General features: G+C 38.0%; 2 protein-coding genes across 2 annotated transcripts; both read left to right on the forward strand.

Annotated features, from left to right (window-relative positions):
* The first annotated feature begins 15,518 nt into the window (after nt 1-15,518).
* brinp3a.1 (bone morphogenetic protein/retinoic acid inducible neural-specific 3a, tandem duplicate 1) lies at nt 15,519-75,986 on the forward strand. Its single transcript, XM_040046373.1, has 9 exons — nt 15,519-15,934; nt 16,048-16,144; nt 16,464-16,774; nt 41,214-41,404; nt 42,964-43,148; nt 59,990-60,095; nt 60,559-60,795; nt 67,514-67,736; nt 74,416-75,986. The coding sequence occupies exons 3-9, from the start codon at nt 16,521-16,523 to the stop codon at nt 75,530-75,532; spliced, it is 2,313 nt and encodes a 770-aa protein (XP_039902307.1). The 5' UTR covers nt 15,519-15,934; nt 16,048-16,144; nt 16,464-16,520; the 3' UTR covers nt 75,533-75,986.
* Nucleotides 75,987-136,399: 60,413 nt separating this feature from the next.
* On the forward strand, nt 136,400-139,193 carry LOC120742858 (proline-rich protein 36-like). Its single transcript, XM_040046328.1, has 2 exons — nt 136,400-138,102; nt 138,908-139,193. The coding sequence occupies exons 1-2, from the start codon at nt 136,400-136,402 to the stop codon at nt 139,191-139,193; spliced, it is 1,989 nt and encodes a 662-aa protein (XP_039902262.1).
* The last annotated feature ends 4,986 nt before the right edge of the window (nt 139,194-144,179 follow it).

Below are 144,179 nucleotides of genomic sequence, written 5' to 3' on the forward strand. Positions count from 1 at the left end.
ATGGTTTCAAGCAGTTTAGATTAAGGCTATGGTAAAGAAGGAGCGAATGTCTTTTTTCTTCGTTTCGTTTGCACACAATAGTATAGATGCTTTTGCACTGATGAAACTCTAAACAATGAAGTGCAAAGATCAATTTTGGATGGAAACCTTAAGAAATTACCTAACCAGCGGTGTTCCATCAGGAGGACAAAGGAAAGTGGTGATTATCTAGTGAAAGCTTAAAATTAGACAAGAAAAGACATCAGTTAAAATGTAAGAAAATGAAAGTAATCTACTTTCATCTCAAACTTAATCGTGTCATAAACCGTCATGCCTGTTTGCATCTTTTTTGCAAATTGCATCTTGTGGTCACAGTCTCTGGAAGCCGGTTTAACTCTGCTTGGTTTTGACTCCACTAAAATTTGTAGTTCATCTTGATTTCATGGGCATATAGATGTAACAGTAGATTGAGCTTGTCAAGTTGAAAGGCCATCCACTTTTTTCTGGTTTTTTGCACATTGGCATTGTAGTGAAACCTTAGTTTCCCATGAGACAAGATGCCAGTGGCTCTACGTTCACTTCTCTAAGATCAGTTACTGTCTTTAGCATTAGCTCAGTAAACATAGTTCTATGGTTTATCGTCTTAACAGAGCAGATTCCTATTACTAACCACCCAGGAAAACATGCTTGATGAAAGAAATTCATCACACTCTTTTAGCATGTTGGCAAAGAAAGTGTTGATGATGGAGAGCAGACTTATTGTGAGCACACGTAAATTTTATTATTAGGTTTATTTTTGTTATTTATTAGTAAATGAGTGTTTTCCTTTTGTTTAACTGTTTTTTATAAAAAAAGGAAAAAACATTTAAATGGTACATGTGCACATTTATTTATCTCTGACTGAACTCAGCATAAGGATTTCCCAGATTATTGTTTGTGTTCAAATGGCAAAATAAAGCCATTATATGTTATCTCTTCAGTTTCTACTTTTGACAGTCTATGTACAATTTGTCAGTAGTACAGTTTTATTTGTAGTGAGGTGTTTTCATAGCAGTTGATCATAACTTTTGCAAAAGAACTGGTTCTAAAAAAAAATTCCTCTAGGACCCCTCATTTTAAGATAAGAGAATAAGATGAAAATAATGAGTTATAATGATTTCTGTAGTTATTTATTCACTATGGAAGTAATAATATTTTACAGTTCTTGAGCTAGGAAGACATTCAGCCAATTAGGTAAAAACACCCTGGAAGAGTGCAGCAAACTGTAGGAAGATGTCAGGATACATGAAACAGCACAAAAAATGTTTTTTGATTCATAAATTAAAGGCCACAAAATGCAAAATATATCGTTTGTTTTTGATGTACATTTGTTCTTTGTGACTTATACTGCCTTTTGTGTGGTTATGTACAACTTGTTCAAATCTGAAAATTCCAGTTGGTGGACTGCTGCTAGAAAAGAGCCTGTCGCTCCAAACAATCTCTCTCTGTAGCCTTCTGGGGAATAGTTTTACTGTTGATTTATCTGACCATGGAATGAAAAGCAGCTAAGTTAAAAAAAAAAAAAAAAATACAGAAAATGTAGTGGCCATATAATCAGTGGCAAGAACAACAGACAATGTCATCAGCATATAAATGATACAAAGCATTTTATTATTTTTTTCAGAAATTATTTGCATAAACAGAAAGCATACAGCATTTTGATATAAGGAAGAGGAGGAGTTACCAAGGTTGTAGACTGAACTGTGTCAGATGGGCTAGCCCTTAAACTAAGTTCAAATGTTAAAGTAGTAGATGCCTCTGGATGTTAAGTGTGAAAGCAGTACTCTTGACATTGTTGCATGATTTGCAAAGATTATTTTCAGGCTAAACAACATAGCTACACACACTTACATGACCGCAATTAGAAACAGTAGATCCCTCTGGGACAGAGATTTGTGAGCAGGTGTGTGTGTGTGTGTGTGTGTGTGTGTGTGTGTGTGTGTGTGTGTGTGTGTGTGTGTGTGTGTGTGTGCGTGTGTGTGTGCGTGTGCTACTGTGGAGTAACATAGTACAGTGTGTGTGAGATGCCATTATTTTCACAGAAGAGCTTCATTTGTTGCTCCTTCAGAAGTAATTAATTTATTCAAGACAGTTAAAAATAAAACCAGGAGAGGACCCATGTGAGAATATGCAGGCAGAGGAAGGAGTTTGAAGGGTGTCAAAACATCTGCTTGGTACACTTCAGAGGAATATTTAAAAACAGAAAATGTTAGTTTATGGGCATCTAGTAGCAGTAGATATAGCCTTTTTTCTGCTTTCACTTTGTCATTTTAGTGATTAAACACGTTTCCTACTTGAGGAACAACAGTTGAATCTCAAATGCTGTGCATGCATGAATTGGCCTTGTTGATTATTGATTAATGTGGGTCAAACAAAAACTTTCAGATATTCATATAAAGGAAAAGTAAAGAAAATATTAATTACATTAATAAGAGATCTGGGCACTTTTAGTATTCATAAATAAAATTTCTTACTGCAATAAAGCCTAACGCTGGGAAGGTGAATGTGGTTAATCCCAAAATATTTAAAGTGCACATTTGTTATGCTTTTTAAAACATGAATAATCACCCAGTGCAAGGATATGGCCATTGCCTTGCTCTCTGGGTAATGATGCAGAATAAAATTCAAAAAAAGGTGTAGAAATTCTGACCTTGAGTCAGTGAATATCATAAGGTAAACAAACACCAGTGAGAAAAAAGCATTCCATTTTAAGAAAAGCATTGCTTTTCTTCTTAAAATACCCTTTGCACGTCAACACGATACCATTTAAAATGATGAATACTTTGAATTAACCTTAAATTAGATTCCATTTCATAAAAATGGCTTGAGGTGCATTCATAATCCTCTAAATCAAAGTGTGTGTTTTTCCAAATAACCAAACCCTTTTTCTGACTTCTCATAGTTCTTGAGACTTTCTCTCTCTCTTTTTTTTTCATGTCTCGCAGCCCTGAGTTGTGACAGCTCAGGTCCCTGCAGTCCCCCCTGCATGTCAGTCATTTTCCAGAAACACCCTCAGATCACAACATTCCATTTATTCGGTAAGTGTTTGTGATCGCATGTAATTTGGTTTTCTCTGCACTGTCCCAGTGTTGATGGCAGCTGATGAGGTCTTAGAGAGCCAAGCCTTTTATTCTCCTGAGATCATGTCCCAAAACAGCATCTGGCCATGCCTCACAGCCAAACACACACGCACACACACACTCACAGTCTGTCACACAAACTGCCACATGCACGCCGAATATACTATATTTAACTAGTTCAGTTCTTCTCACTGCAGCATTTGCTCCAAGTCTTCATCCATCTGCAGTCATTCCATTAAATTTCACTGCAGTCTGTTGTCTGCTGCTTAAAATCTCACTGCCGTGTAATTTCAGTATTGCGGGGGCATATGGTCTCTGATAAAACGATATTATGTTGTGCCACACAAGAGGGGGAATCCAAACCAATTCATAAATATCGCTCGGTGAAGAATTTGTCTTTCTAAAGAGATACACACAACATGCGAACAGTGAAATATACAGAACTGCAAACGATTAGCACTGCATGAGACAAGCTGGAGCAGAACGCAAGATTTGTGATGAGATTTTTGTGCAGCACTCAGCTTTTAAGCCCAAGTTTCCATTCTGTAGAGATGCTAATGGATTCTCTACCTCAGCTACCATATTATCTCAAATACAGCCTGCAGCAAATGGCTGAGCTATACCCACAATTTATTAAGTTAATAGTCTCTGGAATTTTTAAATTATTATTTCATGTTGTTATTTAATTTATCTTACTAGTGAGCGAAGAAACGAGAAGAGAAGAGAAGGTTAAAAGCTGTTAAGTTATCAGTTTATCCACAAATAAAAATCCTCTTTTCAACACAGAAGAAGTCTGCATATCATTATAACCTAACAAGTTTGCTGGTGCCTTTTCTCCCACAAAATAGCGGCGACCCTTAACAAGGTTATTTGAGATCTATTGTGGGCAAACAATGACCATAAAATTACTGCAAACATCTTGTGCTGCACAATCCAACTATTCAAAAGTCCAATATTTACCTAATTATATCGTAGATTTTCTGCACTCGCTGTGCTCTCGTGGCCCTGCTGCACACAAAAAAGTGCTGCTGCTGTCTTCATCCCTCCTTTCTAGGCATATATTTCCACAATTTCAGGGTCATAAACACAAAATTCTCATTATTACAAAATAATGAAACCCTAAGGCAAAAGTAAGTCAGCCTGTGCTGGTATTACAGCTAACCCAACACACATCAGAAATTTGATTCTATGAACCACAGAAAATAAATCATAATAATAATAATAATAAATCAATAAAATTCCTTCACTTTAATTTGCCCAGTGATTTTGACAAATCCATCATTATGGGACAGTTCAGATGAAAGTATAGTGTCATTGCTCTAGTGTGCAGCTGTCATGTTGCAAATGAAGTGCATTTTTTTTCTGTTATAAAACCTAATAAGTATTGCTCACGAGTTATATATTCTGTTAAAACAGCAATATTTTACAGAATATACTACATTGGGAAATCACAGTGTCATTTAGTCATTTTTTTTAAATTCAAGTATTTATTAGATTTTACATTTTATAACAACAAATACAAAAATACAACAACCCAAGGAACAAAAAAAAAGAAAAGAAGAAAACAAATAAAAAAAACACCCAAAACATAAAACAGTGAGGTTTTAATGTCTGTTGCATTAAGCTCGAATATCCAAGTCAGGTCAACATGTAGGTGGAAAAACTGTCCCATTGTTCCACCGAAGAGTCAGTTATGTGATGTAACCTTCCCAACATCTCTTTGCAAGCAACGTTCCCAATCATTCTTTGTTTCCACATTTTGAGTGTAGGAGTATGGGAGTCCTTCCAGTATTCCAAACTGAGACGGGCACATGTTACTAATGCAGTGCTTAACACTCTAAACTGGCTCATTTAGTCGTTATTAAAAAAATACATAATGAAAGGTGTTATTACTGATCAGTGAGCCCCATTTCATTCAAACAGCATTAAATGCTCATTGGAATAAAAATAGGAGCTATAATTATAGCTGTAATTATAATTGGAAATTATTTAATAATTGTTTTGTTTATATATGCTCTATAATGATCATCTATCTGTCTAACACAGACAGACAGACAACCATTTGCACTCACATCCACACCTATGGGCAATTTAGAATTAGCTAACCCCACTAATTGCCCACACAAACACAGTGAGAACATGCAAACTCCACAGAGAGGCCCCTGTCAGATTCGAACCCAGGACCTTCTTCCTGTGAGAAAGTTGTGCTTGCAGCTAACATGGACTATCTACATGCCCCAGTGTGTCCTAATCCCAAGCCAACCACCCACAACCTAACCCTGACCCCAACCCTAACACCTGGCCAGTTCTCCACCCAACATCCCAGATGCACTGACCTTCAGTGTTGGTCCTAAGCTACCAACTCTTTGCATCTTAATCAAAACCACCACTTCTCCCAAAACGATGTCACACGCTTTAGGTGTCTAAACCTAACCAAACGACTAGTAAAAGTAAAAATAAATAATGGGTGACATAGGATACAAACCATGTATCCATGTTCACAGCCTAGTGACTTACAGTACATCACTGCCACCCCACCTGCCTACTTGTATGCTCTCTGAAAAAAGTATTATAAACAATTATCAATTTTAACTTTACACAGCTAGTTGTTAGTCCAGTCCACATTTCCAAAGTAAATAAAGTATCGTGATGTAGAATATAATAAAAAAAACAGGTGCCTTATCCATGCACTATTTCGTGAAACCAGGTAACATATTGAGACCGCCCTCCCCATCCCCCAATGAGTAATATCTAGAAAAGTATGTTGTGGTCCACTATCTGAACACCAGCCTGCAACTGTCATCAGTTTGAGCCAAGAATTCTATAATTTGCTAATTAAGACTTAACGTTTACAGTAGATCCGGATTGAATATCATTGTTTTATTAGACGTGGTCTTAAACCTAAATCCAGAACAAAGTAAACATTGGCCTTGATGATGGGGTTTGAGGAAAACCTGTGAGGATCATCAGCATCTTTTTGGAGTTTTCTGTTCCACAGAAATCAGCATTTTCTTTAAATCACTGAAAAAATCTGACATGCTTGTGGCACTAAATAACAATAGTAATAAAACTAATTCAATTCCACTAATTTTTGTTTTTATGTAGCATGAAAATCACAAGAACAAGTGCTTCACCGCGCTGTATATTGTAAGGAAAAGACCAAAATACAGATAGAACAGAGAAACTCCAAAAATCAGATAACCCCCTATGAGGAAGCGACAGTGGGAAGAAAAAACTTTTCAGGGAGTTTTTAGCCCATCCTGATAATAATGAATTACTCTAGTCCAGCCTAAGTAATAAATGCATTAACTGGTTTTTCAGAATCACTCTGAGACAGGATAGTTAACCTACCGTCAGTTTGAAGGCCTGTGTTATAGACTCAATTATTATTGGTTAGTCATATTTAAGAATGAAGCATTAATTACTAGGACGTCTTTGAGCAGTCTTATAGGAGTGGGTTCTAAAACACACATTGATGGTTTGTAGGAAATAAAGGAAGTTAACTCAGAAAGATCAATTCGACAAAAAGAGTCTAAATAAATATCAATGGTATTGAAAGTAGCGGTAGATAATGTAATGCCATTGAGATGATTATGCATATTTCTTCTCTAATGGTTAAAAATGCTATTTGTAAAGAAATGAATGAAGTCATTACTAATTAAGGTTAAAGGAATACTTGGCTCAACGGATCTCTGAACTTTAGTCAGCCTGGCTACAGTGCAGGAGAGAACACTAGGGTTGTTCTTCAATTAATAGTAAGATGTTGTAGCTTTACAGAGGGCTTTTTTTTTTAATTCAGCTAGTTACTTTTTAGTTATTTCTAAATGATGATAAAAATTAGTGAGGTGTCATTTCCTTTCCAGCTTACAAGTCATCTAATTTAAGGTGCACATTTGAGAATTATACCAGGGGAGTCAAGTACTTCTAATTGGAGCTACAGTATTCAGAGTCATAAGAAGGTGCAAAAGTATTAACAAAATCAGAGACATCTGTGGGATTAAAGTTCAGGTAGCTTCTATGCACTGTGTTGGGACATGGCATTGAAGATAATAACAGTGGAGGAATTATATCTATAACTATAACTTAGTTACAGTACTTTCAGAAATACATCTACTGTAATAAAATGTATTCCCATTTCTGTGTAATCCATTACTTTAAATTTAAAATGTAAGTGCTATTAGGAAATAATGATAAGAATGATGACAATAGGGGATTAATGGGGAATACTGTTACCATATGTTAGAACAAGAGAAGCCAATTGAGTCTAATAATAGAATAAATGTTGTGCTGAGGCTTTCACTTTTAGTATCCATGTCATTAGGAGAGGTAAACATTCACTTAAACTGCCACCTCTTGACCAAACACCAAGACAAAAGATTCCAAATATTTTCTGTTAGCAGAAACAGTTTACCTCCTTTTGAGGTATATTTGTAGATTCATAGTGTTCTTGCTTTATGTGATAGCTGACTTACAAATGAAAATGGCTGATTACTGTTGCTGCAATTTGTAAGCCGGTGACTAACGCAAGGTCATTCTGGGATGTGTGCAAAAGCATAAATCTTTGTCACTGTATTGTAAATTTGTTTCATTCAGTCTCATTTGTAATAGGAAGTTCAGTCAAAACAGAGTCATAGTCCTTATTATTTGGGGGATTTGCATATTGTGATGACAATTACAAACAAAGTGTAAGAAACTGACTTCTTTTACGTGTGTGAACTGCATGATTATAGCTGAGCTCTTGGTATTTCAGCTGGACGCTGCAGCCAGAGGACTGTTAGCTGAGGTCATTTATCAGCAGCCAGTTACCACAAGCGGAGGCTGGGCACTTTCTATCCCTGACCTATGTTCTCTATAAACTGAGACAATGTCCTACTAACGCTGGGTTTTATTCCACTAAAAAAAGTCTCTCTATCACTGCTGAATTGTTTGCTTTTCTTTCCCTGGAGGGAATGAATTGTCCTTGGCCAGCCTGCAAATTCAGACCAGCACCAAGGAGAAATAACTCTAAAGATGTAAAAACAGAAAGAGGAAAACATAATGCTAACAAGGTTTATACAATAGGTAGTGCAAGCCAAGAAATCTGTTTGGTCAGATAAGCATTCTTACCATTTTTTATGCGATCCTTAAACACGTTAAACCCAGCTGAACAGAACAGAATAGAAATAGTTGGTAAGGAGAGCTAATGTCCCAGTATATATATATAAATATATATATATATATATATCCTATGTATATGTATATTCATAAATATGTATACTCATTATGTGTTTTTATGCACATGTAAAAAGATATAAATGTATCAGCATTTACCCAGGTGAATGTGAAGTAAGTGATATATTTCGATTACATCATCTTTTTGTATTTGTATTAATAAAAGCACCTTCCACTCCCACCGCCAGCTCCTGTCTATGTAATAATATTAATGACAATTCCCATGGCAATAATTACACCATGACTAAATACAATTACAGTCTAAATTCTTCATGGTCATTAAGTAGAAAGACTGCCATGATGAGATTCAGCATAAGAAGACATTTTAAAGCCAAGACTCTATTTTAAACTAAAAAAAAAAGAAAAAAAAGAGTTATTTATTAACAACCAACAAAATGCATAAGACAGACTTTAATTAATCAATCACTTGCTGCTATATATTCTTGCAGTCTGTGATAGGAATGATTTGGGAATATTTTTTGTCTTTTACATTTCTGTAAAGCAGCATTAGTTAATAGATCTTTAGCTCACTGTTTTGAGGTTTTATATATACATGAACTTGACCTTCTGTAGGATGTCGGCATTTTTCTGCATGTATACTGTATTTGTTATGGCATGCTCATGGTGGACACGCACCTAAGTCCCCTTCACTTTGTGAATTGTTAGCTGGTTGCACAACATCATTTCAACAATTTGGCTGACTGTGTACATGTGTGTACATGTGTCTCCATTATACCAAGTTTCACTGACAAGAAAGCCGAAATATGGTATAATTGCTGGAAGCACAACATCTTGAGGGCTGCATATACTGGAGTTCACCATCTGCTTGTTAGGCCTGTGTTTTGCCACTCAATAAAAATACAATAATGTTTACTCTTTGCTATTCAACACAGTATATATTTCAATCTCTTGAGTTAATGGTTTTTCAAGTGAAGTGGCCACATTTGCAAATAACAATTTTGCTCCTGCAAATGAACTCAACTCCCTGATGAGGTGGAAAGTCTACCAGCCTTGACAGTAGGGAATGATTTCGCACAGGCTCCTTATCATATCTTATACACACTCCAACACAAGCACACATAAACACACCGGCTGTCACTGCACTCATGACTGAATATGTGAATGTCAGAATCGTTCAATGAGAGAAGCAACAACAGGGAGATGCTGAGCATCTGGGGAGGCTGTAAGGAGAGGTAAGAGCTTCTCCTTCGTTGGCTAGACTGACACAGTTTATTATTTCTCTGCCTGTTTCTTTCTGTCTGCCTCTCTCTTGCTACAAAAATAAAAAAGTGCATTAGCATGAGTCTGTAATGGCAATTTTAAGGTAGCAAATTAGAAAATAATAATTAAAAAAAGAACACATGATACTTACATAATAAATCTACTTGCAAGGTCAGCGTAAACATTTTATCACATTCATTAAATATTGTATAATTAATACACAAATTTCCATTTATTAATATATTATATAAATAAAAAATATATAAATAATTTATTTGAATATAAACTATAAATATACTATTAATGCATTCTTAAATGCTTTTTACAATCTACAATAATATTAGATATGCTTTATCTCTGAGCAATCGCCCTATAAATGGTTTCATATGTAGAAGTAATTTACACCCTTTAACACCCTTATAGCACCCATATGTTGAAGATGGTGTCAGGTGGTTGATATACAGTACAGACATATGCACAGTATTCATTACATAGCAAAGCAAAACAGTTCTAACAACATAAAATCTGTCTTCGTGTTGGAAATGAATCACACAACGATGCATATATATTTAATGTGTAATGTGACTGCAGACACGTTCATACCTGTTGTACAGTTGTATTCTGCACAGTGGGTTTGCATTATCTTATCAAACTGTTAAATGCTTTTTCCCTGAGCTGATGGCAGGTGAGGATGGCATCTGGTGATATTTTTATGTATTTTCACAAAGCAGGAAGTAGCTTATTCTTAACAATTTAATTGACAGAAGCTTTTCCTTAATGAACTACATCAGAGAAGTATGCACATGCTGTAGCCTGAAAGAAACAACTTGGCCAAACACTATTATAAAAATATGTGAAAACCAGAAGTCTTTAAAAAATAATTATAAAAAAACATACAAAGAGAATAAGTTTAAATGCTAAAATATAAAATGGATAAGAATACTGGATGATTGGGTTTGATGAAGACATATTAAAGAAAGTTTTTTTAGATGAGTCTAGAAAAGACTTCAAAAATGCACCAAAGCCATAGCTACTAACTACTTCCACTGTCTTCTACTGCTCTCCTTTTTGTACACAATAGCACAATGTTTTTCACACAGTGAGCAGACACCACAAGACCTCACTGTGAACCAGGCGCTTAATTAGAAACAGTGTGTATATTGCACTCAAGCACAAAAAAAAAAGAAGAAAATCCTGAATACTGCAGTCAAGCTTGAAAACTCCAGAGTAACAAAACCAGGATGATCATGATAAAGCCAGTAGAGCAGGGAGGAGGGAGATTTTCTTGATTAATTGTGAGATCGAGGTCCAAATGACCAATAAGTAATCCAGACTCTGATTAAAGCTTTGTCAGACTGTTTGAATCTTTAATGACCACATTTGTGTGTGTCTGTAATCCAACTAAGTTATGTTTTGTATACAGCACCAAGTTACAAACTAGACCTAATAGAGACATAGAGGCATTGAAGATGTTCTAGACATGTCAGGTGTAAGGACGTGCCTGTATTACTTTTCCTACCCTATATTAACCAAAACTGAAATGAAGCTAAAGCCAACAGTGCTCAGACAAAGCACTGACAAAAGCTGTCAGGTTCTCAGGCTGATTAAAACCTCAGTTTCACTCTGTTCCCTGATCACTCCTCACAAAGACCCTTGAGTGGCATCAATGAGCACGTTCAGGCTTAAGTGAATGTTTACCTCCCCTAATGACTATCTGTCTCAGTGCTGAGTAAATGCGACTGCCTCAGTTCTTTCCACCACTCGTTGGGGTTACACTGAGTCATGCAGAGATGAGACCTCATCTCCAGGTCTGTGTACTGGCTGTTTGACGACACAAGACTATTGTGTTATTATTAGGTTGTTATTATTTTGCTGTGTGTAATGATTTGCTGGACACCATGAAGGCTCAGTAGCTAAGTAGCACATTGTTCGCAAGGAATAAATATATTAGGGCTTCACATCTCTCCTTTTTCTATTTTGAGTTGCATGTTATTTCCAACATAATAAAAAAAGTCAATTCAGATGGATGTAGGAATCTCAACTACAAGAGTTTGAGAATGTAAAAGCAGATGTCTCTTTTCTGATCGCACTGTGATTTTCCTGCTTAGTGTCTATTCTTGTTTACTAACTTAGACCATGCTTCAATGGGCTACATTCACCCAAAATATTATTTAAAAATTGTTTACAAGTGAAATTGTTTTTCGGGCATAACAGCATAGTCGAACGTTTGACATTAGTACCCAATTAAAATGAATATCCATCCATCCATTTTGTGCTGCTTATTTAGGTTCAGGTTGCAAGGTCAGTAGGCTAAGCAGAGTCACCCAAACCCGCTCTCTCTGTCCACCTCATGCAGGAAACTGAAGTGTCTCTCCAACATGTCCTGGGTCGGCCCCAGGGCCTCCTCCTGTTGGGACATGCCCAGAACGTTTCACCAAGGAGGCATCATTGTCAGCTGTCCAAACCACCTCAACTAGATTGTTTCAATGTGAAGGAGAAGCATTGTCACTCTGAGACAAATGGCCAGTCTCCTCATTTGCGATCCACCCTTGGGAGAAAACTCATTTTTGCCACTTTTATCTGCAATCTTGTTCATTCTGTCACTACCCAGAGCTCATGCAACAAAGATCAACCAGTAAATCGACAGCTTTGCTTTCATGCTCAGCTCTTTCTTCGTCACAAGAGACCACGAGAGTCTGTATCACTGCTGACGCTGCACCAATCTATCTGATAGTCTCCCGCTCAACTCTTCCTTCACTCGTGGATAAGACCCCAGGGATTCATTTACTTGGGGCAGTAACTCATTCCTGACTCTAAGTAGTCACTCTATCCTTTTCCAACTAAGGACTCTGACCTTGGACTTGTTGAGGTGCTGTATGGCTACTGAATCAGATACTTTGGTTCTGCCTGGTTGAACAAACTCCCACGCACCCTAAAATAAAATTAACAAACTCTCTGGTCCCCCTTATCAAAGTGGGGAACCACAATTCTGAGTTCCAATCCAGATAGATTTTCTTAGTTTTTTTTGTGCCTAGCACAAAATCCCGCACTCAACCCAATAGAACATCTTGGGAATGAATTACAGCAGAAACTGCGAGCCAGAACTGCTCGTGCAACATAAGTGTCTGACCTCATAAATGCACTTCTGGAAGAATGGTTAAAAAGTCCCATAAACACACCTTATGGAAGTCTTTAGGTGTTGAGGCTCTTGTAGCTGCAAAGGATGGGGCAACATCATATTAAACCTGATTGATTAAGAATGGGATGCTGCTCAAGTTCATATGTGTGTGAAGGCAGATAAGTGAATACTTTGGGTAATATAATATGGTTTAGAGTATTATTACAGAATGTTTTGCTGATGTCTTGCTTAAAATTTTGAAAACTCCCCCAAACATGTCACATGCAATGTAGAATAAGCAAGTCTGGTTTCTGGCCATAGGTGCAGCTTTCAACTATCTTGCATCTCCCGTTACTAAATCACAAAACAGTAGTGTAACATATCTTCAACCAAATGTAATGAACATAGAAATCTACTTTAACATATGAATTGGTAACTAGCTAAAAACCTAAAAAGTAATAAATAAATTAGTTAAAAGATAAATGTAATTGGATCGTGCTGGCCCAAAGTTGGCTAGTCCTGTGTCACCTCAATCAATCAATCACCTCCAAGGCAGGGATTATTAGTATTAGTAGTAATATTAGTCCTACTGATTAAGAGTATTTGTTAACAACTGAAACAAAATGACCCTGCCATTCACGATGCGATTTAAAAGCTCTATTTCATGTTAATTAAAACAGTGAAAACAAAGTGAAGATTCGAAAATTTACATGTTGTGTTGGGGCAAATTACTTGTTGGTTCATTACACTTACGGCAACACAAAATAAGCGTCACAATGCAGAACTGTTTCAGGAACCACTGTGGAACTGTTTTGGGTCTGGTCTCCACCAGGGAAATATCTCAGTAAGGTTGTGGGATGTTAAACCAAATTAATGAGCTGCAAGAGATCAAAATACTTAGCAGAGAATTGATTGTTTTGGATATTTTTTTTTTTTAAATATCGTAATGAATGTTTAAGTACTATGTTTGAGCAGATGGTTACTCTCCACCTTGTGGATTTCCTTGTGATGCATTTCAATTAAAATCCATGTTTATGATGTTTCTTTTTCATCCCATCTCTAGCTGCAGTGTGTTTGCTTTGAATAGAACACTTCTTGCAGGACAAACTGAAGATTTTCAAGTAATTTTATCATAATTTTCACATTTCAAAACTAACACTCAAGGGTGTCTGGCTCACTTGCTACGGTTCTGCTTTTACCATCTTTGGTTACTGTAGCCTTGAAAAGCATAAGGATCACTTCTTGTTACAGGTCAGTGCTCTGCCTCTGTGACCTACACATTTGATGTATCTTCCTTTAGCTTTAATGAGCACTTTACTGTGACATTGTCTTTGATCCCCCCCCTCCGTTGTGTGCCTGGTTTAGATCTGGTCCACCTGGACATCTTTACACTCAATTGGCAATCAATTCTGTTTCTTTCCCATGTCTTCTAAAAAGCAACAAACATGCAAACTAACTTATTGTACACGCTGCAGTACTCATAGCCACACCTGCTCTTGTAGAGAACTGTACTCAGATTGATGAATGATTTATTTGAAATTGTAAATATAAGCTTTGGGGACTTACACTCCACTCTGCCTGTGAGTTTTGGAGCATTGAAACACGTGTTCTAAAAACAACCTAAAATGCTGTTTGAACCCACGGAGGTAATAAGCCATGACACTCTCCACTAAAAAAAAATATCATCTTTTATTCAAAACTTGCATAAAAGGAAAAGTTGAATCTGTGCTTCCACACAAACTTTAAATGGTCAGCTACAATGCTGCTTATAACAGGCAAGCAGAAAAATCCCTCTTTCCAGAAACACCAAAAAGACTGTCTGTTCCTATTAGGTAGTTGTCCTTCACAAGTCTTCGTGGCTGCAAGGCAGGGTCAGAAGAAAAGGCACCCAATCCCGAGACATGATGATGAAACTGTGACAAATCAACTCATTCTTCCACTCCAGATTCTGCGAGTCTCTGTGCCACGGGATTTCAGTTTCCCTTTGAGTTTAGGAGCCAGCGAATCTCGCGACTCAATGGTGTTCATTTCTCTAATCCAATCCCTGCATAAAACCTCCCTTTGAACGTCTACAGAAAATCTGAAAGGCAGCACATATCCCTCCCTCCTTTCGCCCGCTCTCTGATCCGCGCTCAGTGTCCGACGCACAAGCGCTTGGATAGAGCGGGGATAGAGCAGATCTAATTAAGTTTGCTGATGGTGAAAGTGATGATTACTCTGCAGGAAAAAAGGGGGGAGAGTGAGGAAGAGGGCAGAGAAGATAACGAGAATAACTGAGGGGTGGGGTCGGGGGGGTGAATACACCCTCCCCGCTTCTCCTCCTCATCTCCCCCTTCCTCTTCGTCATGATGATGATGATCACCGACACCATCATTAAAGACATTATTCAAATAATTCAAATATTTTCGGGAGTCATTTGCTACTAAAATAATACCATCCATCCCCTCCATTCGCTTCCGGAGTGTGATGATTATACCTATTTGAGCATTTTACATTTAGTGTATTGGCTCTGTTTTACTCTAAAATACTCATGAAATCTTGGTTCAAACTGAGCTAATTTCACTTTCATAACCCAACTTTTCTGAAATGTAGCTGTTTTTATTATTTTCCCAGTTTTGACCATAAACGTGAGGCCGCTCGACTTTTTAAAGCTGGCATTTTATCCGGATTTCCTCCTGTTTTGTTCTTTTCGCCTCCACTCTAATTTGTATTGATCCGAACTGCAGGTGACTTCTATCGCTTTTTCTGAAATGAGGCATCTGTCTCAAGCACACTAGCCTTCTCTGACCATCCCCTCATCCAGCCTCCCCCTCCACCCCCTACCCCTCCTGAACACCTCCTACTTTCACTTCCTCCAGTTACGTCCCAACCAACCGGGTGTGTGCTAGATGCTGGAATAAATTAAATTGCGACGCTATGGTACAGGAGGGAGGGAGAGAGAGAGAGGAGAGCGAGAGCACCCCTAATGCCATTCACACATTCCGTTCGCTGGGAGTCCAGGCACTGTCAGCATCATCAGCAGCTCTCCCTGCGCCCTGCATGCGCCCCGAGCGCGCCCCTCTAGCAGAGAGCAGAAATGAGTTAAGAGGACGGAGGCTCGCCACGCTTCTCCCACCCGCGCATTCACCGAATCCAAGTCACAGCGGTGTGTTGAAGTGACCAGTCTGCCTGTGAGTTTTTTGACCCCGTCATCTTAAACGCGTTGCGGTCGCTGGAGTGGACCTACAGTGCGGAGCGCACACCGCTGGAGATACCGCTGTGAGAGAGAGGAGCGCGCTCTGAGGAGGTTGGATGTTTTGTTCCCCAGATTGTTCGCGAGTTTGAATTTGTGAGCGAATTTTTTTTCTACAACAACAAAAACAACAAAAATCTTGTTTATTTTTTTCAAATGCCGCCCAGTCTGCACGCCCAGCTGAGCCCAACTTTACGGTCCTATCAGGGGATTTTGCGGAGACTAATTCCAACCAGTCACGGACTCCAGTACTTGCAGAATCAGGTAAAAAAACAAACAAACAAACAAAACAACAACATTAAACCTTTTAATAATAACCGACCTAAGGTAGAGAAATGAAATATTTAGATTTTTTTTTTGTAGGTTACGTCGTCCAAAATAAATTCTAAACTCACCTTTTTCATTAGCTTTACTTTCCACAATGCAACCTCTAAAATATTTGTTCTGGTCTGGCGCTACTTGACAAATGAGCCCTCTCAGTTCACCTTTGTTCCCCTCATCCCAAACCAAAATTACTAATTAGTGCCCTCTGTGTCCACGTTGTCTCAATTGCTCTCCGTCTGCCTCTTTCTCCTCCTTCCAGCGGGACTCGTCAGCAGTGCAGGGAGAATGAGGAGTCACCGGGGCCGGGGGAAACAGCATGAGTGGCCCGTGCATCTCCATTAGACTGACGGCCCTCATGTTTCTATGGAAGTGGTTATCACTAAGCCTGCTCCAGAGCTGGTTGGTAGCAGGGGCCAGTGCTGCGGACCCTGCCGGGTCAGGCTTCAGCGGCTCCACTGGGCCCCTGGGCTGGCTCCTTTCGGACAAAGGTCCTTTTCACAACTCGCAGGAGTTTGTTGATTTCACAGAGCGCTACCAGCAGGGATTCACCACCAAGTACAAGATATACAGGTGAGAGACGGCAGTGGTTGTGCCAGCTGACTGCTGCAGAGCTTACATACCTGAAATCAAGGCTGTTTTTGTCAATTCAAATAGGCTAAATGTAATTATTCTGATTCATGTGGTCTTGCTTGGAGTTTCCCCCCTTCTCCTTCTTCTTTAGAAAAGGGTATACTAAGCCTAAGGGTATACTAAACAAGAGATTAGGGTATACTTTTCTTTAGTCTATAAAAGATGCAGATTTAGTGGGTGGTGAACTGGGGGATGATGTATTGAGAAGATTACTTTGCATGCAAATAAAAGCACTGCGTGCAGTTTGCACACATGCAAGCATCTTTGGGTGCGACTGTTTGCCTTTTTTGATGGTAGCAACGACATATGGTTTGAGTATGATACAAACTCTCAAAATGCTGCATATCAGTGGGAACTCGAAGTGAAGATACTGCAGGGGGGTTTGGGCAAAGCAGTGGGACATAAGAGATATCTGGCTGAGCTCGCTGATGTGTGACAGGATGGATTCAAAAAGTGTGCGGTGTGAAGTGTAGTGGGTGTGTGCTTTCGAAGCAGCGGGGTATTGTTTGAAAGCTTGCTGTGATGTAATTTTTCTTTAGTTGTTTTTATTTTATTTCCCGACAGGAGCAGAAAACACTGAGAATTTCAGAGATGAAAGCTAAAAATATTACTCAGCGGTCTCTTGGTTTGGATATATGGCATAAAATGGTGTACAACACCCATTGGGGTTTTTTTCTCCATTTCCACAGCTTGCGTTACAAAGGAAAGGAAGGCGATTTTGCCACTGTCACCAGAGTTAACACATTTAGCAGATTTTTTTAAAGTCTTTTACACAAGTGAGTGTACGAGCTGTCATATTTCCCTAAGCTTTGCTGTCTTCGGAATAGAAACGTACCTCCAACATTCAGAGTGTGCACTGAAACCGAGACTGATGAAATTCTGTTAGGCTGTGGGTTCAGTCAGCGTGACTTAGCACAGACTGAAAGGGCAAAGTCTGGTGTATGTTTGTTTGATGGCTGTATCATCTTATGCAGTCTATAAATCCAAAGTAGACTGTGTGAGCATTCCTGTTTTGACTTCAGGGTGTGAATGTCCTCTGGAGGTTGGAATAAAAAAAATCCTTGTTTTTGATGTACATAAACATAAACAATTTTTTTTAAATCGCATGCTTGACTTCACATCTTTTGTGAAAAACTGATGTGCCAACAACAATGGCTGAAGATGCTCCACAATATGTGAGAGTGCAACTAGGTGTGCTTACTTGAGTGTCTGTATTTGCGCCGGTGTGTGCCAGGTAAGTGCTTTGATAGTCATAGATGAGAGTAATGCCGGGCTGTCCTCAGCCGTGTGGCAGAGGAGCTATTGCCAGCTGAACAGAGGTTTGACTGACACTGGCATTTAGCAGCTGACAGGGGCAACAATGCCAGGCAAAGACAGAGAATGTAGCGCTGCTGGCTCCCCAACATCCATCATTTCCTCCTTCACTGCCTCTCTGTTGGCATCGTCTTTCCATTTCTCAGGACGTCTTCATATCTGCTTTTCTCCTTGCTTGCTCTTGTGCCCTCCTGCCCTTTCTGCACCCCACCCAAGTGCTGCAAATCTAACATTTGCACACAGCTAAAACATGCGCTCAGATTTTTGGCCAACTTCTAGACAACATTTTCTTACAGACAGTATGACTTTTTTTTGACCATCAATTGAATATCTGATAATGCAAACTTGACAGGTCTATAACCGTCTTTTCCCCTCAGGCTACAATGGCCTTTTCGGTTTCGCTCTAGAACAGTACGATACCTAATTAGAGCAGAAATCCAATAGAAACTCAAGTGAAAAAAGGTGAAATATCACCATGTTGAATAGAGTTCCTGCATTGTCATTTAGTTTCCTGGGCTGAAAAAGAAAAAAGCACAACTCTTTCGAAGCTTTAAATATCTTGCACTCCTGGCACTGTCATCCTTCACTGAGCAGCTGAGGATGCTGAGGAATGAAGAGATCAGAAGTGCCTTCAAACTGCAGTGGGATGTGCTGTTTGTTTGGGTTGCGTGGCTCATAAAAGACTCATGAATTTTAAATCTTTTTTATTTAAAAAAAGAAAAATCTAGGCAAAAATAATCTTTCGTATTGACCGACAACAGCGTCCTGCTCCTTGCAGACACTATTATGGGTCAGTAAAAGTCCCTTTATTGCCTCTTGAATCACCAACACTGTGTGTCAGTCCCAAACTGAAGCTGGCCTCAATTTGGAGAGCTTTCCTTAGTGCTTGTGTGGATTCCACACCTCCTAAGTATAAAGTATATGTACAATACTGGCATGCACACCTAAAGACAGATGAGACATAGCAATATGAACTCAATCTCAGTATTCACCGGGTATGAGGGAGGTTAAATTTAAACATTAAAATGTAAACCCCGTCTCTTCCTTTATCTCCATGTCTCTGTCAAGTTCTTTTTTTCCCCTGCCCCCTCTCCCTACCTCCCTTACTCCTTTTCTTCCTCCCTTGTCGAATGATCTCAAACCAATTGCTCTCCCTTGCTCATAAATATTCTCCAGAGCTCAGTTGGCCTTTCCCGTCAGGGGGCAGGGGAGGGGGAGTCAGGGAATGAGGGAGAGGGCTGTAGGAGATGGAGTACAAAAGGAGAGAGAGAGAGTAAGAGAGAGAGAAGAGAGGAAACACAGCTATATCCCCCCCTGCCGGCAGGTCATTGCACCAGAACAGCTTGTAGTCTTTTCCAATTATATCCTTTTTTTTTTCTTCCAAAAATTAACAATTTAGTTGAGTATTATTCAGAGTAAAAGTTGTAAGGTTTTTCTTTTCCGTTTTTCCCCATCGCCTGCCAGGAGTGCATTAAAAAGCAGATTAAAAAGCTTAGAGATTTACAGCTTTATGTCGCAGCAGTGTAAATGTGAAACATTGTAACAAATGTGATTTTCAGACTGCAAATCCTCTGAGTGAAAGAAAGAAGTTCTCTCTTTTCAAGGTCTGATCAAACGCAATAATATAATGGATTCAGTGGATTCAAAAGCAGTGAAAAACAGGCATAGAGGCACTTAACGATATTACTTGCAATGTGATTGGAGAAAAAAATACACCTGTTATGTCAGGCATAATGGGGGTTTTAAAATGCCCGTTTATTCACTCGCTCTTTCTCTTCTCCCGGCGTGCGTCGCAAATCTCGCAACAGCTTTGTGGCTTTTATTTTATTACTGATGGTAGTTGGATGATTCCAACTTTCCTTGTCCGGCTTGTACATCTTGGTTTATTTGAAAAGCAAGTGAAGCAATAAACAGCATTTCTTTTCACTGCTCCTTGTTCACACCGATAGTGCGAGATGAGATTTTAAGATATTTCTGTGCAGTTGCTGAATACATGTGTATCATTGCTGGAGGGGAGGCTGTAAAATTAACAAAAGTATGCTTCAGATTAATTATTGAGCAGCTCTCGGTGTTGAGAAATCATCTCTGCACATGTGAGAAGCTCTTGCGCCATGATTTCTTGAGTGCAGTCGAGCCATATCCACAGACAGTAGCATATTAGTCAAAATGTCACCTCCTCCCTTCTTCTTCTTCATGGGCCATAACTTTTATATCACGCCTCATCTCCTGTGTTTTCTCCTCTCTTTTCTCCTGTCAGCCTAGTAGCTATTACACTGACTTCATTTGATATAAGGAGTCGTCTCTTGTAATTATGGAGTGATTAGTGTTTCAATTATATGCAGACATGTTTGTGGAGAGGATAGGCTGCCAAGGCATGATGTTCACAATACCTGTCATTTGACTTAGCCTATTGTCGTGTTTATGACTTTGCTATTGTGTTCTGAATGTTTTAGATGGGAAAGCACATTTAAAAGAGATTATGAAATGGGACGGAATAAATGGGTTTACAACTGCAATGGAAAAGCAATGAACAGAAGAGAACAAAACAGAAGAACAAAAGGAAGAAAGAGCAAAGCAATGTAATATCACAGTGCAATGCATCATAATACATAGTAAACAATGCCATTAAATACTATCAGTGCTCCTGAGAAGATTATCTAATTTAAAACAAACAAACAAACAAAAAAAACTCTCCTAAAGCCTCTGATAAAGACTAAATTGTCAAGTTGCCTTTTTTCACTAAGAAAATCTTGTTTCCATGCAATGTGAGGGCACGTTAGATGGCAAGAATTACTATTTAATTAGTCAAATTAACAGTTTTTTATGCTTGCATTCAGGAAGTAACCAATTTAACTTTATAACAAAGATGTGGAAGAGTGTACCGTAGTAAATGCTGTGTCTCCATATACTTTGATAATTACCCTTTCTATTTTTAGTATGTAAGTGTTTTCACACTGTCAAATACAGCCGGATGAAGTCTGCTGCAAGGAACCAGATGGCAGTGAGAAACTTAAATATTAAATTCTGTACCCCTCGAACGCTCAGTGGTAACCATCTTGACTCTGCAATGGAAAAGAGACTATCACAATTTTTTCTGCCAGTAGAAAAAGGATAGAAAGTGGCTTTGTAGCTAGCTATCTTGCTAACGGTCTCAGATGTTTGGTTTTTGGGTTTTCTTTTTACCATTTCAGGCAAAAGCAGACATATGCATCTGTTCTGGTGCTGTTATGTGTTTGTTTAAGTTAAACTGTTAAACTTTATAAGAGAAATGTTCACAACAGCTAGCATGGCAGTCAAAAATACTGTAAATGTCATATCAAGAACATGCACAGTCACCTCAATACACTTCAAAATGGAGATACATTAAAAGTCTAGATGGTTGTGTGCAATGTTCAAAGTACATTTAAATGCAAAATAATTCAACAAGTAGTTTTAGGACTTAATCAACTCAATAAATAAACAAGACAGTTTTTCAGACACGCTGTAACATTTCTATAATGATTTATTGCAAGGTATCTGCTGTCCATTTATCAAACCATTTTTGTTTTTTAATTTTTGAGGGTTAGATGCCAATGCTTCAAAAAGTTAAGGCATTTTTACCCCCTCACACACACACAACACTGCACAGACTCTGGAATTCTATGAAGAAAATATAGACCAGCTGCTATATGATTTATGTTCACTGCTTCACATCAGAAACAGTGAACATACAAATTACAACCAAAAGTGAGACAGCCAGCTCCAGAGCACCCTTTGATCAGCTGTCACCCAGGTCTTCAAACTTAAGACCTTCTCTTTTATAAAGACAAGATGTCAGATGTGACCCTGGATTCCTTTTGAAAGGTAAAACACAGATCAGTTGTCAGAACAGTGACACATGTAGCTTTAAATTGCATCACACCTTAATATAAAAGTATCAAAATGTGCATCAGGGCAACTTACATTCCACAGGTCGTATATCAGGACTAAAAATCTATGAAGAACCGGGATGCATAATGTCAGAACTGCATTTTAAGGGACTCTCCATAATGCCCACTTTAACAAAACCCATTTCTAAGCCATCATCTTGAAGAAGTTCGACCTTAAGAATTAAAAGGAAGCATAAACAATTTCCTTTTGCCTGGAATGTAGGTGCTTATTGGGGACATCTCCAAAAAGACTGGAGGAAATAAAAAAAGCTCTTACAGAGGACAAAAGGACTGTTATGAATCTATTACTGCTTTCCTGGGCTCATCTTTTCTGTTACTGACTCATACGACAGTCCGTATCCAAGCACTTTGTCTTTTAATCATATTTGCTCTTTTGATTGATCTATCAGTCTGTATGTTCTGCAATCAGTTAGAAATCTTAATAATGTTTAATGACTCATCCATAGAACCAAATATCCTATAATCATAGAAAGCGCAATAACTTTTCCAGAAACTAATATCTCTATGCACACCCATTCCAGTTTTGCAGCAGAAATCGAGATTCTCCAGACCAAACAATGTCTTTTCATTCTGCTGTTGTCCAGTTTTGGTGAGCCTGTGTGAATCGTAGCCTCGGTTTCTTGTTCTTAGCTGTCAAGGGTGGCACCCAGCGTCATCTTCTGCTGCTTTTATCCTATTTAAAGGTTGGGTGTGTTGTATGTTCATTGAGTTGTATTGAGTGGTTATTTGAGTCTGGTCATTTTCCCCTGATCAGTGATAAGGCATTAAAATGCTTCCCCTTTTGTGGGCTTCATACTCTGCATGGTGGAATCTGCCATGATACGAAACGGCATCAAGATTTAGAATCTGCCAGAGTAAGAACCTCTGATCATATCGATTCAGCATCAGAGTCGGAATTTTCTCTCATTTATTACAAACAGATTACGTGTAATTGCTAACTTGACCCAAACCCATAGTAGACTAAACTACTGACTCCATGCTGTTGCTTGACGAACCAAAGTTGCTTTAAATATGCCGAGTGACTGTAATGGTTGCAGACCTGACCCCCATTTCAAAGGCAATGAGATTGCAAGTTCATTGCACTGTCACATTAACTTTGGTCACACTACGCTCTCCAACCATTGTGTTCTCTAGAATCATGATTGCAGCAAATGCATTGCTCTACACCTATTATTCCAACCTGCCACAAAACAGCGAGTAGACTTCCTGTTAACCAACAGAGGTGTCATCATGGCATTTCTGCCTCTTCATACAGTTCCAAAAAACTGATAACCTGGTTTAGGTTTACTAGGGTGAGACATTTCTCATTTGTTTTGCCTCAACAAATATTATGCTGTAATAAATCATTTCTGTTTTGCCTTTTACTGGTATTTGTTTTGTTTTTTTTGTGGTTTTTTTGTTAATAGCACTTTATATCTGCTTCAGCTATTTTAAAATGCTTTATAAATAAAACTGGTACGGTCGTCTTATTGTTAGTGTGTAATTAACACTGGCCGAGCAGTTCATGTTTTTCGTGGCATTTGTATGTGCATAAAGAGGCTGAAGCTCCAGCAATACTCAAAGTATAAATAACAGCTTTACTTGACCAAGTCGTTTCAGCCTTTGGCCTCCACCGTCGCAAACACATGTGTGTGCATGTGTGTCATTCTGTCTGTAAACATAATTGCTCAAAAAGTTTGTTAAAACTTTAAAAGGGTGTAGAGTGGAGTCATTGTAACACTGCAGTAACGTTTGCCTTACATGCCCCCAAAGTCTTCAAGAACAACTTCATGATTTATAATACTTGGATCCTTAGATTTTTACAACTGTTGTGTGTATTGCCAACATTGGGAAAGTATCATCTAAAAATTTAAAATATCAGGTCACATTTGACTTCTGACCTCTCCTTCAAGATCAATAGATAATAATACAAATAATGCTATAAAGAAGAATGTGAATTTCTTTTCTATTATAAGCATACAGGGAGTAATATATGGGGATTCTAAATATCATGTTCCTTTGGACGTCATTTATTTAAGCGATTTTAATAAAATTTCTTTAAACCTATGCTTCAAATTCTGCTGCCTACAAACACTAAAAACAAATGTAGTGGCAAATGCTCAAGTGTGACATTATAGTTTGCATTCAAATATCACGTCAAATTTGAGCTTTGTACTCAATTTTACATTTCACCTCTACTGGTTATGTCAGGTATATTACAATTGTTTCAACACAGCAAAAAACAAAAGCCCATATTTTGCACCAGAAACTTCTTAAAGTATATTTAAAAAGAACAAAGTAAATACATAGAAAATACAATACCACTCCCTTAAAAGTAAATACTGCCCAGAGAGTGAGCTGCCTTGGTGGAAGTTTGCACTCTTGGCTCAGTTGTGTCAGCTTGTCAGCCATCAGAAGTAGCTTCAAAACACTTCATTTCAATAACCATATAAAACCCATCGTCTGTGGAAATGTAGTCAGCTTGTTTACTGATGCTGTTTATTCATTTCTACATTTAAGCATGCTTACTCGCTTTTACATTTCATAGAGTATCCACAATGAATTAACCCGCTTTAAACTATGTTTTCAAGTTTGATGATTATAGACCTTTTTATTCAGTTTTTCAGTTAGATGTACAAATTTAAAACTTATTGTTTGCAAACTGGAATTGAACGTTACTGTGTAAAAAAAATAAATGTCAAAAGTTGAACTTGATGCTTTGACAGGTATAAAATAATGTGCTGTACTTAGTTACTGATGCTTGGGGCAATATAACCACTGTCTTTGTTTACAGATTGGAGGACATTGAGTAAGTTTATGTGGTAATATATTTTTTCTCCCCAACAAAAGAGTGGACTGTTAAATATTATTCTAAACAGAAAAAGCGTATTTTCAAAGACAACACTTATTTCCACGTATCCCTATTAGCCATGCAAAATGATAACCCTGATGTGTAGGTCAAAGGTGGGAGTTCAGCCTTGGTTTCTTTACACCAGGGGTGTCAAACTCAAATACACAGTGGGCCAAAATTCAAAACTGGAACAAAGTCGCGGGCTAACGCTAATATTTATTGAAAAAAAAAAAACTTCCTCCAGATATAAGAATGAATCTTTTCTTATGGACTCAAACAAGTTTTGCTGAAAAACTGAATATGGAACGAGCAAAGCTTAATACTAAACAATATATATATTAACTGTATAATACCAGTAGGCCAGCTCTGATAGTAATTTGGTATGGCAGGCAGTTGCGCTATGCTTTACACCATGAGCCCAGTTCCCTTTTTAGGGGGATCAGGGCCATCATGCAGATCAGAAAGAAATGATTAGTAGTTGCAGTATCATGTTAAAAACTGGTGCGAAGTGAGAAAGTGTTCAAATGCGTCATTTTTCTATAACCTATTTTTGTCCTTTAGGATTGCAGGACCGACCAAAATTAGAAGCACTCAGGTTTGATGTAATGTGTTTCATACACCCAAACCAATACTCTATCATTGCACTTTGCTAACAAAGACATTCGATGTCATGAAATCACAGCGACAGATAATTTCGAGCAATTTCAGGACATTAAAAAATCCAAGCTTTTGCCTGTTATGTCTTCTAGATATAAAAAAAAACAAAAACTGAATGAATACAGTTGGTTCATTTCATGCTTCATTTATGTTGCCATTTCTTTAAATTCAGAACACATTCCTGTGCTTCTCTTCTGCCTCTCCGCTTGCCTGACATACACAGCCTAATCAAATCTGACCTTGTGCTGGTGAGCGCAGAATGCATTTACGCGCAGAGGCTCCTAACTGCAAGGGTCTTGTTTGTTTATAATCAATATATTATTGTATGGAGTAGTTTCTTTTTTGTATATTTTATTTGACTTCATTGCATTTTATTTTTCTTTCTTTATTTTAAAACCATTACAGGACATATCCAGGGAGATAACGGGTGTTCATGTTCTTCAAATTTCCTTCCATTTTTCCTCTATTCATTCCGGTGAATTGAAGTATGTTCATTATCCTTCAGTTTCGAATGCATCCTCAGGAAAGAGGTAGAGCACCCCCTTCTTAATCACCAGCGGCAATGATAGTGACAAGTACTTCCTTCAACTAGAGCTTATGGCTTCTGACAAGTGTGGGATTGGGGAGTTATAAAGGACAGAACAGAGATTTATTGGTTAGAAGTCTATGGAAACAGGTTTTATGAAAATGTCTCTGTATTAGTATTTGAGGCCAAAACTTATGAATTGCTTTGAACACTAATTTAGGATTTATAAACCTGCTTGAACATACTGTAGGCACTATTGGGCCCCCTAACAGTGAGCTAGACTTTCGTATTAGGAAAAACAAACTATTAGATTGAAAGCAGAAAAGTCAGTTTTCCTAAATGTCCAACTAATGTCATACCTCAGCACATGCACAACGTTTCCAGATGTGGCTTAAGCCTAGTTTTAGACTTTTTTCACTCCTAAATTTAATTTTAAAGATTAGTTTTAGTTAATTAAACCTAAACTTTTTTAAAAATATTTTTTTTTAATATTCAAAGTTAGAATTTTAAACTAAAGCCATGTCTTTCTCCTCGTGTACTTATAGATACAAATTATGAACTACAGATTTAGTAAGCAGGGTAAATGATTTTCATTTTGTGATTAAAGTAATTAAAAGCACCAACACAGTCAATTCATTTCACTTCAGTTCATTGATCTGCCAAGATCAGGGAAGTCCACAGCATACACTTGGAATTCATGTATATCAGCTGACCAGTGTAGAAGAAAACAGTTACTGAAGTTGCTGTCAGCATGCACACACCATCCTTATTTACATGTCTGAATGCCATGCTAAGTTGCACAGATAACTCAATAGATAGAATTGTAATATTAGCAATAGTAAAAGTGTTATATGGCCGTGAAGGCAGCAAAATCTCATATACAGTGGTTCCTCGTTTATCGCGGGAGTTATATTCTAAAAATAACCCGCAATAGGTGAAATCCGTAAAGTAGCCAATGTTATTTTTTACAATTATTTTAGATGTTTTAAGGCTGTAAAACCCCTCACTACACACTTTATACACTTTTCTCAGACAGGCATGAACATTTTCACACTTTTCTCTCTTGTTTAAACACTCTCAAAGTTCAAACCTGCGTAGAAAAATACGTCCAGTATTACAGAATAAAACCAAAGGAACCCGCGGTTGCCTTTGACAGCGCAAAACTTTTCGTTGACATTGTTGTGTTTGTTGGGGAGAAAACTTACAAACATAGAGTACAGCACTTCAGAGTCACACTGCTATCGATCGAAGATTTACATAAATCTTACAGGAGACATGGCAGATTGATTGACAGTGGTCTACAGCCAATCAGGACGCAGAACACAATGCACTGTAAGAAAAAAAAAAAGCATGCAAAATTGCACAAAAAATCTGCAAAACAGTGAAGCCTTGAAGGGTGAGCCGCGTTATAGCGAGGGACCACTGTACTGTGGAGATAAGATAGAGCAATACATAAATAATAAATTAATTAATCAAAAAATGTGAAGAAAAAGTTCTAATCTTCTCCTGACAGGTTTGTTCACCCGCCATAAAAAAGGAGACCTATTGTACAGTTTCATAGAGAATTGTAGGAATGATTTCCTGAACCATTCTTTATGGTAATTGATTAATTTGGTTTAAGTCTAAGGGAGAATGATCCCTGCTGGCCCTAGTGTAGAAGGAAGGAAGTGTGATGGATTGTCCGTGATGGAGAGCAGTTTTGTTAAGTGACCTCATGTCCCTCACTGACTCACGCGCCTCCAGATTTTGGCCCAGAATGGTTCCAGCTAGTTTGCTGATCTTGCTGACATATCTGGCATTGCTGCTGCTACTCATTAACACTGTTTTGTCGAAGATTTCTAAGATCTTACTTTACACAGTGCAGTATCTGAGCTTCACAAACACTCCTCATCTCCTTCTCCTACACAGCATCAATGTCAGTCCTCCAGTCCTTTCTGTCATTCAGGTGAATACACAAGTATCTGTAGCTATTTACTGTTTTCAGTCTCCTCAGCCATCTTGGATATTTTTTAAATTAGAAAAAGGGGAATCTGACAGACAGTCATCATGGCAAAATTACCCAAGGGTCACCTGGGTGACGTACAGTGGTGTGAAAAAGTATTTTCCCCTTCGTGATTTGTTAATTTGTTAGCATATTTGTCACACTTAGGTTTCAAATCGTCACACAAATTTTAGACAAAAATGACCCAAGTAAGAACCAAACTCACACTGCAGTTTGAAAAGACAGTTTCATTTAAGTTATAAGAGCTTTCCAAACCTACCAGATCTATGTGAAAAAGCAATTTTCCCCCCTTGTTAAATCGTGAATTAACCACATTTTTGGAAAGACTATGGGTGTTCACGTTCTTCAGATGAATACTGCCAGACACCTTGAATTAAGAAATCACTTAGATTGAACCTGTGTGACAAAGTGAAAAAGATTAAAAGATTTTAAAAAGCAAGACATCATGGTTGGGTAAGGTCAGTGTTCATGATTTAGAAAGAGAGTGGGCATATATGCGGAGCTCGAAGGTGAAAACCACTGCTGATCAAAAGAACACAAAGCCTTGTCTCACATTTGATGAATTTTGGGAAAATATTCCGTGGACTGACATAATACAATTGACAAATTTTTGGAAGGTTTAAGGCCCATTATATCTGGCTTAAAACTAATACAGTGTTACATAAAAAAGACATCATACCAACGGTCAAAAATGGTGGCAGTATTGTAATAGATTCATTAATTCTGCTCCCTACCAAAAAAAGAGAATTTTTGGTCATCAGTTTGTGTGAGTATGTCAGGGTTATGCAGCAGGACAATGACTTAGACAAAGACTTATGAGATTAAGATTATTTTGCATGACCTTTAACAGGCCGTTCATGGTCAAAACCCCTCCGATATGACTGTATATGACTCTGCAAAGCAGTGGGCCAAAATTCCTCCACACTGATGTGAAAGGCTCATTCTCAGGTCTCAAAAACGCTTGATTGCACTTCTTGCTACCAAGGGTGCCATAACCAGTTATTAGGTTTGGGGGGCAGTTACTTTTTGGATTGGATAGCTTTTTTCACCTTAATAAATGATGGCATTTTGTATTTATTCGGTTGTCTTTGCGTATTTTTATTTATTTTTTTTGATGATGTGAAACATGTAAATGTGATAAATACGCCAAAAATCAAACTTTTTCAGGGCACTGTATTGTAAGATTCAGATGTAATGATTGCAGTCAGTGACATTAAAACTGTATTTTGATAGAAATTTGAAGCTCACAAAATCAATCGGATGCTATTTAGAATAAAAAATGACATTTAATTTGTGATTTTGCAGAATTTTATGTGTCCTCTCTTAAGTTCTAAATATGGACCTGTCAGTGTAAGAATGTGACTAATAAACCTTTAAAACTGTAAGAAAATTATGGTTATGAGCAGTTACAAGAAGGGAAAAAATGTCTTTGCTGCCTGTTATAAATACTGACTTTGATGGCTTGACTGACATTGAATCTTGTCTGATCTACACGATTGTCATGGAAACCCAGAAATAACTGTTGGGTTGACAGTGCCACATGGAAAGACTTTGATAATATATTTAAAATTGATGATGTTTTTAATCAGGCTGTTACTGTTAATTGTTTGTAGTCCCCAGCTTCGATTACTTCCAGCTTGCCTGTCAAGCGGGCTGATGTTCGTGCTGTAACAGAATTAGCTGTTAAAAAAGTGTTTTACTTGCACAGTAAAGAACGGACCAGAAAACAGAATGTGCAACTTGTTTTGGGTTTGAATCTTGTGTTCTGAAGATGTATTGTGCAGAGCTACAGTATGTCATACTTTGTAAAAGCTGCTGCGTGCATGCTGTGGACAAAACTGTCACAAAGAGCAGGATTTACTGTAGCTGGTCGCTCTTCAACGAGCTCTTTGATTTATTTGTGTATGAATTTGTGAGGTTAAGTGTGTATACACAGCGTATTGGCCTATTAACAGTATGTGCATACCTCATTATGTAGACAGTGTGAGTCCAGACATTCCTGTGTGAGTCCGCATTTTGTGTGTGTGCGTCTTTGTGTGTGAGAGAGAGAGCGAGAGGGAGACAGAGAGAGACATGTAGTCCCTTGTCAACAATGTTATGACAAACTGCAGCACAAAAGGGATAAGCAGCTTCCATATCAGCAAACCCTGCTGCCAGTCATGATCTTGCTCTCTCGAGCTGCCCTTGCTTTCTATTATCAGAGGTGTAGTTGTATTCATGGAAGCCACAAATCATTAATGGCAGCTGCCTATTTGGGAAAGCTTTTGCTTCTTACAATATGCAGTATTTCACAGTTTCTCAAAACTGGTCTTTAAAAAATTTAAAGTTAAAATGAATGCTTCCTCTTTCTTCCAAGAAAACTTTAAGTGTTAAAGCTTTGCTAAAAAGGGAACATGAAAAATGAAACTGACAGTGCCTATTTTATCCAAATTGTTCATTTAAAATTGTGTAGAGCTGTAAAAATGGTTTTTCTTTGGTAATAAAAGCAAGTAATAAGTTTAGTCAGATACATTTACGTCAAGGACGTGACCATTTTTTCAAATATTGTTCTCTGGTTCTTTTAGGGACTTCTCAAGGAATCAGAGCAACAAGAACACACAGACACACCTTCACACGCATGCATGCACACATATACACATTTGTGGACTGTAAATGCAAACTGACATGGCATCAATGTATTAGTGACTCCAGAAGTACACAAGGTGCACATTTGCGTTACTGTGTCTTTTCTGTCCTACGTGGCTTCAAATCAAACTAACAGCTTTTAAGAAGTGGAGCTTTTTCTCTGCTCAGCATCTGCTATTTTAGAATTTGATCGGATGCTTTATGCCATTCCCGTGCTTGACTTCCTGACCTCCTCACAAGCTCTGTGCAGCTTCACATGACTTCCTACAAAAATAGACTCAGTGCATAAATTTTGAGCATCTTATGGGATTCTTCTGAAACGTGCTGTGGAGGAACGATAAGCAATTGCTTGAGTGGGTGCAATCAATTACGATGCAGCCGCCCTGAGTGGGATTCACTGTTGGTTATTACTATTCAGTTGTTCACTGTGAAACTTTAAAATGAGCCGAAGATAATGCGATATTTTTTTCATGCTCTGCCCAAACTGTTCTAACACAATGTTTTATTACTGCCGTTAATAAACGCTTTGATTTTTAAACAAAAAGGTAGGCCGCTGTTTTAAAGCTATACAAATATTTGTTTCATTCTGCTGTCAGGTTTTCTGACAAATTTTTAAAAGTTTTCTGGGCATAAATAATCAGGGAAGTTGAAACGTGAGTGATGAAATTAACCATTCATCACAAGTTACTAATGTTTAAAAGGGAAAAGAAAAGTGTCTTCCACCAAAACAAGCAATGAACTGGGATAAAAGCTGAACAAAAAAGTAAGCTAAAGACTCTCCTAAGGTGTAAGCGCAACACGATTCCACAGAATGAGTCCACAGGCACCACGCTGCACCTTTTCTCCCAGCCTTTGTACTCTGTCCCCGACGGCCGAATGGAGACAGCCGTGCGCAATTACCTGCTCCACGGGGGAAAGGCGGTACCTGAGACACAGGAGACAGAAAGAGCGAAACAAAACACAACATGCGGCACTAAGGCCATAACACATTCTTTTAGAAGAAAACCGAGAAAAAAAAAAAGACAGCAATTGGTTGTTTTCTGATGAAGGCTGCGAAAATGAGGATTGCCAGTATGGGTTACAGCTCTGCTTTTAGGCTTGTTTGTGTGCTAGAAGTGACAGCTGTCTCTGAGAAGCCACGAAACAAAAGTACAGACAAGTGTCAAATTAAAGGAAATAACACCAGAAAGTGTCTTGGTAACGAGCTGAGATGCTATATGCACAGCTTTGCATGGATTCTGCAAGGGTTTTTTTGAAAACTATTGTAGAAATTGTCTAAAATCAGAAAAAACTGTCAACTCATTGCTGTCGACTTACATGGTTTTTGTGAGGGATTTATTTTCTCCTTCTGCTCTTTCCTCTGGTGAATCATTTGTCCTCCTCATTAGAAAGTTGGGTTTTTTGGTATAACCAAGAGAATGTTTTCATGTCACGCCACATCATTAGTTAACTGAGTGGAATGATAGGATTTTTAAAGCCTAACTGATGGAGGGAAAGATGTGCCCTCACTTGGTCCTTTGTTGATGGTCCTGGAAAGAAGAGAAAAGAAAGAGAAGAGTAAAACTGGTGCAAAAATCTGAACTCACTTTGGTTAACATTATATTTAAAGCCATGTTTTGACTAAAGGGTATCCAACTTGAACAAGTCTATCTAACTAAATACATTATACAGCTAAATGCCTTTAAAAGTATGTAATGATAACTCTTGATTTCAAGGGTGCACAATATTGGAAAATATCCCTACTAGCGTCCAGCAGCTGCTGCAGTGTCACTAGCAATAATTTTAATAACACAGTAATGATACACATCAGCACGACAGCTCATTTCTTTTATTACTGCCTGGGTATTTTGTCTTTTTTAGACAATGCGAAGGTGGGAAGAAAAACAACAGGGAAATAATTTCCTTGTTTTTTTAATGTCATTAATCTTTTTAAGTTTGTCATAATTTTATTCTAATTGTTTTTAGTATTTAGTGTTTGTGTATAAAATGTTTCATCATTATTCCATAATTAGACAAAATAGTATTAAAGTATTATACATGCAGTATTATTATAGCTTACACTGCATAATTTTGCATTCACAATTCATATATTTGCTCTACAGGAGTTTTAGATTCCCACCGACACAGGTCACACTCTTAGGTGGTAGTCGAGTGTTGGAAACGTGTACTCGAGTATCACTTAGTTATATCAAAGGCATGAAAAATCCAAATGAACAGGAAGCAGTATGTTGCCTTGTTTATAGGACCTCTCAGCGGGTTTAATAGGATTCTCACAAATTAATGGTCTAATGTTTGTTTGATGTTGTTGGACAAACTGTTGGTGGCAATTCTGCAAAGCGTTCACAACCAGCAGCTATTAACTACATCATTACACTCACTTTCCCCGTCTTGATCTTCCTTTCTTCCCTAGTTTGTTTATCTGGTGCGTCAATGACGAAAAGAAACGGGGAGGGTGAGAGTCTGTTTTCTCCTCTCCCATCCCACTCCCACTCTCATTTCACTCTCCAACTCATTTTTTAAAGACGGCATCATAAGTAGCTCAATTAACAAAGTTGATGGGAGCCGCTATGAAGGTGTCTTTCTGGGATATGCTCATTACGCAACTGGCACGAGTAGAATTTCTTTTGATGTCACTCAAAAGAAAAGCCTCTTTGTTTGTAATTCTTAATTTCTAAAAACCATTTCCCTGTTGCTAATGATGCATGCATATTGAGAAGGATCAACGTCACATCAGATTAAATGAGGAGGGAGAAGCAAACCGCAGTAAAGGAAAAGAAAATGTGACATCGAAAGCGGCGGAGTGTCCGCGGTTTGCTCGCAAGGTTTTCTAAATGCATGTACATTTGGTTTATCTTACTGAACGGAGCATGAAGGACATTTCTCTCATTTTGCTCTATTCTCTTTAGGGAGGTCCTTGAAATAACTTTGAGTCTACATCAAGCAACTGTTTTGCACAGTGGGTTATTTTGGTATCTGGGGTAACCCAGCTACAAAACACAACAATATGTTCTTACTTAGCCTTTATTGATGAGATGCATGTGTTTGTAAATCATGATAAAATAATAATGATGAAGTGCTGCTAGCAAGTTTTTACTTCTTCTTTAAGTAATGTTTTAAATAGTGAAATGAAAATGTGTTTTCAATTTACTATTCATCAAAATTTATTAGCAGTACTATTTGTGTCTTGCCCTGTTTTCTTTTAATTGAATACATTCCTGTAGTGGCTTTAATCACTATGAATTAAAGGTCCTTTTTATGTCTTTTTTAAAAGAAATTACAGATTAATGTTGCCATGGCTATGTTCCAGGTCACAAATACAGAACTGTGCAAAAGTCTTGAGCCTCTCCTTATTTATTTGTGGTTTTGCTGGGATTCATTGCAGCCATTTATTGAAAGCAGCAAAGATCCTGTACATAGAAATACAGCACATAAGGTAAAAACAGAGTTTGCACATTTCTAATGAGCTCGAAAGTCAATATTTAGTATGACCCCCTTTATTCTTCAACATATCCTGAACGCTGTTAGGCAGGCTTTCTTTAATTTCTTTAAGTAACCTTCAGGAGTAGTTCTCCAGGCAATCGTCGTGGAGGAGTTTGGCCTCCCTCAGCCCTTTCTCTTTGTTTCCCTGAAGGAAGGAACACAGGAACAGCCATTCTCCCACTGAGAGCATTTGGGATATGGGTACAATTTCTGAACAGTGAACAATAGATGAACCACGATGCATCTATCATGTCCTGTGTGAGGTCTTTACTGGATTTTTTTATGTTTCATAAGGCCTTGACTCTCAGATACAGTTCATCTGCGGTAGATAGTTTTTAGACCTGTCACTTTATATTTATATTTTAAGGACACCCTATGCCCCATGCTGAGATATGCCGCGTTTTCGGCTAATAGCTCTTTTGGAATCACTTTTGGTGCAAATATAAATATATTTATGGCTGTCATACTGCATTATTTTTGGAATTTTGTAGATTCAACTAAAGAAATGGGCACAAATTATGTGTTTTTGCCACTGGTTGCCGGTAATAAAGCTCTCAAGGATAGTAATTTAAAACTGATTCTTTCCTAAGTTGTGTATTAAACACACCTCTTAATTTAGGTGTGTTATTCATGTTTGATTCATTCGTAGGTCAATACTGTTGCACAAGAATATTTTAAAACAATACAAATCTGGTTCTTTGGAAGCAAAATATCAAGAAATGATGTGTGGCTCAAGACTTTTGCACAGAGCTTTACCTTATTAATGGAATGTACTGCTGCACAGATATAACAAATAAAGTGAAGATATCTACGAAATTTTCATGTTTATCCATAAAATGCCAATAGTGAACACAGGCTCTACATAATGAATCAGTTATTGCTTCTTCTTGCAACACACCTGCCATGTGAGGGCCATTTGCTCAAGCTCAGTCAAGAATTTCAGCTTCATTTCTTGCAGCAATTTGATTATTTTAGCAAGAGTGAAAAAAGTAACAAACTTAACCAAAGACAAAATTGTGCAAGAGAGGCTCTCATTTACCAGTGTGAACAGGATTTAATTGGCATTTGGAATACACCATCATATAAACAGTAAACATAAGCTGTATGAGAGGAAAATCATATGTGAAAGGAAAGACAAGTATATCATTAAAGAAAGGTACAGTACTGCCTGATGTCAAAGGTGAAATTAGACTTTTCTGAAGCAATCGGGAAAGAAAAGTATTTAATTAATGTCATCCCCTTTATTCCACTGGCAAATGTGCATTAATTATCATGTAAGTCAAAGTTTTCTCCAGTGTTTAAATATTGGAATTTCTTTTCTTATTTTTTTTTCTTCATGAATCACAGTTTGAATCCAGAGTTTCGTAGCGCAATGATGTGGACCTAACTGCTGTAAAGTCATTACAGAGTATCTGAGTAAAACAGCAAAGAAATGAGAGATGGAGGAAAACTGTCTTTAACAGTAATTGCCTCGCTGCCGGAAAGAGTGTACGAATACAAGCAGAACACCTGCAAAGACAAGTCAAGCTTATTTTTCTTTCTTTGTGACATTTAATTGTTCTTCTGGTGGGTGGAAATGAAAATGCACTATAGCTCACTAGAATTAACTTGAAAGAGACACCAAAAGAGCCGTAGACCCGTAGAAGCTGTGAGGATTATTCATGCCAACCTAACTTACAGACACAGAATAATTTTAAATAAATTATATTATAAAAACAAACAGCCAAAGGAGAAAAAAACCCCTGTATAATAAATCTGTTTTTGCAAAATGTGCACATGTGCGTAAATGGCAGTGGTTCAGATTCAAGTGTCATTAGTCTCAGTACTGTATACAGATCAAGGGCAGAGGTTTGTGTTATTAATCAATTACATGATGCATTCACACAATGTTGATCAAGTGTGACTGTGTTGCAGTTTGTAAATGAGCCAAAGACACGTTCAGCCTAATTAATCAACATCAGCTGATGTGCAGGTCCATTTGAAATTATTCCGACTTGGTTTTGTATGATTACTGATGTACCATCACCATGATATATTTCTTATGCATTTTTTTTTAAATAAAATGTGTATGAGGATTTTGACTCGAGGTCTGAATCCTTAACGTAATACATTTTTAAATGATGTAGTCTTTTCTACCTGTCTTTAGGGACGTGCCTTTTACTACAGTTTTATTCTAAAGAGGCTGTACTGGTTTTTACAAAGACCAGAATCTCTGGGAACAAATTTGTACCTTAATATAAAAAGAAAAACTTGTGTGTATGTTGTTGTTTCTACATCTTCTTCAGTCATACACTTAGAAACGGCCTGGCAGTAATATGGTTCTTCTCTCATCTACTACTCTACTACTGGCTACTTAGAGCTTTGCTTATCTCACATCTGCACCTAGGCACAAGTAGAACATCAGCAGGTTTAAACCCAGAACTTTCTTGCTGTGAGGTGATTGTGCTAACATTGCACCACCTTGCTTGAGATTTACACGACAAATACAGAATGAAACCTGAAGCCAAAAATGACTTAAATGCATTTTAATTCACTTAAAAGAATCAGTAAAACCTTAAAAATCTAAGAATAAAATTAACATTTTACTATTTTTAAGAAATATTTCTAAACATAGACTGTCTCCTGATACTGCAGCTTAAAATCTGAAGCAGATGGTGTGATTATATATACATATACATTTCATATATAGATGTAGCATTTTTGGCACCTGAAAAGGACAGATAGATATCTTGAGGGCCAGTAATTTTCAGATTGATTAAAACAACAAAGAGATTGAAAAAAAGGAAAATCCTCCAATCCTACTGCTGCTTTAAACTGATTCACAACAAAGTACACTTTCATGTTTTTAAACTGCATATTTTTTAATGAATATTTTAAAATATTTAATTTCCTTGCAGTAATTCCCACATTAACATACCTTGGGGGAAGATCAGAAGAAGCAGACACTCCCTTGGTGTGCTCAATGACATAGTGAACCGACTGAAGTGTGCATTGCTTTGCTTATTGCCATATTTCAACTGTATCAGCACGCTCGCTTCATTCTGTGGTTTGTTATATTGGACACTAAGACACCCTCAGGCAGTCCATACTGAGTGATGTATCTGAGACATCTGGTGATGGCTCTGATCATGACCTGTGTCGCTCTCCACCTATTGGTTCACACAGCACTCCAGCTTGCTCAGAGGGGGGTGTGACAGGTAGAAGCGCAGGAAGCCCCTGCTGCACAGAGCTGTGGGTAAAATAAGCCTACCTATTATGTGTGTGTGTGTGTGTTTGTGTGTGTGTGATAGGGTATTCCAGTTACTCAACTCCAGTCTCACTGAGAAGAGTAAGGGGTGAAATAAACTTGCACTCTTCCATGAAATGCAAGATCTCGTTGTGCGTCTACGTGCAAAACGGTGAGATTGATTTGCAGTCTTTGTCAACAAACGTGTGCATGTGTGTGCAGACACTGTTATTCTGCAGCTTAGCTGTGACACCGTTCGAAAGTGTCCATCAGCGAGCAGGATAGCGAGGCAGTGTGCCGATCACAGCACCGCTCTCCTTCTTTCTCTCTTCATTGCTCCCTCCTTCAGATGGCCCCAGCGGATGGAAAGAAACACTAATGGCCGCTCGTTATAGAGAAACACCGACATGAAACAGGACTTAATGAGCTGTTTTCTGTTTTGTATTTTTCTCAGGGGGTCATTGTTATTGGTGGAAAATTGATTGGCAGCAAGCCCGCACCCATGGGGACTATGCAATGTTCTGGGCGATAGCAAAGTTGTTGCAGCAAGGGCAGCTTTGTTCAGATGTTTGAAGCTGCAGGGTGTGTGAATGCACGTGCATTTATCTTTGCATTTTGAAGCTGGCGTGTGTCTGTGGAATGTAGGGAGTATGTACTCGAGTACTTGAGAGGGAGGTGATAAATCCCAGTTTTCACTGGGTTCTTTGTAAAGACATTTCAAGCTGTGAAGAAATCTACAGCAAAAATAGTTTTTTGAATGGTTGATAGATTACTTCTTATATATATCACATAAGATGGTAGCTCAGGCATGTGGAAGTTGTCAGTATTATCCTGTTATCTTTTATCTCTTGTGAAATCCTCTGAAAGATACTAAAGCTTCAGTTACAACACAGATTACATCTTCCTGAAAGAAATACCTTGCAAAGCAGTGTATAACAACAGAATGCTATTTAACCTTCAACAGAGACCTACAAAGAATAGGCACTAGAGCCCGACAGATTTATCAGCGGGTCAGTATTATCATTTATTATTAGCTATTTGTCATTCTGTCAGTATCCACATTTATAAAGGCAGATAAGGAAGAGATGGGAGAAACATCCTTCAACCTTCAACCATGTGAGCGGTGCATAGTTTACTAATCAGAGGGCACGCTACAACTTTCCTGTTGGCAACACACGTACTGGCAAGCTACAAAGACGACAATCAGCTAATCCCAGCAGAGCTGAGTAAAAAAATAACTACACTGACCATATGTTTGTGTTTTATGTGCCTGAAAGAAGAAAATGATAAAGGAATACAGGAATATTATTTTCAGTTTTCAGGAATATTCAAATCTCAAATTCAACTTTTATTTGCCACATACACAATCATACAGAGTACAACATGCAGTGAAATGCTTAACGCTGTGCAATTTCCGACCAGATACAAGTATAAAATAAAGTTAAAAATCAAAATTAAAAAGGTGTGAAAATCAACAGTGTGCAGATCAGTGAACAGGTATAATATCGAAGTACATTATTTTGTTATTAAGTGCATATACAGTTTTGTGAATATTGGATCTAATCAACACACAAACCAGGGCATGGACACATTTGTGAAAATGACAGTTAGGGAAACATATAAAGTAGATTTTGTAACAAAAAAAGACTGCAGTAGATGACCTACATCTCAACATTGGCTTTAATATTGTGGGCAATAAATAAGGCTTCTGCATCTCAGAATAGTAGTAAAACAATATGAAGCTTAATAAGTTAGGTCACCACTGGTAGACTGCATTTATTTGTTTGTTTGTTTATTCATATACTTATTTGTTCATTTACTAATTAAAAATCTTCTGGAGTTTATGAGTGTTTGTTTAATGACAGTGGTATATTAGTCTGGTGACCTAGAGCATTTAGGTTTTCGGATATTGTCATATTGATAAAGACTTAAAATGCAATATAGTATGCAATTATGGTCCCCACTTAATTGAAGGTAAGCATGGAAACTGGTGGGCACTTTTTCAGTGGTTAAGGTTTTGTGGAAATTGTAATTTAAAATAATATATAATGCGAAAGAACTGACATGAGGTGCTGCTGTGTTAGAGCATCTTGCACAGTGAACCATTACACAATCAATTTAAAAAAGGGATAATGTTGGAAACAATTAAATACTGTAGAGATGTTTTTCTGTATTCTCTGCTGAGTAACAGCAGCAAATGAAAATAAATAGTTAGCTTTTTCTCATCATTCTGGTATTTCTGGTAATATTTGTTGACGATTTAAATCTTAGATGATCTGTCTGGGTTTCATGTAATATATATCTATACATACATATTTATAGGTGTAAAAGTTGACCAGGCTCTGCAGTGAATTTAAAAGTTCAAATTTAAAATGAAAACAAAAACAAAATGCTCAGTTTTTTGAACCGATGGTGTGTAACAGAAAACATGTCTGAAGCCTGGACTTTTGCCTCGCAAAGCCTATGCTGACTTACTTTTTGAAACTTTGGACATTATGAGTAATAACAATTGTAACAGTTTATGCGTAAAAGAAGGACAAGCAATAAAGGTTCATTGTTTTAAAATTATTTCCCAGAACTTGATTTACTTTAATCAACTCCTCGTAAGTAATAAACTTATCCCTAAACATATGTTTTGGAAAAAGGTAAAAAAGACCTATCTGGAAACATTTAGATAGTTTTTGATGTCTTCCAGTGAGAACATTTAATGTTTTTGTTCCCTGATTGCTAACACTTTGGAGATATATTCAATAAAACAATATATTCATATTGTGATTGCCTACAATTAAAGCAAGGGTTTAGGTTGGGCTTGTTGCAAATGGAGAAATCAGATCTCAGAAGGTTAAAGTTCATTTGATTTTGTAATACATCTTTGAGAAGACATGTTATGCTTGTGTTGCAGCCATTCTTTGATATAACAGGTTATATTTTACCCTAACGCCTCGAGCAAATTTCCCAAAAGCCAAGTCAACTACCCAATATGACTGAAAGGTCTTAGATTTCTCCCCTGCTAGTTTGTGGGAAGAACCTTATTTATTACCAGCTGTATTTGAATAGCACTAATCTATGCATCAAGCCGCAGCACTCAGTCTGCACTTGGTAGATAAAGGCAGCTGGCATACTCCAAGGCGAGGCTGAATATCAATCGGCTACAGATGAAGCCTGTTCTCTCCAAAAGAGGTCCTAAAAGCAGCAAGACTCCACGCATGATTACAGACTGTCCAGCCACAGCTCCTCAAACAGTGACTGGAGATGTGAAAAGATTGCTCTATTATTTAAAATTGGTGGAAAAACACAATATTTTTTACACCATGGTGCAAAGCAATTCTGTGAGCCGGAGGTAGGAACAGCATGAGATCATTCATCTTTTAAAGAGTGGCACACATGATTCACTTAGAGGTTATGCATACATCACATTTTATGCCCAGCAAGGAACAGTTCTGAATATGGGCCTCATTGTGAGGAGTAAGCTGTGTCCTGCCTGCTTTAAAACGGCAAGGGACCCTATTTTCACTTCTTTGCAACTACTGTTCAGATCAATGTGGTGGATTTAGTCTTTGCATTATGTCTGTCTTTGCATTGTGTGTCTAGAGGAAATGTCCCAAAACAGCCAAAACAGAGATTCTTCTCACATATTGAAGGCAAAGGAAAGACTAATTAAGACCTTATTATGGAGGAGTCCATATAACATTTGGCTTCAGCTGGACTGTTTTCAAGCGAGCTTGAATGCAACATTCATGTTGTTATTTTCCTTTGCTTACAGCGAGCATGTGTTTGTGTGAAATTGCAGGGAGTTTGGCCGATGGAAGGTGAACAGCTTGGCCCTGGAGAGACAAGAGAACAATGGCTTTTCCTTGCCTCTGGACCCCGAGTTCCTCCAGACCATTAGGCAGCTGGGCAGGAGGCCCAGTCTTAGCGCCATCACAGACAACATTATCAGGAAATACGGGACCCACTTCCTGCTCTCTGCTACACTGGGAGGTAAATAAAGAACACAGCTTGTGGTTATCTTTGCTTTTACTGACTTGCCTTAAAACGTGAATAACAAGGTGATGTTTTAGGAAGCCAGATGAACACAGCCTTTTTTACACAACAAGAAATTTTAACCCTCTGATGTCGAAGTCATCACAGGTGTCAACCATAACTCTGTCCCTACCCTAACACTAATCTTAGCCCAGTCACCACTGGTGACGACTTGGACCACAGAGTGTTAAAGAAACTTTTTCAGGATCTTTACAAGTATTTCAGCTTGAGACCCAGAGTGAATTTGACAGAGTGGGAAAAAAAGCCTCATGTTTTGCTTGTCTGTTGAGACTTTGGAGCGTTTTCAGTTCCCTTTCATCTTTAAAATTCTCTTCTCTACTTCAAAACCCAAATAAAAAATGCTAAAGGGACTTTCATTTTTTTATTTAGTTTCACAGTTTAATTGCTGTAACTTGTGTTCCAACTACTATTCTATTGAAAAGAACCAAGTACATATGCAGGCACAGTGTCTCTGTCTGCCTATTCTTGTTGCTTTTGACTTTAGTCTATCAAATAAGTAAATTGCCATCAAGGGTAATCTTCAGAATAAGAGTAAACCTCTAGCAGCAGGGAGTCTGTCAGTTAAACATGTTTAATGCTCAAAAGCTTTTTGTTTTGCACTCGTTCAACTACTCTAAATATTTAAGTTAATTTTGGCCAAGAATGTGGAATCATTTGTATGTTTTTTAAACGCAGATTTTCTGACTCAACATGTAAAATCTGTCTTTGAAACTGTCAGTAGATCATCTGTTTCCATAACAATAGATCTAAGTTAGCCTGAGTGCTGTAATGTGCAGCAAAGCCCCCAGCTATCTGGTGTTCAATCACCTCCCAGCTGCTCTGTTTGGCTCTTTTCATCTTTTGTCTCTTGTGCATAAACTCTGAATACCAACAGTATTCAAATAGATTGGAGAGACAATCTTGCACATTATTGGTTGCAAACAAAAGGAAAGAAAATACAGCTGCACGCCAAAGATAACACGCAGCATTACCTTTAGCCTGTGCTAGTAGTGCTCTGTAAAAATATTGTAATATATAAAGTTATGCTGGCTAACAAAAAGTATTGTGTTTTGCAACCTCTGTACAAAAAAATTTGCAATGCTGATTTTTGAACTGCACGTCCTTCAGTGCCTATGTCCAGTTTTTATTGCATCGCAGTCTTCTTAATTTCCCCTGTTTGTTTGTTTCCTGGCACATTCCCACCACTTTTAGATCAGCGCAATGGTGAGGAATTTTTTTAGCAGGATCAATTGGGCACCTGTGCTTATGGGGTTATTGTATGGAAAACTTATGTAGCTTTTATCTGAAAAAATAATAAATAATAAGACTTCTACAAATCTCAATTTGTGCAATACAGCAATAGAGTCATCACTAAATTAGGGTGTAGTAACAAGGGCTGTTTGTTCTCTTAGCAGGTTTCCATCTTTATGAGTTTAATGTAAAGAGTATGATGATGTTCGCACGGAGGAGTCATAAATAATCAATCTGTATGTGTCACTGCGTCTGCGTTTTTGCAGGGGAAGAGTCATTAATGATATTTGTGGACAAGCGAAAGTTGAGTCGAACATCAGAAGCGAGTGAATCAAATGGCACAGCTGTGACGCTGGAAGCTCTGCACCAGCTGGCCGCCTCCTACTTCATTGACAGGGAGAGCACCCTGCACAAGCTGCACCACATCCAGATCGCCTCCACCGCCATCAAGGTAAAGTCAGCTTCTCTTTGGGCTTGAGTCACACATAATAACGGAATTGCATTATTTGCCAATCGTTTAAATGGCTCCTATTGTTATAGCATTCCATCTATGAACGCAGCCATTTCATTGAGTCATTGTTCCAATTTGCTTGGATGCTGCTTCACTGGATAAACATAATTATTGTATTTTTCAAAACATAGCAAAGTGGTCTTGATTAGCCCCCTCACTAAAGAATTAATTCAATCACAGCCAGTATGGTGTATTTCAGTGGTAACCATACAATCAGCAGATTTGGCTAATTTTAACAAGTGGAGCTTGTGTCAACAATCAGTGATTGCTTTTGCTTTTTTTATTGTTTTATTTTATTCTCCAAATTTATTTAGTATGCACACGTTCAACAACTATATTTGTACCTGCATATTAAGAGCCCATTGATATGCTTTCCACTGGTTGAATAGTACACAAATTGATAAGAGGTCATCGTGGGATTGTTACCTTTTTACATTTATTCATTCAGGTGAACTATAAAGGGAGTCCAAGTGCCCCATTAAATGCTGTATATGTTTTCTTTAATAATACACATTATTACAAAAAAGGTTTTTATTTCCAAACGTTACTTTCTTATTAAAAGATAGCGTCACTGATGTGGCTGTGTGTGTACTCATGATGTTGCAAGCATAATTATTCTTGCTCTCCCTTTAGAGAGTAGCTATTGGACTAAATCAAGAAAAGCCCATCCAGTGGTCAGTACTTGCCAAGTCCTAACCACTTACTACCACTTACTTTATGCAGTTTACAGTCTGTGAAAGGACCTTGATGAGCAACTGTGCACTGCTTCAAATGCAAAATAGAAATATTAAAATATTTTTAAGCCCTTAGTTGAGGGGATTAGAACTATGTAAGGACAGGGAACCTCCGTGTTAAATGACAGCTATTTTTCTTACCATTTTTAATTAATGAACCATTAGGACTAAATGCACTTAAGACCTTACCTAATGTTCTAGCCAAAAATCCACCGGCAGCCATTAGTGAGGCAACCTCTTTATTGCTTAATAGTTTTACTTACAAAACTGTTGGGCAAAATGTGTATCATAACAGTGGTTGCCAAGCTTTCATTTTATTTTATGGAATTCATTTTATAATTATTATTTTTTATACTAACATAAGCTTTCTCAGGGCTTATAAGTATAATTACTATATATAAGCCATAATAGACGTGCTCTATTATGTCAGGTTGAGTGTATTTAATATATTTATTTTTCGTCTTCTCTATAGAAGGCACAATTGTACCAGAATATTTTAGATACTTTTTTTTTCCATTTACCTTTTTTTCCTTAAAGTATTCATTTTTTGTGATTGTGAGCCAAGCACAAATTATATTGGCTTACCACCGTCGTCAAATAATTAAAGAATAATCTTTAATTCTTATAAAAGATTTTATTTTTTATTTAGTAACGTAGGAGACTATTCCTACAACCCTGTGTCACACCAATGATAATACATGTTAAATCTTGAATGGCTTGTAAAAATGTAATTAAAAACCCAACAACCTGGGGCTGAAAATGAAGCCACTATAAAGATTCAAATACTGTAATTCCTTAAATAATCACTTGAGGCTACTTTCAAAAGTGAGTCAATCCCCATGGAGGTCCATATTAAAATGGCTTTACAAGACGAAAAAAATGTTTACAGTCTGTTAAAGTTTATAACCCTAATTTGAGATCCTCTCTTCCTTCTCTCACCCCAACTGGTCACAGCAGGTGGCCCCGCCCCTCCCTGAGCCTGGTTCTGCTGGAAGTTTCTTCCTGTTAAAAGGGAGTTTTTCCTTCTCACTGTCGCCAAAGCTCATAGTGGGTCATATGATTGGTGGGTTTTTCTCTGTATGTATTATTGTAGGGTCTACCTTACAATATAAAGCACCTTGAGGCGACTGTTGTTGTGATTTGGCGCTATATAAATAAAATTGAATTGAATTGAAAAATTGGTATAAAAAAATGGTAGTTTGCCTCATATTTATAATGGTAGCTAATTACTGACGCATGTAGCTGTAGCTTCTGGATATAGGCATTTTTAATACTCAAGTTTTGGTCTTCAAACTTCTACTATTTTCATATGTTACTTATTATCACTCTGTACAAGTCTGTAATACACCCATACACATTTATAGGCAACTTGTTTACTAAGCTAGGTGGTGCTAGCTGAGAACTCAGCACTCCACCTTCTCATCCAAACATGTTATATTGGGCTCCACAAAGCCAATGTGGCATCTGTAGCACTGAATGTTGTGTTATGTGATTACATCTTTTATATATAGTCTATGGTATTTAAAAAGTTGCTTGTAGAAAAAAATAACTCTGAAACATCAAACACAATATTTATTTTATTAAAAGAAACTATAATGTTTGAAAGCTGATAAACTGAATAATCTTCTTAATATTATTTAGCTGAGAAATTAGAAAAAAATATCAGTTTCCTTGCAAGTATTGCATTGTTGTGTTGGCTTTGATGTGACATTTGAGTAAACATGCACATTCAATGAGCAACCAAGAGAAGACATGAAGCGAGCAATACTGTTTACTTCCCTTCTCACTTTAATGTGTGTATTCACAAGCTTACATATGAGGCGGCATTCTGAGCATATCTAGATAGGCTTATGTAGGCTTATCAACCTACATCTTTTACAGCTTAATAGCTCCAGGGTGTGTTCATACATCACTCTGTCAGTTGTTATCAAGCAGAATGAATTGAATAGGCTGGGTTTGTCCTTCACTTAAAATTCTCTGTTTTCAGAGGAATCTGTTACTTCACGTGGCTTTAATGTGTTTACGCCTACCTTTGGTAAACCACAGATTAACATCTAAGAATGTGGGTAACAATAACAATGTGTAAAAACACCAGTCTGAGACACGGTCAGCTTCTTCATTCTGTTTGTCATGTGATTACACCTGCTTCTGCAGTGATAGTTTTGAGATTGGATCTGCTAAAAAACAGAGATACCTGACCTGACTAACAAATCAATGTTTGCCGCTTATAGATCTTTGATGTTTTCCTGCAGTGCCACTGACTAAGAAACAAGCTTTATGTGAGAGCATGTCTTGAATGTTTTGAAGATGTGTTGAGCTGAAAATGAGGAGGCAATGTAAAGTTACCTGATATTATTTAAAATGAGATCACATTAGATAACAGAGCACATATAAGGAACGACGCCAAATTGAGAATTAGTACACAGTAAAATATGTGAATCAAAATAAATAGTAAAAACTATTGCAAGGTAACTTTACAAAAGCATATTCATCAGTAAATGGATCTGATTGTGGTGTCATAAAATATAAGAGCGCATTACAAACCTACTGAAAAAGTACCAGTTTTACGAAAACATGTGGAAATGTAGTTGTTAGAAAAATTCTGTTTAATTTAAGAATACATACAAGCCTGATGTGCAACCCAGTATCACGACTAAACATGTAAAAGACACGCCTGTTCACCATATCTATGTCACACTTCACTCCTCCAAAGCGTGAAAAGACACATGCAGAAGCTGCAGTAACAGCAGAAAAGCATTTAAACAGACATTATTAACACATTTACATACATCATTTCTGACGATTAAGGGCTGAATGTGAAATGACTGAAATGTATCCTATAGGTTTTTTTGTTCACTTGCCTTTAACTATTTTATGGTAATGCAGCTTCTGCATGTGTGTCCATTACACATTTTGGCACAATATTGGGTTGTGATGTGTCCAGATTGGTGTCTTTGTAACTACTGTCTAAGACCGAAGTGAGAGCTGGTGTCTTGCAGGTTTTGGATGTGTCTTTGAATCAACACAGCTGATTTAAACGGCTAAATAACTTCTTCAACATGTCTTGAAGTTCTCCAGAGGCCTAGTAATGAACTAATCGTTTGATTCAGGTGTGTTGTCCCAGGGTGAGATCTAAAACCTGCAGGACACCAGCACTTGAGGCCTGGAGTTCCCCAACCCTACACACTGAAGGTTCCAGAGTTAGTACTAGCATATTTGTTTGGTAATTAATAATAAATTTCATAATCTTAGAAAGTGTTACCCTATCTGTGGTCGTTTGCCTTCATAAGAGCTTTTTAGATACTAACGTCCTCTGACCACAACTTTATTGGCATTTACAGCATGGACACATGTTAGGGATCAGTAGGAAAAAAGATTTACAGAATGTGCAGGTGGTAATTATGTGATAATTTAACTATGTCCATGTCTTCAATGGAAAGGACTGCCAGACTGCAACATATAAAAAACGATGTCACTTCACAGTATTTTGTATTAAACTGCCTTTTTTTAAGAAAATTTATGAACCGATTGTGGTGGAATCTGAATCATTGTAGCCCACTTTTTTACCTACTGAAATAATCTATTATGATAAAGACAGCCCTTTTTGAAGAAGCCAAGCATGAACAATCCAAAATTACTAGACAGGGTAAACAGGGCCTGTTCGAAGAAATAAGTAGTAATTATGTGTCCAAGTTTTTCTTTTTTAACTGTAACCTCACAAAGTTATGAAGTCATCCACATACATTGCTAAATGAGGCAACAGTGTTTGTAGGAAAAACCAAACCATTATTAACCCTCTTATAAAAGGAATGTTAGGTGAAATGGATAAGCATGTAGTTAGTGTGAATAAAAACCCTTGGTGGATGGGTGATTTTATAACTGTGACATGTCTGAAAAGATCACCATATACAAATGTTAATGGTTGTGCTGTGTCTTTACATTGAAAGTTATCACTGAGAGAGAAAGAAGCAACAGAAGTTGTCTTACTTTGTTCTCTCAAACAGTTCACAGCCTCTGTGTGGGTGCAGCTGCTGTGAGAGAGAAAGAGAGAGCAGAAGCTACATCAGCTATAGATTTTTCACTGAGTATGAAAGAGATAATTCTGGAAGACAAAGTTGCTAATTAGCACAACAATGAGGTGAACGGAAGCGTAATGATCACTGCTGAGCGTGAGCAAGATGTATTGTGCCCCAGTTGAAATTGCTGAAATTTTTCATATTAAACATCAAATTATTATCTAAATTCCTACATTGAAAACTGAATACCATCCAAATCACAAATAAACAGCATCTATAAACTAATATTAAACAGGTTTGAGCAAACATGGTCAGAGCTTTGTTCACTTTGAAAAAAAAAAAATAGAACTTGACTGTCCGGTCTGTTTCCTTGTGTAGCTGCAGTAACAAAGAAAAAAAAAAGCCAAACTGCCTGCTTTTTTTCCCCTCAGATGCAGCCTATTCTTCATTGACTTGTCCTTAGTGATGCCCCACTATGCAGTCCATCAGAGATAAAACTGTACATTCTCTAAAGTGAATTGGCAAGAGGACGTTGAGCTGATTTGGCAGCCACCACTGAACCAAAGTGCTGCTAAAAACCCCTCTGATTGAGATGAATAGAGAAAAAGCCCTCTAAGGTACGTTTGTTTGTGAGGCATTTTCAGGTGACTGATGTAAAATATTCACAGCATCACCAGCCTTTAATTTCAAACATGGATTTTTACCTCACCCAAATGAAGACGAATGCCAAAACAAAGCTGCCTTTAAGAAGAGCATTGGTCCCCTGGTTTTAAGAGATAACATATTTAAATGGTGGAAACGCTTGGCCTGAAGGCCTGTAGGACTGAGCGAAGCAGCTCTGGAAAATAATCAAAGACGGGAAAAATGAGATAGGAGTGCAAAAAAGAAAAAAAATGGCTCTGCTGTTACATAGTGTGATGAATCAGCCCTTCCATTTCAGTAATTTCCTTTGAGAGCTGCCGTCATTTGTCAAACATTTTGCGGTACGAGTTAAGGTGTCATATGCGGGTGAGTAGAAGAGATGAGACGAGGACAGAAAAGCCTTATTTAGAGGGCCTTTTAGCCCAGGATCCAAGTACACAGGAAAAGTTGCAATAGTCATCCTACTTACCTTTTATTTGCTGCGCCAGCTCGTCCACATTGAAGATTCATTAAACTAAGCTTGTGAGGGGAATATCACTGACAGGAAGGAGAAGTGATAAGGATTGCTTGACCCAATCTGCTGTGCCTGCCTTAGCTGTTCAGCCATTACACTCAGTTTGTCCAAGTTAAGGAGCGCACAAATAAAGTTTGAGCATCTGAAGATTAGCAGATAACTGCTGCTGAGCAACAATTTCAGAGCACAGGGCTTCCAAAGTTTGAGGCTGTTTTAATGCAATGATAAAGAAAACCAAATGAAAAAAGACAAAGTACTTTGTCATCGTGAGCATGGAGGAATAATTCATTATGGACAGATATTTTTTTTTCATGGCCATTATCCAGAAAGGAAGATAAATGCTCTTCTTTTTGGCTCTTAACCATGTTTTTCACCAAATTTTAACATAAGTTCCCTTCCTTGATATGTTGTAGATGAAGAAGCTGATTATGGCAAAGCTGAAATCTGACTTTAGATGTCAAGAGGAAGCTGGGAGATCTCTTCTCCCAGCTTCCTCTTTTTCATGTGCTGTAGGTTAACAGAGGTGAGGCCCGAGGAGCTAAAACAACACAGAGTCAAATTCGCTCCCTCGGCCCCTCTTCCACTACTTGCAGTAAAAAAGCATAGCTTAGTTTCCCTTAGTGAACATAAAAGCACATTGAGTATTAAATTGCACTTTCTGCTACCAGAGGTCCCCCTCTGCCCCCCCCCATGCCTTTTTTCCCATTCCAAAAGCCACACAATAATCACATTCTGATGCTATTTGCTTCCTCTTCCTCTTTTTTCTTGCTTATACTTTATAAGCTTATCCCCCCCTTTGGTTGACATTAGAGTGTAAGCCAGTGCAACAAAGTGGTCTTAAACATGCATGGAAATCCTCAAAGACTGAATAAACAGGCGGAAACGTATCTCAGATGCAAATGTGGATTTGCACATCCACTACGCCGTGGTGATTAAGGGAACAGCAATTCTTGAAGGTGCAGAGAATGAGGCAATTTTGAGATGAGCGATGAATTTTTTTTAAAACATGAAACATTAATGTCATCTTGTACTTTTTTTCTCCAGCAAGCAGAAAGTGCAGCCATTCAAAGTCCATTGTTGCTCAAACATCTGACAACACAAGCTCACTAAGTTACATTTTATGCTGTTTTGTGGAATTATTCATATGAGAGATTTGCAGCAGTGATGAATGTTCATCAGTAAAATGCTCCTAACTTGTATTATAATAATAATAAAGCCACATTTTTAAATAATGAATGTGCCTCAGAGCCATCTGTATCAGTGGAACATGTTAAAGGGCTAAGTGATGTTTTGCCCTGCCAAGGCTTCACACTAGTAACACACAGGCTATCATCCATTTACTTGCCTTGCAAGACACTTCATAATCTGATTCAGGGAAGACAGGTATCTTAACAGCCAACTTGTGGCGTAATTACCTTTTATCAAGCCTATTTTATTTAACTTGTTAGCTTCAGTTCATCTACAATTAAATCAGACAAAACTGTATCTCTAATGATTTCTTGTCAGTCAGTTGTCAGAAAGAAAATATTTCTTAGTCAGTCTGTGAAAAATCAAGTGCATTCCAGTTAGGATAAACTGGTTTTTTTTTAACTATATATATATATATATATATATATATATATATATATATATATATATATATATATATATATAAAATCAAAATCTAAATATAAAAAAATATATAAAAATATAAAAAAAAAATTAAGTCCGTCTTAAGTTTTTTTTTCCTCCCATGTCCCCTGCGGGGCTCCGTATGTATGAACATATGGGTGGGATAAAATTTATTTTTCCAGAATATTAAAATAAAAGTGTAAGTAATGTAAGTGCATCAAATATCTACATGAGACTGTGAGTTTGTGTTTAAATCAATAAAGCGCTGCAAAAAAATACCTGGAGATAAAAATTTAATTCCACTCGAGGTGTTGCAAAAGAACAAAATGTAAATTTGTTCTATGCATTTGGTTTTGATTTTGAGCATATTTATTATCGGAAACTGCATCAGTTTAATATCTGTGATGGAGCATAATAGAAATAAGCATTGGTGCCCTTCAGTGTTCTGATTATTAGTATTTTAGTCCCAGGCTTTTATAGTCATTATTCTCAGTCAATAAGTTTCCATTTTACTTGTCAGAGAGTGTGAAATAGAGAGATAATATTGATGTTCACACATTTTAGATAATACTTTGAAAGTATCACACTAATCAAACAGCTTCCATTTGTCATGCTTGCAGGGTCAGCGTCACAAAAGGTGATAAAGTTTATATTCATTTTATTGTGGTAACATTTTGAGTGCCTTTATTGATTATACTTTTATGTTGTTTTATGTTAACAAAAAAGAAAGCTGATTTTGAGGTTGGTCAGATTTGTTTGATTTCATGTGCTTCCTATTGAATAATCTTATTGAATTTGCTCTGTTTTCTTCTTTTCTCTTATCATGTTTATCTGGTTGCAGTGAAACAGCTTCACTGCTGCTCTACCAAATAAAACAGATTTGAACTAGAGGGAGAAATTGAGGTGTCCTTTACTCTGTGTGTGCACAACCTTTCCAGTGGGAGACGTGAGATCCACCATCTATCTTCTTCCACTGTGAAAACTGAGGAAAACAAGCAGCTGTGCTGTGCTTAGTCCAGTTACGATGCCAAATCCTGGCTCTGGCTCTCACCTGCTCCAAAAGTCAAAATGGCTCACTTGTGTGTTGGGCCACTGTGCCATCTCAGAGGGGAGCAATGTTAACTTTACAAGCAGCAGTGTTTCCCCTGAACGAATGTGTGTGGCAGCAGCAGACCTACATATTTTACAGACAAGAGTGTAAGAAGAAGCTGAGGAGGATGCCTTCAGGGGTCACTGGGGAATGCCTGCTTTGCTTGACTATAGAGACAAATTAAAGGAAAAACGCAAACAAACAAGTGAGGTACCACAACAAATGTGTGGGTAAAAAAGCTCACTGAATGATAAAAATAAAATGAGTTAAAAACAGCATTTCAAATCTCAGTTTTGTTAAATGCCTGTTGGAGATTTTAGAGACTCTAAATATGAGATTATCTTTGGAAAAAGAGGTATTCATTCTTTTAGTAGACTTCCAGAGCACTCAATTTTTCTCAGTCGCTCATCCAGCTAGGTTTCAGCGTTAAACTAGAGTCTATTACATGACCAACTCAGAAAGACAGACAACCATTCATGTTCAATCAATACCTAAAGCTAAATTAGAAGCCAAAATTAACCCAACATATACCCAACTGGACTGCGGGTGGAAATAAGAGCACCTCTGCATAGATGCAGCTTATAGTAGCCACATAGCACTGTACTAGTAACACTTCTTTTAGGACCTCTTTAGTCAAAGTAGGATTGTTATTTCATCTCTACTAATTCACATTTGCCAGAATGTTTCTGTTCTCACAGCCACTTGTATAGCCTATGATTGGAGAGCACAACCCTGCTCTTCCATGTCAAAGAACATGACTTTTTTTTTTTTTAAAGCCAATAAAGTCAAGGGGAGAAAGACACAAAAATGAATGGTGGAAACTTAGACTGGAAGAGGGTTGCAGAGTGGTGTGTAGCAACAAGACTGTCTGCTGGCTAAAGTATTTTAAGTAGCCCACTTATATTTGCTTGTAGGTTAACTCAAAAGGAAATAGGCAGAGCAATCTTGACGTTGGCATGGAGATGTGTCAGGTTCACTGGCAGAGTTTTAGCTTGAGGTCAGTTAATTGTTCATGGTAAATTATGCTGAGGTTATCGTCATGGTATTCCTAGCTTTTAAACCCCTTTTTGTAGATTCGTATTCAGCAAAAAATTGGACCATTGTTTTTCACCAACCAGCTCAAAAAAGTTGATAGTTCATGAACTATGTGCAAAGCGGTAGAAAGAGGAATGCAATGTGGGAGGGAGACAGTAATCTAAATATTCAGTAATAACAACTTAATGGATCATTTTAACAGGATTTATCTATTAATTCTAGAGTGGAATATTTTCATGTGCCATGTTTGCTTTAACCGTAGGTTGATTATTTTTAGCCAATATATTTTTTCAGGTTTTATTATAGAGGGCATTTTTGTGTGTGTGTGGTTTTTTTTTTAATTTTCATGCTCATTATATTTGTATTGTTCATTGTTGCCATCCAGAGAATATAAAAGGCTTTCATTTCAGTTGTCAAATCTTTATCGGAAATCTATGGGACTTTGTTACAATGATCGTGTTATGGTGATGCCTGTTTCAGCAAAATTTAGATCTTGATCTTTTAAAAATTGTGATTAAAAATACTTGTCTTATGAACCAATAATTTTTTTAAATATGGTTTTAGGTTTAGTGAATTCTAAATGAGTACTAGGCTTGTAATAAGTTAATCAAAAGGTAAGCCTGGAGGGTATAGTGAAATGTGTCACGTCCACAGCATGTATGAGCGTCACAAAGTGCTTATTCTACAAAAGCCTTTAAGCGCAATTAAATGTTCCATTAAATGCAGCTGTTAGTTATTCAAACATAGTCAGCACAGTTATCTTGTATACAATTATGGTGCATTAATAATTCCCCCGCCAACGGATCCGTGGCTTTTACTGATCACAGTTTAAAAAAAAAAAGTCTTCACTCCTTTAGCAAAAAACTTTTTTTTTTTCATTTTTGGGTTGCTTTCTAATAGGGAAGGCTGACTGTGCACACATGCTCTGCTCCACTGGGTTCCTTTTGCAGATGGCCTCATTGCTATGCATAGAAAAGCCATCTTTAGATTTGCATTTGGTCAATTTTCCACTTTAAGTTGGACATCTGTCTGTGTTAGAAATTAATTTGTATGTCACTATATATGCTGCTTGGATTTTAATTAATAGCATTAAGGCATCCATAACAAAAAGAAGAATGGAAGTCCATCTCTCTCCAATGCTTTACTGCTGTCTCCCTGTCCTGGAGAATGAAAATTATGATTTTTTTAATAAGCAATAGACTATATTTTTTGTAAATTGAAAAATACTTGCTCAGTAAGGTTTTTATTTTATGGGGTATTGATACAATGTGTGCATGCATACAGCAGATACAGAGCTCCCAGCCATTATTCCTCTGCACGTCTCTTTGCACTCTGTGTTATTCATTGACCTTGTAGTTGTCAAAAGCAGATGTCAAAAGAGACAACTTTTCTGCCCACAGCGGCAAAAGTCTTCCTTTTCCTCCTGGCTGGATACCACAGTTGCCGTCATTAATCTGGCAAGGAGATGGAGTTACTTTTATTGGACTCTTGGGAAATTATTAAAAGAAGACAGCGTCATGGTTTTTGGCAATAATTCACGAGTGACAGCGACAGAGATGGATTTCCCTTCAGGTTGTCAGCTTATCTTTGGTGCCTGTGGATCCTGCATGCATATACACATGCGCTAAATTAAGCTTTTGTCAACAATGATTGAGCGGAGATTGCTCACAAACTATATAAGCTCAAAAGGACAAGAGAAATGGGTGACTGTTTTGTCAGCACAAATCTGGTGTTTTGGAGGGACTTGGATATAGTTTGCATGTTTCAAGGCTCCTTGGAATAGTTTGTTTTTACACCCCTATCAAAAGTTGTTCTCTCGTTCCCCAACTTTTCTCATGCCCAAGTTTTAACGCATCTTCTTCAGCAGATTTAACATTCACTCCATAAAAATGGGCTTTTTGAGAAAGAATCTGTTTAGAGTTCAGCGTGTCTTTATCACCACACAACCTAGTATTATGAATAACACTGCAAGCCGTTTTGTGGCTTTTTACTGCACATTTTTATAATGTTGTTATTTCACCTCCAAGAATGATGCCCTAACCCTGACGTAGAACCAAACCTTTCCATGTGTCATTTTACTGCCTTAAAGGACATACTATAACCTTAAAAAGCATTGACATGTGCCTGAAGTGGTGTTCTATTTGTGCAGAGTTCCACATTGGATCACATCTTGTGTAAAAATCTCTGAACTGTAACACCTCTCAGTTTGTTCAGATTTTGTGCTTAATTTAGCTGGCTTGAGACATTTATTAAGTTGTGTACTTGACTCTTTTGAGTCAAATGTAAGGTTGTAGGTCATGTAAGTTTGCTTTCTCTGCATGCTGACCTATGCCATTTTCTGGCTTTTTACGCTGAATAGCAACAGCTTCTCCCTGTTTTCACCAATTTGTATTGCAATTTTCATTATAATGGACTGAGCACATAAGAAAAAAGCCTCTGAAAAGATTTACTTTCCAACTGTGGAGTGGTGCGTTACAGTGCAAATGATTAATTGAGTCAAAACCCATTTTTAAAAATAACCTTTTATTTCCAAAAGACAGAAAAGTTTTTAAGCCAAAATGTCAAGACAACCTTCTTCAAATGGACGGTGAGAAAGCCAGCAGTGACTACACTCGCTTTGGATGGTCACCCTGTTCAGTGCACAAAAAGGAATACTATTAGTGTAATCACTCTGCCACACATTCTTGCACTCAGTCGCTGTATTTTAAAACCAATTTCTCTTCAACGCACCTTAATGCATCAATTTATGATTAACAGCAAGGAATGGCCTAATGGTGCTAGAAAATTGAAGCAGTCGCTGTAAAAATTGTTTGCTTTTTGTCTTGCTCTCTTTTTCTTATGATATTCAGTGAAGCATTCATTAAATTACAACATTTTAATTTAGAGTGACAAAGAAATGGAGAATTTGTTGTAAAGTAGAGAATAAGCAGAGTTTTAATAGATCACCCAACCGGTAATAGAAATAAACACATTCAGCTCGAGTGGAGCTGTGGATCAGTTATCTGCCTAAATGACTTCAAAAGCTTCATTTGTCCCAGAGAATCATTTCCTCCTGACACACAGGAGGAGATTAATGAAAAAACAGGGCAAAGACAGGTTCACTCGACTTGTTCATACAAGCAAGCAACAGATGCAGCGCAAGAAACATTATCTAATCTTCTACACTCTGTTAGATTTGTTGTCATTTATTTCTTGGTTCTAGTTTTCCTAAATGCTGCATTAGCATCGCACATTCATCAGTTTCACATCTGTTATAGAATCAGCTTTGCTTTTTCTTTTTTTCCCCCCTATACCGCCGATTTGATGCGATAAGCGAAAAGCTTCGAGTACAAATAACAGGTGCCGTTTTCGTGAATTTACCAAGCAAACTGTAAGATCACTTGAGTTGGGTCTGCAGCTCAAACAAAAGCATGCGGTGATGATTACAACACATACTGTTTATTCAAACAAACAGGAGATTTCAGAAAATCTGGACGATACTTACACACAGGACTCACTGTTTAACATTGTGTGAAAACCAATAGTGACTGCATGCAGCACATTTGTCATGCACACATCTCTTCTCCAATAGACGCTCGATTTTCGAGGAAAAGCCTGCACATACTTGTCTATATGTTAGTGAATTTTCATAGCTTTTTCCTTTCCTACTCCCACTTGCTTGGACCTTTTCTGTTGAGTCAATTAACCTGACTTGGAGCAGGTGTGTAAAACAAACTCCTCCAGCTGGCGCTTCCCACGCTCACAATTCATGAACATATCTTGTTTCCAGTGATGTTTGTCTGCCGTAGCTTTTTAATATTAACTTCACTAGAATTTCTTGCACTAGCTTTTTGTAATCTTTATAACTGTGGGACATTGTCAGATATGCGAAAATAACATAACAGATTGTCAGATGTACAGAAATAATAATCGCATAATGAAGCATGGCATGTGGGTAAGGCTGCCGTTTCCTCTATAAACGAGCTGGTAAATGACCTGCTGTCCGTGCCAAATCAACAACTTCTGCCAACTTGTTTGGCGTCTCGCTTCATGTCACTGAACTGTTTCCATGACTTATCTAAGAGTTCTCTCAGGGAAAGAGAAACTTGTGCAAACCGAGTCTGTTACTTCCCTCAAGCTGCAGTAATGTAATCTCCTCAAACTGTCAGTAGCCTGCTCGAGTTGTAATTTATTCTTTCATCAAGACTTTACACCTCCCACACAGCCACATCAATTTCCTCTGGGTAAAGTTTTTCGTTGTGAAGCCTACCCCACTCTCTTCTCTCAGTCACCAAATTGTCAGACTACCATCACAGCCAACTGCGCTTGTTTCGAGCGACTGAAAAATGGGGTGCTTGATTGGTCATGATTGAAGCAAACACACCCACTGCCAGAAGTATAGTTATGTTTTCTGCGCCTCCACAGGTGGACTAAAAGTTGCCAAAAATAAGCTTGTTACACTGTGTTAATCTCACATTATACACCTATGACCAAGTATTGTCTTGTGTGTCACTGATTTTAAAAGAAACATAAATAAGAATAACTAGTTTGATTAACGTTTCAGTGGTTTACGGTTTCCATGTTTCTGTTTCTTCTTTGTGTTATCTGTTTGCCTCAAAGACAGAAAATTTAGAAACATCACACAGCTCGAAAGCTGTTTGTCACCACAGAAAACATCGAAAACAAGGGATTTGCCGTGACATGCCACTGGGTTTTGAGCACTAATGACTAAAATAATGAATGATTTTAGATATAGACAAATGCTAAATTAGTGGAAAATCTAGATGGTTCAGCCAAACAAGCAAGCAGCAATATCTTTGGAAAAGATTATGGCTGTCACCCTGGTTAGTTTTCCAAAGTTGTGCAGATTTTGTACAAATTCAGTGCTTTTTCCCAGGTTGTACAGTAGTTAGTCAGTTCCTTAACTGTATCTTTAAAATGTATGTCACAGATGTGCCTGTCACAAATGAGATTTCTTTAGAACTATAATTCCATCACCTTCTGGGACATAATGACAAACAGTCATATAGAACATCATTTAGACTAAGAGCCTACCATAAGAGCCAGTGTAAAATGAAGCCAGTCCAATATGGCTTTATACTATGCTTTTATATTCAGTCAGTCACACTTGCTCTTAGTTCTAATTGCCTCATCATTTTGTCACGCCATTTTAATGTTCATGTTGATGATGAAATACACATACAAAGTAAATATATTTTGATCCCAGATATGTATTAATTTACCACCATTATGACACTAAGCAAATGACAGCTACACAAAATAGGACAAGAAGGACTTGGACCTGGGAGTGAAAACAGCACATGGGATTGTGGGTAGTTCTCTCTTAAACCTAGACTCGGTGTATGCTGACCGTGTTCAGGAGAAGGCCAGCTGCATTGCTGCAGACTTAACCCTTCCAGTAAATTAACTGTTTGTTACGGAGCCCCGGAAGGGACATGGGAGGAAAAAAAATTAAGACGGACTTTTGCGAGATCTCGCAAAACAAACTCGGGATCTCGTAAAAGGTTTGCGAGATCTTGCAAAACAAACTCGGGAAAACTCGCAAAACTTTTAGCCGCATACTTCGGAGGCCGCCAGCTCGAAGCCGACCAGGGGGTCGAGGCACGATGTGCCGGGAGAGCGGTGTTCCTCCTCCTGTAGTAGGTCTCGACCTCCTGTTAGCTTCGAGATGGTGGGTGTCAGATCTCCGAAAACGTCGCAGCACTTTTGCAAATATGTGATGTCTTGTAAACCGAGCAGATATTTGACATTTACACCACTACATTCACGCCTCAAAATATCTTAAAAGTTTATTTTGTGACCCAGAAAGAGTAATATTACAACTAAGTAGCTGCCGCCATTGTTGGAATTCAACTTTTGTGAGACCTCGCAAAAGATTTGCGAGATCCCGAGTTAGTTTTGCGAGATCTCGAGTTTGTTTTGCGAGATCTCACAAAAGTTCATTGTAATTTTTTTTCTCCCATGTCCCTTGCGGGGCTCCGTAGTTTGTCTCTCTGCCATCTGGAAGAAGGTAAAGGAGTTTAAAAACAAAAACCACCAGTCATGCCTTAAAAGAGCTGAGGACATGCTGCAGACAACTGCACTTTACAACATTTTTTTTAAAACTGTTTGCCTGTTACATATCTTATTGTATAAAAAAATTCTCTGTTGCTTATATTTATTTATTGTGTGTTTGTCTATGTTAAATACTGTCTGTTCTATGATGAGGTACACCACAGGATTTTATTATGTGACTACACCATGAATCATATATCTGGAAAGCTAATGATCTTTTGTTTTTAGTGCTAATTAGCAACTGTTAGCATGCAAAAATGAAACGGTTGAACATTATACCTGGCGAGCGTGTTAGCACGAACATGCGAGGAAGCTGATTCACTTCAAAGTGCTCCTGTGTTCCTGCAGTCGCACAGAGCCTCTGGTGTGCTGCTTAGTTTCGTCAGAAATAGAACTGTTGTGAGGATTTATGGGATTACCAAATCATTCCTCCGACTGCATCTGATCTAATGTGTATTTGTATCCGTCATTTTGCAGTAAAACATTAACATGTAAAAATGAATCTGTCATCATCGAGTCTGAAAAATGGCTTCACTGTTTACCGCGATGAGTATGCTGCCAATCCTCTCATCATATTTCAACCTACGTAGTCTTGGAACAATATTGCATGCCTCCTGTAAAAGTTTGAACCAAGCAATTACACAAACCCTCAGGTGTATAATTGAAGATGACATGCTTACACGGGCTTACAATGCATTTTAGCATGTTATTGGTGTCAGTGGGTATTATACTGGGTAAACACAATGTAGAGATGAATTTGACAGATGACACCCCAACTTACTCATTACGCCTTACGCTGCGGACCCGATCACAACTCAATTTCCAGCTCACTGGCTCACAGAGTCATTATCCTAAATATGATTTGCTCAATGGAGAAGTCTAAATAATCTGTAATATATTTAGTGTTTCTCAGAAGAGGAGATGTAGAGGGAATGACTGTTAATCTTATTCTGCATGATCTGCGTTCACTTCCATCCTCCTTTGTCATAGCTCACTCTCTGTATGTGTTTGTATATTTAATGCCATTAGAGAGTTACTTTCACAGTATGAATTGCTGTTATGCCCCTCTGTTTTCCTCCCTTTAGGTGACCGAAACAAGGACGGGTCCTCTTGGATGCAGTAACTATGACAACCTCGACTCTGTCAGCTCCGTTTTGGTTCAGAGCCCTGAAAACAAGATTCATTTGCAAGGTTGGCCATCCATAATTGAACTCCCCCAATTTCTGATGGAATTGTCACAGTGTCTGTTCTCTGGCAGGCCTATAACTGCAACACGAGAGTGTCAGAATGAATTTAGCTTCAATCACTCTTTTTCTTTTTTCTTCTTTTTTTTTCTTTTTTAGCCATGCATTGCTTGCAGACTTCTGAAGTGAATCCTGGGCAGTAATGATTCAGAACAAAAGTAGCAGAACTACACAGTAAAACTAAAACTTAAAGTGAATCTCAGCATATTGCATCTGACGCCAAGTGTATGTCAAGCATGGGAGACAAAAAAAAAGAAAGAAAATGAGAGCTGGTCTTCGGTGATTTACAGATCTACCATAGAAAAGCTATCTAAACACAATTTTTGCAGTACCTAAAGTGCTTACAGCTCCCACTTCATTCATCCATGTGACATTTCCATGTTTGTGCCCTGTTTTTGTCCTTGCCTTAGGCCTCCAGGCCATTCTGCCAGAGTATCTGAGGGCCAGGTTTGTGCAAGCAGCTCTTAGCTACATTGGCTGTAATGAGGAGGGCCAGTTTGTGTGCCGAAACAACGACTGCTGGTGCCAGTGTGCCGTCGACTATCCACAGTGTAATTGCCCCGAGGTGGATCTGAGGGCTATGGAAGCTAGTTTGCTGCAAATCCGAGATTCCTGGAACATGGCTAACCAAGAATTTGAAGAGTCAGGTCAGTGTTTTATTATTTGTATTTATTTATTTATTTATTTATGCCATTTTAAATGACCCTCTCACTGACTGCAAATAGCACCCTGTTGTTGGAGGCACTGATGGAAAAATCAAACTGACGATCTTTGAAAAAGGGACTATTACATCCAATCTATGCAATAGAAATTCAACATTACACAGTGTAATACTTTTTGGACCCATGTGTTTGCAGCTTCTTGCAAACACACATGGTTATGAAAACAACTAAGAAGCCCTGTTCACTTAACTTACTTAGACACAACAGATTTTTTCCCTGTTCTGCACATGTTTTAATTTTATTGTTTTTATCTGTTTTCAGGGTTTTTGAGGGAAATAAACTATTAAACCATTTCCTGATCATAACAAATTGTCAGTTGTACATATCAGCACACACCTTTTATTTAGTATTATTTGGAATTCTTGCATGCAACAGCTTACATTAATTGTCTTTGATTTACATTCAGTAAGAAGATTATTTGCATTATCTGCAGATAACTATTGTCTGCAGTAATATCTATCTAGCAGCATGGGTGGAACCTCCCTGCCTTTCTATGGATGAACATGGGTACACAAATGGCAATCACTGTATAAGATTTGCGAGATGGATGTGTAAAAGAGTAAAAGCTATCCATCCATCAGCTGATGTGGACTTCTATTAGAGCAGCTGATCTTCCTGGATTGCGGCTGAGCTTGACTTCATGGCCTCGATGATTTAATGATATGTTCAATTTTCTGTGACTTACAAAGTATGAGGATCATTAATATTAAAAGATGTGTGATTTCTGTAAAACAAAGGATGTTTTGAGGAGGTATTCTAAAACAATTAAATATCAGCTAGGTTAAGGCTCTTAACAAATGAATGAAATGAAGGTACCTTACTTCATTGTGTTGATGTAAAAATCTTATAAATCCAATCCTGCCGTAAAGCAGCACTGATTATTGATCAGTAACACTTGTCTTAGTGGCCTAATACAGCAAGAGGTATTAAGTAAATAGCTGACGTAGTAGAAACAGCAAAATAATGAAATTAATAAAATTTCTCTGGTGAAAATCAAACCACTTTTCGAGCATTCAGATTAATAACTCTTTTGTGACCTTTGAACCTGTCTTTAGGAAAAAAAATGCATGGATGATTTACAAAGTCCAGTACATGAAAGAGGAGCAATTACAGCAATATTACTGGGTCAACAGAGATTCAGTCAGAAGTAAGCTCTTCACTGCGGTAGGAGCTGTCATGCCATTTGAAACACAATACAGTTGCTCTAATCTGTTAGCAGAATACAATTTAATAGCTTAGTAATAGCACTAGCAATGATGTTGCAGTTGTATTAACCAATGTCTCATTAGCTTTTGCATTTTTTTCCACTAATGTACCCGTTGACCGTTATGTCAAACTCTTCTTCCTCAGTCTTGAATTTTACTGTATCTTGCAGCATAGCTCTGCCTCCATGTTCCCCTGTCATTATTAAAACTGTGCTGCATCCACAGGCTCTAAGGGCATCTTGCTGTTTCACTCATTTCCAGCTCTGCCTTAAGCTGTTTTCAGTGCACCTAGCTGGCTGTGTGTTATTACCGGCTACATGCTTCTGTACTAAGGGCAACTTGATTAGTGCGCAGTTGGCAATGACTTAAGCAGCAAGGTGCCCAGAGAACTGCAGTTACACTGCTGTATTAAATAATGAAAAATAAGTTTCCTTGAAACCCCCGAGGATCTACTTGTATAGTCAATCTAATAGAGGACAACTCGCACCAGCAGCAGAGAGATTAATAATCATAACTCTTATTGTTAAATGAGCTTCCTACCATCAGAGGATGGTGGACATGATTTGTTTTAAGTCCCACCACCCACTGAGTGGTAACTGTTTAATAATTAAGACATCATATCTTTTATACCTGGATCAGTATCCTATCTCAGTGTTTGGCTAAGACAAACCATAGTCATAACAGAGCATTGAAACAGTGTGAAAAACTAGACTCAGGAGAGCATAAATAAGAGAGTGCACTTCATATCCAAGAGAGATCCAAGAGGCTTTAGTCTAAATAAACTGCGATATGTTGCAGTAAGTCAAATACATGCTTAAAGTTACCGGACTACTGAGACGCATAAGTTATTAATTATAACCTCATAATTAAGTAATTTAAGAAAACCCTGCCAAATAAGCCTCCTTACACGCGTCGTTACCCTTCAATCTCCTTGTGTTATTTTTGATAAGACCCACGCTGTGTCTGTACTTGTGTTCCTGAAAATCTGACAGTGTCTTCTATTTTTAAAATTGTACAAAAGGAAAATGCCGTTACCTTCCTGGGTTCAGCAGCTGACAAGGTAATAATGGTCATTAGAGCGTAAGTTTCCAGGGATGAGGTATTGTTGTCTTGGTGATAAAATAATAGTGTAGTTAAGAAGTTACTTGCCATTCCCACCTTCTGATGGTTATTCAACATTACGATTTTGCCATGATGCTAACTATATTTAATTAATCAGTATTGTTTTTTAGCCTGAAAGTACACCTATATTCTATATGTTTCCTACTTAAGGAGCCAAATGACAATATAAAATAATCAATAATGATAAGAAGTGAATGTACCTATTGTTTTGCCCATTTTTCAAGTCAAATCTGCTACTCCTCCCAGAAACACAGGGTCAGCAAACTTACTGGGAAGAAAATACAAAAACAATTTACATATCCACTAAAACAGGTCAAAACTCAAGGTTCAATGTCAAAATAAGAACAAGATACAATGTGAATCCATTGTAAGGAATGAACATAAATAGAAATAAGATGGAAGTATGCCAATAATGTCAAGGATACAAAATAAAAATAAAAAAAAATACAAAAAGCACTGCAACAGAAGTAAGTCTTGATCTGTGATTTAAAAGAAGACACTGACAAAGTGAGCCAGACCATTCCACTAACAAGGAGTCCTAAGAGCAAATGCTCGATTGCATTTTGTGTTTAAGACTGACATAGGAATTTTTAACAGGTTTCTGCCTGAGGATTTGAGGCTGAGCTATTACTGTGCAAGTAGTACAGTGTGTAGTACTGTGAGCTCACGGCCTATCATTTGCTTCCAAGGAGCCAGACTTCTTTTAATTTTTCTTCTAAGTAGGTCTGAGACATAGTTCTCCAAGCTTTGTGAAGGTCTTTCAAAGTTTTTCTTTGGACATTTGCTGCTTTTTCACTCATTTTCAAGACTAGTCCTTGTACCTGACCATTTTTTTTAAATTATTAACTCACATAACACAGACCGATTAATCATTTAAAAATTTAAACAGTGCTTAACTCAAGGGATAAACCAATGTTGTGCCAACACATAAATACAAGATAGAGAACAAATTTAAAACTACATCATCAGGTACATTAAGTACCATAAATTGTTTCCATTTTTTTAGTTGAACCTAGAAAAAATAGCAACAATAACACAGTCTGACTGGCATCAAATAGGGTTTTTACACCAGCAAAGAGATATTAGCTGAAAACCTGCCATACAATGCTGTGAAAAAGTATTTGCCCCCATCTTACTTTCTGATTTTTACCATGTTTGTGACACTCAAATCTTTCAAACAAGCTTTAATACTAGATATAGATAACCTAAGTTCCATCTACTGTTCACCAAAGCCCCAACAGCAATGCTTTCAATGGAAGGATGGCTGTCAAGAATTTCTAAAACTGAGTCTTCACTAATCCCATGTAAATGTACACCCATCTGGAACAACCCTAATATCCTACAAAACAACAATATGATAAACTTCAAAGGAATTAAATACTTGGTACATCTATTTGAAAGACTAGACTATTCTATTTGACAGATTAGTTTTACAACATGGGATTAACGAGAATAGATTTTTAGAATATCAACAAATTAAATCTATAATAAAAAAAGAAATTTAAGCCTTATCAAGTTAAATTACAAACACCATTAAGTGTGGTACAATTCCTCAATCTCAAAACCCCCAAATTACTGAATACTGCAAACTAAAATATGCAGGAAAACTCTCTGTTAAAATGACAAGAAACCCCAATCTACAATTAATACAATACAAAATCCTGCATAGAGTGCACCAAATGGGTCAACGGATGTTCACGTTGGGTTTTGTGTTGTCTAACAGCTGCTCACACTGTCAGGGCAATATACCTGACAATTACATCCACCTGTTCAGAAGTTTTTGGTGCCATTCCAGCCTCCCCTTCAGTTTTCTTGTTGGGCAACTTAGACGATTTCACAAGAAGCCATTTTGAAGCAAGGGAAATGGGGAAAAGGGGTCTGAGGTATCCCAGATTACACAAGAACATGGACTGAGAATCAGTGGCCAAGTCTTTCAAACTTGAATCCAAGTTTGAAGTCTTTGGTTCAAACTGTTGTCATCATGTGAGCAGGAGGAAGCCAACATCCAGAGAAGAGCTTTGGAATGTTCTTCAAGAATCCTCTACAGCTATCTCTGAGGACTACTTAAAGAAATAATATTTTTTTACCGGATATATTGTATCTTCATGTATGGTTGCACATTTCACTACATTTCTAGCAAGAAATAGAGAAAGGAGGAATGGCTCAATACTTATAGTACTGTTTATTATGGGGCCAGGGCATGAAGGACTTTAAAACTAATAAGTAAAATGTTAAAATCAGCTCTATGGGTAATGGGCAACCTGTATAGGGTCATGGACTCTATAAAATGGAGTAATAGGTTCACTTTTCTCGGTTCCCATAAAATGCCATTGCAATATTGTAACCAAGAGAAAATAAAAGCAAGAATGATAGTCTGAGTATTGATTACTTATTGTATCCTCACAATATATATATATATAACACAGGTACTTGTAGGCCTTAATAAAAGTGAGTAATATTAACTCTTTATTGGAAAGGTTAGACTTTAGTTGGATGCTAGAGACAAAAAAGATTCCAGCTGCACGATGTGTAATCTTGATAATTTGGCTGAAGGATCAGCAATTTACTGCTCCTTTTTTTAAAATCACTTTTGGGCATTTTATTAGACAGTGGAAGGAGGCAGGAAATGTGAGGAGGGGGAATAAGATGCAGTAAAGAACCAGCCACTCAATGCTAGAGGCATTTGTATCAATGTAATAGCTAAACACGTGGCTATTGAGCCACTCCCACAGTTATTTTTTTCAGACTGAACACATTTATGTTACCCTGGTTTTTAATTTTCATAGTCAACCACTTAAACCCCTTTTGTCTTCCAGAATAATAAGTTAAAATAGTTGGGAAATTTAAATTTATTGGGAAATATAATATTTATAGTAATCCTTCTATACAGTGTGTGCATAGCCAGTCTACATTAATATTATATATTAGTGCTGTCAGCGTTAATCTAGTTAAAATGATGTTAACACCATAACCGCAATAACGCAGCAAATCTCTGTTAGAGAATTAACGCATTGACACTGTGCAGCCCCATGCACGGGGCGATCCGCGTTAACTCGCTAACGGAGATTTGCCGCGTTAACGCTGACAGCACTGTTATATATATTTCACACACACTGAAACATGTAACAAACAATATTCTCATGAATGAAAAATTATCTTCTTATGCTACTTTTATGGATTATGGGTTTTTTTCTCCTTTTTTTCTATAACTGGACAATGATCTGACAATATTGTATTTTCGATATTAGCCATATTAGCCAGTCTTTTTGGGATGTATTTTTATTTTTACATGACATCCTTTAACAGCCAGTGTCACTTAAACTTGCTTTGTCTTGTCAGATTTGCATTTTGCTACTAAGCTTGTTTTTATTGCATGTTTGCATGACTGATGTTTTAATGTTTCAATAAGTTAAGCGCAATGCTAAAATATTTATATAAGCTGAGATATATTCTTATTCTTCTTTGACACAGAATCCTGTTGTTATTCAAAATGTAAATCACAGTGATGGTTATTACGATGAAGACACGCATGGGATGTTTTAAAAGACAGACTCGTTCTTGGATTATGTCATCTCATTGGACGCCAGTAATGGTCTTATCTTTTAAACTAATTTTAGTTAAGACAAATTAATATAGCACACAATCTGCTAAATCTGTGATTAGAAGAAAGAAAAAAAATAGTGGTGGCGGCAGCACCATGTGATTTTTCTTTAGTTTTCAAAATACAGGTCATAGAAAACACTCAGCTTATGAATTTCACAGGAACATGTAAAGCTTTTTGCATAATCAGCAGGGAAGGCGTTGGGGCTTAATTGGTTTCCCAAAATGATGCTTTATTATCCAGACAAACAGCACGGTCTTTTTCTAATCAGAAGTGAGCATGTTTTCGATTTTCCATACATCCAATCATGATTGTGATGATATTGTTATTGAAATGTAATCTGTTAGCACACGAGGCAAACAGCATTTCTGAAGGGCTGACAGATGTTATCCTCTGTGCTCCATGCCCATCCTGATTTCCCCCTGACAGACTTGCTGCAGAAAATCTGTATGCTATTCATTAATGAATCTTACCCCAACACCGTATTTAGCTCTGCCTTTTTCTATTAGCCTATGCTTCAAACAATATCACTTCCAGTTTGCCCCACAGCTCTTCAGTCTACATGGACTCTGCAAACTGATTTTCTCATTTTGGCTTGACTAAATTAGCCAAATATAGTGAGAAAGCATTCAGGTCAGTTAGGCAAAGTCAGACAGGAACCATCCACTTCTTTCCAACACAGACTAAACTATCTTGCCTGTCCTCTGTCTTTCAGATGAGTTCCAGAACTTTGTTCGAAGGCTTCCTACATTCTATGCTCTGAACGCATCGGCCATTCAATATTTCTGGAAAACGGAGCCGACCATTCTCCAGCGCTACAAACAGCTGGAGCTCAGCACCCAGCAGCTCCTGAGCAAAGCACGACGCATTATCAACAAGCTCTTCACCCTCAGCAAAAGGTGTCAAACTCAGCCCAAAATTATTATGCTGAGAGAGAGGTGAGAAATATAAGTATTCCTGCTGACCTTTCTGTGGATACAGATGTGTTAGGCCGTGTGTTTGCGCGCATGAGTGTGAAAAAATAAGCAAAAATTCCAAAGCCTGCAGCCACGTTGCAAGTCCTTTCAAGCACGTTGCAAACGGCAGTGCTCATTTATTTTCCTCAGCCCGGTCTGTGCGCAGTGCTTTGTTATCCCCTGAACTAGGCATTATGCTAATAATACACACAATACATTAGCACTTTGATATTCAACCGAGGTCTCACTGAAGTGAGCTATAGTGTCACACCTGATGACTTGGCTGCACTCCCAGCCCGGGTCTCCTTTACATTCAGGAAATCAAAGTTATCCTCCTGTGAAATTAAAGTTTGCAGTGTTTCAAAGGAATATGCAAAGTTTGGGCCATTTTTCCTGTTGGTTAACTTGACTGCAATGAAATCATATACTAAAGAAAATCTGCCGTGGATCTTCTGTTGATCATTCCATCTATTTTTGTGTTTTTCTCCACAAAGTTTAGCTATAGTCTGCAACAAAAGCTTATGAAAAAGAAATGTAATTATGTCAGTGCAGCTGAAGTATCCAGGTTTATTTTAGGAGCTATTTCAGGTGAGAAACCAAATATTCATCCTCCGCAATGTGATTTTTTTTTTTTTTTTTAAATAAATATAGAGCTCGAATCTCCAATTGCCCCCACCTTCATTTCCTCTATAATGAGGAAATATATCTCTGTTCATTCAAACTGTACATATTTACCTATAAAATCTATGGGAACATACAGTGTTGTAAGTCATGTATTTGGCTCATACCTGCTTTCTTACTTGCAGTTTTTTTAAATGGAGATTTCATTTATTAAGGAGAAAATGCTTTCCAAACCCACCTGAATTAATCACATTTTTTGGAAAGCTGGGTTCTATTTTATTAGCCACATGCAGACCCGATTACTGCCAGACACACTAAATCAAGAAATCCCTAAAAAATGAACCTGTAGAAATACGTTATACTGGCGTCTGAAGAAGCTCAAGAACAGATGAAAAACAAAGTCATTGACATCTACGAATAGGGTTACAAAACCATTTCTAAGGTTTTGAGATTCCAGTGAACCACAATGGAGAGCCATTGAGAAAATGGAGAAAACTGAAAATTGGTGAACATTCCCAGGAGTGGCTACTAAAATTACTCCAGGAGTGCAACCATGGGAGATTTCCAAAGACCACTGCTGACCTTAAAGGACACAAAGGCTCATCTCACATTTATCAAAAACCATATCAATGATCCCCAAGACTTTTAGGATAATATTCTATGGAGTGACAAGGCAAGAGTGAAACTTTGCAAGGTTTGAGTCCTGTTACATCTGGCAAAAACAAACATAGCATCATAGAAAGATCATACCATCAGTCAAACATGGTTGCGGTAGTATGATGGTCTGGGCTGCTTTGCTGTTTCAGCAGCTGGACAACATGAAATGGATGGCTTGATGGCTGAAATGGATGCAACCATGAATTCTACTAGAAAAATCTAAAAAAGAATGCCCGTCTGTCAGTTCATGACCTTAAGCTCAAGGACACTTGGGTTATGGACAATGAGCCGAAAGACTCCAGCAACTCCACCTGGATGGTTAAAAAAAACCCAAATGAATATTTTGCAGTGGCCTGTTAAGGTCTGTGCTTAAATCAGATTGAGCTGCTTTAGCATCACCTTAGACAGGCTGTTTAATTCAGCTCTCCAATGAGCCTGAATTAAAGCAATTCTACAAAGCAAAGTGGTGATGTGAAAGACTCATTGCCAGTTATTGCAAAAGCTTGGATATAGTTCTTGCTACAAAGGGTGACGCAAGCAGCTATTAGGTTTAGGGGGCAATTACTATTTTACATTGAAGTGTAACAAATATGCAAAAAACTAAGAGATCAAGAAGAGGGCAAATACCTTTTCACAGCACTGTACATATATGCAGTGTTAAATTCGGAGTTGCTGCAAGCACAGTTGTGTTTGCTTACATTTTTAAGCAAGGTAAAGAAAAGGTTTTGTTTCCTAAAAATAGAACACAAAATTTGTTTAGTGCACCTGAAGTAGTATATTTAGGGAATCCAAATTTTTATTTGCAGTCTCAAACTCAAGGTACTGCACCCCTTTAGTATATGGGTTTTCTATACAACCAAATGAGCTATACTGACATTTATTTGCAAAGATCTTATAAGGGAATAGAAATGTATTCAGGTTATTAACATTATAGATTGACCATCGCTATAGGGAAAAGTATATTTCTGATATTTAAGGGGAAATGTATAGGAGCGATAAAGGCAGATTAAAAGATTGGTCAAAATCATTGTGGCTGAGCTCTCAGTCCTGCACTAGTCATACTACAAAAGATTCAATACAACGACAAATGGTTATTTTTTCGCATGATTTTGCATTTCTGTTTCCAGATGGTCCCTCATATCATATTAACTTGATTTTTAATGGCTTTCAGCTCCAGTCCTAAGCACCGTTTCCTCATATAGCATCATAATGCTGCAGAATCAGATGTTCCTTAGTAGCAATTTATGCAAATTAGGTGCGACCGAGGTCATTTACAGCTATATTCTTAGTAATATCTGTGCTGTGCAAAAAAATTAAAGAGATGCAAAATGTTCATCCCTGATGGAAAATGGTGACAGGTTTAGTAAATGTTCCCATCTGTGTATAAAAGCTTGCAAACAGCTAAATTACAATGATGAAATAGGCGACTTGCAGTGTTTTGAGCTGAGATGAATCTTCAGACAGCAGAAGAATGTACTGCCCTTTGTCAATGTAATAGTGAATAGTTATATATCTATAGCAAGAATATACAAAGATTTTATCCTCATTTACCTTACATATCATACCGCCCTGTACATAATGGCCCAGCTCACAGAGGATTTGTTTTTCATATGGAATATTTGTACATCTCTGTAGCCATTATTCATGTTCCAAAGCTTCACGGTCTTTGTGAGATGAAGACAAAGCAAACATAAAAAAAAAATGTAGGCTGTTACATTGTAAATCCATTTGGAGTTTCTTTTGTAACTTTCTAGCGCAGTCTTTGGAACTATGTACAGTATTTTTTTTTCCTTTTATTTTTTTTCCGTGAATACAAGAGGTGTCAGGGCAGCCGTGATGGAGCTGCACAAAAACAACTGATAGGCTGCTTTTTCTGAAGCAGCCTAAGTAAATAAATGTGGCTTGTAATGGAAAAAATGAAGTGTATCTAGTGCAGAGGAGAAGTTTTCTTCACTAGTAAAAATGTACTCTGTGGCAGAAGGAGAAAGTTCGTTTGTGGCATTGATCTGTGTGAAATGAACTGACAGACAATGAACAGATTGCAGAGTGAACACCCGGCTTCTCTTTTGCCCATACTGCACAGTGCGTCTCCATGACAGTTTACATGTCCTGCTGACAAAATGTGCTTATGATGGCGAGACAGCTTCCTCTCTCTTGCTGTGCACAGTCTCCACTCTGGAGGTGAGATATGCACAACTGACTCTCGCTGATGAGTTTCAGACAAGCTGGATGCCGTTAAGACTGTTAACGCATTACATCGACTATCTTTTGACAAAATGTCACCAGATTTAAAATTTGATTTGAGGAAAAAGAAAAAGTCTTTTGCTCCTTTCTGTTTTTCTCCACATCACACTGACTGCGCTCACTGTGATGCTGGAATACTAGAGGGGGCTTGCCGGTTCAAAGCACTTATAAAAGAAGAACAAAAAAATGGTCTCGAAACTAAGAAACACCAGAAGCCTTCTATAGACTTTAGCTCTGCATGATAATTATTTTTTCCTAAGATATGCATCATTAGTGAGTAAAAGTACAGTACACTGGAGGGAACAAATTATAGAGCTAGAAAACAAAAAGAAAGGAAAAGAAAAGAAAACGCAATCACAAGTTTATATATTTAGTTATTTTTACCACTGGAAGGTGTTCTAAGCCATGTTTCTTTTTAAATAATTGTTTTCTCAATTAAAGTGGAAAAAACACATTTGAATATATTGCTTTTTGCACAGAACTGACAATATCAGTGAACTCACAATCATTTATTTCCATTTTTTTTCATATAACTGTGAAGTCTGCAGCAGCAGTATGTTAGTTTATCCAGCTGTTTAGTACACAGTTTCACCCTTATCATCACTTTGCTTAGCTTCACCATTTGTGTGTATTTTTCCAGCCCAACTAGAATCTAGATATGCAGGACTGTGTAGACGAAATCCATTTAAATATGTTGTGTAAGTTCAAACACAACTCGATCGTATCCAGTTTGATAGCTGGTTTAAATATTGACTCAGTAGAATATTACATGTATTATAGCATCTTTTTTATAATCAATTACTTCATATCCAAAATATAAAAATGTTTTTCAAAAATGTTTTGCATATATTTACTGCATTTATTTGTTGCAGTAAATATATGACACAAATACTATACTTTCATAGTATTTGTGTCGATATAGGAATATATCAAATGCTTTTCCAGTCAATGTACTAAACATTGAGAAGCTAAAATAATTTGTGGAAAAGGGTAAAAAAGCCTGATTTAGGAATTACATCTAACATTTATTCATCTATCTGTCCATCCTCTTCTGCTTATCCTTATCATTGTCGCAGGGGGTCTAGAGCCTATCCCAGCTATCCCAGGGCGAGAGGCGGGCTACAGCCTGGCCAGTCCGATGCAGGGCTAACGCTACTGTTTATCATGGGATCAAACTCCCAGTGATACACACACTCACCAGCACACACACAGTGCAGTTTAATTTCTTTAGTCTAACAACTGTTTGAACAAATGGTACTTTTCCCTTCAAAATTATGTTTTTTAGATGTAAATTACTTATACATGCACTTTTGTTTCCCTTAAATTAATTTACCAGCTGCACACGGCTACAGCAACAGAACAGCCACTCTGCTAAAGAACAAAAGTGGATTAAAAAATCTGACAGATGTGGAACATAGCAAGCGACAGACTAATTTACCACATTATGTTCCTGTCATGCATTCCATCTGCTCTTTCATTCAGAAACAATTTCGGTATATTGCTTCACCGATATAGTTTGTGGCTTGGAATAAATAGAGCATTTTGCTAATCATATACTATATGTATGGTTCTAGATGTACATAGGGCTAGACTAGACTCTGCACGTTTCCAACTTAAATAAATGATGTATTTTCTTAATGTGATCTTTATCAGCCTCTTATTAAACCTAATTTTGTTTTATAGGAAATTTTGTGTGATGCCGAAGCCGAAGCTATGTTTTGATTACCATTTGTGGTTGCTTTGGTTGTTTATGCTTTTAACAAGAGTGTATCCTTTTAGTATTTTCAGCTCTGCCCAAAGTAAACAACATAAAAATTGTAACGTAATTAGCATTAGCTTATTTTACAGAGGGAGACTTTCCAATTACCCAATTAGCTCGTTTTCTTAGCACTAAATATAAAATGGGTGTATTTCTAACTCATCATCTTTTTTGACCTTGCATATTTGTAGTGAAACGACAAGTGATCCATCTATAGTAGGATGCGTTTTAGACTGGATAAGTGGACAGGAAATCTTTTCTACAGGGATTTCATGAAAACATTGAAGGATTTGAATGAATCGCTTAAATGTGGGACTTGCGTAGCAGGCATTGGTCTCTTGAGATTATGATGTGATACAGAACAAGCAATGACTGTTGATCTCCCCCATAATGCACCTTCCCTCCCCTACAGAGTCTAGTCAGGAAGCAGACAAAATTTAACTTAGCTGTGTTTCTTCAGAAAGCACTTAACCATGCATATGAAACTCATAGTTTCAATCTGTTAGTTAAAGTAATGACTCAGTTTTACTCCTTACAGTGCAAGAGTTGGTTGCTCTAAATTACATTTAACATATTTTCATGTGTCATTAACGAATCATATAGAGCAGGAGAAGACAGAGGGACTTTGACATTTACATTTCATGGCTTCATAATTGTGAAGTACCGCATAACTGCTATATCCATAGCCATATTTTCATTTCATGCCCACATATTTATTGTTCAACTTCCCATCTATATCCACTGCATTTCTTATTTATAGGCAAAAATCTGAAAAGAAATACATGCAAAGTGTTTTTTTTATTGTTTATATTTTTTAAGTATGTGTGGGGAAAAATGCTTTTTCTATCCTGAGTCATCTCTGTTTGTGTTTATAGATTTTACAATGTAACAGCTTCCACAAAGAAAGAAAGTATGCACTATAATTCTTAAAAATTAAAATACAGTGTTTATTCTTAATGAAGTGTCAAATTACTCAAAGTTATATGACCGTCTAATAATTACTCAGCTTACCTGATGTGAACAATCAGGAACATTTTATAAATATTATATTTGACAATAAAGTAGAAACTCAACACCCAACAAAAGAGAAAGCACCTGATGTAAGCATAATGACCCGAAAGGGAAAAGAGATGTGAGCGAAGACAGTAAATGGGATTGTGAGACTTCACATTGATGAAAAGCATACGTGATGATCACTATCAAACTAAGTGGCTCACAGGTTTTCTCCATACAGAGGAGCATTGAGTTTGTCATCAAAATATAGATTTTTTTGTTGTTTGGTTTAGAAACAATGAGATTAATGTTTGAAGCCATGTGATTCTTGTGTTATGTACTCTGCATCAACAATGAATCTTACCCACTGCTCCGTCTCTGTCGCAGGCCCTTTAGCTACTGGCTGAACTACATCCTCTCCATCATGTACTGCAGTGAAAACAATCACATCGGCTCTTACCTGGAGGAAACCCGGAGCTGCTCCTGCCCTTATGAGCATCCTCCCTGCCAGGGCTTGATCCCATGCACAGTGGGGGAGGGCACCTCCTGTGCGTCATGCTCCTATGAGAATCGCTCCCGCTGCGCCACCTGCAACCAGGGTTACATGCTGAGCCAGGGTGTGTGCCGCAACGAAGTGCCAGACTCCACTGACCACTACATAGGCTTTGAGACTGACCTGCAGGACATGGAGCTGCGCTATCTTCTCCAGAAACGTGACAACCGCATCAGCATTCACGGCATCTTTGTAAGCAATGACGTCAGGCTGAATAATTGGTTTGACCCATCGTGGAGGAAGAGAATGCTGCTGACACTGAAAAGTAACAAATACAAGTCAAACCATGTCCACATGCTCCTGGGGATGTCTCTACAGATCTGCCTTACCAAGAACATTACTCTGGACCCCATGCTGTCTGTTTATATCAATCCGTTTGGCGGGAGCCACTCAGAGAGCTGGATCATGCCCATTGAGCAGAAGAACTATCCAGACTGGGAGAGGACTAAATTAGACCTTCCTTATGACTGTTATAATTGGACTCTGACTTTAGGCAACAAGTGGAAAACATTTTTTGAGACAGTGCATTTTTATCTACGGAGCCGGATCAGGGGCACCTCAAGTAACGGGAATGGAACTGTATATTATGAACCCTTGGAGTACCTGGAATCGGGACGAAATCTAGGCTACATGAAGATCAACAGCATCCAGGTGTACGGCTATAGTATGCACTTTGACCCGGAAGCGATCCAGGACTTGATTTTACAGCTGGACTACCCATATACTCAGGGATCGCAGGACTCAGCCCTGCTGCAGCTGCTGGAGATCCGGGATCGGGTCAACAGGCTTTCCCCACCAGGAGCTCAGCCACTGGACCTGTTCTCCTGTCTGCTGCGGCACCGGCTCAAACTGTCCACTACAGATGTTGCCAGGATCCAGGCAGCGTTGCAGACTTTCAGTGCCAAGCAGCCAAACTCGATGGAATACGAAACAACCAAATTATGTAGCTAAGAAGTGGGCAGGTGGCCAGGCGCACAGATGGAAGAGCAGTCACCACACAACTCTGACGATAGTTAAGAGCAATTCTGGAGCAGTGCAAGGGACATTTGGGGGACATGTTATTTGTTGTCATGGGTCTCAAGAGTGCATTTGAGATTCTTATGTCAGCTTTTGGTATAAATTTGTATTACGTCTTAGAAATAAGGAGGATTTCACCATACTTGCCTCATTGTTTGATTTTTTTTTCTCTCCTGATGAAAACAATAACTTTAATAGTTATTAATATGAATTTCAATATTTGCCATCACTGATATTTTGCCAGCGTGCTGATGTTTGTAGATTGCACAAATCTGAATTGCTCACATACGTAAAGAAAAGGCTTTTGCTGATAAAATATTACCCAAGCAATGTAGTCACCTCACTCATTTCATTTCAACACCAGCATGTTCCTCGCTACATTTGCTTTCTAAAAAAAAGCCCAACATAAGTAATTGTTTTAATATCACAGTCCTCCTTCTTTGGCTGGAAAATTATGGGCACCGTGTTCTTTTTGCTTTTCATATCATGATAAAATCACTCATTTTTTTAAGCTCTACTTCACATTTTTGTAAGAAAATAGTCATTGCCATAAACAAAGTGAATAAATAAATGCTGTATTACTCCGGACTTGCTGACAAACAATGTATCATGTTCACAATATATGTTACATGTGCTCTTATTTTTATAATGCTGTTGTTTGTGAAGCAAAAGTTACAAAAACACTGTCTATAAAATGTATAATACGATTTGTTAATACACTAAATAAAATACATTTTTATGTGTGGTCTGTACATGGTGTTCTTGTGTACATAGATGCTTTTCTAAATGGTACTGTAATAACTAATATAGTGCCATTTATATGAGTTTATCAGATTTATGATAGGGATTACTAACATTATTTATTCTGTTGTCACGTTTCAAAAATGTCACTTTTGATTTTGATGCTCTCAAGAGACGCGACTGAACAGCCAGTCAGTGGCATGCAGTGTGACGATGTCACATTTTATTACCTGCTCAGATTGCTCGGAATCCCAGCCAAGCAGGTGCTAAAAGAAGTACCTGATACCAGGTAGTATCAGGACCTAATGGAAAACCGTGGCGAACCATGGTGAGTTGATCCAAGTAGGTACTAATGGAAAAGGGGCTTAAATGCGACATTTCCAATTCATTTTTTAAAAGAATCATTCCAAAACAAAGCTAGATATTGTTACACTATGACTTCTTCATTTTATGTATGATCACTCACTTTAAAGGTCACCTAAACAGGACATTGATATCATTAAAGTTACTGACAGCTACTCTTGGTGCTGCTATCAAGAAAACATTTTTGATTTGAATAGTAGAATCATAATATTACTAGTTTCATTTGTTGGTAAGTTGTTTAGTTATTGCTCAGTATTAACTTTATGAAGCTTTTTTTAATAATTGATCTATTTGTCTAAATCCAAATCTGTCCTATGACAAAACCCTTACTCGGTACACCCACAATCAACACCAGTCTCCTTCCTACTTTTGCAGCACTTCTTTACTGGCAAATGAACTAAATTCACACAGCTATAGTGATAGTGCGAGAACACTTGAAGAAACTATTGCCATTGAACTGACTGCCAATTTCCAAAACCACAGTTTCATTGCATGAAATAAATCAGTCCACGCCTCCCACCTGAGCTGCTCACAATGATCTGCAATCACCCACAAATACTTTTATTTAATAACAATTCTGATTAATTTTGAGTCTATTAAACTGGGTTATTTTTCAAGTATTTTCAAGCCCTCACAACTTCATGAGTGCAGGAGATTGAAAAACATTTAGCATAGAATTAATCAAATATGAAATATTATATATAAATATATATATATATATAAAAATATATATATATATATAAATATATATATATATATTAAATAATATTCAATCAATTGAAAAAATAATCAATAAAAACACACAAATTATTTGCAATTTACCAGTTAGGAATATTTCTATTGTATGAATATATATACAAATATATAATAACAAAATTACAACAACATTTTTAACATGACTACATGATGAGAAACACTCATTGCAGGAATAGTTCCATATCAAAGGAGTAAGAAATACATTTTTACACCTACTGCATCCCTGAACTTCAATATTGTGAGATTTATAATGACATACAATCCTATGCAAAAGTCTTGAGTCATTCTTTTACGTTTATGTTATGCAATCAACCATGCAGTATTTTAAGGTTGGACGGACAGCAGATCTCCACCAGATCGTCTTCACCTCAGCAGCAGCAATCAGGTTCTCTGCACCAAAGATTTGAATTCCCTGAGAATTAATATTGTTGCTCCATCTGTTTTAGTGTTTTCTTCCCTCATTTGGATTCCTACTCCACTCCTCTGTTTGCTGCTCTGAGGAGTTTTGCACTGCCTTCAGCTTCAATTCTGTTGGTACCTGAAAGAGAAGGACTCACCTGGAACACTCACCCGCCTACACACTCACCACAGGCACTCTTAGCCTCTGGAATCCACCTGCCTTCAGTAAACCCCTTCCTGGATCCAACCAGTCCCATTCACAAGTAAGATTGTTCTCATTAATGTCATCCTTATATTACCCCTCTCTTTCCCTCCACGGGGCTTCCAGCAGTCCATCACTGAGTTAACCGTAACTCAAGCTCTGCTCCCGTCCTCGGTAAATAACTTGTTGTTTCCCATTAAACCCTTTAAAAAATTCCTTCAGTGTATTGAGTCTCAATTTAGAATATTCATTTAGCCAATATGAGAGTTTTCTGTTACGTGTAAAGATCACACTGGTTAAGACCTTGAGTTAGGTGTCTTTTATTATGCTGAAATGATTGATAGGTCAGTGTTAAGTGGCTTAACAAATAAAATGGTCAGATACTGACTGACTAGTTTGAAAATAAGTGAAAAAGCAACCAGTGTCCACCATTGTTTTTCCTGTGAGGATGAGCCATTGTTTGACTTATTTTAGAAATGCAGCAATATGTGCAATAGTCAGTAGTGATAAGAAGAAAGTTTCTGGATTTAAGATCTCTTCTAGGCTTTAGATTTGTTCTCATGCATTGATGTTTGATGCAGTGGGGAAGACGCAGCATCAAAGCCTGATATCTCAGGTGTTTCTCCCCGTGGTTTGTAGTCTGTTGTAATTTGCAGGGTTTATGTCTTACTCCAACCTGAAATATAAGCCTCAAACTCCAGATCCTTTAGGTGCTTTGTACTTAGTGTAGTTTGCAGCTCTGACCCCAACACACAAACACGTTGTAGTATGCGTGTGTGTGTTTCACATGATGAAAGCACGAGTTTTCCCCACGTTTAGATGGCAGTGATGCTTTTATGCTAGAAGTCTCAGCTACTTCTTTCTGCTAGAACAGCAGAAGGATAAAAACTAAATACTTTTATTCAACCACATGTTTTGCACCACTTAAAGCTTTTTAAGCTTAAGGCAGCTTAAAAAAATTAACAATGGAGTACTTTTAGCTATGCAACCGAACGATAATGTGTGATAAATTACCCAATATATGAATCTTAGCATTGCTTTACTTATATAATGGATTGCACTGGTAGAAAGAGTAGATCAGTAGATGATTGGACCTTGCAAAAACACTCTGATATAACTCTGACACAAGGTAACACTGCATGGAAAGAATACATATTTGCTAGTTAGATGAAATCTCACAAGCAGAAAATGCTTCACTCATTTGTTTTCTCATATCTGAGCTAAACTCCTGTAACATACTAATACTGTAATTATACGATATCAGCAGGGAATTTATGCTTTCCAACATTTAATAGAACATAGCGTAAGCCACAACATGCACCAGACTGTCTGGTATTTTGCTTTTGTCATTATTTTTCTGCATAGTTATTTGGCTTGAAATTATCCATGCATTACAGTAATCAAAGTAACCCCTGTGTGTAATGTTCTCTTACTCCATGTAGCCACTTCTATTTCATTTAACATAAAAGTGATGTTTTCCACAAACAGCAGCTCCAAGAGACAATAGGGAACCAAGCATGAATCTAATTTTTTCATGCGTCTGACTATCATTATAATGCTTCTATCAAGAAAAACAAAGAAAAGAAATGGAAATGTTGTAGTGTATCTCTAAGAAAGAATAAAGGGAAAGCTTTTGCATGTCCACAGTTTTATGCCTTTAGCATTTATTATAAATGTAATGTGTTTTGCTCCCGCATTTCAAAAATATGCATTTTAGATGAACTGGTGATTCTAAACTGGCCGTACTCTAGATGTGACCCGGATAAAATGTTTGACGTGTTCAAAATCAACCATTGCATGAATGTATGATGAGATCTAACTTCTTTTCTAAAGTAGCATGAGTGGCCATTGAATCACTCCAAAATGAGTTATACATTTAAATAAATTGTTCACAAATATGGTTTACAGTTTACAAGCTGTTAATAATAAAGAGTTTTTGATTTGAATAACAGAAACCATTGATGTAAGTTTAATTTGTTGGTAAACAGTTTAAAATTCAGTTATGCTTACTTCCTGAAACCAACCTATTGTTTATTTATGGCTCCAACCAAATCTAGGCGGACAAAACCCTTAACTCAGGCTTTGAACACCCATAAGTCACACCAGACTCATTATTACTTTTGCTGAACTTCTTTACTGGCAAATTAACCTAATTCAAGCAGTTACACTGATTAGGCATAATGGCTACTGAGAGGTTAACTGAATAACACTGATTATCTCTTCATCATGGCACCTGCTAGTAGGGGATGTATTAAGAAGATTTTGTCTTCAAGTTGATGTGTTAGCAGCAGGAAAAATTGGCGAGTATAGGGATTTTGTTTGAAAGAGCCAAACTGTGACGGATAGACGACTGTGTCAGAACATCTCCAAATCTATCAAAAATGAGAGAAACAAAGTCACATCAGTGTAAGTGTGAGAAATGTAAAACCAGTTGAAAAAAATAGTTTTAAGGAACTTCAAGTGTTCATGAGAGCTGAGGGCAGGTGGTCAGTAAACAAGTGTGTTCTGGTATCTTATATTAAACTTAGATGTTTTTATTATGATCATTAAGATTTTGCTGTGATGTGTTTTGGACCACGAACAAACACCGTTATCACGGATATCCACAGATATTTAAGGAAGCACTGACATGACAAAACTTGCAATTACAATAAATAATCATTTTAAAAACTGTAACTTAAAAAAAAGAAGAAATGAATAATCAAATAAGACAATCAACTGTTTCAGAACAAAACTGTTCGGACTGTATGAAGTATTAAGGTGTGCTCCCCTCTAGGCTCAGAGAGCAATAACTTGATGCTCCACCACAGCTCAACTCTGAGGGGCTAACAGAGCTGCAGTGATATTTAATAAAAAAATTGTAAAAGTCCCAGTATAGAAGCTCAATGGTGTTCCAAGGCTCTTCAGAATTTGTCCATTTGAATGAACTCACAGCTTAAGAGCCCTGAAAGCTATATTGTAAAGATCCTCAAAGAAAATAGCTTTCCAGCCTTCTTGAACGAAGGTTGGAAAAAAATGAGCTGATCATTCTTTTCATGAAAAGCAACTGCATGTGGGGAATGTTTAAAATGCCATGTAAATAGACTTGGGTTTTTTTTCTTGAGTAACAGTTTAGGAAAATACAGTAAGACTCACTTTCATTTTTCTTTTTTTCATATAAAATTAAGTTTATGCTTGTTAGTGAAAAACACGCTCAATGTCTTGTCTGTCTTGTACTTATTTAACGTTGCTAGACCATTAGTGATATGCCTTTTAGACACAAATGTCTGACCACTTATAGCAACTTTACAATACCTCCAAGTATGTGGTAAATGGATTGGGACTTTCATCGCCCTTTTCTACTCAGAGCAGAAAAACACTATGAAAAGCCTCATTCCCTTTACTTGCACATTCATACAACATCTTTTGACACACACTCACTCAGATGCATCAGGACCAACTTGGGGCTCAGAATATACTTTGACACACAGACTGTAGTAGCCAGGGATTTGGCATGAAAAACAGCCACCGGATTCAGTGGTATAGTTTGAAAGGATTGACGGTAAAGATCAAGGTTTTTATTGTATGGCCAATAAGGTTATGGAACCTTCCTAATTATCCTTATTTTTCCATACATAAATATAACAGTGATGGTAACTAATGATAGCTGTTCATTTACTGCATATCCACTAATTAGATTATTAATTGCTGTATGTGAAGGAGGTTAATTGGGATTGACTGTGCTTTTGCTGGAATACACTACACTGCATTGTTTTCAAACCAGGAGTAGAAAATGAAGTCTCTAGTTTCTTTGTATTTTTACAAATGTAGCAAGAGTTGCACATACATAACACTGTTTGTGTTACAGCAGGTGGATGGGTAGCCACCTGGCTTAACAACTCTTCTGGCAAAAACCCTGAACATTAATATTTATAGTCTAATTAACAGAATTACATACTCTAGCACTACCATTGTTTAGTGCACTTAGTTTGGGGTTTACAAAGAAAATGTATTTTATTTATAATTTTTTCATCCTTTTAGACTATGCAAAGATGACAGGTATGTTATCTGGCCTTAGTGTAGCCTAGTATCTACATATTATTACTGACATTATTACTCATTATTATACTTTCAAGATTCAAATCATCCTTTGTTTCCCAAAACTGTGGTCCACAGCTTCTTTGTCATATCAAATGAAGTTTGTTGCATATTCAAACTCAAAGGTTTACATTAAATTCTTTACATGATGCCCTTTCAACTTTCAAACAGCAGCATTTCTCTTCTCCAAAGGCAGGTGTTCTGTGATTTTGAGACTCAAAATATTCTCAGCAGCTTGTTCTCCTTTGCTTGTTGCTCGCTGTCATGTAGTTTCTCCTCGGCATACTTCTGGCTCCAGAACAATCTGCATTGCTCTTTGAAAATGTACTTCATAGTTCACCACACAAGCTGCAATCAGTAACAATTCCCAAAGTGACCCTGAGAGTCACAGCCCTTTCTCCAGCAGAAAGAAAACACTACTGCAAACTCATAATGCCTTAATAGTGGCACTAAAGCATAATGTTAAAGGATGAAAAGGAAAGAGCACCATCTGCACCGACTGTGGTGGGTGAAGGTGACAATATTATCATTATCTGGATGCCAGATCCTTAGAGGAAACGTTCCCTTGGAAAGTTGAGTGGGTGGTGAGACATGATGTCCTAGCTTGGCAAGAGACAGCTTGTGACTGCTTTAAAGATGCAAATGGAAAAAAAGAAGAAAAAAGAGAACGCGGGCAATGCGGTTCATATAATAAACGTCAAAAACACGAAGGAGTTTTGAAGGTTATTGACATGCAGGTGGCCTACCTACACTGCACTTGAGCTGAATATTTTGAGAACAAATGTTTAGGGGTATAAGTTATTTTTATGCACATTCCACTTCCTTGCCAGAGGGAGTAAGTGAATCTAATTTAGCGGCAATAAAACTAAATTAATGGACTACAAGCATCAGAGCACATAAAGAACTAATTCCATCTGAAAGTAACATTAACACTGAGAATATGTAATTGTGAAAGAGGTCTATAAAAATACTGATTTGGTCGGCCAAATGCAAATGTGTTCCTCAATCAGCTCTGCCAAGTTCTGTCCAGGCGTGACATGCAAACTCGATCTGAGGCAAACTTTTTCCCCCAAATCATCAGATTTGAGGGTAGCCTGGAGGAGAATAGAATATTTTGGATAATGAGGTAGAAAAATTCAACTTTCAGCTTTGAGAAACTGTAGTTGTATTTGTTCTGCCTCACAGAAGCTGCATCAATGTGATGTGTACAAGTGTTTGCTTGTATGGACACACGGAGCATTGTTAATCACCTCTTCTATGTAAAAGTTTGGCCCTTTTAGCTCATTGCTTTATATTGTTGATGCTGTTTGTGTTTTGTCTCACAAGCTTTCATATCAGCAATCTAGTGGTTTTAGAGCTAACAAGTGTTAATAAAGCCAGCAACAAATTAGCTAAAAGGTGAAGTTGGAAAAAAGGCAACACAGTCAGTATTTCGGTTTGGTTTGCTCCCAGCATCCTCTCATTTGCATTGTTTCCACTGTCTTCCAATTTAAAAAAAAATCATCCAGTTGAAATCAGTCTTTTATCATTTATCAATATAAACTTTAGGCTACAGTCCCACTCACTGACATAAATCTCAGTCATTTTGAGGAAACACACAATATCTTTCTTTTAGTGTTTAAGTCTCTGGTTCTCTTCCACAGCATGTCTTCTATCCTGTCGTCCTTCTCTCACTCCAACCGGTCGCGGCAGATGGCCCCGCCCCTTCCTGAGCCTGGTTCTGCCGGAGGTTTCTTCCTGTTAAAAGGGAGTTTTTCCTTCCCACTGTCGCCAATGTGCTTGTTCATAGTGGGTCATATGTTTGTTGGATTTTTCTTTGTATGTATTATTGTCAGGTCTACCTTACAATATAAAGCGCCTTGAGGTGGCTGTTGTTGTGATTTGGCGCTGTATAAATGAAATGAAATTGAATTGAATTAAGTGTCAACACAAGGCCGACAGAACAGTTGAAAACCAGCTCAAAGAACACTTCACAGAGAAAATGTTGTAGTCAAAAAAATTCTTCTTTAAAAATGGGTGTAGATACAAATGTTTATATGAAAATCAACCTTGGGTTGATTGTTTGCACATGCTATGAGTTAGCAGGAGAAATCAGGTGTTTCTGAATGAGGTGCAGTTTCTACTGTACCACCACATTTTTGTGCTTTTTTTCCAATAAAAATTAACGTTCAGAACTCCACTTTACAAAAGGTGTAGATCATTTTACTATTTATCACCTCCTGCCACTGACCATCACTTTTTTTTCACGTTTGATTTCTTAGGTTTTTTTTTTTTTTATTCTGTCCACCTAGCATGCAGATTTTTTTTAAAGGATACATAATTTAATTGGTGTGGTTACTGAATTAAGTACCCTTGTGTCTTAGATTACTCCATTCCAGAAAGAAAAGAAATGTAATGTAATTACAGCAATGCAATACATTAGAATGCATTACACCCACCAATGTCTGTTAGGTTGCTCAGGGTTGCTTGCTTGGAAAATATTTTCTAGCTGACATATAAAAGTTGATGGAGCAAAGAAGTCTACTAAGAAGTCTATGTGTAATACAGTAATTTCAGATGAAATTTTAAGAAATACACAAGCCAATCAAGTCAAGCGGATGTGTGGCATCCAGCTAACTCCACTGAGGGGTTGCTATACTAGCTTGCCCAGTCTAAATATATGAATTACTTGTTAGGCCACATCAGTGGGCAAAATATTGGTTTACTCAACAAGCATCACATTCAAAGTGGGCAAGGGGTAACTCAGACTGCAGACACAGAAAGCTCTCATTCTAGAGGCTAGCGCTCACATTTAGACTTTTTATCTATGGTTTAGGTTCAGGTTCAGGTTGTATGAACGTAGGTCACAAGCTGGCCACAACATTTTGAACAATAATCCTTTCATTACTACAGTACAATAAAGTAGCAGTACAATTCAATACAAAATACAAGTGTATTAAAAGTTCAGATATTTTTTGGTGGAATACAAACATATAACAGTGATTATATAACTCATGCATCGATATATTTCTGAGTTGCCCTACTGTAAATGGACCACAATTATTTTTTTTCTCCCTTTTTGCTTTTGCTATTTAGTTCTACAGAAACATCATTTCTAAGACACAGTATTTGTTGTTTGGCCTGCTTTTTTAGTGTCACTGTTGTGTTGGTGAAAGTGTGCTTCTCCATAGACTCCGTGTCAGCTAAAACTCACGCCCTATTGAGGTATTAAATCAAATCTCTGAAGAATGTGATGAATTCCCACCTGAAATATATTCATATCTTAAATTACCATTTCACTCTGTTTTTAAATATGCAACTGTAGAAAAACAATGCAGACCTTTGTGTTATTATAGCTGCTTTGGATTAAAGAAAGCTGATAACACACATGTCTAGCGCAACATTTATCAAACTTTAATAAGAGGTTTAGAACCTCTGATGTGAAAACTGAGCTATTTCTGCTCTGGGCTTTCAAAGCTCCTTGTCAATGCCAGCAAAATGCTCCTCGCAGCCCTTATAGTTCTTATTAGGACTCAAAGCCCATTTCTCTGATCTCTTTTCATTCTTTAAAGAAGAGGAAAAGGAAACGTGAGGCTTAAAAGAGATACTACAGTCACCAAAATATGCTAACCTCATTTCTTTAGAAAATAAAACACGTCTCTTTTTGTTCCTGCTCTCTTATCCACAACTCTTTGAATATCACAGCTTGCCCTCTTGCCCAACCTACTAATGCATGTCAGGAAAAAAAGTATTTTGTGTCCATTTCTATTCAAATTGCTTATGATAGCAGGAGCGCCATGGTTTCCTCTGGGGCTGAGAAATGTTCATTTGAAAAATCGCCCGGACGTGCACGGAGGTTGCCAACCTCAATTTTTGATGCAGTAGCTCATTTTGTGTGTCTTCCTCAGGAGTCACAGCCCAGCCCCACCGGAGGCCTAGCCACACTAGCCAGCCAATTATCAGGGCCTTTTCCTGCACCTGCCCACTGCAGGCTCGAGTATGGATCTGCAGCTCCACTCCAGGCTGAGAAGCAATCAAAGCTGATGCCCTACTACTGCTTAACTCTGAGAAACTCAAAACTGCTCAAAGAAAAACACAATTTCAATTCATCCACTGTCTTGGATGAAAGATATGAGAAAAAAATGACAATGAGCTGGAAGTCATTTTGATACATTGTAAAACTCAAAGCATACCTAGGGTGAAACTTTTTAGCTCTTGTTGAGTAAATGAACCCTTTTCCAAAGTCAAAACCAAAATGATTCAGCGATAAAGTGTAGAAATTTTATCATTTTGAGAAACATGCTAATTTTTCATTTGATGACACCAATATGAAATTATTTTTGTTTTGTTTTCTTCTTTCATCGCTTATTCTTTTAAATAACTCGCTGGAAGTGTTTGGGAGCTGAGGAGACCAAGCAGTGCACTTTTGAAGTTGAAATGTACGCTTGCTTCTTTGATTTCTCAGACCACTGGACAGTTTTCCACTTTGCCTCAGACCAACTTAAATGAGCTCAGTCCTTGAGAAGTCAGCTCTGTTTTCTGCAACAACCTAAGCAAGTAGTCTAAGTGCCTAAACCTAACTAATCATAGTGTGAAAGTGAACGCAAAAAGAGTGTGAAAACAAAACTAATCAGCAAGGAGGGAGAAAAAATGAAGCACTCAAAAACATGAACTACTCAGCCCCTGAGATCAGAAACTGACTTAAGACACAGTCACTCCTCTAGCTTTCTAATGAGGACTCTATTACTTGGAAACCCACCGTTAGCTCTCGGCTTCTAATATTGCCGCCCCTGATGTGGCTAGGCAACAACACAAAAGGAAGCCGTGCACTGTTGTGATACCTGCTGCTTCACCCTGCTACTTATCTGAGATTTTATGCCTTGCACCTTGTGTACACACATCCTTTCAGATTCTCAGAGTTTGATGATGAAATCATGTGGTTGAATGTCACATTGAGAACAGGTAAGATATAAATTGTTACATGAATTTAAACTTCAACAGTGAAATTGTTCAATTATTTATTCTTCAACACTTTGTCATCTTATTTATTTATTTGCCATTTAGAATGTTCTAAATGGACCATCAATATTACTGTACTGTATGTAGTGCACTCAGAGCATCCCATAATGTCAGCTTAAAGAGATGAAATGTAATTGTGAACCAAAATGAAGTCAATTTGCCCATTTTTCAAGCTCTCAAGACTACCGCGCCCTGGATTACTGAGAACCTACTCAGACATATTCTGTTGTACTTTGGGAGAAACACATAGAAGTATGAAAAGGTATCAGGAAAGCTGGCTATAGGAACAGCTCTGTTTAAACTAAGGTACAGACAGTCCACACTGGTTTCCAAGAGCTTGTGCCTTGAGTCCACAGTCAAGAGACATAGAGCTGTGCAGATCTTATGACGAGCACAAAATCAGCTCTAAAAGTAAAAGGAGAAGACAGGTCTCTTTTACTACAGATGTACTCCAGGACTAGATCAACCAAACCCTGCTCGAACAGACAACCTTCTTCCATTACAAGAAGTTTCTGTCTTCATGGAAAGGGCACAGTTTGCACATCATATATAAGGCAAAGAAACTTCAAGTTCAAAATGCCACAAGCAAGGATTTTCTATTCAGCGTAATAACCATACACAGCAAAATCTCCAGTGTTAAATTAACACTAGAGAGTGTCTATATGGGTCCACACCTCTGAGTGTTAAATACAACACTGTTGAGTGTTAAATTAACACTTTTGACAGTGTTATATGTTTAAAAGTAACCTAGTCAGTTTTGCAGATTAACAAAGACTAACACTGAGCAGTGCTGATTTTCTAACACTGGAATATTTCTAACATTTTGAGTTATTTTCCAGTGTTAGAAAATCAGCACTGCTCAGTGTTAGCCATTGTTAATCTTCAAAACTGACTAGGTTACTTTTAAACATATAACACTGTCAAAAGTGTTAATTTAACACTCAACAGTGTTGTATTTAACACTCAGAGGTGTGGACCCATATAGACAGGAGCGGAGCGTGGGGGTGGCTTACTGGGCTTAAGCCCGGGTTGTTTTGTCAGAAGCCCGGGGTATTTTGGAGTGTAATTTTTTCATAGTTAGATGCCTGGCTGACAACTGTATAAAACAAAAAGTACACACAATATTCGAAGCACATAGTGCACACTGTGGGAATTTACGACTGTGCGTGAATCCCCCCTGATATTGGTATGATCCAAGCTCAGGCACTAAGCGACTGAGCGAGGGGGCGGGGCAGCTGCTGCCCGTGAGTGCGCTGTTGGAGAGACGGAGCCAGCCATACTAAGGAGAGCCTAAGTTTGACCAGGTACCAAAGCAAATCATTCGTACCGTACAAATAATGTAAATATGACGGTGAATCACGAAAGATTGATATCAAACTGATCACTTGACCAATATTACGTTACTCACTCTTCAAGTGAATCAACAAATGGCGAAATGAAAAGCCGAACAAATGCTATTTTTTTTTAGAGAGTCTTAGCTTACGTGTGTTTATTTCATATTTTCAGTTCTTACCCTCCCCGACTAAATCGGTTTCAGTTATGTACTGAAACATAAGAATGGACATTAGAGGCTTCTTTCAAAGAAAAAACTCAGGTAAATGTTATTTTATATATTATGCTTTGTATGTTGTTCAGTATATTTCTATGCAAAACAAGAGGGATTTCAGTACACAGCAGGATATTCACATTTGTAACCAGATATTTACATTCACTTTAGGGAGAAAACATAAAACATTTTTACTGTCCAACATCAATTTAGAGTAAACTTTTGTTTTAGATAAATATTGAAATATATTTTGAATTAGTTAAATGTCAGAATAAAGAGAGAGAGATCTGTCTATTTATTATCACTTTGATCAAATTTAGGAGTACATGTACACTAAGTTTATTGTTAATTAATAAGAAACTCCAGACGATTCCATTCTGAGCTGAAGAAGCTTCTGATAGGTTAGTAGAGTCCATGTGAGTAAATTGGTGGCACACCTGTGGATGCATATAAGGCAAAACACAGAGCCTGTTTCTGTGACATGGGAAAATCAAGAGATGTCAACCAAAACACCAGAAAAAGAACTGTGGAGCTCCATAAGTGTGGCTCAATTTGAATACAATTTGGTGCCATTTGCAATTAAGAAATACAGATAGTTTCTCTCTTTACTCTTAAAGTTAACAAATATGTTTTTTATATTTATCAATCTAAAAAAATAAACATTTAGTCTGATTTGATGTTACAATTTAAAAAGTGTTTGTGTTTTTATCCGAAGAGTTTGTAAATATCTGTATATTTGATGATTGTCAGCACAGAGAGGGAGAGAGAGGAACAGAGAGGGAGAGAGAGGAGAATGAGGACAGAACAGAGATGGAACAAGAGCAGGTGAGACACACATGTTAGTCAAATGGTCGTTTGCCAAAAGTATCACCGTATCATAGGTACTCATGTATCTCGTACCTAGTGTTTCTTTTTAGGTTTGTTATTTTTCAAATTCTATATTTATTAAGTTATGCAGGCTTGTTTGCACAACAAGGCTAAATAATTATATAAACTTTTCTCAGTCTAAATAGTGGACTTTGGTAGAATTAAAAAATAAATGTAGTGCAGGTCTATGATGATTTTTAGTGCTACTATCATCTAGTTCTGATTCTGGTTCTGTCTTGGTTAAGTCCCAAGTAGTCCTGATTTTGAACTGTTGTAGTCCTGTTTTAATTCTGGATCAGTTCTGGGTCTGGTTGAATTGGGGTTTAGTCCTCGTGTCTTGATGCAGCCCTGATTTTGTTCTGCCTCGCTGCTTAATTAAAAAACTAGTTTAAGGTGTCCTGCACATGTGATATATATTTTTCCCTGTATGAAGTCATTCTTTTTTGAACAAAACTCAAAACAGAGCCAATTAATCTTTCAGTCATTTCTACCCCCCCCCCCCAAGGGAAAAAAAAAATCCCACATGCATACTACCCTTTTGGGCTAAGCCCCGGGTGTTTCAAATGTCTGGCTCCGCCTCTGCATATAGACACTCTCTAGTGTTAATTTAACACTGGAGATTTTGCTGTGTACCATCTGGATCACAGCAAAAGGACATTACAGACACATCACTACAGACCACCAGGATAAATACGTGTACTTATCAACTTATCAAATCGGGATATTCTAGCCAAATGATCCAACTATGCTATATCTTTGTATCATCAACCCATTGTGTACCTCATCACAGGCACAGAGACAGCAATAAGAATGAATAAATTGGCACAGTCTGAAGTATAACAAAGTAGGATGAAGGTATCAATGCTCTTCTCTGGTGCAAAAATACCTACTTCCAACCTCACCATTCAGGAAAAGGACGCTAATCCGTCCCTTAGTATTGACCAAAGGATCATCTTATTACCAGCTGGTAAAGAAAAGTGCACCATTCTTCTCTGCTCAACTGATTAAGAGTTGAATAACTGTTGCAGTGGAGACTGTCAGAAAATGACTACAGCATGAAGCTGCGGATAGAGCTGCACCGGCTTCATCCTTGATCAGATTTGTGTGATGCTAGACAGAAGCCTCAGCACTAAATTTCACCAAAAACCCAGACATGAGTCCTTCCACTTTGACTCCCACCAACAATGGAACACAAACTTAAGATGACAGCAAACCTGCCGCTAACACATAAGGGACAGCCACCATTAGGGGTAAAAACCTTTGACTCTCTATCAGTTGGTTTAGAATTGATGAAGCCACTTGGATGAAATGCAAGACCACAGGACATGCTTTTTGTCTTCTTTTCAAGCACTTGAGAATGCCATTAGCTGGATGATGAGGAACTTACATTGACAACATACAGTACAGATTTATTAGACCAAAGACCAAAGCAGAAAAATAGTAAAGCATATATTTTTTAAATTAAAAATTTAAGTTACCCTTATCTATATATCTGAACAGAAAATTAGTTTTAGTGGTTAAATGTTACAGATAATTAACTTTAGATTTCTCAGAGAAGTAAGGTGAGCCAGTTCAAATTTGGGTATAAAAAATATTAATTCTGTTTATTATTTGACCAACAAGCAAGTTTTTGGCAGATTTCTAACACATTTATGTTTTTATGACATGTGGTTTAATCAGCTGGTTAATCACTGTATGGTGAATGTAAATACTTTGATGAGAAAAAAAAAAGCAATGTGTCACAATCAAAATGTACCTTTTCCATCATCAAAGACACGTGCCAGCAATTCTAAAAAAAAAAAAAAGAAAAGAAAAAAAATCACTTTCAGAGATTTTTTTCTTATTGTTAATTTTGTTTTTTTGCTCATTACAATAATGCAGCTTGGTGATCGAAGTAAGTTAACTGATGAATGATGTCCTGGGTGTAAATTAATGTTAGTCTTTTTTGCTCCAGCCACATGAGACATAGGAGATGGAGTATTGGAGAGATAAGAGAACAAGTTGTCAGTGTGAGGAGCGGCTGGGAGATAAACTGATTGTAGTCTAGATAGGGTGTAAAAATGGTCTGCATAAGTAGCTCATGTCATTTACAATCAGTTCAACTTCATGAACAGAGATCCAAAAGTCCCCCCATCCCCTCACCACACACACACACACACACACACACACACACACACACACACACACACACACACACACACACAAAAGCCTTGTGGCCTTTAGCATGACATCTAATTGTGACAGCCACATTTCAGACCAGAGGTCTTGCTAACTAAAGCATGAATAATATAATTACCATTATCTTTGGCGAGCAAATTAAAATTTTGTTCATTTCAGATTTAACTTCCATAAATCCCACTGACTTTGTATTTTAATAATATCTGTTATCCTCTAAATATCTGTAATCCTGACTTCACAAAGGACAGATATTCTAAGACTGGCAGTTAGTTCCTATTCAATAATGATGATCAGAAACTGACTTTAATGAATCTGGGATAAATCTCCCTCACAAACACATACACACACACTTTTAAAAAAACATGGATATTTTTTCACATTTGTCAACAAAACCCATGAAAAGACAAAGGATAATAATGAATTTATCTTTTGGCTGTGTCTAAAGTCTAATTAAAGCTATTTCTCTGCTCCACTGTTATCCAAAAATCATTAAGAAAACATCACCATGGCACACTGCTGCACACGCTGACACATTTTTTCGTTACAAATGGGAGTTATGGTGTTTTGAAAAACACTCCACAAATTAATTCTGTCTCAGACAATAGTGTACGACAAAGATCTTGGCATAAGCATGGGGGCATAAAACAAGGCATTTTTTTAAGCTTGCCCTCATGCACTTCTGACATTTACCCACTTCCCACAGTGGCTCAGAAAGTTGGTGAAATACACCCTATATTTTCCATTGTCGTCACCTACAGCAGTGGTCTTGCAGATACTGTTCTCCACATTCTTATCCTATGTTTACTGATGTATTACATTAACAATATGTGCCTTCAGACATTGCCTCTGTGTATGGCATATTTGTGCCCTGCAAACATCCTGTCATCCTGTCAAAAATGTAAACATTTTTTGCAGAAGCTTGTTACTGGCTTGAAGTGAGACATGTGGACGATATCATGAATCTGCATAGTTCTAAGGATCTTCACATTAACATAAATAGGGTTAACAGCACTATCCACCTCAAAAGTCTCAATAATTTTGGGGACATTTGTTTAGGATCAGATTTTACTGCAGCATCCTTAGAGAATAGGTAAACTGGTTGGCTGGGATTCAGTGACAGTCAGCCAAACATTTACTTTGCTCAGTCTTTCTCAGGAGGACAGCATTAGTGGTTCTCCAGATGTTACAGTGCTGTAGCTGCATGGAGGGACCAGTTATTTCACCTCAGGGAAAAGAGGAGGCTGATCGTCTAGAGAAGGCTCAAAGGCAGACAAATGAATCAGTGCATTATGTGTCCAGGGTGGGGTTTGCGGAAGCCACACAGGGATGGAGAGCTCCTTATGGTTACATTCTGTTTGCCCAAATGGGCTGAGGGTGAAAATCAGATGTCAAGCTTGCTTGTGCCCCTAAGGCCAAGTGAAAGCCTCCCATACCTGTGAGATGAACTGTGGGCCTTTGTCTGAAACTATATCAAATGGGATAGAATGTAACCTAAAAATGCTGAAACATAATTACAGCAGAGAACAGTGGTTAAAAAAGTGGCTCATCCAGCTGGGCACGATGAAGGGCATTCAGTTTCTATGTAAGTCTGCTAAGTAAGGAAAGTAGGTGGGAGTATGGGTCTGGTGCTATCTGTGGAAGAGAATTGTTGGGAAAAAGAGCAGGTTTTGGGTTTTCCTTATTTCTGGGCAAGTAATTGTGAACCTGGATCTTCTCAAAAATGAGCTATTGAACTATTTGCCTGACTAATTGATGGCAAAGGCTGTGTGGTCTGTCCAGACTATGAATAGATGCCCTTTCACAGATTAATGCCCATAAAAATCAACATACACATTGTATGTACTGACAACGTGCTACTTTTCATATGAAAAGGTGAAAGACAAAGAGAGAAGCGCTTTTATAAATTACGGTGCAGTTGTTTAATCTGTTTGTTTGATCTGCCTCATAACTATGCCAAGAAAATATGGGCATTTTATTTGTTATTTAAAAGAGATTGCATTGGAGTGTTTTCTTTTTCTATTTTAAAGACGGGATTCTTTTTTTCTGAAGCAGTATTTAATAAAATTGTATAATATAGTCAAGTAATGTCAAATTAATTATTTTAAAATTATTGTGTTTATCTGATGAAACAGCTAAAAAAGCACATTTGCATTTACTAACAAATAGAGATGGATATGAAGATCTTACATGTCTTTAAGTGCTTCATTAAAAATCTTTTTTAATGTCTCATGTCTATTTTGTCAATATGCCAAGTATGTAATATGCAATAAAGGAATTTGAGGAATTAGTAGCTAAGTTAAAAAGTACCGCATTTGTATTTACACTGAGCAGTAACTGATTTTAATGTTACAATTGAATATAATACAGCACAACAAAAGAGAAAGATTAGATCAAATAGAAGACAAAGCAGAATGGGGACTATATCTTTAAATGCAGGTCAGGTCTTTTATTTTAACGGGAGAAGATCCAGTGAAGAAGGTTCAACCATCGACTCTTCCAGCAGATGGCAAGCCTCCCAGCTTGATTTCCAGGAACCTGGAAGTACATCACCACTGAAACAGTTGGATGAATATCTTGCCCCAGGGTAGGATTGTGCCAGTTACCTGGATTCGTACCAGCTCAATTCTCAAACCCACATATTTAAAGACTGCTCTAACTTAAATGCTGAACGATCACACCTCTATTTGATCTAAACCCAGCCTGACTTACCAGACCTAGCCCCTCACCCCCAACACACGCACACCTCCCACAAAATGAACCAAATAATGCAAATTGCTTTGTCCCACTGTTCCTATTCAAACTAAGTTGCACTTACTGATTTCACTGGTATAATTACATTTATCGTTACTCTACTGAACAATGGGCTCTCTCATGCATTGGTAATACCTGAATAGAGCTCATTCATTTCCTGCTGAATCATGGATAACTTGCACTTCACTTCCTATAAAGAAAACAGTGTATCACCATCAAAGTTTCACACAAGTCTGTGATTTAGTACTGAAAATTAAAAAAAAATAAACAAATGTCAGAGCACACATCTCTGCACATAACAACTAAATGCATAAGGGAGGAGACCCTTTGTGACTGAGTAGAGAAAAGTAATGTTTTGAATGGAAAAAAGCAAAACAATTCAATGGAAAGACACAATGAGATATTGCTGGCACAATGGTTTTATATACCTGTGCAGAGAAGTTTCCAAGTTGAGCAAAATTGCCATGTTCTTTTGAGTTTTCTAAATGTAGATGATTAAACAGAAACAGAGAATGATTTTCAGCAAGTAATAGTAAGGATGGCAGGGTAATGCTCGATACATTGAGTGACTGGAGGGAATAAATACAAAGTTGGACAGTATAATTATATGTACCAATTAGTACTTTGGTACTTTTTTCCTTAACATGTAATCAGTAGTCTGTTGTTAGTTTTGCCATCTGTTCTCAAATTCCCATCATTTAGATACATGCAATTAATGGCTTAATGCATAAAATTAATGATTTTTTTTTTTTTTAAACTATTCAGAGTCTTCAACTGATTGTTCAAAAAGGCTACTTTTTCTTCTCATGATTCTGATACACCTAGGCAGGGCAAACTTAGAGTACAGTTATTGGTCAAAAAAGGATTGAAAGTTCTGTAATAGGTAACAATAAAACAAGTGAAATTTAACTCAGTATTGTTACATTTATTTCACATAGAAGGGGGTAGCTCAGCAGGTAGAGTGGTGGCTCCATGATCGGAAGGTCGGAGGTTCGAATCCACTGAACGTCTACCTTGAGGTGCCCCTGTTCAAAGTACCGTCCCTACACACTGCTCCCCTGGTGCCCAATGGCTGCCCACTGCTTCACTAAGTGAATGGGTTAAATGCAGAGAGGAATTTCCCCACGGGGATCAATGAAGTATACATTATTATTGTTTGAGTCAATTTGCAATTTGACGTTCATGTCTGTCAAACAATGAGCAGCACAAAATGTGATCTGGATAGCTGTAGTGTGCTGCAATATACTGTGAAGCTGCAAAACTAAAAACAATATTCAGTCAATACCTGCATATTAATTGGTTTCATAAGTTTTCATATTGATATAATCTCCTCCGGTGATGGATGGATGTGTAATAAGAACTAGCCTGTGGAACTGATGACACTTTGAAATTCAGAGACAATTATTCATGAAGGCATTAAATACATCGGCATTGATGTGTGGTCGAACTGGCTGCCTAGATTCTTTTGGACTCTTTACATTTAGACAAATTTAGACTCTTGGAGAAAAAAAATGTTGTAGATAAAGCAACATATTTTTGTTTTCTACTACTTTTTGTATTCTAATGTATTTTTATTATCATTAATTTTCCATCAATGTCTTTTATATTACAAGATGGGAAAGTAGGAAAGGTCACTTTTGAATAATGAGAAACTAGAAGCTGTTTACTGTACATCACAGTTTGGAAAAATAACACAGCAATCATCAAAAGCTGGTTAAAGAGATTAAAAAAAAAAGAATTAATAACAAATGCAAAAAGTCAGTATTGTGGAGGTATGTAAGGACGACATGAGAGCTTACCACATTTTACTCCAACTTTAATCTCAGCTTCACTCAACTGGTTTCACAAGGCCGCAAAACATCTCCTAGAACCCATAAAACATTACTCCTCCCACTTCCCTTCCCTCTGGGTGTGACTTGAGTCCCCCAGTGGTCTGCCAGAGTAATGTTCATTTGATTAATATTAATTAAATATTAGTGCATGTAACAAGGTAATAAATAAAATAATAATATGAACTTGGCAAAAATAATTTAAGTAACATTATGATAAAGTGCTGATGATGAAATTATTAAACATTGATTGTGATTAAGAAAATACAGTCATATTTATGAGTTTCATATTTCACATGAAAGTTCAAATTCAAAGTTCAAAAAATTCAAATTGGTACCATATCATGCTACCAAAAAGGTGTGTTTTGGGTTAGATTCAAATATTCCCTGTTCTTTGAAATTCATGCTATGAAAAGGATATATTCACAAGTTGTTTTGGGAGTTTTCTTGCTCTGAAGTGTATAAACTACAGCCTACATATATTAACTGACTGAAAGCTGCATTCCACAAATGATTTTGCAAACAGTTATTTTAGTATTAGAGTGAACACATTAGAAGTTTACTACTAGAGTATAAGTAATGACCTTATTTAGAAAGACTTATGATATAAGATCCAAAACATGTGAATTAGAGAGAAGAAACTAAGCTACAGTTAAAGATGTAAGACTATGGTAACACTTTGCTTTTGCTTCGCTGTACAGTTTTTGAATGTGTTTACAGTATGTATGGAGCCATTAAATATGACCATCTAAAACATTCCAGTGGTGTCAGTGTCAATAAAAGAGCCACAACACTCACACAACACAGTTATTAAATATATATTGTATATATATTTCTTTAGTTCTTGGGTTTAGCAAAAAATCTCCATTGAATATAGCAGAGGTCTGTAGTTTACACACCTGTAAACTACATGTACACTACACAGAAACAAATGCTTCCAGGTAACAACCAACCAACCATAGTATCATATTTTTTCAGTATCTGGTCTTTAAGTGACGACGTAATGAACCCCGCTTCCGGGCCCAAACTATTTTGTGTTTAATAAGACTGTTGTGTTTTTAACACGTTTTAATGCTTTGTATCTTGTTCTATTTAATCTCAACAAGCCCCTAAAAACAGTCAGGGATCACTGCCGGCCTCTCTTGGTTTTTATTACTGCTAATCATTTTAAAGCTCAGTTTTCAAAACCTTACACTGTAACTACAGCCCAGCCCATGCAGCAGTATATTAATGACTAACCTTGTATTGAGGATGGATTATCTCAGTTGTTCTCCTGACTGAAGTTTGGTCCATTTAAAGCATCCTGCCATGCGATTGCATTTGTCCCTAACCACTGGGAACCCTCACGCTAACTTTTATTGAATGGAAAAAGCGTTCGTCCTCCAGCTTCACTGTTTATGTCATGCTAACATAGCTGTGTTGCTAGTGATCATGTAGCACATCATTATATAACAGCTAGCCAAACTTCAGTAACCCTACAAACGTCACTACTGTTTAATTTTCTGTCTTCATGTATGTCAGAAGTGATAGCAGTGCTGTACATGTTAATTTGTTGTCAGAACACGTGGGAACTAGCGAGCTAACTGCTGCTAACTTCTAACTCTGTTAAATTTCATAAATTCTCTTTTCATGGATGCCTGGATGTTAAACTTAATAGTTACACCTGGTAAAGCAGCAACGCTGATCATTTTATTACAGATGAAAGAATTTAGACAGTTTTTAACTCTCAGTGATGCTGCAGTGTTCGTTTGACGTAAGGACCTGCAGCGCAGTTTAGGCCTGGCATTTGGCTAATGACGTCAGTCTTAAAGACCGGATTATCTTTAATCAAAAGGGAATATCTAGAACATGAAAAAGGACAAATTGTTGTATATATATATATATTTTTTTTTACTTTTTGGTAAAACAAGGTGATGAACTATGCTAAAATCCTAAAAATAAATATTTTAAAACATGCTTTGTTTACCTTAGTCACATGATGTTCTTGGACAACAAAAAATATGTTTATACAATAGATGAAAAATATGGCTAAAATTACACTACAACAAATAGCTGTATGACTTGGTGTCTACAGAGAAACACGCATGAAGAAGTTAAAGCTTCTTTGTTAATTTGCAGAATTTTCTAAAATAAAAATTTGATTTCAGAATCTCGTTCTTCAATGATGACATACAGAATACATATTTAGAAATTGTATAACACGTAACAGATTTAGATATAGAAATCAGACAGAAATCGGGATAAAAGTCTGTAATCCGTGTTTTAATGCAGGTGTCACTGACAAAAGAGTGCTGGAGTGGAGCTGAACTGGATTGCTCAACTGGATATGTGAAGACAATGTAAGCAAGGTTTGCACAGTGCTGGAAGGTTAATTGGCTCAACGCAGGAGTGGCAAGAAACCCCTACAGAAACAAAAAAACAGAAGTGATGTGAAATAAAACAGGAAATTCTTAATTAGATAGAAGATAAGAGAAATAAATTATCATATTACTTCCATTAAACTAAACGTGAATGGGCAAAAATAGCAACAGTTCATGATCAGGAACATAAAACTGCATTTCTGTAAAATTTCTGTAATTACTGAATCTTAGGTTTAAACTATACACATAATAGCACAATTAGCTCTTAAAGAAAATAGCTAAAATGTACATTACATTTCATTCTCTGGTATAGACCCAAAACCTATTTGCAGTTTCTCGTCTTGACGTTAGAAATTATATTCATGTGCACACATTGCTGCACTGGCTTTGTGTCCTTGGCAACTACAGTTACATTCTTAATAGAACTGCACTTATAAAATAAATACAAATAAATAAAAATGAGCTCAAATGTAGAAGTACTGCAGTGGTGAAATTCTATCTATTGTATGTGTGTATCTGTTCTCCCTGATTCTCACATATAGCATAAGCAGTATTATTCTACCACACCATACTGGGAAATGGGAAATGCTTTTTTTCTAGATTTGCTTTTAATAAATATGTTTTTCTCTATAATACCAGGGCGAGAAATGCTGCTGTATCCACAGCTGAATGTTATGAACATTGTTAAAACTGTGCATTTTGCTAGACGTACACATGGGTTGTATACGTTCTTATGATTATGTTTCTGGCATTGGAAGAAGACGCTGTCACCATCACCAAACAATATGAATGCATGCTGTTTGTCATCCAAGCCTGGGCCATTTCTCCAGGGTATTTTCCCATTTGTGACAGGATTTTCTCTCCTTCTCTTTCTCTCCCTCTCTCTGTCTGTCTCTCTCTCCTGCACTTTCTATTTCTTTAATATATGTCCTGACTTGCGGGCACTTCCTCATTATTCCTATCTTGATATCTGCCACTGTTAATGAGTGGAGGGACTCAAGTTACAGAGTTTGAGCATTTGGATTAATGTGGGTGCTGTAGAGGGGGAAGTTTGGGAATAGTGCGTGCTCTCACAGTTCATTACTGTGGATATATGACATTTTAAGGCTGTGAGATGCCAGGCTAATGATGCTCCCCTGTAAACACTTGAGACTGCCAGCCACTGCACCTGAGAATGTTCCTCTAATAGCAAGGATGTCAGCACAGTGACAGGTCCACTTCCTCTGCACTCACTGTACCAGTGTTTTTTTTTTGTTTGTTTTTTTTAAAGCAAGTCTTTGTTTGTTAATTTGCAATGGACTAATCTATTTAAGAGTAAATAGGCTGGACATAATAACAAGAACACCTGAGCAAAGCAACAAGTATAGTTTAAATTTTTGAGAAGTGTTTTTATTCAGTGTGTGAATTTATACACGCTGAGAGCGGGACTATACAGCCTGACAGCGCCCACCAGAATACTGCCAAAACATTCTCTTTGTCTCCAATGATTTTATTGAGTCAGTTACTGTAAAGATGTCATCATTAGGTCACCAATGCATGTGTGGAGTGGGGACCACAACAGGACATCATGTCCCAATATAACACTTTGCTTTCTATCTGCTGACAGGTATGCACTGGACCCTTGTGTTTAAAAAGTTCTTCAGGCATCAATGCTTTCAGGGCTCGAGCATATGAAGAGTCCTTTTCTGGGTGAGCTTGCTGATCTCCACATTGCACACATAATAATGTGGTATGGCTCTGCATGGTGTTTTTCATTTTTATGGCAGTTTTTAAAAAAAATAAAAGTTTAATATTAAGTCATAATATAAAAACTTACTTTGAGTAACTTACCAGTGGCCTACTACAATGTGTATATTGTAACAAACCCTGACTTTCTTGGATCATGAGGAAATTGGAGGTCAAAACTGGCTTGGTTCACATTAACATTATATATGTTATGTACATCATACTATATACACTACACTAATTATGCATTGCATACATTATATTTATATATACTTTCTGTTCATGATCTCAGACTTTCTTTCCTCCACTGCATCACATGTTGTTTTCTTCATTCCTGCTGTTTTTGCTTCTCTTAATTGCTGTATGTATAATAACTTGTGTTGCAAACAGCGATTTAAAATGCAAATAGTGAAATGTAGAGTAGTTTGCATCAATTGAGATGTGGTGACTGTGGATGTCATGTGAGTACAGTGAACTCGCTATCATATTCATCATGTGACATGATTAGAGTTTTGTGACATGATGGGTTGTCCTGCCGCAATTAGTCGTCAGAAGAAGGATGGACATGATAAGCAGCAATATCCAGGTAGGCTGTGGCATTTAAATGATAGTCAGTCAGTAATAAGAAACCTTAATTATGCCAAGAAAACATCCCCCACACTACTGCACCATCACCACCAGCAGCAGCCTGAATTGATAATAAATGGCAGGATATGGATTCATGCTTTCATGTTGTTTACACCAAATTCTGACACTGCAATCTGAATGTCACAGCAGAAATTAAGACTCATCAGACCAGGCAATATTTTATTCAATCTTTTATTGTCCAATTTTGGCGAGTCTGTGAAAATTATAGCCTCGGTTTCCTGTTCTTGGCTGTCAGAAGGTGCACCCAGTACTGCTCTTCTACTACTGCAGCTTAGCTGCTTCAGCGTTTGATGTGTTGCACATTCACGGATGCTCTTCTGTATATCTTGGCTGTAACAGGTGGTGATTTGAGTTACTGTTGCCTTGCTATGGGGCTCAGTGCTGTCTCGTCATTCTCCTCTGACTTCTGACATCAACATGGCAGTTTCACCCACAAAACTGCTGCTCACTCGATATTTTCTCTTTTTCAGACCATTTGCTATAGACCCTAGAGATGGTTGTGTGGGAAAACGGCAACAGATCAGCAGTTTCTGAAATACTCCGACCTCACCGTCTGCCACCAACAACCACGTCAGGTTCAAAGTCACTCAATTTTTTTTTTGCTGGCCATTCTGATGTTTGGTTTGAACTTCCCACAAATTTTCCACATATGGGACTAATAAAGGTTGTCTTATCTTATCTTCCACAGGTCTTTTTGACCATGTCTACATCTCTAAATACATTAGGTTGCTGTATTACAGATATATCTGTAATACAGCTCATTAACAGTAAACCTTTTCAACTGTAAACCTGCTCACTTTTTTCTCACTTTTTTTTCCCTCTTTCTCTTTCTCTTGTTTAGATATTTGTGTTAATATGCATCTGAACAGGTGTAGCGTGTATGGCAAGTGTATATATATATAAAAAAAAGCTGGGGAAATGAACAGTTCACAGCCTTTGTCTTCACTTTTTATGCATTTGGGGTGGCAGTAGAGCAGCAGTTTTGTCCTTCACTCTCCACTCCTCCACTCCCTCCCTCATAGCATACCTTTTAAAATATATTTCTGTGTGTGTGTGTGTGTGTGTGTGTGTGTGTATGAGTGTGTGTGTGTTATTGTTAGTGGCATTGCCATAGGTGGGATTGAGAATAATGGTCGTCTTTTATTTGTATGAACTAGTTTTCCTTTTACTTGTCTTTTGTAGTTTTACAATTTCATTTTTTCTCATTCTTAATCTCAGCAAGGGCTTTTTCTTTGGCCTTACCGAATAGATTGCCGTTGTTATTTTTCAATTTAGCAGTTACTTTTTTGGTACAGAATAAATTCTTTTCATGATTTTAGAACTAAGACCACCAAATGACACATTGCTTTTCCTCCACTGCTCCGCATCACATGCTGGGCTTTTCATTTTTACTGTGTTTTGCTTGTCTTAATTGACTTGTGTTGCAAACATTGATTTAAAATGCAAATGGTGCAACACAGAGTACTTTGCATCAATTTATGGCTAAAAGTTAATGGAAATAAAGCTCATGCACACATTACAGTTTTAAATGAATAAGATTTATGCAAGATGACCAATAAATGGCCTTGCAAATTTGATAGAAAGACTCTAGCTGTGTTTTACTTCGAGATTTTATTTAATGCATCCTTTGTTATGGCTTCAAACTTTGAAATTGAGGAACATATCTATCAAAGGTGAGACGAGATATCATCTTGTAGACCTCGTCTTATTTCATTTAAAGTATTATCATCCACCTCTTAGTTTCATTTGCCTGTTGTGTATGAATTTTTTATTTGTACTCATATTGATTTGGCCATGCAAACACAAAATGGGCGATGAGGGATTTGTTGAAAGGCATTGATCAGCTCAGAGACTTGACAGCAACCTTTTTCTATTTGAAGCAATGTCATTGTGCAAATGGAGGTCATATTTCAACTTTATCGAGTCCTGCCCCGTCGGTCCGGCAGCAACATGGAGTCAGCACAAAAAAAACGCTTTCGGGTAGCAAACCCAGCCTCTCTTTTGGGAATAAAATATGCCATCTAAACACAGGAAGTATTTATCAAGCCTAAAATTGATAATGTCAACAGCCAGCCTCAGCATAGCCAGCAGCACAACACATTTGTATCTAACCTAATATAACTCCAGTCTGTATGACAAAAAAAAAGCCTTTGCTTGAGCAAAAGACAAATTATCTTTTGATTCGAAATGGACCATTTCCTTAAATACCTGTATTCCTAATGAGTCTGCCCAACCCCCCTCCCTTCTTTTGCTCTCTGCTTGTCTTGCTATTAGTGTCCAGGGAGCTAGCAGCGTGCTGCCCGACTGCCTGAGTGATTAACTAAGGCTTGGGGCTGACAGGCTAGCTACCCCTGATAGAAGCAGGAGGGGGATAATGTGGGACTCTGTTTAGCAAGGCGGAGAGGACAGGAGAAAATAGTGGATGGGTTGAAAAGGGAACAGGGGGGAGGTAGGAAACAGTGAGGCAGAGATGATGGAGCGGGGAACAAATAGAGTGAATTCAGGATGAGGGGAGGAGAAAGGGGATTGAGTAGAGCAGAAAGCTGTACATAGAAAAAAAATAGGACAACAAAGATGAGGATGAAGAAACTGAAAGACAAATTAGTCGGTTTTTGGTAAGAGATGACAGGATATATAGTGGAAATGAAGAGAATGCTTTAAAAAGAGAGGTAAAGGATGAAAGTTTGATGACTGGGGGAAGAAATGTAAAAAGCGAAGGAGGCTACGGGAAACAAGAAGCAATGTACGCGACTGCAGGTGGGAGTCCCTTGTGAGGTAACGGTTAAGTCTATGTAGTGATAGGGGCTCAAGCAAAACTAATGATCTTGTCCAATTGAGAATAGGCCATCTGAGAGTAGTTTATATCTAATGGATGGTGAAGTGGGCTGCGCAGGTGTTTCATATAGCCCTTTAGAGAAGTTCTCTCTTACGCCTTTCTTTGTATAGAATGTTTATTTTCTGTGCCAAGCTAGAGACAGCTGTGAATCAAAGTGACAGTTATGGGTGCCACTGAAAACAGGTTCATTAGCACAATGAGCACACAGTTTTCCGTACGGCTGAGCATTCGCTTCTCAGAAATAAACCACTGAAAAAGCCATTGGTCAAAACAAGATGAATATTACTGCGCTTGCATTTTTTCCCAATCATTATGCATTAGCTGCAAATAGAGAGCATATCACATTGACTTTTTTTTGTTGTTGTTGTCGCTAAAAAGCCCGGAGAAATCCAACAATTTAGTTTGCAATAACTATTGAAAAATTCTGAGGGGACAGATAAGATTCAGGATTGGAGTAGTGCGGCACATTAATTTTCTTTTCCACAAGAAATCATGGTGGCAGCATTTTCACACTAGAAAATGCTTGGCTCTGTATTTTGTCACCTTATTAGTGTCTTCCTGTCCTGCTGCTGCTGCCGTGAGTACTTTCCCTATATGACAGTATGACAAGCTGTGGAAAGTCACCGTGCACTTTTAGGTGAGAAAGTGCCATTGAGGAGCAATTGGAACTATGTTGAAAAATAATAAATTCTGCTTTCAGTGAAACCTATGGGGGCCATATCTTCATTTATGCTTCAATACCCGCGGTGATTGTAATTTGTATTATTAATGTGTAGGTGGATATTAAAAACGGTATCCGCTGACAGTTTGCCACTGAGAAGGAAAAGGCTGGTTGAATTCATATTTCAGGTTGATATAATAAGAATGAGAAAAGTTTCATTTTTCAAAACTAATGTATGCTTCAAAAGCATTTGTCTTTTGTCTCTTCTAAAGCAAAACAGGAGCCAGCGGCTCACACAGAATGTCCACATTCACTCTCATACAGTTTTCGTTCTGCTTTTGCATAAAGCAAAAAAAAAAAAAAAAAATGTTATCAGCTATTCCCCTTCTTTTCTCCCCTACAGTGAGAAGCACCAAGGAAGCGTGAAAAAACATCAGAGGAAGTGAGTGAGACAAGTCAGCAAAGGGTGATTTACCATCTGGGATCAAAATACTGCAACCTGTCATTCCCCATATCAGCATCTCTTTTGACATTATCCTTTAATGTCCTCATATGGGCATTAAATCATGGCAAATTATCATCATAGAAATGTAAATGGCACTAATGGAAGTCTCAGCGCTGGGCAAGTATTAGCAGTTGCACGCATAAACAAAGTCAAGTAACGATTAAAAGGAAAGTTCCACTGAGGAAAAAACGATGGAAAAGTTGCTCTCTGGTTGTAGATTTTCATTAAGAGATTCATTGTATATTGAGTACACCTGCATCTAAACAAAGTCCGTGTTGAAATAGGCACAGTTCACAGGCATTTTCAAATCCACGGCTGCACCAAGGAAGACTGACATGTACGCTTTTGCACAGTGCAGCCAATTATTTCCCTCTCCAAGTGAATACTGCTGTGCTAACTTTCAAATACTGACATATTCAGCAACAGCGTTTGAAGAATACCCCCGCCCCCCACACACACGCACACACCCACACTCCCACCCACCTCACCTCCTCACAATAGGCACGAAATTGTTTCTTCAAGTGTGAGCCTTAGAAACAACTTATTCTAATCAGTCTTGAATTGGGCTATGTATGAAGGTTTTTACTGCAAATAAGCTAAAAGCTCCAATTATTACATTCAATCCTTCACCCATCAGTCCTCTTGCTGAAAATGCCACAAAGACGAAACACAAGGTGGAAGCTCTGCAGGCACAGACTTCAGAGATCAGAGGAACAGAGATGACAAAAGGAAGTAAAACCCCAGGGCCCAAGCCTGCATCCTTCTCTGTTCCTCTGTCACATGACGGTTCAGTATAAACCTCATTAAAGCGTTGAATTCATACTCAGATACTTAGCGTTTTTCACTGTAAACAGTTTAACACACTGCCTGATGGGGAAAGGCAGGCTGGCATTTGTTACCGCCGTGTTTTGCTCCTTCTCGAGCATATTCAAAGACCTGCTAAACCTGTCTGATTAATCATCACATAGATGACAGTTCCTTAAACTGCCGCGATCATACACTGGCTTGCCTATGCAGACTTTCATTCAGTTTTGCCTGAGGGGGACCCAGGAAGATCTGAAGCCTTGGAGCTCTATAGCCTTCCACATTTTATAGCATTCTTGTTAGCTGTTAATAATAATAAAAACCTTCACAGAAATCCCGAGTGAAATATATTGACAGCACATGAGGTTGGGTGCCATGTCTTCAGATCACACAGCCTGCTGTCCAAACTATAAATGGCTGTATAGTGAACATGTTTCTTCATACGACTCTTAATATTACGTTACCTCAAAATCACTTATTTCTTTCTCCCATTAAGAGACACTGAGCAGCTTTTTGCCACCATCAATTGATTTATAGAGCTGCATTTACAGCTCTGCTTTATCTCCTCGAAAAACAAGAGCAGGGCTGAGCAAGAGATGTCTGTTCTACATATCAGTTAGTAAACCACAATTAGGCAGGAAAAAACAACGACAAGCTGTCGCTGTGCAGTCTTCACCCCCCTACCACAATGCACAGCGTGAGCCACTGGCTGGCTGCTTTCGTCTGACTAAATGCTGAATTTATGATCTTTAAATGAATACTTTGGGGAGGGGAGGATTTGCATCCTGCTGTGGTGACTTAAAGTGTTTTTGTTTAGCATTTGTTCAGACAGGATGACACTGAATATTTATGATTTCTCTTAATTTGTTGAGTCGTGTAAACTTTATGGAACACACAATGTAAAACTCTACAAAAGGCAGCAATATTCCTTCAGATTGTCCAAACAATTCAGTCTCTTGTTGCTCAATGTGGTATACAACTTCTACGTAGACTTTGATTGTAGTTGTGCATTTTGGCTGTCTCAGAGGGTTTCTGACTGCAGTCTGTATTATGTAATCATATTCACATTAGATGAGCACTCATATTAAGTTTCTCTTTATGTAACATGGTGTTGTTAAGGTGGGGGTTGTGAGCAGATGTGTAAATGTTTATCTATTAAACTATAGTTAGTGCCACAGTGGAAACACACTTTTAAACATAACCTATTACATACAGTTTTACTTTATCTAAAACGTTTTAAATGTTATCTGGAGAGATACAACATTCAAATAGTTTTGTGTTACCAGAAATTAAAACATTACATTGAGCATGTGCATGTTGGTTATCTGCAGCCAGGAGTTTGGATGGAAACTGCTTCTCCAGAGTTTGTGTAGCTTGCTGTACACGCACACCATTGTGAAACGGTAAATGCTCCCTTCTTGATTTCTTTGAATTTTTTTCACAAATACAATTTTCAAATCATCAAAATTTTTTTTTTTTTATGTTTGACAAAACCTACCTGGCTCTGAAACCTAATAACCTTTGGCAGCCAGGACTGCAATCAAGCATTTGTGATAACTGGCCATGAGTCTTTCACATCGCTGTGGAAGAATTTTGGCCCACTCTTCTTTGTACTTCCACTCTACCACTCCACTCTGAATGGTTCTTTTTAAAGCATTCAGGGAGGACTTGTTGGTATTTATTTTTGGTATTGTTGTGCTGAATAACACAAGAAGGTTAGAGCTTCAGGGTACAAATTAGTTGGATATTCTCCTTCGGGATTTTCTGATAGACAGTAGAATTCAAGGTTCCATCAATTCCAGCAAATCATCCAGGTCCTGACGGAGCAAAGCTTCCACTGACAATCACTCCGTTTGACTGTTGGTATGATGTTCTTTTCATGTTAGTTTTATGTCAGATGTAACAGGACCTTTCAAAACATTTGTTTGTATTTTCAAATTTATTAGGGGGATCATGTTTTCTGTGACCCCCAATAAGTCTTGGCAAATATGAAATGACTCTTTGTGTTGTTTTTGGTCAGTAGTGGTTTTCACCTTAGAACTCTCCCATTTTGTCCAGTCTCATACTGTTGCACTTTCTTTTTTTTCATATTTCCTTGGACTGATAACACAAAAAGCTAGCAATTAAAGTTTTGGAGCACTAGCATCGGATGAACTCTGAAAAACTCTCCGTCTTAACAGAAACATCACAATTTCTGACAGGAACAAGGAAATGCTGCAACGTTTTAATAATAAAAGATTAGTAAACAACCTGAATTTCACAAAAAAACAGGTTATGGTACCTGCCACAAAAAATAAATAATCCCAGTATTCCGCTGTGTTATACCCAATACTGAAAACAGGGGTGGAGTACCAGAGTGCATAAATGGCATGCATATGTGTAAGCATGGCTGAGCTACTTCTTGTTTTTTGAGATTATGTAACCACAGTGGTAGCTATTAGCAGCTGATCATGTGATCAACTATTAAAATGATGTTAGAAGGACCTCATAATGTAATCTGTTTCTCCAGCCTTATCTCCATCTCTGATTTTAGATCACCTGGCTTTCCCCTCCACGGGATTGGTCCCCTTATGGGTGTGAGATTTTTCTTTTGTTTTTGTTTTTTTGTGGGGGGGGGCTTAGAACACTAGCAAGCTTGGCTTGGTCAACAAGTTGTATCTATAAACTGCATGTGCACAGTGCACAAACACACATATATGTCACGTCACCCACTAAGACTGCAGCACAAACTTCATGGATGCTCTGTATCACACAGGTGATGATAATATTTATCAGAGAACTCTACCAAAAATATTGTGAAAGACACCAACAGCAGAAGCACGCTTGACATGTCAAGTTAAACAACTCATTAGTGGATTAGACATCAATCAACTACAGCTGCGTGTCTATGAAAGTGCCATACGCCTCTAACAGCATCTACCCGGTGAGTTATGGAGGGAAAAAAACTAACTACTGTACAAAGAGAGGGAGGGAACCTAACCTTCATAGATATGGAAACAATTCTATGTGCCAGGTAGTACACAAAATATAAAAATGATAAATCATTTTTAAAAAAACTCAAAGGTTTTCAAGTTCCTGAAAATGTTTCACAATAAAAGCTTGTCAAGAAATTTGACAAGTTTTGTTCTATTGAAATGCTGTGGTTTTTAATTTGCATAGCAAACAGATTAATGTAATGCAGGAATGATTGAAATTACAGAGCTGGGACCATTTACGCTTTTTAAGTCAATTTTACATTTAAGCTATTTCATAAACAACTAGACTATGTCATTTCTGGAGACACTGAGGTGGGATGTTACTACTGGTGGACTTGGCCTGAAGCTTGGCTGTGCTGCAGCTAAAAAGTTTAATGTTTTATGCTTTAATGACGACTGGCTCTATTAGCACATTCTTAAAATGTACATATATAAATGGGATACAATGTGTGAAAGTTCTCCTTCTCAGTTAGAGCAACACTACATCTATCATTGTAACCATTATCTTTTCCTATCCCCTAACCATCTGTTTCTATTATCTAGTAGACATCACACCTAAAACTTGCGTTGGGTAGCGTTCTTTTGTTACATTTAGCAGATGTGGAACAACATTACCAGTCACTGGAAACCCTGTTTGTCTCCACCTGAATGTTATAACCCAATGTTCACCCTGCTCTACTTCAACTCTTAGGGGAGATATTTCTTTTTCTCCCTACTAAATGCCCCACTGTGTTCACAAGACTGTTGCTGACCTTGATGGCTGTTGGTATGTGGTGTCCAATGGATTCTGTCAGAGGATTTCTTTAAAAAAAAAAAAAAAAAAAAAACGAAAGAAAAGACAACATATCTGGTAACAGCACTGATAAGAGACCTCATACTGATCTGTGAGGTCATATGAACATGCACTTTCACACAGTCAACAGAGCCATAATAACTAATAAATAGCTCATTGTATGATTTGATAACCACAACTTTTTTCTATCCTTGAACATGCAGACACTTCTTTAAGCAGAGGTTGTATAATATAAAGTAAAACATGAACACATAAAAAGAAAGCATAAATATATAAAATGAAACTCTGAATGGATTAAATTAAACTTGTATAAAATGAATGAGTGTATCCTTAAAATGGCCCGAAAAAGAGAAAATATGCAGAGACTTTCTCGAGCTGAGGGCAATTAACCAATGTGCACCTGAATGAAACAGTAACTCATGTAACCATTGTCAACAGCATATAAAACCTTGTAAACGGGCTACAGCAACAAAGAGACCAGAAGGCGCTGGGTACCACACAGAGCAGCTAAGAGCAGTTTCCTGCTCTTAGCTGAAAAGATATTTTCTTGGTACATTTTGGGGTAGTTAGAGCAAAGTGGGCCCCATGAAGCTATTGGACAACAAATTATTTAATTATTTATCACAAAAGAAAAAAGAAAATCTCAAAATAAATCCTGATGCTGCTTTTTTGTTATAATGTTGTTCTTTCAGTCAATTATTATTAGCCATTCATTAAGATGTTATAGCTGGCTTCAACTAAAGCCACTATCATTATCCACTAATTAAGATGTGTTATACAAATGAAACTGCAGTTCAGTTTCCTGCTATAGTACAGTATTAACAAATTGACAGTTTAATTGACCCTCAGGGTTCATAATTTCATACAATCATGGCACCTCTTGGCCCTCCGGCATGAATAACTACAACTGAAAAGGAGCACACAGTCAGAAGGAATATTATTTAGCCTCACAGTTTCATGGTCAGCTTACATTAAACATTTAAGATTTTAGTGTTTTACTGTGGTCCATCAACAGCACTCCTATACCAACTGTCACCCAGCAAGGCTATCACACTGAATGGGGTTAATAGAGTTCAGGTGACACTAATTTGGTGGTTATCAAACCTGTGAACTTGATGCTAATGCATGCAACCTTGTGGACAATGAGCCAAGTCACCACGAGAATAAACATTTCAAGAGCACAATAAGATTACATTAACTCGACATGCAGGTCTTTGATTTAAAATAAAAAAACCTGCAAAATTTGCATGCTAAAGATTTTTTGATGCAATCAGCTCTTCTGCTCTGGTTAAAAAAATAATAAAAATAATCATAATTTGGTCAGTAATTTCTAAATGTTTCACTGCTAACAATCCACGTTCCAGTAAAGCAAGAACAAATGGAAAAAGATTGGAATTTTTTAGCAATACAGCAGCACAGATTCATATACTTTTTTTTTGTGGCACACGCTGAGGTCTAACTTATTGTAAAATAAGAATAACAGGCACTTAAACTCATTTTTTTTATATGCAACAAATGAAAATTTACTATAATATTTTGGACCCACTACAAGTGCCCTCTCTCTTTCCCATTCATACTGATTCAGATTAGAGTACAGTTGTCTTGTAAGGCCATCACTCACAATTGTGCTGCAGTGACCCATTCCATGGCAAGGAGAATGACTTGAAGAGCTGCGCATATTATTTCATAAGACTGCACAGCCCACCCACCTTTAACTAATGACTTGGAAGTAATGGCCTTCAACAATTTTCTATTTTTCACTGACAGTTCACATTACCGCCAGCAGCGTTACAGAGAAACTAGACTGTGATAAAGGAAGAGCCGGAAAGAGACACAGGGAGGTGAGTTAGGTATAAATAAAGTTTTCAACACTGTCTGCTATTGTCTTTGAATAATTTTCAGCATAGTTAAAACGTGGGTCTGTTAAACATTTACCAAAAGATATAGTTCTTACCAGATGGGCTGGTCATCTACCAAAAACTAAAAATCACTTTGATAATAATAATAATAATCTAACATGATTTGTATTTGTCTTAGCCAGATCAAACTATTTGTAATTGGAGTGACCCTGTATGTGTTGTTTCTTTTAAGCAGATGTTCTGTTAGTTGTCATGGAAACTGATGGATAATATCAATTGATCAGTGACATCTTAATAAGTTAGTGGGAAAAACATCCTAGCTGTTTAAAAACATTTATTTCAGGGTTTTTTTTTTCTCATGTCCTTGGTGTGCTGCTACTTTCTCTAAATATTCATCTATCCACTTCTGTTTATCCTTTTCAGAGTCACGGGGGGTGCTGGAGCCCAGGGGCGATTCTAGGATCAGATCTCTGGGGGTGCTGAGCACCCAGAGAGTTACCCAGCCAGGCAAGATAAACTTTACTCGCCACGATGAGACTTCTTCCCTGTCTCTGTCAGTCCCTGCATCCTTAAATGTCTCCAGTTGTCCCAAGTTCCCTCTGACTGTCTCCTTGGTGCATTTAAACCCCTGTTCCTCCCTGTCCTCATCGTCTGTAGTCTTCATCTCCATTATCAGTCATCAAAATTTCACCATCTCTATGCAGGTCAGCAAATTTCTATTTTAAATCAAAAGATTCTTAAATTCATCAAGTCTCTCTGTGCCTGGGTCCTCGTCACAAAACATGACATCATTGTTTTGTACATTTTAACACAATTTAACCCCCACATTTGTGAAAGAAAAGCAAAACACTTTTTTAAAAGTCTGTAACAAAACCATCAAATCTGATCAAGGTTATTTAAATGCTGCAAAAGAAGAATGGATTGGAATAAAAAAAAAAAATTCATATCCTAACCTTAATTACTGGGGGAAAATGATGAATGATGATCATAGTGAGTAAAAAGTAAACTGAGTGCATTTTTTGGACAGAGATTCACTTTTAATGTGTATCTGTAATATAATACAGATACATAAAAATACACTCCAAAAATAGAGTCATTGAAATGTACAAAATATTGATAAAAAATTATAAAAATGGAGGCAACTTTTTCTATGGTACAATGTATGAAAATATCTTTACTGCAGATACTACTATGGCTCTGCAGATTTATTTCTTTTATTTTAACCTATGTGGCCTCACCTTGAAGTTGGCAAATCTGTCTATCACTTTTTGGTGGTCAACTCTCTCAAGCAGTTTAACAGTTTGAATTGCCTGTCACTATTCCCTGTCTCTTTTCTTACCTGTTTCTTCCTGACCTTACACTTTCTCCTTCCGTTCCCCTCTTTCCTCTCTCCCTCTTTGGACTGAGAATCATACACAAATAGATTGTATTCAATTAGATGAAAAAATTACATTAATATGAAAAAAAATATTATTAAGATCACTAATAATAATAAAAAAAAACCTCTCTCAGTGTACTTTCAACCAAAAGGCAAATAACCAAACCACATGTACATCCAATAAAAGATATAAATATTGAAACACTGATCCAACATTATCCTTTATTGACGGATCATTTGTTCTTACACTTTTGCCTGAATGTGGCTCCTGGGTTTAATATCGGCACATATGACAAAATAACCAGCTTCTCTCATTCCATTTCAAACAGGACAGTGGTAACAACTTTAGGCTACGGACAATTTTAAGTTTTAGATTTTAAATAGGCTGTATAAATTTCAATGGGAGCAACGGGACGGTCAAATGTCGCTGATTTTACTACAGAGTAGGACGGATTGTAGGGTAGCAAACATTGTTGGAAAACCCGTTTCCAACACTGCAGGTTACCTGGGTGTAATGTTTATCAGCTAAAAAGAAACAATAGGCTGACTCCTACCTAACTATATAAAGAGTAACAGAAGGTTAAATGCAGTTAATATGTCCTGTTTTAAGCCAGGCACTAACACCTCCGCTCCGCTGGGTCTCAGCCACCAGCGCTCCGGCAGCAACGGCGCTAGAGCCAAAGTAGGGGAGAGGCGAGCTGGAACAAACCCAAAAATGGGCTAAAATTGCCCCCTGCTGGATCCTATCCCAGCTCTCTTAGGGCACGGTGCAGCACAGTCGAATAACTAAAATGGGTACATCTCTTTTTAATCTGCCTTTAAAATGTTATTCTCCCATACAGTTCCATTTACTCGGATACCCATACTTGTTTATTTTTATTTTAACTTGGATTTTGTGTTAGAGACAACCTTGATCAGCACCATGGACAGCGCCTAATTTAATATTTCTATTGTTTAGTTCATATTTTTAAGAAGGGATAAAAATAACATAATAAACTATTTTTAAATGAATATTTTAACATGTTGACCATATGAAGTTTGTGTTTACTTCACAAATCAGGCCCAGTAATGTGCAATGTGTGTCTCTCGTGCCCATACTCTGCTTTCTCTATGGAAGGGGTGTGAGTGACATTGAGGAAATCTTTGACAAGGAGCCCAACCAGTGGGTCTGAGGGAGTTAAAAAAAATCTTTGTGTTACTGGGCCCAGAAAATTTATGAGATTCTCTCAGAGTTCCTCAGGGCTCTGTGAAGCTATTTTGGTTGATGTGCATCTGTCAACTAGCATCCGGATTGACAGAGATATGTCAACCAGCCGTCCGGTGCTTCTGACTAGGCAAACTGGGGCCGAGGTTCTGGTCTGCTTTTTTAAAAACAGCAGGACTAGAAAACAGTCTTGTGTTTCACCTAGCTGTGAAGCATTGGACCACCTTTATCATCTCAAGGGTGTACATCTGTGTCATGTCCTTCTGGGTTGCAGTATGGCGCATCAGGTCCACTGTTCATAGGTCATACTGAGAGCTTACTTAGAAATAACTCTTTCCTGGTGAACACGGGACTTGCCTAACCCTCACTATTCTGTTTTCAACTTTTATTGGCAGATTCTCTAGGTGCAGCCAAGGGGCAAAGGGTGGTGAATTTTTGACCTCCATCATTCACCAGAGTTGTCTGCAGCTGTGTGTAAAGGCGAGGATGTAGATGAAGGAAGAGGAGGAATAGGACAAAGACTGTGGCCAGGCCCAGGTAGCCATCCTGAGAACGGAAATGGGGATTAGATCAAATATCTTGAGGTCTTGTTAACAACTGAGGTTTGAGTGGAGTAGGTGATGGACATGGATGGATGGATGGATGGATGGATGGATGGATGGATATGTGCAGCATGAGCAGTAATATAGAAGATGTACTGGTCTACTGTACCTTGATGGATATATTGCTATTGATCACCAAGAGTACATACATATGAAACAAAGTGTACAACATATTTAATTAGGTGATGTGTAAGAATAGTTTATCATTTTTATTATGATTACCTTGCACAAAAAGATTAACAAGGCCTTTGTGTAACCTCAGAATTGGTCCTTCGGGGTCTAATTATTGTACAGAGTGTAGTGTTTTGAAATGTGTAGTTTTAAACCTCTCACTTTTCCATTTATTTTCTGATTTGAAGTTCACACTGCTCTAATTGCAGTATCTGAGCAAATTCCCATCTGAGTATTTCTTTTATTTACAATCCGGCGCAATAGATCTGTTATGTTTAACTGGTGCAGAGGAGACCCCTTCATACAACACTGTGTTTTATCTTCCACTTTCAAGTGCTGTACATGTTTAACTCAGAGTACCAAATACGGGAATAGGTTTGAAGAAGAAAAAAAGACACAAGAGAGCAAATTGTAAAAATGGTATTGCTAATGGTATTTTACTTGTCTGATACCCTGTTTGACAGCCAACACTTATATTAAAACTCATATAATTTCAATAACATAAAAAAAAATCATCAGAACAAATGGCGCCTTCTCAACATTACATTTAAAGGTTATTTTGGATCAACCTACAGTTCTTCTGCACCCACGTTAAATGGTTCTACATGTAGTTAGGATTAATCTGTAGTGTGTAAACTGGAACTATTTCACGCTCATCTTCAGCTCATCTTGTTTCCTCAAATAGCAAGTCGGTACTTGAATTATCTGTTGCTGTCAGATTACCTACTTGATCAAAAAGACATCTGTCATCTTACTTCCTCAGCTCATGTCTCTTTGCTGGCTCCTTGAGGTGTTCTCGATGCTTTCTTATACACGTTGCTGGCCATTACTGGCAGGACATTGGAGGAGCAGCAGTCAGGGTGGGATGTTCTTCATTATCACGATTTAGTTAAATGCTCTAAATTTAAAGACATCAGCTCTTCAGTCTTCAGTGATATTCTGGTTTATTGTATATTCTGTACATCAGGTTTTGTAAACTTAATTATCTGTAATGAGCTTAATTTTTTGATTTTATGGTCCCGCCAACCTTTTCTAAATAAAGTAGCAAATCAATTTGAGCTACTTTATTTAAAGCCAAACATTCAAGTCACTATGTGTAGGTAGTGAGCACATTTATTCAACATTCAGTATGTGAACATACAGTATCACAGCTTAAATGCACTTGACAAGGTGCCACTTCAGAGTTAGTAATAATGGTGACTCAGGGCTTGTCCACACGGATACATAGCTTTTTCTGTGCATCTTGGTCTTTCGTTCACATTTAAACTGTGTTTTTTAGGTCACTGAAAACGGAGCTTTAGAAAAAGTCCTCCAAGGATGAAGATTTTCTGAAACTCTATTTCCATATTTAGATGTGGATAAGGAAAATAAAGAGTTTGTCTTGCAAGGTAAAAGGCGTATGCCTTGGTTTATCTTATTTTTCGTAGGCTAAAGGTCAATATTGTATTGGTTATATATCTGTACCTTTTAACTTGGCATGCTCCTTGTTTTTTTGGGGTTTTTTTCCATTTTCATGTGGACCAAGATATTTTTCAAAACAAAAGTGAGGTATTCCAATTTCGAAAATATCCATGTATGTGTGAATATAGCCTTAACATAAGAAGTGTTCTTAAAAAATAAAGTTAATTGAAAATGTTTAATGCATGAAAAAACTATTAAGTTGTGAGCATAGATAAACATGTCTCGTGGCCTTTAGCTGCTTGACTAATTGTGTCTATCAGAATTCACATCCTTCCATTCATAAACTTTCCTGTGGCATAGTATGCAAACTGCATACTTAGTTGTGTAATGTAAGTTGTGCACTAACCGGCTTCTCTCTTTTGTGCCATACTTATAGACCTATTAGTGTCTCTTTATGTACTTTGCAAGCTAAATATGGTTTGGGCTTGTGGTAGCCTAGTTGAAGAAGATAGTGTGAATTTATAGCATAGATAAATGTGTCAATTTCCCAGACCTCTGACTGTGGCTGTTGTCCATGGTGCTGATCAAAAGCTGGAATTATGTTATTGACATCCCTGATTATTGCTATGTGCTGTTATTTTTTGCACTCACTGTGTGTGTGTGTGTGTGTGTGTGTGTTGTGTGTGTGTGTGTATGTGTGTGTGTGTGTTTGTTTATGAGAGTAAGAGAGAAGGAGAGAGAAAGTGATGCTAAGGGCCCAAAAAATGTCTCCCTTGGGGGATATCATAGTGTTGTTACACCTGTAGTAAGTTTATATGTTATGTAAAATTTAACACATAAGCACAGAACAATGCTCCAAACATATGCAGTGTGTGGTTTTATGTGCAGTGCTTGAAAAGACTCTTAGTAGCTAGCTAGCTAGCATTGACATCAGGATTAGCACTGACACGCTAGCTACTAGCTCTACTAAGTTTTATTTGGTGGTGGATGCTTTTCACTAGGAAGAGCATCAAGCAACAAGAAACATCTATAAAGCAATTGTCATTTGTCTTTTTACCAGCTGGATATGTTTGCAACCGTTCTAACATATTCATTTTTTTAGGGCTGTATATCCCTTTCAAATAATATTAAAAACGATGACACAAAGCACAAACATATAAGTTAAGCACCAGTACATGTAGATTATTACAGTGGGAATTGAGTAAATGTGCTGAGTTGCTTGTGCTGCAACCACCTGGATCAAAAGTGTTACAGTCGACTTACACAACGCTCTGTCAAAGCCCAGCCTGCAGCCAAATTTAAACTGACTGTGACATATAATACTGGGCTTTGCTGTCACTGTGGTATTACACTTTATTTTCTCATATCACAAGTAATGGGCTAAAGTAACTATGGCACACGGAGACACACTTGTCATCCCACCGAGCAACATAAATTCAGCTGCATCCTCGTCTAAATGACCAAAAAAGTCATTAATTGCTGCATCTCCTCCTGAAGCTCCCTGCAGGGGTTCCGAGATGACAAGAAAATGAAAGCTCTGACAGCGCGTCTGCGCTTATTTGCTGTGTTGTTATTGTGCATCTTATAATGGAGAAATGTTGGAAAGGCCTAAATTGAAGAAGTAATTCATTTTGCTTTTCTAGTATACGAAACATCATACTTCATCAAGGTCGTCCACTTAATACAGGACGACTTAATGATGAAATCGATCTGAAGGCAACAGCATTTTAGCATCTGACAAAGAAAAGCCACTCAAACGCCTCTCACACAGTATGCAAATGAGGGACTGTGGTTGGATGATCATTTAAATGTACTGAAGAGCAGTATAAGAGAATGTTAACATCAATATTAAAATAAAAATGACACATCCATTGCTGAAACATATTGGTTAGTGGTGTTTTTATAGCTGTCATAGTTACTGCTTTCAATTTCTCTCTTCAACATAACTGAGTTCACTTCATATGTGCTACACAATCATCTTGATGAAATGGGTCACTTTGCATAATTAGCAACCAGGGTGGAAATTGTGAAAGATCAAGCAGAATAAAAGAGCAGTGGTGTGTGCATCTTTGTAATGTCCATCATTGACCACACATTCTACCCATAGTGAATTAGCAAAGATGCATTCACAGGTCACTTATCGGATGTTTTCCGGGCAAATTTGGAAAAAGAAATGCAGTGAGCCAAATAAATAACTCTGGGTTTTAGTCCGTCTATGAAAGACGTCTTGATGCTTTAAATCTGTTAACCACTTAAAGCACAGTAGAAAGTGAGAAAGCTGTTATTATTAAAACCAAAAGGGCAATTAACACATGAAAAAGAATTCAATGCACTTGTGTCAGTAGACAATTCCAGTACACTAATTAGCAACTGACAATTCTCAGTTCAAAGTAACCTCTAGCTATTGGGCTAGTTAGCCTTACCAATCAGTGACTTTATTATCTGCTAAATGTGACGAGTTTGTAGTCTTGAATTCCCAGGTAAAAACTTCATTGTTGTTTTTCTCATCTGCAATTCCCTTTTTAGATGTGTGTAGATCAGGTGTTCAGGCCAGATTATCTAATGGATCATTTAGTTCTCACTTCTAAATTATTTGTGCATAGTCTGGAGATGCTCATTATCTCCAGACTATAATGGAGATAATGAGCATCACTTCACCCGTTGCCTACTGGTGGTGGTCAGAGGGCCCGGTGGCGCCAGTGTCCAGCAGCCTCGCCTCTGCCAGTGCGCCCCAGGGTGGCTGTGGCTACAATATAGCTTGCCATCACCAGTGTGTGAATGTGTGTGTGAATGGGTGGATGACTGGTTGTGTAAAGCGCTTTGGGCTCCTTAGGGACTAGAAAAGCGCTTTACAAATACAGGCCATTTACCATTTTTTTACCATACAGGGAGTGCAGAATTATTAGTCAAGTTGTATTTTTGAGGAATAATTTTATTATTGAACAACAACCATGTTCTCAATGAACCCAAAAAACTCATTAATATCAAAGCTGAATGTTTTTGGAAGTAGTTTTTAGTTTGTTTTTAGTTTTAGCTATTTTAGGGGGATATCTGTGTGTGCAGGTGACTATTACTGTGCATAATTATTAGGCAACTTAACAAAAAACAAATATATACCCATTTCAATTATTTATTTTTACCAGTGAAACCAATATAATATCTCCACATTCACAAATATACATTTCTGACATTCAAAAACAAAACAAAAACAAATCAGCGACCAATATAGCCACCTTTCTTTGCAAGGACACTCAAAAGCCTGCCATCCATGGATTCTGTCAGTGTTTTGATCTGTTCACCATCAACATTGCGTGCAGCAGCAACCACAGCCTCCCAGACACTGTTCAGAGAGGTGTACTGTTTTCCCTCCTTGTAAATCTCACATTTGATGATGGACCACAGGTTCTCAATGGGGTCCAGATCAGATGAACAAGGAGGCCATGTCATTAGTTTTTCTTCTTTTATACCCTTTCTTGCCAGCCACGCTGTGGAGTACTTGGACGCGTGTGATGGAGCATTGTCCTGCATGAAAATCATGTTTTTCTTGAAGGATGCAGACTTCTTCCTGTACCACTGCTTGAAGAAGGTGTCTTCCAGAAACTGGCAGTAGGACTGGGAGTTGAGCTTGACTCCATCCTCAACCCGAAAAGGCCCCACAAGCTCATCTTTGATGATACCAGCCCAAACCAGTACTCCACCTCCACCTTGCTGGCGTCTGAGTCGGACTGGAGCTCTCTGCCCTTTACCAATCCAGCCACGGGCCCATCCATCTGGCCCATCAAGACTCACTCTCATTTCATCAGTCCATAAAACCTTAGAAAAACCAGTTTTGAGATATTTCTTGGCCCAGTCTTGACGTTTCAGCTTGTGTGTCTTGTTCAGTGGTGGTCGTCTTTCAGCCTTTCTTACCTTGGCCATGTCTCTGAGTATTGCACACCTTGTGCTTTTGGGCACTCCAGTGATGTTGCAGCTCTGAAATATGGCCAAACTGGTGGCAAGTGGCATCTTGGCAGCTGCACGCTTGACTTTTCTCAGTTCATGGGCAGTTATTTTGCGCCTTGGTTTTTCCACACGCTTCTTGCGACCCTGTTGACTATTTTGAATGAAACGCTTGATTGTTCGATGATCACGCTTCAGAAACTTTGCAATTTTGAGACTGCTGCATCCCTCTGCAAGATATCTCACTATTTTTAACTTTTCTGAGCCTGTCAAGTCCTTCTTTTGACCCATTTTGCCAAAGGAAAGGAAGTTGCCTAATAATTATGCACACCTGATATAGGGTGTTGATGTCATTAGATCACACCCCTTCTCATTACAGAGATGCACATCACCTAATATGCTTAATTGGTAGTAGGCTTTCGAGCCTATACAGCTTGGAGTAAGACAACATGCATGAAGAGGATGATGTGGACAAAATACTCATTTGTCTAATAATTCTGCACTCCCTGTATGGTTGAAAAACAAATAATGGTTACAATTGGTGCAGGAACATTGGAAATAAACAAGCAAAGAAAAAAAAAGTTAAAAGTCTACCATAGCTTTTAGTTTTAGCATTATATTTCAACAAACTAAAATGAGCTGACCCGAGCTAATCTAATAATAGGTTACCTCTGATCAGCTCATTTTACAGCTGCTTGGTCTGATAGTAGCAATGATACTGGGTATTTGGTTACATGCATGAAAAGAGCTGGATCATATGTGAGGCTGAGTGGCCAGTTACCAGTCAGGGCACTGGCTGGGCAATCGATGCATCTCTAGTATTCATTGTCAAGAAATTCATTGTCAAAAAAAATTCCTTTCACATTGTACCTTTATGGTACAATGTGAAAGGAAATTTAGTAAGGTTAGTAATAAGGTTAATTTGTTTCTATTTCATTTCATTTATTATTCAAGTAATTTTTTTAAATGCTGTCCACTGTGGAGTGGACTAAATCAATGTTAAACAAATGTAATGAAATTGCTGTAAAACTATGTGTAATTATTATGGTGAGTATAACATATGTACACACATATTGTAGCAGACACATTACACAACATTACACAAATCAGCTTTAAATGAAACTTATGATCAATATTTTTGAATATTTTATTTTTCTGGTTACAAGCAGTGTGTATTGATATGTTAAATTTATATTCATTAAAGCTAATTTTATATGTACTATTATTATTATCATCATTGAACGCTTATTTGTCAGCTATGAATAGCTGCCATGAAGGCTTCTTGATTTTTGCATTAACTGTAAACCATTTGTCTGCACTATTCATAGTATTTGCTACAAGGCTGCTATATAGCAGTTGAAGAAAAGGAATACTTAACATAATTTAAAATAAAAAGAGATTCAGGATCACTCTAATGTATAACTCTAACTCTAAGTTGTTGACCTGTAGATTTTAAAAAGGAACAGTGGCGCTTGTTATTCTCGGGGTCCCTGTCTGATATGTCAGTTTTACTTAAAATGTCATGGATTTTTTTTCCAAGTCTTGTCTTGTAAACCTGCATGTCATTCACTTTTCCTCATAAAATGTTTTGGTGAACCATTTAACGAAAGAATGATTTAATACATCCTGCAAGATACTTTTATCGGGGAGCGGAAGTCTGAAGCCTGTTTTCTATTTGGTGTTCAGTGTAAAATAAAACCTTTGCATTCACTATTTTCCAAAACATGTTTTCCTCTAAAGCATTACAGCTGTATTGCAGATCATAGGCTATGTTTATACAGTGGCAGCCAAACAGCATGATACGATGCCATGCATATGGAAAACGATCCAAGATAAGGAGATAGAAAGAAAACATGAGAGAATGGTATTTTACCTACAAGTGGGCTTGAAATATTACAAACGCAATATTTCACGAAACACTTTTTCAGTAGTCCTGTGCACGTGTATGTTAAAACTCTTTCAGGAAGCTAGTGGTGACATTAAGAACGCCACTGAACTAAGCATGGCACTGAGTACATAAAGAGCACTCAGCGGTGTACTCTCCCGTGCTTCCAGCATGATTTTTTCCACATTAATCTCTCTTTCTTTCCTGCTGAAATCATGACACGGATTCCCATATTACTTTGCTGGCTGCACTGTGATCAAGTATTTTGTGCTGGATTTGCAGCAGGAATTGGACGACTGTGTGACATACAAACTGAACTAATGTAAACCCAAGGGAGCCAAAAGCTGTGCAAATGCAGCATGTCATTTTCAAGCAGTGTCTAATTTGTGTAACTGAAACCAAAAATTCTGAACATTTAAATCAGTATGACAGGCAGAATAATGTTGTGATTTTCAAAATAATTACTGCTTAAAATCCAAGATGCATTATGAGATATCGGTCAAGTTTTCAAACGCGTGTATCCTATACTGTATGTAAAAAGGAAACAAAAGATGTCAGAGAGATTTGTGTCTGCTTGAGAGCCCCTGGGGTTTAGAGCTGTTCAGTTGCAAAGTCTGTAAAACACCACCTAGCTAGAGAGCTCTGTCCCAAGAGGATGCACATGCAAAAGCCCTGTCAGCATGCAGTTAAAAGAAAGCAATAGGCAGCCTCTCTGTTTTTTGTACATATAAAACAATGGTTGAACACACAACAAAAGAAAATGCTGACAAAGGTGAAGTGCTGCACTCTGTTTGTCCTGTCTTGTGCAAAGCACGTGGAATTTATGAGTGAGTCCAGACATCCATTCTTTATTCTTCTCTTTGCTCAAGTGCCTGAACGGGCTAATGTTTTAGCTCAATGGATGTGTTCGTGATGAAAACCAGAACAAAAATAAATAAATAAATAATATGGGGTGTTTTTCTTCTGGTGTTTGAGCACTCTTGATGCAAATCAGTACTAATGATACACAGTGGGCTCTCAAAACCATTATCAGAGTTGAGTGTTTTTCCAAAATATCACTCGCTAGTCCTCCAAATATCTGTGGAACTTAAGATAGACTGCATGAATCTGATTATCGCAACTTTTGTCAAGCTCACTGCTCTAGTTAAGAATTGATATTACAGAGAACTATAATGTTAAAAACACTCCCTATATAAGTAATATTTATCACCTTGTTACAACACAGTTTTTTACCCCAGGTTCTGACATTCATGTAGATTTTACTCTTAAATGTAGGTAGGTGGCAAACATAGCTTTCCCAGGCACTTCCACAGTGCTCCAAAAGACCCCTCTGGAACAGCCTCAGAAACATGAAATTGACCTGCCTTCCACCCTGTAACCCATGTGAACTGAACTGTTTTGGAGGCAAGTGGATTAAATGTGGCTGAACACATGGTTTTTGAAATAACATTTTATCAGCTTTCTGTACTGACCCCTTTTCCTAAAAGCATTTTGACTTTTCATATCAAAAAAGCAGCTAATGAAGGACTACATTTTTCAGAAGGCTCAGTGCCAGGACCATGCTCTTCTTTACACTAGTTTATGAAGGTTATAAATAAATAAAGTATATTAGAAAGAACAAACCACAATGTGAATGCAGTATTAATTGTATATCTTGTTAAGGACTCTGCAAAGCAATTGTAGGGCAAGCAATACTGCTATTATTAGTTATTCATACTCTTATGTTTTTACACAATATGTAAGGGTGTGTTGGCATGGACTGTGTCTGAGAGAAGCACTGTTGAAAATCAGTATTTGTCCAATTTCAGCACAAACATGAAATTTGCATGCTTGGTTTTTGAACTATACATTTCACGAATAAACTTTGAACTATCCCTGTCTTAGTTAGGACTGTTTTAGCCTTGTGGTTATAAGCTTGCCTCACGCTTTTACTGAGAATTTTATGCAGTGTTATTTTGGACTTGACTTCTTGGGCATGGACATTTTTTCAGGGCATTATCTATTCAGAGTCATGCCTCCACTTAACCCAGTGGAATTTATGCTGTACAGTTTTATACAAGATTTCCAACAAACTGAAGGCTCAAACAATTATCTCCTGCAGGGACAAATCCTGCTGGGTGCTAGTGGAGTTGGATGCAATAAATGTATCTGCCCCTAGTCACCTGGGTCTCAGTGGTCATAAGGTGTAAACAAACCTTTCTACTTTGCCTAGATAATATTTTCTTTTCACTACAAGCCACATTTATCAATTTCTACATATGCACTGATGTCTTTGAACTGTAGAAAAACATTACAGCACCCATATAAACTCACACAGATACAGGGAGCACCATCGGAAAAGCCACATAAAGGTTCAACCCAAAACCTTTTTGCTGTGAGATAACAGTGCTAACAGCTGCAGCACTCTGTGGCATGTGACAGTGTTCCTCGCTCCCTGCTTACTACAGAAGAAGGCATAACATCCAAACATGAGATGCCTTGGTCCTTGTGCAATAAGTCAATGATTAAAAGAATGCCAGCAAATCTAAAGCACAATAGCTAAAAAATGAATAAATAAAAGAATTGAGGTATTCAATAGTGGTCAAAGTCCAGACCTCAAAATGATTGAAATGCTGTGGCAGGACCTTAAGATAGCTATGCATAAACAAATACCTGTGAACCTGAAAGAAATGAAGCAACGCTAGAAATGACTCAAAAATTCCTCCACAACAATGTAAACAATACTGCCAGTGCGCCCCTCAAACTCCTAACAGACACACCCATGGTGTCAATTTCAAAATCCTACATTGCCTTGTTCTCAAGTTATCACATTCACAAGATTTTCAGAAAACTTACTCTGACATTGAGATTCAGGTAACTGAGATTCAAACTCATTCAAAAGTTTTAGTAGATGCACCTATGTTATGAATTTGAAAATCTTAGGTGACTTATTTCTTGAGTTACTGCATCCACAAGATGCAACAATCTGGGATATCCTCATCTGTACCCCTCAATACCTTTGGATCTCTGGCATTAAAGCGTAATAAAACAATAAAATTTCAGTGTTTCATCAAAACATGCTTGACTTAGATTATGCAGCATGTAATGAGCCTAATTCTGCATTCTGATTTGTAGACCACCTAAATCCACAACTAACATTTTAGGTGGTTTTGGTAACAGCCATTCCAGACTTAATAGTACCTCTTTAAAGTAAGAGGTCCAAAAACTCTCTCAGGCTTGGGATAATAGAAAATATTTTCATAGAACAGAATGATTTAGAAAGCACAAAAGAAATGGTCATACAATTGAATGTACACCTTGACTCTCTAAAGACCTTGATTTAAAAAAATAAATAAATAAAAAACAGTCAATGAAGCAAAAACTCCTGATCAAATTGTTGTAGTTTGTATCTGGTTTTTAACCCTGTTTGATAATTGCTTGTGATGGCTTCAGTATTTAAACAACAAAATGCCCATGTGTGCTATATATAATTATATAACTATAATTGGGTTATTGTTGCAAATCTACAACCCAACAAGCAACAAAAAAACACCAACAACAAACAAACAAAAAACCTCAGCTGCTAAATAACTGTTTAAGACATCTGATATAGCCAAAATTATGTTACCCTAATGACTCGTCATGGGATCTATGCTATATGAAGTATCTGATCTCTTTGCCATAAACCACCCAGTATATAACTGGTGCTTCTTTATTCCTGTGGCCTAGCTGAAAACAAGATGTTACAGAGCTCTAGAGTATATCCCTAAGCCATAGATGATGATGATGATAATGATTATTATTATTATACTAATAAATGAAAGACATTCACTATAGCAAGCCTGTTGTTCTCTTGATATCCTCACCACCTGCACCTTGCTAGCAAGTCTGTCCTTATGTTTAAATCCTAATAAGGCATGAAATAATTTGCCCCTTTTTCAGAAAATCCTCACAATACACCACTATATTAAGGGGCTGTGAAAAAAATATAAAAATAAAGTTAATAGAATAGGAAGTATTTCATTTATGACCAAAATTGTTTTTATTTCTTCCTTTGGTAACTTATGTGTTTTAGCATGGGTCTATTTTTCAATGTATCTCAGATATATGCTTTTTATGAGTGACTCCAGAACAGTGTTTTGTGGAGTACCTCAGGGGACAGTTTTTTCATTCATTCTTATGCTAACATGAGGTGACATAAGGCACAGGTTTTTATTCTGCATTATGCAGATGACACATTGCTTTAGTTCTCTGTTCGTTCTCTCTTCTAAACTCATCGGTAAGATCCAATTAATTTCAGGGGTGGATTGGCTGTCAGATAATTTCCTTCAACTATGATTAAGTCTGACAGCCTAGAAAATAAACAATAGGTTTTTGTGCTCCCCCTAAATTGAGCATCTTTTTTTCAAGGAATGTGACCAAATAGCAAGTAAAATAAATTTTACAAATAAATAAATTAACAAATTAACAAATAAATTAACAAATAAAAGCTGGAGGTGGAAGGCAGCACACATTGTTTTGGGTAATCACACTTTTTGTGTGCATCTATATTTTAATATGTGCTTCGCATTAACACTTAAGAAAACAATATAGTAGTTCACAGTACAGTCATGCATTTTTTTGATTGTGCTATTAGACACTTCAACTAATGAAGAAATTAGCATCACATGTTGACACGCTGACATGAATTGGCAATGATTTTAACCATTATTTTTCGAGGTGTGTATCAGACATAATGCCTTTTTATTTGTCGGTTGCATAGTAAAATTGTCTATTGTGACATTTAATAAAAAAACTTGTAGGAGACAGAACATTGCAACCACAAAAAAATCCAAACAACTTTCAAATGTCAAGTCAGCATTTTATAACTTCCAACTCTATTAAAAATGTCTATTCAAAACCTTAGACATGTTTTGGGGTTAATAGTTGATTTGTAGTTACATGGCATCCCATTTTGCGAAATACAGCGGAACTAAACAATGTTCTTCAAATTCGCAAGTTTCTAAAGGTTATAACCACTATTAGGGCTTTTGTAATGCATCCAAGAACATCATGGATGTATGATCTTAAGGTTTTCATCCATTACCAATTGCCTAAAATCAGAATTCACAACACCTTTCAGTCTCTGATTGGTTTTCCAGGTCTTTGTAAAAGCAATAAAAAAATGCCTCTCCTTTCCTGGCTGTGCAGCCTAAGCTGTCAGCTTCATGTAAAAAGCACATGCCAGATTGTCTCAAGATGGTGGATTGTAGACTTCAGGGACTGAGCTTGTAGTAGCTGTAACAGAATGATATATATCTTTCATTCACTAAGTCAGCGATAGTAATTAGTAACCATTTTGGAGTTGTCAAGGAAAAGGTCAGATCATCACTGGATTGGTGCAAGCTGTGGTCACACAGGACTGTGCAATTTAAATTTTATTTTAAAGAAAATCTATTTCTTAACAAAATGAATGCATTCCCATCATAAAGTGAATGGGCGTAAAATTACGTTTTGAGGTGTCCAAAGTGCAGTGTTGTTGCTCTGGTCCAAAGCAGTTTATAAGGTCAAAAAAACCTTCTCCTTGGTTCAAAGTTGGACCGAGGAATTAATTTCCCACTTGTAGCAGCATGAGGAGAAAGTACCGTAGACCAGTGGTTCTCAAACTTTTCATGATGAGTCCACCTCAAAAGATATATGACTCTTAAAATACCACATTCAAGCGCAGTAGTATAGGTCTATTTAACACCACATACAGTTTACAAGAGACAATTTTATTGCTTATATGAATGTTATTTAACTATCATAAACAGGATGTAACAAGTGATAATAATAACAACTGTACTGCATTAAAACATTCACTGGAGGTGGGATATCCAGTCTTTAAGTGATGACGTATGAACCCTGCTTTTGGGTCCAAACTACTCTGCGTTTATTAACATGTTTTTAACATGTTGTAATGTTTTGTATCTTGTTCATTTAATCTCAACAAGCTCCTAAAAACAGTCAGTGATCACTGTCGGCCTCTCCTCTCTTGGTTTTACCTACCACTATTCATTTTAAAGCTCAGTTTTTAAAACAGCCCAGCCCACGCAGCAGTATGTTAATGACTAACCTCGTCTCGTATGGTGGATGAATTATCTCAGTAGTTCTCCTGACTGAAGTTTGGTCTGTTTACAGGATCCTGCCATGCAGTTGCATTTGTCCCTAACCACCAGTAACCCTCGCGTTAACTTTTATCGAGTGGAAAAAGGTTAGCGTTCATCCTCAAGCTTCACTGTGCTAATGTGTTTATATTATGCTAACCATAGCTGTGTAGCTAGTGATCACGTAGCACATCATTATATGCCCGCTAGTCCAACTTCACTAACCCTACAAATGTGATTACTGTTTAGTTTTCTGTCTTTATTTATGTCGGAAGTAATAGCAGAGCTGTACGTTTAAATTTTTCAGAAATCTCTCAATCAAAACATAGTATACTATTTAATCTTTAAAAAAAATGGAGGGACTTCCCAGATACCACTAGAGGGAGCCCATGTACCAACAGTGGTATACGTACCACAGTTTCTGTACTAAAGAGAGCACCAAATCACGGTTAACATCAGTTATCTAGCTTCAAAGTGAACAGCTAGGAATGACTAGATGACTAATCATCGCTATTGTTACTAGTCGGTACTAGACCTACAAGTCGTTCAGTCAGTTTGTTTTACATTTTAATTTTTGTCCAGTGCTGGTGCAATAGTGTTCTAAATATCATGCAGCCATATGCCAGCAGATGGTGCATTTCTGTTTAGAAATGCCATGAATCTGTTAAGCTAGGCCTGTTGTTTTTGTTAAAACTATTATTATTACTTCTATTAAGTAATAAATGAATTTGTCACATTTCAGTAACATATGAACATCTTTTGTATTAACATGTTTTCATACATTTTTCATACGTTTTGGTTTAAGTGTTTTTCTTCCTTATTGTCTGTTTGTGGTATAACGTACAATGATCCAGAATGGATCCATAAGTCTACTTCCTCAGGTTGAAAAGCAAATTCAACTAAAGGGGTTGAGTCCAATTTAGCCAAACTAAAATGAGCATATGTGAAGACTCCCTGGTCATGGTGAATGTAATAATACTACTTTTCGAGGAGATTATATGGAGTTTCTTCTTTTACTATTAAAAGTAAAATACACAAAATATTGGGTCTATATTTAAAACCAATCCTAATTGCATTGCAGTGTAAAAATGGTACCAATATTGCAGTTAATAATCAATATTTGTTTATAATACAAGAATAACAAACTAAGTTAATCATTCTTGCCTCAAGCACTGAAGCCTGAACTATAGATATAGTGAAATTTGATTAGAGACTATGCTGTTCCCTCAAAACAGTCTGCCTTCTGAGAGTATTTTGCTATGCAAATCAATATTATTTAATAAATTACAAGATCACATTCCAAGACAATAATAGACAACTGCATACCTCCCGCCTTTAACTGAAAAAAAAAAAAGCATCAAATTAGCATAATTTCAACATCAGGGATTTCTAGGGATTTCTAATTTGACAGACAGCTGACTAACATCTACCTTTTTTCAGGCACAGGAATGTGCTCACATGCCTGAACACTGAACACCAAAACATCTGGTACCTTGGAATCTGTGTCAACATATAATTAGAGCTTATTAAGTCACTACAAAGGGCTTGCGTCAGGTGAAAATAACTGTAACAGGTAGGAAATAAAATTGGTCTAGCATATGCACAGCAGACTTTAACATGATAGATGGCTACAATGGTAGTAATGATAAAAATAATTTACTGTAGAAAAAGAATAATGTTTATATCATCAACTAATAAGACAAGTTGACACATCCTTGTTAAAGTAAAAACTAGAACTTCACCAGTCATCAACTTGAATTTATGATTGCTAATGCTTGCAACAGCAGAAAAGGACTTTCCTGACGACGTGATTAATAATTTTCTATGTGTGGAAAAGTTAACAAAGCCTCTTTGTGCCAAAGATATCTCACCAGCAACAGACACCCTTAAGTGGTTGTTCATCAAATTATATCAACATGGAATATATTTTCTTTTGTAAATATAAACAAGGCAGAAGTAAACACATTGTCCCCCACAAATCATGCACTCCATTAGTGACAAAATGTCTTTTGACCTGTAATTTAAGCACCTCCTGTAGTGCAGTTTAGAAGAAGGCATAATGCAGTGGCCAAATGGAAAAAGCTCTGCTTGAAATATATGCACATGCAATATTTATATATTAGGGACCAGAGTACAGGAATGTCATCCTCGAAATAAAGTTACTTAAACTGATTTATTTAAAAAACCTGAAAGATATTCTTTCACCTTCTTAATAAAACACTACAGTATGACTTGGCTAATAAGAACATCTTGACCCCCCCAAAAATTGCAAAATATAGAACCTCTTCATTCAAATTTCTGAGCACAGTACATGTTGGACAACGAAAAATAGGCCCTTGTTGTGCTTGTACTAGCATCTATGCTAGTAGAAGCTCAGCTTAAACACTCATAAACATGCCCTGTTTCAAATAGTAGGTCGATTATGTGTCCAGGTAATCCTGGCAAAACAAAAACTCAGGCTTTGTACTATGTACAGCCAGTCAAAGCTCTGATTATGAGCACAACAGCCTCACCCACCTCCTGTTCAAAGTCATTTTAATAGCGGCAACCAGTCAGAAAGGAGGGTTATACTGAGGCCAAGTAGAGCATACGTGGATTACAAGGACTGTTTTAAAATATGAATAATAAAGAACTACTCTTTTAGATATGCAGAGCTGAAAAGACGTTTTTTAATATTAAAGAGCTAACATTTTTTAAAAGTAATGAACCATGGTCAACACAGAATCTGTAGTAATATCTTTATAATGGAAAACTTCTAATTATTTGTCTATCATGCAACTTTGGTTATTAAAAGCTCAGCTGATAACAAATAACCCTGAGCAATTAAGCAATGACAAACACATATGGCAAATAGCTTCTGGACAGAGTGCAGCATTTGGCACTTGAAGAATAAAATCTTTCCCTAATGAGTTCTTAAAAAATAAAAATTAATTCTAAAAAAATATTTGTGCCCCATAATCATCTTAAAAGCCAACAGTAAGTCAGTGTAATAGTCACAGCTCGTTTTTGCTTTCCTGGAGTGTCTAAAAAATGTTTTTGTGCATGTCTTGTGACTTTTACGTGATGTCTGGGTCAACACACTGAGTGACATGAACTTAACCAAGGACCCGAAGAAAGTCATGGACCTAAAAGCTAATTTGTTGTCAGCCTTGTTGTTAGGATGGTTAATTTTACAATAAATTCAACTTAAAGATTTTCACGGTATCATTGAATGTAATGCGAACGAGTGCACGAATAATACATTCACTGCAATGCTGTATATAATAGACTGAACCAAGGAGTCAGTGGGATTGAAAACCGACACACGAAAGCAGTGCAATGTTTTGTCTAGCAAGAAGGATTAAGATTTTTTTTTCCTAGTTTTTGAAATGAAAGTTTGAAATTGAATTTTTCCAGACATCCGAACATCACATAAAGATCTTGCTGTGAATGGGCTTATGCCTATTTCGTGGCTTATAATCAGCTATACCTGAGAGGTGAATTACAGAGATACATAAATGGGTTAGTAAGGTATGTTGAGTGTAGTTTTCAATGTCACAGTGTCAGAATATTTTTACATGTATGTCACCTCCAGGTCATCATTAAACAGTCATTCACACAGTAGACTATACATGGCAGCTTCATTTTATTTTGCCTACAGCTTCAGAGATCACTTAGTACTCAATAACACAATGTTATTTGGGTAATTGCATTTACATCTATACAAGGCTGATGGATGGTCCTCTACGAGACAAGTACTGAACACTGTAATAGGGGATTTGAGTCTTTCAGGCACACCAATCAGAATGAATATCCACTGTCTGCTTTACTCAGCTCCGACTTGCCTACCTTGCTTGAGATTCAGTGGCAAGTCATCAAAAGTTTTTGGATTATAATATTCGGTAGAAGTCATCTGAACTCTCTCTAGGTCTTGTGAAGGGTACTTCCCATTTTCTGCTCACCTGACTTCCAAAGCTGATGCAGGTATGTTTCTTTCACATTTCTAGTCTCAGTCTGATACATGGTTGATCATTGTTGCTATTCTTGCTATGGTAGATCCACCTTTGGGTTTTCCTTCTCAATTGGAACAAAGAAATTTAAGAGAGATGCATATTTCTGGCAGAATAAATACAGTTGGAGTTGGAAACAAGTACCAATTGTTTGACTTTAATTCTGAAATCTAAGTCATCATACTGTAGCTTGTAAACCTAGCTCGAAAATTTGGAGAAAGGAACAGTTTTGAATTTTTTATGTGTGACCTTTTATTTAATGAAAACCAAAAATGACACATTTTGACTGACTACAGTTAAGGATTTGAGTTGGGGTTGTCACAAATGATGACTTAGGCCAGAGATGGTTTTCCAAAGCCACGATCTTTGATCTATTTGTTAAATTTTATTAAGCAAATATAGTACGCTTATAACCAATTTTGATGCATTAGAGGCTGCTAGCACCATCTCATTCATTGTGAATGTGCAGGGGAAACCCTGGGTTAAGTTAATGGGTTAGAAACCAACCTGATGTGACCAATAATAGGCCAAATTTATCCAAATTACTGAAAATGCAGTAGGTATCTTAATCTTGTTTAGGCCCAGGCATTGCCACAAAGGGTTAGTTCTTAAGTTTAAGGGGTCATCCCATTCTTAGAAATACCTAAAACATTTTTTTACCACAACCCTATGTAACTTAACACCTTGACATCTAGTTATTCGCCTTGCCCTCTACCACTCAATGAGCCCTATAGGGGGATACATCATGATTATTTTAGAAGTAGGACAAGCCATATCTATTTAAAGTCTAGATTAGACTTTCAAATCCACATTCACTTTTCACATAAAAAGCTTGGTTGGGCTGGTTTACAGTCCAACTCAACGCAATATTTATTTGAAAATGCTTTTTAAAAGCCAACATATCAAATATTGAAACTGAGAAATATAACTGTTCTACAGGGAGTGCAGAATTATTAGGCAAATGAGTATTTTGTCCACATCATCCTCTTCATGCATGTTGTCTTACTCCAAGCTGTATAGGCTCGAAAGCCTACTACCAATTAAGCATATTCCGCAGGCACAAGCATTCTCCACTGCAACCACTGAACATCCAAGGTATGGACATTGAGGCTGTGGACAGCTACAGGTACCTTGGTGTTCATCTGAACAATAGACTGGACTGGACTCATAACTCAGACGCCCTCTACAGGAAAGGGCAGAGCAGGCTGTACCTGCTGCGGAGACTCAGGTCGTTTGGAGTGGAGGGCCCACTCCTGAAGACCTTCTATGACTCTGTTGTGGCTTCTGCTATCTTTTATGGCGTGGTCTGCTGGGGCGGCAGCATCTCTGCTGGGGACAGGAAGAGACTGAACAGGGTGATCCGAAGGGCCAGCTCTGTTCTAGGATGCCCTCTGGACCCAGTGGAGGTGGTGAGTAACAGGAGAACGGCGGCTAAGCTGTCATCCCTGTTGGACAACATCTCCCACCCCATGCAGCAGACTGTGACAGCACTGAGCAGCTCCTTCAGTGGGAGACTGCGGCACCCACGGTGTGGGACGGAGAGATTTCGCAGGTCTTTCCTCCCCACTGCTGTCAGACTCCATAATAAAGACTTTAACTGATCAAGCACACACATCCATACATATGCAATAATACTAAGTGCAATAATCCTTTCTGTCATCGTTGTATTTTTTACTCAGTTGTATATAGTATTTGTATTTGTATTTGTATTCTATTTTTATCTTATTGTATATTTATTTTATTTTATTCTACTGTATATAGTATTTTATTCTATTCTGTACAGTTGTGTACTGTATTTATTCTTATTGTATTCTAATTTTTGCCTCATAACTTTTGCACTGTCCACTTCCTGCTGTGACAAAACAAATTTCCCACGTGTGGGACTAATAAAGGTTATCTTATCTTATCTTATCTTATCTTATTAGGTGATGTGTATCTCTGTAATGAGAAGGGGTGTGGTCTAATGACATCAACACCCTATATCAGGTGTGCATAATTATTATTATTATTATTTCCTTCAAGAAAAACATGATTTTCATGCAGGACAATGCTCCATCACACGCGTCCAAGTACTCCACAGCGTGGCTGGCAAGAAAGGGTATAAAAGAAGAGAAACTAATGACATGGCCACCTTGTTCACCTGATCTGAACCCCATTGAGAACCTGTGGTCCATCATCAAATGTGAGATTTACAAGGAGGGAAAACAGTACACCTCTCTGAACAGTGTCTGGGAGGCTGTGGTTGCTGCTGCACGCAATGTTGATGGTGAACAGATCAAAACACTGACAGAATCCATGGATGGCAGGCTTTTGAGTGTCCTTGCAAAGAAAGGTGGCTATATTGGGCGCTGATTTGTTTTTGTTTTGTTTTTGAATGTCAGAAATGTATATTTGTGAATGTGGGGATGTTATATTGGTTTCACTGGTAAAAATAAATAATTGAAATGGGTATATATTTGTTTTTTGTTAAGTTGCCTAATAATTATGCACAGTAATAGTCACCTGCACACACAGATATCCCCCTAAAATAGCTAAAACTAAAAACAAACTAAAAACTACTTCCAAAAACATTCAGCTTTGATATTAATGAGTTTTTTGGGTTCATTGACAACATGGTTGTTGTTCAATAATAAAATTATTCCTCAAAAATACAACTTGCCTAATAATTCTGCACTCCCTGTAAATATATTTTTAATTTGTTACTAACAATACATTGAAAATAAAGATGGAGCCAAGGCCATGTTTACCTTTGTGATTCACCCCTTCTTGCACTTTGTGTTTTGAAAATTAAATATTTTCAGTTCTTTGCTTGATATCAGACTTCAGCTGTTTGGTAGGTTGGGCCTTTCTGTCTCATATGGTAGTGATGTGCGATACCACTGATTTCCTTTCCGATCCGATACCAAGTAATATTCAGGGTGGTATCGACGATACTGATCCGATACCGATACTTTGTACAAAAACGTAGTTTATTTATTGTATCTCAAATTATAGTTTCATAATGATTACAGGACACCAGATTACTTGTTCTTATCACTTAATAATGCAGAATTCATCATATAGAAATAAAGAACCTGAAGTTGTGCGCTATTTGAACACCTTGCCTGCCTGCACCTGTCCCTCTCCTCTTCAGTTCGCCTCAACATACGCTCGTCATATTCTGTGATATGACTTACTCTGAGGTGTTTGACAAATTTTTGGTGTTGCCACAACACCTCACTTTCTTGCCACATGTATCGCAAACCACGTCTCGGCTGTTTGTGGATGTAAAATATGTTCGCACATAACTCCAATTACGCTCAGCCATTGTTGTGAGTGCGCACGCCAAGGGGCTGCCACATTTATACAGCCATATTTTGCACATGACTATGAAAGGTGGAAGAGGAAGTAGTTCCTTCCAATTGTAGACAATCCGAATGAAATAGTTTCTTTCCACTGTGTTCCTGTTAATGATAAACTACAAATTTACCCTAAATTACTAAAATATCGATATTTTAATGTGAGAATCGATTCTAGAACATAGATGATTGGTATCGGAGGAATCGATATTTCAGTATCGATCCGCACATCACTATCATATAGTTTTTAAATGTGGAAAACGTGAATTTAGAGGCCTGTACTACACAGCAAACGCAGGGTAACTTTTCATTATCTGGCCACACTTACCTTACAATGGCAATCTGGTGAAGTGAATGACACGAATGTGGTCATCAACTCAAAACATTAAGCCAAGGTTCCCGAGTCTAGATTAGACCATACACACATGAAAAGTGTGGTGTTGAAAGTGTATGTGTCAGGGTTCCTGGGTCGTTGACCCAGTGATTTCAGTTTGTTCATGTTCAGTTTAGTTCGCCACATTAATGTTCTCACTTCCTGTTTTTTCCCCGTGTCAGCTTGTCTCCCGTGTCATTAGTCAGATTATGTTCAGCCCTGTACTCACCTGTTTCCAATCATTGTCATCATTCAACCTGTGTATTTAAGTTCCTCGGTTTTACCAGTTCTCTGCCGTGTCATTGATGTACGTCTGATGTTAGTGTCGTCTGTATGTTCAGTTAGCCAGCCAGTCCTTTATTCATTCATTCATTCATTCATTCATTCATCCATTCATCCATCCATCCAGCCAGCCAGCCAGCCATTTCCTCCCTCTGTACTGTTTTCTCACTCCTTCGGCAATAAACATCCACCTTCACCTACCTGCCTGTGAGTCCAGCGATTGGGTCCTCCTTCTCTCGTCCACGACACTACTCCTGACAGAATGACACGACCCGTGCCAAGAAGACACGCTTTTGACCCAGCGGACTCGGACCTTTTCGAGCGGCAGGACGCAGCGCTCTCCATTTGGGCGGAGAAGCTCAGGTGGAAACAGCGGTTCTTCTCAGAGAGGGAGCACGTCTTTGAGGGGACTCGTCTGGCTCTGGGCGGGCCTCGAGGACGCCGCGTTTTTCCGCCTGCTGCCTCTACTGCATCGGAGCATTCGCCGCGGAGAGTGGGCGTCGCAGGCCAAGCTTCGGCCGCTCGCTCTCCCGCCACTCCGCTCTTCGCTCGCCCGCCAGCCGCTTTACTCACCGGACCTTCAACCTCGCCATGGCACGGCGGCTCCGCCTCGCACCTCGGCTCAATGGAGGCTCCCGTGCCAGAGGCTCGGCTGTGTACCCCGCCCGCTGCCTCTTCCCGGAGAAGGCGGCACACACGCCGCCATAACATGGACTGTTTTCAGATGGTGAGTTCCAGCAACTGTCTTCCACCCTCCACATTCGACTCTTCACTTAAAACAAATAGCAAACTTATCCCTGATCCGTGGGGTGTTTCCCTCCTGGAGGAGGATGTAGACTGGGAAGAATTTTTCAGCTCTGCTCCCTCTGAGCTGGGATTTATTAAGGACAATATCCGCACTTCAACACCCTCGACGACCGTTCAATTAAAGACTGTAAATAGTGGTGGCAGGAGGACCAGAATAATCCCAGAGAAACCTTCCAGTACCACACACCCAGTCACCGTTTCCACACCCATCATTCAGCCTTTTCCTACCAGCGCAGCGGCCCAGATTTGGCCTTCCTCTTCAGCCGTTTCACCTCCTCAGAGGACTAGGGCCCAGCCCACACCCACACCAGTGCCAGCTCCCAGGAGGAGGGCAGCTGCGATCCAGTCCACCTCCACACCCGCTCCTGTTTCACGGGTGGGGGTGACTGGTGTCCAGCCACCTTCCGTGCCTGTCCCAGCGCCCAGGCTGAGGGCAACCAGAACCCAGCTTGACCTCCCTGGAGGCTTGGAAGAGCTAACCGGTCCACCTGCTACTTCACCTCTTCATCCACCTCCTGATCCAGCTTTTCACGCCCTCGCACTATCCCTGGTTAGGCTAGCTGAAGTGTCCCCTGCTCAGGCACCAGCTTTACTAGCCCAGGCTGTAGCTCTATCTCCCTGTCTAGCTCAGTCTTTAGCTCAGCCATCGGCCACACCAACCTCAGCTCCGTCGTCAGCCTCGCCTACCTCTGTTCATCCCTTAGCATCTCCACTCCAGTCAGTTCCCTCACCTGCTGTTCAGCTTCCACTCCAGTCCCCTGTAGTCCAGTCTCCTGCCCTTCAGTCCCCTGTAGTCCAGTCCGCTCCTGCCCTCCAGTCCCCTGTAGTCCAGTCGCCGCCTGCCCTCCAGTCCCCTGTAGTCCAGTCGCCTCCTGTCCTCCAGTCAGTAGTCCAGTCGCCCGTCCACCATCCTGTTCAGTTCCCGGACCTGCAGCCACAGCACCCAGAGCCAGCTGTGAGCTACCTTGCTTCTCAGCCAGGGGTTTCCGCACCCGCTGGCCCGGCCGCTTCCCTGCCAGAGGTCCCCGCACCTGCTGGTTCTGTCCTGTGTGTGCCAGGGGCTCCAGTACCCACTGGTTCTGAGACCGTTTTCGCTGGAGGGCCCGAGGAGCCCGTCCAGCCTCATGCCTCGTCAGCTGGAGGGCCCGAGGAGCCCGTCCAGCAACCTTCCTCGTCAGCTGGGGGTTCAGGAGGACCGCACCAGCCTCATGCCTTGTCAGCTGGAGGGCCCGAGGAGCCCGTTCAGCCTCCCGTCTCCGCTGGAGGGTCCGAGGGGCCCGTCCAGCCTCCTGCCACGTCAGCTGGAGGGCCCGAGGAGCCCGTCCAGCCACTACCTGCGGCTGCCTCGCTGTCACCTAGCTCTGCTTCTGCTACGCCTGGTCCAGCTTCAGCCTGTGCCTCGCCTGGTCCAGCCTCTGCTTCTGCCACGCCTGGTCCGGCCTCTGCTTCTGCCACGCCTGGTCCGGCCTCTGCTTCTGCTACGCCTGGTCCGGCCTCTGCCTCTGCTTCTGCTACGCCTGGTCCGGCCTCAGACTCTGCCTCTGCTTCTGCTTCGCCTGGTCCGGCCGCAGACTCTGCCTCTGCTTCTGCTTCGCCTGGTCCGGCCTCAGACTCTGCCTCTGCTTCTGCTTCGCCTGGTCCGGCCTCAGACTCTGCCTCGGCTTCTGCTTCGCCTGGTCCGGCCTCAGACTCTGCCTCTGCTTCTGCTTCGCCTGGTCCGGCCTCAGACTCTGCTTCTGCTTCGCCTGGTCCGGCCGCAGACTCTGCCTCTGCTTCTGCTTCGCCTGGTCCGGCCTCAGACTCTGCCTCTGCTTCTGCTTCGCCTGGTCCGGCCTCAGACTCTGCCTCTGCTTCTGCTTCGCCTGGTCCGGCCTCAGACTCAGCCTCGACTTCTGCTTTGCCTGGTCCGGCCTCAGACTCAGCTTCGGCTTCTGCTTTGCCTGGCCCTACAGCTGCTCCTCAGTCTCCGCCGGCTCCCGCGCCGCCTTCTGCAGCTGCTCCTTGGCTGCCTTCTCCTCGTCGCCGGCGTGGTCGACCACCGCACCGGCTCAGTGGCCGCCGCCGTCTTCCTCGCTGCCGCCCACCGGATCGACTTCAGCGTCTCTGCCGGCCGCGTGGCCGCCCACCTGAACTGTATGGGCTCAGCCACTGGCCGCGTGGCCGCCCACCTGAACTGTATGGGCTCAGCCACTGGCCGTGTGGCCGCCCGCCTGAACTGGCTCTGTGTGGACTCCGTCCCTCCGTCCTAGGCCCCCTCCGCCCACCCTGTTCTGGTTTTTTTTCTTTTGGCCGTCGGGTGCCGGCCTTTGAAGGGGGGGGGGTACTGTCAGGGTTCCTGGGTCGTTGACCCAGTGATTTCAGTTTGTTCATGTTCAGTTTAGTTCGCCACATTAATGTTCTCACTTCCTGTTTTTTCCCCGTGTCAGCTTGTCTCCCGTGTCATTAGTCAGATTATGTTCAGCCCTGTACTCACCTGTTTCCAATCATTGTCATCATTCAACCTGTGTATTTAAGTTCCTCGGTTTTACCAGTTCTCTGCCGTGTCATTGATGTACGTCTGATGTTAGTGTTGTCTGTATGTTCAGTTAGCCAGCCAGCCCTTTGTTCATTCATTCATTCATTCATTCATTCATTCATTCATTCATTCATTCATTCATCCAGCCAGCCAGCCAGCCAGCCAGCCATTTCCTCCCTCTGTACTGTTTGCTCACTCCTTCGGCAATAAACATCCACCTTCACCTACCTGCCTGTGAGTCCAGCGATTGGGTCCTCCTTCTCTCGTCCACGACACTACTCCTGACAGTATGACAAAAAAACCCTGAATTCCTCTAAAGCCTAAGATTGAAAATGTAGTACGTATCAGTTTAAATGGTTTGGAAATCAATTATTCTTCTACTTACATTTTAAACAGCATTTCCTTCTTTAATGAGAGGCAATAAACCCAGGTCTTTCTTGTCATAAGGTCACAGTGCCACAAATTGTTTTTCACCTCCAACGTTGCTGATGCAATTTTCTACAACAACAAGTCTATAACAGAGTCAACACTACATGTCAAACCGCATTAGTTTGGTACATTTTACAAACAAGGACATTTTATTAGATTTTAACTCAAGTCTTATTTATTTATTTATTTATATATACTTTGAGAGGTGGATGTTTGGGAAATCAAATACATGTTCCAATTAAGGTTAAACTTTTAGCCACATAGCCTCATGTATTTTTTAACCTATTTTACAGTTAGAAAAACATTGTACAGCTTTATAAAGGTTATGACAAATGAAAAAAAAAGAGTTAAAATCAAAAATGAATACTATTACTACTACTCTTGCATCAGTTCTTGCATCAGCGTTAAAACTGTGGTTTGAAACATCTGAATGCATTCCTCTCAGTCTGTCTAATCATTAGGATACTACCTGAAAAGTATGACCTAGATAGGGTACAATACAATACAAGACCTCTGACATAAAAACCTGAAAAAGCAACTATTGAAAGCAATATAAAGTCTTAACTTCAACATATTAAATTGGATTATGAGCTCAATCCACAGAACTGGCTGATCTTGATGCTATTGATAGGCTAAGATTGCATCTACATACCAAGTGACTGCAGATGATGCAGATGATGATTAAACACTACATGTGAACACTAAAGCTCTCCACAGAATGACAAGTGAAGGCAATGAGCAACTTGCTAACTGTCATCATGTCGACAGTTTTAAAGGAGTTGAAGTGTTCTTAATTTATTAGCTGACACATCAGGGGTGATATCTGTCGGCCAAGTCTCATGGCTAAATGTGAAATGAAAAAGATTTGATTGAAACCCTTTGATTGTATACATGAGGAATTTGAAAGATAACTTTGCAGCTAATAGAAAGTATGTTGTGGGAAGTATGAGTGAACCTTAAGATTGATGCATATTCTTGGCAAAAGAAATAGGAGTTTGGAACAAGTTGCAACTGTTGTACAAGTATCCATAGATTGTGGATTTTAACACTTGTGAAAAGCTTTTTTTTTTTTTACGTATGCTATTATTTAATAAAAAATTACACTCCTGACTGTATAGCGAGGAGTTGGGAATAGGGTTGGATTGGAGTTGTCACCAATGATGACTTAGATCACAGATGGTTAACCAAAAGCCATGATCTTTTTTCAAATCTTTCAATGTTAGTGTCAAATCAAAACAACAGTCGCATCAGGCACTTAATGTTGTAAGGTTGTATTGTAAGACCCTACAATAATACAGAGAAACGGTCAGACGACCCCTATGAGCAAACACTTGGCGACAGTGGGAAGGAAAAACTCTCTTTTTAAAAGAAGAAATCTCTTGGAGAAGTAGGCTCAGGTATGGACAGCAATCTACTGTGATTGGTTGGGTGTGATGGGAGGGAGATGGGTCAAAATACATGCTGTGGAAGAGAGGTAGAATCCTTTTTTCAGTGACTATACCATAAGTGTAGTCACTGGATTCTGTGCAGTCCTGTATGTTTGTAAATATATGTTTGTATTTATATATGTGTAAATGTATACTTGCTGGGATTTGTGTATGCACAGGTCTCTTAAGGTCCTGCCTGTATTTCATCTAGTTTTGACTTTGGGTCCATCTGGCAAACCTTGACTCTTTACTTGACTCATTGTCCTGTCCTGTATGACCCAAATTTGGCTGAGGATTAGTCAAATTTGGGTCATGTTATTGGACAGACGGCCTCAAATTTGACGGTAGAATATTTTGGGAAGTAAATAGAGTCTTTACCTTTTGACAGGATTGTACAGTCCTGTGAAAACTTGTTTTCATACAACTCTCAACCGACCCAAAAAGCCAAACTGATAAACTAATACGCGCGCACACACACACACACACACACACACACACACACACACACACACACACACACACACACACACACACACACACACACACAAAACCTACAAAAGCAGTCTCTTCTTCTTTTCATTACTTTGAGGCACAATATAAATCAGGTCACAGTAGCCCTTCCAGCTTCCAAATGGGGACTTTTATATCATTTTAAGCTGGAAAATCTACACTCTGTGTACATGCACATGAATCCATACATATCAGACTGGATGGATGAAGCAGAGAAGAAAAGAGGGGAACTATTTGGCCTATTCTTGTAAAGTAATTGGCCAGTCAACTGAATGACAGTATGTTGTATCAACTAGGACTACAGTTTGGAAGTGTTTAACTAATTATCACATCCATCACCTTCTAACAATGTAGCACTCATTACTGGATATACAGCATCTGGAGGTGATGAAGCTAACAGCACAACTTCTTTATGATGAATGTATCACAGACTTCACAGGTTCACTCCTTTGGGTGATAGCCAGTTCAAGAATTCATCATTGGGTTTACAAGCAGATGGATTGCAATGTGTGTAAAATGTAAACTTTGTACAATTGCCATTGTAAACTGACATGGCTCTATTTTTGTGGCTGCCCGACATGTTGCGCAGAAAAAGCTCTGAATGTTTTTTTTGGGTTTTTATTTATTTATTTATTTTTGCCTCTTTTTAGAGGATAGATGTCTCGGAATTCAGAATATGTTTTTCTCTGGCTAATGTGTATTTTTCCCCAACCAGAATAAGCTAAATATTCATAGCAATGCACGACATTAATTAAAATATTTCAAATATAAATAAGTCATTTTCACTAATCTCTCCCTAGACGGTACAAATAATTGAGCAGGCATAAAAATGTCTTTGTGCTTGTAGTTGGAATGTCTTTAACACTGTCCATATTTAATGTATTTCTGTCATCATTCTACAAGAAAAACCAAACCCTCTGCCTCTGATGGTAGACTAAGGTGCTAATGTTACTCCATTATGGACCATTCAGACAATAGATTCTTGTTCTGCGAAAGAAAGAACTTTCTATATGTCGAGCTATATTAAAGTATTTATTTTCTAATTTGTTCATGGCTATATCCCCTAATTTATATTCTGCATGGCCTTTTTAGACTTAAGCAACCAAAATAGCAGGTGCACATACGCCTGGGCGCAGTTAAAGGCCATGTGCACATAAGGCCTATTGCTTTGCAATTGTTGTTGCCCTTGTGTGACTGGAATTGAGCCTGTGTTAATCCACCTGTGACAGGCCAGGTTCTTCTCCTATTGCCTGTGTGGATGAGTGTGTGAGATGTCTTTTGCAGGTTTTTGGTTGGATGGAGCAGGGCTGCAATCACAGGACTCAAAACAGCTGCTTTATATTCACCATTCAGGCTGTGCTTCAAGTTACTGCCTGTTTTTTTTTTTTTTTTTTTTTTTTTTTTATTTTGATTTGATTTCCAATTGCTATTGCCGACCTTTTCTGATCCCTGTATATGCACTTACTTGACTGGAGTCATCCCAAATTATGGGTAATCCAATATTTTCTGGTAAGCCACTAAATATTTTCTTTGTTAACATGTTAATTGTGGTTTTGTTCAAATTTAGGAACAAATCCTGAATACATGAAAAAAAGATTTAATTACAGGTGGAAAAAGCAAACAAAAAAATCAAAGCACCATCCACAAAAAGGATTCCCAAACTGCAGAGGAAAAGAAAGTGGGGAAACACTTGTAATAACGGAGGTAAGTGGGTAAACAGGTAATCTGCAAAAGTCTAAAAGCACTTTTGAATGACTGAGAACAAGACAGAGGTAGCCCAGGTGGAAACAGTTAGCATCCAAATAATAGTTTGGACAATTATAAAGGCGAGGACAAAAAAGGAGGGGAAAGTAAAGCAGTAAGGGGAAAACAAAGCTGTTAAAAAATAAAACAGGCGATAAATACTACTGAGACACAAAACACACAGATAAAAAAATAAAAAATCCACCAAATGCTAACAAAAATGTGACAAAAAACTAATAACATAACAGTTAAGACGTTGTAACAAGAAACTTTTGTGGGTATTTATGCATTAAAAACTTTTTATAACAAGGTTTTTAAAAAATGAGCCACATGTTTTATTAAGGCTTTTGTGAAAAAAGATTTTAAACACTCCAAAGTAAAGTTAAAGTGCAAATTGAAGACAAAATCCCTGTCATATACAGAAGAATGGAGCTAATGTAAGAATATTTTATGGGTGAGAATCATAAATCCAGATCCAGACCATCAAGGCAATAAAAGCCTTAAATGGCTGCAAAAACAACAAAGGTTGTGGAGTAGGTAATTTATTTCGAACTGAATACATCAACATATCATTTCCTTGCTTATTCATTAGGTTTTTTGGTTTGTTTTTT

This window comes from Simochromis diagramma, unplaced genomic scaffold (assembly GCF_900408965.1).
Source record: "Simochromis diagramma unplaced genomic scaffold, fSimDia1.1 OVJJ01000553.1, whole genome shotgun sequence".
Lineage (NCBI taxonomy): Eukaryota > Metazoa > Chordata > Actinopteri > Cichliformes > Cichlidae > Simochromis > Simochromis diagramma.

Bases quoted from the DNA above. Each gene is read 5' to 3' on its own strand.
- LOC120742858 (XM_040046328.1), top strand. From the start codon at position 136,400: ATGACACGACCCGTGCCAAGAAGACACGCTTTTGACCCAGCGGACTCG. The intron at 138,103-138,907 runs CCAGCAACCTTC...GCTGCTCCTCAG, and splicing joins GGAGGGCCCGAGGAGCCCGT to TCTCCGCCGGCTCCCGCGCC.
- brinp3a.1 (XM_040046373.1), top strand. From the start codon at position 16,521: ATGAGTGGCCCGTGCATCTCCATTAGACTGACGGCCCTCATGTTTCTA. The intron at 41,405-42,963 runs GTAAATAAAGAA...GCGTTTTTGCAG, and splicing joins GCTCTCTGCTACACTGGGAG to GGGAAGAGTCATTAATGATA. The intron at 60,096-60,558 runs GTTGGCCATCCA...TCCTTGCCTTAG, and splicing joins AAACAAGATTCATTTGCAAG to GCCTCCAGGCCATTCTGCCA.